At 41.6% G+C, this 127,940-nt stretch overlaps 3 protein-coding genes across 7 annotated transcripts; all 3 read right to left on the bottom strand.

The window, feature by feature from the left end:
• Positions 1 to 9,493: 9,493 nt before the first annotated feature.
• Positions 9,494 to 45,062, bottom strand: scn8aa (sodium channel, voltage gated, type VIII, alpha subunit a; the record flags this gene model as incomplete). Of its 5 annotated transcripts, none has more annotated exons than XM_083895412.1 (26): positions 9,494 to 10,653; positions 10,772 to 11,042; positions 11,151 to 11,255; positions 11,347 to 11,484; positions 11,697 to 11,750; positions 12,027 to 12,311; positions 16,289 to 16,411; positions 21,439 to 21,612; positions 22,019 to 22,173; positions 22,939 to 23,056; positions 23,806 to 24,279; positions 24,387 to 24,743; positions 24,885 to 25,058; positions 26,840 to 27,078; positions 27,316 to 27,451; positions 28,999 to 29,280; positions 30,372 to 30,653; positions 30,743 to 30,949; positions 32,053 to 32,194; positions 32,488 to 32,551; positions 32,783 to 33,004; positions 36,166 to 36,257; positions 36,777 to 36,905; positions 38,212 to 38,292; positions 40,107 to 40,243; positions 44,787 to 45,062. In XM_083895412.1, the coding sequence occupies 26 exons, from the start codon at positions 45,060 to 45,062 to the stop codon at positions 9,494 to 9,496; spliced, it is 5,877 nt and encodes a 1,958-aa protein (XP_083751538.1). The 5 variants fall into 5 exon arrangements, with proteins under 5 accessions (XP_083751538.1, XP_083751535.1, XP_083751536.1 ...); XM_083895409.1 differs by lacking the exon at positions 36,166 to 36,257 and adding an exon at positions 35,863 to 35,954 and having other exon boundaries at positions 28,966 to 29,280; XM_083895410.1 differs by lacking the exon at positions 36,166 to 36,257 and adding an exon at positions 35,863 to 35,954 and having other exon boundaries at positions 27,316 to 27,448; positions 28,966 to 29,280.
• Positions 45,063 to 54,365: 9,303 nt separating this feature from the next.
• Positions 54,366 to 103,403, bottom strand: dip2ba (disco-interacting protein 2 homolog Ba; the record flags this gene model as incomplete). The annotated part of the gene is made up of 38 exons (XM_083894875.1): positions 54,366 to 57,479; positions 58,344 to 58,467; positions 58,698 to 58,872; positions 59,029 to 59,103; positions 59,231 to 59,288; positions 59,391 to 59,452; positions 59,592 to 59,762; positions 60,181 to 60,349; positions 60,443 to 60,573; positions 60,830 to 60,939; positions 61,354 to 61,465; positions 61,983 to 62,104; positions 62,216 to 62,339; positions 63,267 to 63,347; positions 71,566 to 71,678; positions 71,814 to 72,015; positions 72,125 to 72,239; positions 72,569 to 72,696; positions 72,801 to 72,881; positions 73,829 to 73,965; positions 74,099 to 74,238; positions 74,838 to 74,952; positions 75,069 to 75,188; positions 75,383 to 75,476; positions 75,585 to 75,649; positions 76,447 to 76,549; positions 76,824 to 76,933; positions 77,227 to 77,350; positions 77,782 to 77,892; positions 77,976 to 78,067; positions 78,787 to 78,984; positions 79,576 to 79,695; positions 80,386 to 80,514; positions 80,600 to 80,836; positions 81,097 to 81,222; positions 81,331 to 81,486; positions 82,673 to 82,744; positions 103,319 to 103,403. The coding sequence occupies 38 exons, from the start codon at positions 103,401 to 103,403 to the stop codon at positions 57,227 to 57,229; spliced, it is 4,740 nt and encodes a 1,579-aa protein (XP_083751001.1). The 3' UTR covers positions 54,366 to 57,226.
• A 2,040-nt stretch (positions 103,404 to 105,443) lies between these two features.
• On the bottom strand, positions 105,444 to 127,651 carry atf7a (activating transcription factor 7a). The gene is made up of 12 exons (XM_083894878.1): positions 127,601 to 127,651; positions 120,782 to 120,853; positions 117,333 to 117,429; positions 117,053 to 117,165; positions 115,370 to 115,534; positions 115,038 to 115,186; positions 113,042 to 113,135; positions 112,810 to 112,929; positions 111,716 to 111,865; positions 110,744 to 110,932; positions 110,178 to 110,283; positions 105,444 to 108,443 (listed from the first exon to the last, which is right to left on the bottom strand). The coding sequence occupies exons 2-12, from the start codon at positions 120,827 to 120,829 to the stop codon at positions 108,220 to 108,222; spliced, it is 1,455 nt and encodes a 484-aa protein (XP_083751004.1). The 5' UTR covers positions 120,830 to 120,853; positions 127,601 to 127,651; the 3' UTR covers positions 105,444 to 108,219.
• Positions 127,652 to 127,940: the final 289 nt, after the last annotated feature.

Genomic DNA, 127,940 nt, shown 5'->3' with positions numbered 1-127,940 from the left:
AGGTCAGTGAATCATCAAGAATCAGGCCTTAATGTCAGTAAACTCTTATGAACAATATATATAGAAGACACCACCATCAGCTGTCTCACTACCTGTCTCAGTACCAGAATTGGCCCGGTTTCTTTCCACAATTGCAATACTTCAACATAGTGTGTGAGGTGGTTAAGATTAGTTTGTGGTCAAATTTGTCAAATGCTGTAAGAATTTAGTTTGTAAATGTCTTATTTACCTTACACGCTGCCCTGGCCTTTATACTATTCCATCACTTCATTTGTTGTTGATGGTCCTCACTGGGTCAAATTTGAATCAGCGAAATGACTGTTGGATATATATATATACATATATATATATATATATATATATATGTATATATATATATTACCTGTACAGGTGAGATGTTGGTGGAGAAGATAAAATCAGTCTGATCAGGATGAAAAGGAGTGGTGGAGTATTAGCACTTAACTTTCTGTCGTTTTCGCTGGATGATTCTCAGGATGATCAAATGAATGTGTTGTTGGCTGCAGCATCAATTCATCGATTCAAAATCGCCTACAAAGTTATTTTTTGCAATTGTGTTTCTTTTTTCTTTTTTTTAATAAATAAAAAAGCAAATATTTTCAGAATACAAGACACTTGGGGATGTCGTCATTTTTTGGCCTGGGAAACACTGAACCACATATTTAGCTTTTTTTTCTCACATTTTATGGACCAACTAATAACAATTAATGAATTAACCAAGAATACAATCACAATGAAGTGTTAATGAAAAATACAATGAGCACCTTCTGATCCAGATGACTGTGGACTCTATGAGGGGATTGACGCAGACAGACAGAGACTCTTCTCTTTCTGATGTTTTTTTTTTTTTTGTCACTGATGACGTCATCTAGGGTCACACTTCAGCTTGACGGTCACCGCACAGCAATGTCACTGTTAATAATGACAAAGGTTATTAAAATGAAAACTCGTGGGACTCACATTCATCAGTTTTTATGTTTGTTTGTTTGTTTGTTTTTAAAAAGACCATCTTCTTATTATGTTGCAGACCAAACAATACATTAACACTATATATTAGACAAGCTCAGTTTAGGACCGATGTTGACATGAAACACCAGGACATGATTTCTCCACAGCTGCTCCTATCTGAGTAAGTCAGAGAGTAAGTCAGAGTGGGCTCTATCCTCTGACCTGTGTGGAGAAAACACATCATTTATGTTGCGGTCATCTGTGATCCAGACCACTGTAATGAGGAAGACGGTCATCGGCTGTGGGAGGTGAACTAAGTGTCACGCCGGGACACCTGCTGTCTTTTGGAATCGATTATAAAGATAACGTTTAGTCGACTCCCAGTGTGTCTTCTGGGGTTGTCTCAAGGTGTAGAGTGGTATCTCTGTGGCTCTATTGATATTGTACTGCATATGCACTAGACAAGCACTATACTTCACTGGAGACGCGTGAAAGTTTCCCAAGGTAAGGCCTTTACATTGACCTATCTTCTGGACTATGCATCGTCTTCTTATCTAACTCAGAAGGATTCTGTGTTGACTAGGTGAACCTGAAGATGAGCGTGTTTATGTGGTGCATGTTGATCCTTCTCCTCTGTCCAAACAGTGAAGAGATGGTTGTGATTAAAACAAGACCAGAAAGGTATGGTTTCAGTCACTTTTGCTTCATATCCTGCTTTGTCTATTTGCATTTGTCAGACTTGGCTGTTTATCTGTAAGCAGCATACAATCAAAAAGTAGAGACACTGAAGAAATCTGATGCAGGTTATGACCTGAGGAAGAAATTATTTGGCTTTGGTGTTGATCTGAATAGATAATAGATAATTTAGCAGGATTTTTAATGTAATGTAAATGAGCAAAGAAGCCATTTTTGATGTTTAAATCAATATTTCACATAACTTGGCAGCTTCCACAGTTTTCTGTAAATTCAGTGTACCTGCAAACAAAATAAATAAATCGGATTGTTGCTTTTTATTATTATTATTCAAATATGTACCATGGAACTACCTGGAAATTAAAAAATGTTACTCCTCAGCTCTGCTTTTCTTAGATGGCGAACATATCGGATGGAAAAAGGACAAAACATCATCCAAACCCTCAAACGGCATGCAGATGGGACGTTCACCAGTGACTTTACCCACTATCTCGATAAGATGAAAGCCAAAGATTTTGTCGAGTGGCTGTCCAAGAAAAAGGAGCGGTGAGTTTACATTCGCAAGTGTTGTCTTTCTGTGATGCTGTGAGGGTTTTACGGAAGACTAACTGCATTTCTACCTGCTACACTTGATGTTTTTATATTAGTCCATATTTGTCCTGTTTTATCAGTAGTTCAGAGTGAGAATTTAAAAAAAGAGTCACATGCTGTGTCATTTTTGTTGTTGATTCATAAAACCCTTGGCTTTTTATTTATATGTTTTACAGATGTGAGGAAGACCTGCTCCACACTGCAGAAGTATGACAGTCCCTATCACGTGCATGTGTGTGTGTCTGTGTGTCAACTGTCACGTCATCTGCACTAATACTGAAAGAAAACATTGCTCGGTTATGTTCAATAAAGCGTCCAGTTTAGAATTGCTGCAGAAAAAAGTCAAGAGAAAGAATCAAGATGTTCAACTTCTAATCCCAACTTTCTTATTACTTTCAGATGTCAGGGTTATATTTCATGTTCATATACAGGCGAACTGTTTCTTTAAATGTCATGTTCAGGTTTTTTTGCATTGAATTTATTTCTGTTAAATTAATAAACTAAGAGGCAACAAAAAAAACACAGTTGTGTATTGATCCGTTTCCTCGTTTCTTTCTGGATTGATGAACACAAATGTTCAAATGCTTTCAAATCTTTGTGTTTTGTATTGAAATTGGAGATTGATGATAAATAAAGTCATTGCTTTGCAATAGTGGGTAACAAGGGGCCACATTTTGTGCATTGTTCGCGCTGACCAGAGGTGGGCGCTGTTGTTCAACAACACAAAAAAACACAACAGCTCATGATGGTTTGAGAAATCTTATTTTTTTTAAAACTGTGTGGCGGTGCAAATATATGTTGTGGTTGTTTTTGTTTAACTGTATATAACCAATTTGAATTTTTGGACAATTAAGTTATTAAATGGGTATGAAATAAAGTTAGCAATTCAGTTAATGTTTAGTGGAAAAAAGCAGGGATTTTGCATAGGCGGAGGGAAACTGTAGGCTGTCACTGGTGGTGGTGTAGGCTTTTATTTTTAAGCATATGTTGTTTTGTTTTGGATGGCCTGGGTGGAGTGAGGTGAGGTGGGGGGAGCAACCATGGTGACAGCTCCTTGCTTCTGCACACAGCCATGATGGGGAGCTCCCTCTCTGGGCTCTGTCCTCCTTCCTCAGTCTGATTCTCAGGGGGAGGAAAAGGAGAGCAGGAGAGGAGGGGGAGGAGGAGGAGGGAGTAAGGATATACCACCAAACACAACCCCTATGATCTCAGTCAAGGGCTGAAATGTGATCGGATTGTCGGGAAAGAAACTTCCTTTTTACTGCTGAATGTTCACGCTTAAGAGCTTGTCTGACATTAAGAAATACCAGAGGGACTGCAGCAAAGTGGGACAGAGGAAATGAAGGAGGGGGGTTGCACTAACGTCACCCAGTAACGTGAAATAACACATTTAAATTTAAGTGATTGCATTGAAGCCAAAGCGTCCTCTGAAAAAAAAAAATGTTGTGACAATTTACAGTTATATTTATATTAGTAGTTCGGGTCTACCCACAGATTAATCACACACTTGAGAGGAAAGGTGGAGGGGTGAGAGGAAAGCGAGAGGAGGAGGAGGAGGAGTGTAGGTGTGGCCGTCTACGAATTAGGTCGAGCTCCTCCGCACGCGAAACGCGTTTTTATGACTGGGTTTTATTTCACGCCAGCCAGCGGTAAACCCCCCTGTGATGCAACCAACCCCACCCAGAGGACCCGGAGAGAGGAGGTATTCGGGCTCACCGGTCCGTTTTCAGCACCAAGGACAGCTCCTCCTGTGCTCGGGAGCAGACCGCAGCGCGTGACTCTTTCGGGTGCCGTGAAGGAGGCTAATTTTAGAGCTGGGAAGGGAAAATAAATGGTTGTTATTTTTGGTGAAATTCTTTTTCGGAGTGCGGTAGCTGCATGGTCTCCTAGCAGCCGCGCATATGCACAAACTGATGGAGGCACTGGGCCAAACTGGGAGTGTGCTGCTGACTCAGCCTCGACTGCTGCATTAATTTATCTGCACTGCAGTGCTCCACCACCTCCCTTCCCCTTCTGCTTTCCTCACCCCACCCCCTCCCTTTCTGACTCCCCCCCCCCCCCCCCCCCCCCCCCACCACACACACACACACACACACACACTTCTCTCACTCAGTCATCCTGGAGCATGGCAGGGAAGTTATAGGACAGAGAGGGTCGATGGTCAATAAGGAACAGGATCCAATTGCCTACATGTGTATAACGGAGACACATACAGTAGGTCAGTCAACATAAATCAACACCAGAAAAACCCCACTGAGATGGAGGAAAGGGTGGGGACTGGGGAAGATGCCGAGAGTTGAAAAGAATCCGTATTATTTGAAAACAGCAAACATATCCAGGGAGACAGAATGTGTCATGTGATTAAATATATAGAGCAGGTGTATAATCTGTCATCTCTTCAGAGTCGGCCTGAGGACAATTCTGTGCATCATGTGCGTGCAATGCCACCGATAACTCCAAAAAAGGACTCTCTCTCTCCCTCCCACTTAGGAAAACCAATGTAAAAGAAAGTACAGCAGAGTAGAAACAAATCAATATATCCCAGCATGGCTACGTATCGCAACCTATCTCACATGAGGCTGAGGTTATGGGGTGATAACTGTAATATCATACCTCTGAGCTATTTACTTTATGGCCAACCACAAACAGGAGTAACAGTACAGATGGACTGTATAGTGATGGGGCTTTAGTCCATCCTCTGCCTGTGTGTGTGTGGGGGGGGGGGGGGGGGGTTAACACAGGGCTCTTAACAAATCCAATAAGTCCATTGCATTTAAAGGCTGCCTTTCACGACCCTGTTACCACAGCAGCACTCAGCTCCATTTCACAGGATGTTTTCTACTTGCATCCACATACAGCTTCACAAAAGTAAAATAATCCACACAAAATGGTCGACCACTACACAAAGTGGGCAAGAGAGGGGTGGAGATCCAGAGGATGTGCACTTAAGCTCTTTAAAATCCGCAAAAGTCATATTCAGAAGTCGTCAATTCAGCAAGAAACAAACACGTTGTAACTGGAAGGCTGCTTTATTGGTAATAAAAAGGTTCGTGCTCAAATGAAGACAATCTTTCATATATTCTTACCAAGAGTCCAAGTGGTTGTGCAACACACCATCATATTGTACTGTATATTCTCTATCACGGTGTCAAATGATAACAACTGTTTCAGAAGCACACATTTTTCAGCAAAAAAACAAACAAAAAAAAACGCCCATAATAAACCATGCTAAACAAACAAAAAAAGGAAAAGGAATGAGTCCTATAAACAAAAACTGATACAAAAATAAATCTCAGATGGAAACAAAAACACAGAAGAAATCAAACAGAAATATAGAAGGCAAGCTGCTTTTTCACAAGCCAAGTGGGTGACACACATAGCACTATGAACAGGACATTTTCGAGTTAGCTGTTTTTCTGTTAACATCACACATGGTTGAATATTACGATGAAGTCGGGTGTCTGAATGATCCTCTGGCAGTATTTTCTGACTCGACATCCCTGATTAATGTTGTGCTCACCCTCGAACTCCCCCCACCCTCCACAGTTTGGACACATGTTTAATCATCTTTTGTTTATCCCCGTTTTTTAAGTTTTTCTTTTCCCCTTTTCCCAGTGTGGCATCGACATTTAAATTTGCAGAAAAAGCAGAAAAAAGGCACATGCCATTGAGTGGAACACGAGAAACGAATCATTTATGAAAAGAAATGTGAGGATGAGAAGCGAGTACGTGACTGTATGAATGTTGAGTCCTAATGGCAATGATGTGTGTGTGTGTGTGTGAGGGGGTGGGTGGGTGGGGGAGAGGTGGATGAGGCAGTCAGTCACACCAGCTGATGTCCTCTTTGGGAAGAGACCACTGCTTTAAGTTGGTGGACAGAGATGAGAGTCACCTGTGTGAGTTTGTGTCCATGACAGTGGGTGTGTCCTGTATATTCAGTGAAGGTGACAAATATGACAGTAAGTGAGAAATGTGCTGGTAACATTATCCTTTCATCATGATCAGGCTACAATCCATGGCAAGCAGCTCCAGTAACAGCACATGAGCTATTCCCCAACATAGAAGGGTGCTGGAAAGACATCCACTGAATGTGTTGCACATAAATCAAATGTGACAAACAGTGTTCTTCTGTTTTATGTATATACATATAGACATATATGTATACGTGTATATATCTTTTGTATTATATAATATCTATATATATATATATATCATTCAATTTCTGTCAACAAAGTGAAAAGTGTCTCAAAAAATCCAAAAGTTAACAAATGTGACAAAGGGCATAGCTGGAAGCCATTCTATATTGTTGTTATTATTCTTTTTTTTTTTTTTGATTATTAGTAGTAACATTTTTTTTTTAAATTCCATATTTACAAAAAAAAAGAACACAACAAAGCATGCCGATAAAATAAAAGAATATAATACAATATTTATAGTTTCTCTCAAAAAGTTCGTTCTTTTTCAGCGATTGTGCCATTTACATCATAGCCTGCACTGTACATATATGTGTTTTTGTGTTTTCCTTTTTGTCTTTTTTGTCTTTTTTTTATTTATTGTTTTTTTTCTTTGATATTCTTTTACAAGTGTGAATGTGTCATTCTAAAACATTACATCCAAGATGAACATGGGTAAATTGGATCACATTACTCACTACTCCTGTGGTTTTTCATTGGGAATGTATTTGGTTTCAGTGTGCAGCAGACAAACTGATTCGGAGACCTCATATTGTAAACAGACCTCAGGTATTGTTACAGACAAAGGGGTTCTGGTACAGGCAGTGTTAAGCACACCAAATAGCAATAGTGGTGTGACGATGGACGCCAGATCTATGTCCAGTCATCCATGTATAAATAGGATCCTCACTCCTGTGTAGAAAAGAAATGGCAGGAATACATTAGGAGGCAGTTGTGTCTTGACGACCACTTGACAAAGCCTCAGTTTTTGTGTTTTTTTGTTTTTTTGTTTTTTTTTTCATGAAAAACACCCACGAAGCTTATTATACAACATAGCTGCATCGATGTGAGGCCTGCTGATGTTTTATCATGGCTAGTGTTGGGCTTTTACCTCCATCTCCGTCTGAATATTTTTGAAGCGGGTGATCGCATTTGAAAGCCTGCTCATATGTGTAAAGATGGTGTGAGCCTGGGTCCAACACCACACAGTGTTTTAAGAGGTCCCACAAAAGCACAATGATACACTGACAAATATGGGACTTTCAGCACTCTGACTCAAACCAAAGCCAAATCCACCTCTGCTCTGGCATTCCTCTCCCGCTCCCATGGCAGTCAGTCTAAAACCCTGAAGGGAGCGGCTCTACCTGTTTATTGGTCCATATTCATACCATTATTTATCACCGTTCACCTCCCTGTAATATCAAACAAAATCCATTTGATTCTGTGGGACAAAACCACAAGCCCTTCATGGCCATCCAACTTTCAAACATGACGAGGCATGTCCTTGTGATAACTCTCTGCTAACTCTGCTGTTTCAGATGGCCAGTGTCACTCTCACTGATCAAAGCCTTTTCCGGAGAATGATTGTATACCAAGGACATCAGAGAAGGACTTCAAGCTGGGAACTCAAATTGTCCGAAAAGCTCAAAACATAAACTTGTATGAAATAAATCACTCAAAGCACAGTCTGACATGGTTTGCCATTCTTCCACAAGCCCGATACAAAACGAATATCAAAAACAAAGCAAAGAATAACAGAAAAAAACCAACATATTTTTGTCCCTTCTTCAGGAAATACAGCGGTAGATGAGTTTTCTGTTGACACTTGAGCACACCAAAGCTTTATTGATGCCAGATATGGATTCCTTGGCATGAAACATCGCTCGTCGTAACAGGGACCACAGGGAAGTCAGGAGAGTGACTGTGTGATGGAAGTAAATAAACAAGGTGTAAGCCCAGGATTTGGTTCAGCACTTCATTCTAACGAGGCCTTCCAAATCTGTGCATCCTCAACATGAAGATATTCTGCTTCCCTCTTGACGATCACACACTCCACACTCTTTCAAATCTATTCACATTCAGAGCAGCAAAAAAACAGTTTCTGGTTTGTGAAATTGACTGAATCCCAATGCCTCAGAGTGCTTTCATCCTTCATTCACCTGAAAGTTTGATGATAGGCTGAATCTAAAGATTGCGGTCAACTGGAAAAAAAAAAAAAAAAAAAAAACTAGTGAAAGGTGGGATATATGAATATCATTCCCCCAATATTCTATATGCATATCATTAACATAATCTTTGCTTTCCATTGACAGTTCTTGTAACTTTCCCAGTGGACAGCCTCAAACTTATAGTCAAGCCACTGCAGTGGTTTGAGAATTAAGTGTCTTGTGGACTATGATTACTCATGCATGATTCCTGATCAAAACATGCCTTCATGCAAGTCATTTCTATGCACTGAACGAGCACAATAACTATTATTTATCTGGAACTCGGTCTGAGCAAGTTTCCTTCAGCCCAAGTCAAAACAGTGACTATTGACCCCAACCCTGGTCAGTGTGAAAGCCCATGTAGAGAATGTCTTTTTCAGTGTCAGTATAACAAAGAGGAGATGAAACGACGAGTGACATGGGCTAAATGTTATCTTTTTTTGCTGCTCAAATAATGTAAAGATGCAGGTATACTCAGCACAAACAAACAAACCAAATCTTTGTCTGCGGGTTTGGGTTTACCCCCTCCCTCACAAGTGTTCCCTTCCTAGTTAAACTTGCTTGCTTGATTGATGTCTTCTCGATAAAGATGGTAAACTCAGTGTTACAGACCCTCTGTTAGACTGCTAACACAGTTCTAGTGGGGGTCTGTGCGATCCGGTCCCACAGCATTAGCACTTTGCTGCGGGAGGGTTCCACACTTGGTGGTGGCAGGGATTTTGCAATTCTCCAATCATCTAGCAGAGAAATCTTTGCCTTGGCAGTTGGTCCCCAAAGAAACGTGTCATTGGCCAGCACACTTTGTAGTCATTGTTTTTCACTTTGCATTTGTTTTTCATTTCTATGAACTTGGTCACGATGCAGCAGAAGTCCCACGGTAAACTGATTGCGTTTGGTTCAGCTGTCTTTGATGACACAAGAAACCACATTGCCTCCGTAGTATTTGAAATACTGTAAACATTTTTTTGTATGTTTTTGTTGTAGTTGTTTTCTCACTTGCAAATGATCACTTTTTCTACATGTGTTGGGTTTGGGCTCAGAGTCTCATCTCGCTGTATTTATTGGAATTGGAGTCACTGAACCCTAACACTTGGATTCCCACTCATCTTTTTGGTTTTTGTCCTTCTCTTTTCTGGAAATATCCTCCTTGTTTTCGTCCTGCTTTTCCTTGTCAGGTTTGGTCACGCTGTCGTAAGAGGGGAGAGAGGCTGTGGAAGGTGTGCTCTCCTTCTTCTCTTGGTTGGTGCCACCATTCTCAAGCTTATTGTTAGTAAAAGGGTGGCGCTTGAAGATGATGCCACGTCTGATGAGGTGAGCGCGGTATGCATTCTGAATAATTCTGGAGGAGACATCCTCCTGTTTGCGGCGGAGAGTGGTGGTGATGGGTTCGTATGACACCTTGGAGGGGTTGGCAGCCACAAATCGCTCTTCCATCTGCTGCCTCAGCATGTCCAGCTCACCACTGTCACCCAGTACACGCTTTGTGAATGCAAACAGGATGTCCAGGCAGTGTATGCGATCACCACTCACCATAGGCAGGTCCATGGCAATTAGTTCTATAGTGTTGGGTTTTGGCACTCGAAGTGGGTGCTCCAGTGCATCAGCAAAGTCAGAAAGCTTGGCAAAAGTAATAAACTGAGAGGCAGTTGGATCGAACTTCTCCCAGATCTCGTAGAAGGTCTCAAAGTCATCCTCACTTAGTGGATCAGCACTTTCCTCTGTGGCCACGCTGAAGTTCTCCAAGATGATGGCAATGTACATGTTGACCACAATCAGGAAAGAAATGATGATATACATGACGAAAAAGAAGATTCCCACGGAGGGATTTCCACAGTCACCCTTCACGTTTGTACCAGGGTTCTCCAAGGTGGGGTCGCAGTCTGGTGGGTAGTTGAGGATTGGCAGCAACAAGCCATCCCATCCAGCTGATGTAGTGATCATGAAGAGGATGATCATACTGTTGCCGAAGGTCTCAAAGTTGTACAAGTCGTCAATGCCTGCGCCATGCTTTACATAGCCAAAGTTAGACATGCCGAAGATGGAGAAGATGAACATAACCAGGAAGAGCAGTAAGCCGATGTTGAACAGGGCTGGAAGTGACATCATCAGAGCGAAGAGTAATGTTCGGATGCCCTTCGCTCCTTTGATCAGACGGAGGATACGTCCAATACGAGCCAGCCTGATCACCCTGAACAGGGTGGGTGACACAAAGTACTTCTCAATGATTTCAGCCAAGAACATACCTGAGGAGAAGGAAAGTGCGAAACAAAGGAGAAAGCAATCAGAACACAACACACTTCAACAAGTGTCATATTTAAACGTCTCCTTCGCTGCTTTGTGTCGTCTTCTGCGCTCACTCACCAACAATAGACAGGATGACCACCACCACATCAAAGATATTCCAGCCATTGGTGAAGTAATAGTGGCGAAGGGCAAAGAGCTTCAGCAAGAACTCAGTGGTGAAGACTACGATGAAGATGAAGTTGACCCAGTAGAGGACCATCTCTGTTTCATCTGACTGATCATCTGTTTCCACCATCATGGTGACCATGTTGAGGCAGATGAGGATCATGATGGAGATGTCAAAAACTTGCTGTGTCACAAAATCAAACACCATTCCCTGGATCTTATTCTGTGAAGAGAGAAGATAAACACATAAAGAGTAACGAATGAGACATTTAATTAAGGATTAAATCATCAGAACAACCAATCAAAAGCAGGAATCCAGTGAAAAACATACCTGTGGCCGAGGAATAGGTTTTTGCGGCTTTTTGGAGCCCAGTTTTTTCATGGCATTGTAGTACTTCTTCTGTTCCTCTGTCATGAAGATATCCTGACCTCCAAAGTAAAGAGATAAACAAAAAATATGGTTATAATCATACCCAAATACATACACAAATGCAAAATACACTATTAGGTGGCAGAATGGCTCTTATCTTTTTCTTTTGCTGGTTGAAGTTGTCGATAATCACACCAATGAAGAGATTAAGGGTGAAGAAGGAGCCGAAGATGATAAATATGACAAAGTAGATGTACATGTAGATGTTGACCTCGTAGTCTGGTTGGTGTTCAACCTGAAAGGGAGATAAAACGGTCAAGGTAGTATTTGTTAATGACAATTTCTAGAAGATAATTAAGAAGCTACTATTCAATGTTTATGCGCCAACAAGCCAGCTTAATGCTGACCGTCACAGTGTATTTCCTAAAAATTCCCGATCTATTACATGCTAACTAACAACCCGACACACACTGAGACACTCATTTGCTGAAGAAGTAACAAACATACATCTCTGGAATCCACAGCAGCGTACATGATGTCCATCCAGCCTTTGAACGTGGCCTTTCAAAAGAAAACAAATATTCAGAACATTTGTGGAAATAAAAAAAAACAATATTACAAAGAAAATTATGAATTGAAAAAAAAATAAAATCAAACTCAGATGGACATCGATGCATATCCGACGATAGAGCTTGTGCATGGAAAGACACAAGTGGACGAAGAACAAATGGAATTTGAAGCAGCAACATACAACAGAAACAATGTTACCAGTACATGGAAAAACAAGTTAAAACCAAGAAACAGAGTTGTAGAAGAGAGGAGGAGCAACACTCTCACCACTTGCAGCAGTGCCAGGTAGCCGGCGCCCACATTGTCAAAGTTGATTTTGACGTTCTTCCACCTGACCTCAGTGTGGTTTAGGTTCATGAGGGCCTCGCACTCGCTCTTGTTGTTGACAATTTCGACAGGAAAGTACGCCTCGGCTGTCTCATTGAAACAGTAGTAGTACTTCCCCGCAAACAAGTTGACACCCATGATACTGAAAATCAGCCAAAAGATGAGGCAAACCAGCAACACATTCATAATGGAAGGGATGGCACCCACCAAGGCGTTGACTACCACCTAGACCAGACCAGGGAAGACAGGATATCACAGTGTCAGAAACAGGAAACAAAAGTGTGTCAGTCAAACCCCCCCCCCCCCCCCCCGATAAGACACGACATACTGTTATGGCATCACACATTGTACCACAAAACGCTATTAAGATATTTATTACAGGTGCCATTAAAAGCCATTATGGTTGCCAAAAATAATGACTGAACATCACTGAGGTACTGGAGTGTGAGGAATTAACTGGCAGGCCTGCGTTATCTGTCCCATTCTAATTAGAGCAGCACTGATGTGACTTGCAGACGGTCTTTGATCAGTTGAAGCATGTGGATAGAAATGCTTAAGGGATACTCACACACCCTCATGCATGTATCCTAAAAAAAAAACTTAAATGCTCCGAGTATTATTTCACCTTTAAGTTAAATTAAAACAAAACATTTACAGAAAATGATGGCAGGAGCCTATAAAATATAAGTAGTCAAATATAATATATTTCTACATGTTAACTCTATAAAGTAAGACCTAAAAAACATTGATTAACAGTGTTTTGCCATACCACTATGAAGTGTCCATTGTTTACCACCCCCACCCTCAGTCAGTCAACATTCTTAACTTAACAGACCCTTTAACATAATTTTCCCTGAGTCAAACAATGTAAAATCTTAACAGTTTTCTTTTTTAAAAACTATGACTCCCAAATGCCACCCCCAAATTCTAGTATTTTCTAATAACCCAATCTGCCCCTCAAGTTAATCATAGGCAGTATTAAGCTCAGCACACAGTGAACCGCTCAGTAGCGGTGTTAGGCAGGCCGACCAGCAGCTCTCAGGCAGACAGCTGAGCATGCATATCTTTGGCAGACTCGTTTTGTGGAGCCATATTCCCTCCTCATTACAGACAGACGGGGGGAGCTCTAGAGCAGGATTCTCTCAGCATGTACACCACCTTACTGGTGTTGGGAATCGTACGGTTGTTTACTGTACACAATCATGTCAAATGTAAAATTGCTTCATTATATTTGTCAAATATAACGTAATTCTTTCCCACACACTGTTGTTGTCTTTGCACTCGCCGAGAGAATGACTCCGTGCTCGTTGTAAGGCACAACTGATCTGCGTTCAGATTTTTTTTTTTTTTTTTTTTTTTTAAAGGAATTAGGCCATGCTGTGTGGAAAGCATTCTCAGAAAGATGGAAAATGGCTTTCAAAAATGCAAAATGTGCATCGGCAGTTATATTACATGCGTGTTACATGGCATTGTGCAATCTCAAGATCCGCTCAAATCAATACATAAATGAATAGAGAAATGTGTGGATAGAGAGATAGCGGCTACAGAGATAATGGCTGAAGCCTTGTTTGCGTGTCTGACAAGCCATTCTGATTATTTACATGGGTGTCTGACAAATATCAGTGACACAATAGCAGATTTGTGGGCTAAAGCAACATATTGGCCCACTCAGGTAAGAATAATTGAGGTTCAGTGATTATATACAAAGGCCCCTCGATGACTAACACCTTTAAGGGCTGGCAAAGCTAAAATTTTCTTTTGACTTTTGTCAGGATAAGAGGAATTTACTGAAATTTGGGTATAGATGGCTGGACAAGGTTTCATTCCTGTACGATGCATTGCTCATAGAAGTAGGATCGAGATTACAAAGCAGTCTTAAGAGAAAGAGAGAGCAAAGTAGAAAGTCAGAACAGCCCATAATCATTGCATGTTAAGCAGTGCAATGTGTCCATTGAAGCTGAACTGCTTGCTTGGTGCTGTTGAGTTGTGTTTACCTCTGCGTCGCTTCGTGCCCTAAGATTTAACAAGCAGGAATGTATAAGTTCTTCATCATTCCAACTCTCCAAAATCTCTTTTATACAGTGTCATCTCTCCATTCACGTGCTTCCCTATTCATTTAGTTATTGCTTTGACCTCGGTTTTTCCCGTTTTCAGTTCAAAACAAAAACGGTGACTTAATTGCTGTCCATTATATTACAAAACTACAGCAGGATATAAGTCCTTTGTTTTACAAGACCACCCTTGCCACTTTTACCACATACACCCAGTGAATGAGATCATTCATGGGGGAATTGGTACTTCGCATATTTAGACTCTATTGAAGCAAATGTGCCATGACTTCCAACCCCAAAAATGACATCATCTTACTGACACGTCTATTTTCCATCATAATCCAAAAAGCTTATCCAGAGCCTAAAAATACTGATGTCTGCTCATATGCAGTGGGATCACATTTTAGTCACTGGATATCTAGTATGAATTAGATTTTTTTAAGACTAAGTCAGTTTCCAATCAATCCACAAAATAAATGATTACCCAGGCTTCTTCTGCTGGTCATTTTTGTCTGTTTAGGGTTGAGAGTGTTGTCTGAACACTATAGTGCTAGTCAATCTATGCCACCACCACACCCAGACCCAGAGTTTAACTGGGCCCACATGAAGCCAGAACCTGCTGTATGCGCTACAGTATGTGGTGTCATGACATGACAGCAGTAATGCCTTGTGTGAAATGGCAGCCTCGCATATTTGCTAAGCTTCTGCCGACATTTCCAGAGGAAGGCAATGGAAATCATATTAAATATTTAGTGTGGACAAAAACAGTCTATGAGACCAATCTGCCACCAGAATGGACTGTTAGCAGATCAGTCCGTCAGAGGTTAGAACCATGAGGTTAGGCAGAAACTTAACAAATGCTTTCCTCCCAAAGCCACAGCACAATGGTGTGTGGTTTCTGTCTCAGTCCCTGATGCACAAAGATCCTGGACAATCAGGAGAGAGTGTGGTGACCCTCCAGCGGTCTGGCCCAGCCAAACCAGGTCTTGGTGAAGTGAGTAGTGGAGGAATAAGGAGGTGCAAAGGAAGAGGAAGAGGAGAAGGGGTGAGGGTTAGGGTTAGGGTGGGTGCTGCACAGTGCTGTGCATACGGGGGCTGAGGAGGTGGGGACAGTCTGAGGTGAAGAGGAAAGTACTCAAACTAGTCGACAAAGCAACCAGTTCAAGAATAGTGAGAGAGAGTTCAAGAGGATGAGATAAGGAGAGATAAAAGAGACAGGAGGGGAAAGAGACAGGAGGGACTACGGTGACAACAACCAGGCTCAAACCTCTTGTACCACCATTCATAAAGACAACCAATCAGATCTATGTATTTGAGAGAGAGAGAGCGATACGTCTGAAGCAACCAGCTGTGCTGTTGCAGAGAAGTGTTTAACGTTCTGCAAACCAAATAAGATGTATTTCTCTGAGTGGTGTGTTTGGCAGCCGTCCTAATAAGTTTTGGTGTCACTGGTCGGTGCAAAAGTTTAGGTGGTGTCTCACAGCTCTGTTCCTGCTGGTTGTTCTCGACACCAGATGCCCAGATGTATAGAGGGATGGTGTGAGCTGGAGGGGGGGGGTGTTATAGGAGCAGAGTGGGTGGGGGTAGTTATGGGAGCAGAAGGGGGGGCAGGGGCTCAATTAAAAGCAGTGGCTGAAAATCAGGCCAAATGAAGAGCTAATAGTATATCTGAATGCTCTATGAGATGGTATGTAAGTTTGGTTTGCATTTACCAATTTCACATTCACTTTGGCCAATTAAGAAGATAGATGAGGTTATTTCTAGTTTGTCACTTGTGTGATGAGGCAGCTTTGTCAAAGTTATTTCTGTTGCTCTTTGGGTCATCGTGACTATGGCACAAATCAATTTGGTGTTTGTTGAAGAAAGTCAATTGGAATGCATGTGGTTCTGCTGACAGTACAAACTTCACTGTTAACTTAACTCAGTCTCCCAGCTGCATCATGACTTGTTCTTTCGCACTAACAAAGGCATGGTACAGGACTGCGCATGGAAAGGTGACTTTTTGGTGTTCATTTCCTGGTTTAAAAAACACTCCCCCAATATTATGGAGTCTTGTTTTGTCCTCTTGGTTTGTTTTTAGATCAGTTCTAGCATGCTTTAAACTGTTGAATGGGCATGCGGAAGGATCAGCTGCTTAGCTTTGGATCTTACCCTCATCCCTTCAAAACGTGACAAGGCTCTGAGGGGTCTCAAGGCCCTTAGTGTCCTGAGTGATTTAATGGGCCCTAGATCGGAGTAGCCCAGCGCATTAGCTACAAGGCTGACTATAGACACCTATACAAAAACAGAGAAGCAAAAGAGGTTCCAAACTGTTAGAAGTGAGAATATTCACTAGGGAAGAGAGACGGCCCTGGCATAGGTGGAGAGTTGCTTGACATACACACATAAATCGATTCATGTATGTGCATGTATAATATTGCATTTATACATGTATATACACTGAGAGAGAAGGTCAATGTTTAGTATAGGGTTTATGTGCGTATTATTTTTAGTAGCAGTAGGCCGGAGGGATTGTTTGTCTGTTATTTTGGGGCAGTTGACGAGATGTGAAAAGTCCTTTGTACCTGCAAAAAAATGTGGTTGAGAGAGAAAGAGAGGAGATAGAGACATAAGACTCAAATAGAGGGTAAATTAGGCAGAAAAGACTGCTACATGATTTAGTCAAGACACAAGCGAAGGGACCGGGAGAGGAACAGGAGTTGGTGGGGGGAAGGGAAGGAGAGAGGTTGACCTGTGGAAGCCGATAAAAACCCAACAGACTTGAGAGCCTTACCCTTGCCCCTCTAACATTGTCTCTCCATGTCGCTCTTGGGCTGAGGCATAAAATCCCATATAATCTAAGACAGACAAACTAATGGAACCTAAGAGAAAGAATACAAGTAAACATGTACAAGTGTGTCATTTTGACATTTCCAAACTGTGACATTGCATTTAGATTCAAAGAGGAAAGCCACAGTCACAGAAGACACACACAAGTACCAGGGGTCGAGGTTAAGGGTAGACTGTACGCAGTTATTAGCACTGGATAGCACTGAAAGGACAAAATTACATAAAGTACAATTGTTACACACAGTTAACAACAGTTAACAATAACATAACCTCAAAGAAACTGGTGTAGCCCTTCTCACGTCCCACTGCAGCCACCAATGTAATGTTGCAGCCAAAGAACACTTCATGGTATCATTAGTTAATAACACTCATTACACCCTTCAATTAAACTATTTAGTCAAAAGGTAAATGCACATACAGTATATACTCAGTGCCATTGTAAATGTACGGAGCCTTTATCACTGTAATAATTCAGAGCAATTTTAGACATAGTGGTCTGAGTTATTATACCCACTTTAGGTCTGATCTAAGTTGAATACATGTGTATTGCATCATTAGCAATCGGGAAAATGGAGTGTGGTCAGTAAGCTGCACTAATGTTCTCTGACGTGTGGTAAGTGGTGGACTTAGCCTTGCTGAAGTCACCTCAGTTATGCTAAGGCAGCCATTTCAGGCTGCACAGGGAAGATTGTGAGGAAGTATGCTTTGGCTGAATGCAGGTTATTTATGATGAAAAATGCAGAGTGGGGGCGGCTGTATTATAATAAGCCTTAAAATCTTATTAATTCAGTCAAACAGAGACAATTTAGTTTGTCCAGGGACTAGTGCACAAACACAGGTCGACATTATGCTCATTGTCCTCAGGATTTCGATCATTTCTTTGCTAAACTAATGTTCTCAGTCTGGATGCTGGAGGGACTGAGGGAATACCAGTTCCTTACAAATAAGGATAAATATCAACAGTCAACACATGTGAAAGCACCTCCAATCATCCACTGACACCAATCGGTCAAACTCACCGCAATAATTGCACAACATCCAAAGCTTACCAAAGTCACGGAGGGAGGATTGTTAGAGGCAAAATCTTCAATTTACTGTTGCCATCATCGACACTGACTACAAGAGATTTCCACTTCAACCATTTAGCAGTAGAAAATCCATCAGAACTATAAAAAGAGCAGTAGGAAAAGTGCCCGCAGAGATTAAAACTTTTGGACACTGTTCAAACATTCTGCCCAGAATGTCCTGGATGAGGCTTTAATTTAGATTCTGCTCAGATTTCTCTATGTCCTCACTTTGTGGCACAAAGCCTGTGGCAGGTAGACAGTAAAAACAAAGATTTTGCCTTTATCTATACTACAGTGTTTGGGGTAATTGTCACCTTCAGCCTGACCCTTTGGAGGGGCCCCCAATTGGGGTACCTGGTCTCTGGCCCCCTGCTGGGCCAGCTGTGCGGTAGCAGCCTCAGCCTCTCAACGTCCTTCACGAGCTCTGCAAGGCAAGGCCAATGACATCTGGGGCTGTGATCCCATGATGACGACAGCACAAACCAGAGCCTCACAGAAATAAAACAAACTAAAAACAAACAGAAAAAAAAAACACAACAAAGCAATGAAAATAATCTGAGAAAAAGGAAAACTGATGAAGTATGACATCTATCAGCCTCTCCCTCACCCTAACTTTGTTGTTATGAATCCCATGCTACAGTAAGATTGATATTGATCATAATTTTAACAACATAACCAAAGACTATTAGTATATAATCTTTATGTTTACCTCTCTAGCATTACACTTCTTGTCCCTGACATTTTGCCAAAAAAAAGAAATATGAAAACATTGTCATAATGGAAATGAAAAGGATGCAAGGCAAATAATGACAGAAAGATGTAACACAAGGAAAATGAGGAGGAAAATACAAGCCGGTCTAATGATGGTGCCCCCCCCTTTGTGAGTCCATGGCAATGGTTTGACCCCACAACATAGAGGCACAACACAACCCAGACTCATCAAACACAATACTTTTTATGTTTGTTTTTAGCAGGGGGAGCGCTAGTGAAGACCACACTTACCGCTGGCTGCCTGTCACCCACCATCATTACATTTCAGCGAGCACAATATCACCACATTCCTGAGGATACGTGTTCAAGAGGGAATGAGAGGAGGATAAGGAAAGAAGGGAAAGGGAGAGGGACACCACACTTTGACTGACATGTGGCGCCCTGCACTTGTCCAAAGTGATGGGCTTGAGATCACACCTACAGAGAGGGAGTCTACAATGGCAATAACCAGAATTATTAAAGTGTGGTGTTAGTGTCATGACGTTAACCTCTGTATGTGCTGTGTGTGTCACTATTCTATGAATGAGCTTAAAAACTGCTGCCGTAAACAATTAGAACTCAGGATGATGTCCCAATCCAGATCTCAACTATCAGATCAGGCATTTTTTTTAAGTGGGTTTAAGTGGGTGAATGTTGAGGTACCTCATATAGAATATAAACATTCTGCAATCAAACCACCTGTTCCACAAACATGTATCGAAGCCATATATTCAACATTTTGTTGTTACTATAGCCCTGCCACTCAAGTACAGCTGATACTCATTTATTTCACTAACAGTGACACTTTTTAATAAAAAATGTTTTAAATAAAAATGGTGTACAGCTCTGTTACATAAGCAAATATCAGAAGATACGTAACAGTAAAAATCTAACAGTAAGCTAACGGTTAGTAAAGCCAAAGGAAAAGACTAACAGTAAGCTAACTGTTAGTAAAGCTAACAGTAAAAATCTAACAGTAAGCTAACTGTTAGTAAAGCTAACAGTAAAACAAACTGTTAGTAAAGCTAACAGTAAAAATCTAACAGTAAGCTAACTGTTAGTAAAGTCAAAGGAAAACACTAACAGTAAGCTACTTAGTAAAGCTAACAGTAAAAAGCTAACAGTAAAGCAAACTGTTAGTAAAGCTAACAGTAAAACAAACTGTTAGTAAAGCTAACAATAAAAATCTAACAGTAAGCTAACTGTTAGTAAGGCCAAAGGAAAACACTAACAGTAAGCTAACTGTTAGTAAAGCTAACAGTACAAATCTAATAGTAAGCTAACTGTTAGTAAAGCCAACAGGAAAAAGACTGGGATTGGAGGCCAGTCGATTGGGACATCACTACTTAGAACAACACAATTCAGTAAGCCATACAAATAGTGTCATGTTAATGTAAAAACTTAAATGTATATATTCATGTTACACAGTGTGTGTTTGCTGCGGGGAGGGGGTGTTAAAGGAAAATGTAAGGATTCAACATTGCAACCTCTGGCCATTGATGGGAGTCCATTCACGGTTATTGGCTGAGGTGTTGGACACTGCGGAGAGGTGGTTAGTTCAAGGAGAAAGTCAGATGTCAGGTAAATTCTTATTCTATTCAATTCTGCCACTCAGTACAGAACACTCATTGATTCAGCATGTATGTAATATTCATATTTGTATAGGGTTGTACACATGGAATTGATCTGCTTCCTTCTTCCCCCCACATTAAAACTTGGTTTTCTTAAAATCCAAATGGAGTTAATTAAAATGGAGGTAATCCAGTATTTGTAACTGCAGAATAAAAGAATAGAATGAAGAATTCCCCCTGATCTGGTCTTTCAGACTTGACTGACATAAGGAGCAGAGAAGTTCACAGAGAGAGAGAGAGGACAAAGACACAAACTATAACATCACACAGGTCAGAAACACAGGAAAAGACAACTTTACACATGTTTTTGACACGTCCTACTGCTCTGAGAGTCACTTGAATATGGTTCATTAATTCATTTAGTTATTGATTGCTTGATTTTCATGTGGTAGCATCTATGTTTAATTTTGGACACATCCTACTGCTCTGAGAGTGACATGAATACGGTTAGTAGATTAGTTTGATTATTGATTGGTTGTTTTTCACATGTGGTAGCATGTATGTTTTTCATTTTCTACAGAGAAGAGAAACAGACTGAGCTGTTTCGTGCTTGTGGCAAAATCTTGAGTGCATTTTGACTCACAAGCTAATAATTACTGTGCATATTCAAGCATCTCAGAGTGATCAACACAAAGTAGAAATAAAATATCATAATAATAATATTATAATAATAATAATAACTGTTGCTTGATGGAATTGTAAAAGGTGACAGAGGCATATGTTTATTTATGGACACACTGTCGTAGTGATCTAAAACATTAACCTCTCACCTTTCACATGCCATGAAGCAGTAATTCAGTTTATATCCTGACCTTACAAACCTAACCACACCCTTAAGACAAGTCAAACAGTCAAATTATGTATTATGGTAGACTTATTACATATGTTTTATTAATTTATATAAATTATATCAAATTTACTGTATTTCTACCGGTGCATTGCTGTTGGACCAGGGTGTGGTTGAGGACAATAAGTAACTAAATCTACTGAACAACATTAAAAAGAGGAAAATAGCTGCACTTACATCCACAATGAAGAAGTCCAGCCAGCACCAGGCATTCGTGAAGTACTTGACAAAACCATAGGCGACCCATTTCAGCAACATCTCCAGGATGAAGATGTAGGTGAAAACCCTGTCAGCATACTCCAAAATGATCCGAACGGTCTTCCTCTGCTCGAGATACACATCCTCAAAGGCCTGTGGGGAAAAAGAAATCTTCAGTCAGACAGCAAAGGAAGTGTTACACATTATATGAAATGATCTTTGTCATTAAGTCCACACAGTCAAGTTTTGATAAGGTGGATTTGGTGCCTATGAGGAGAATCTTGGTTAAATCACTGTTTAATTTGAGAAAGTTGTGACAGAAGCAGCATTTGATTTCATTAAGACAATTGGAAATCCACATAGCAATGGAAATGTATGTTAAATTTAGACAGATATGACCAAGAAGTAGAAGATAGATGATGAAGAGTAGGGGGCCTAGGACAGAACCCTGGGGAACACCTGTGGTAACTGGAGATGGCTCTTAATTGAACCTGTTTGGATTTTCTCAATACTGTGAAAGGTGTTCAAAGAAGGTAAACGCCAACATGCCAGTCCTTACCAGGGCACCACTACTGAGAAGGATCATGAAGATGATGAGGGTCTCAAACCAGTTGTGCTCTACAATCAGGTAGCACGTTTTTCTCAGGAACCACCAGCTCTTCCCCCAGCCCATCGTGATGTCAAGATAGCAGCACTTATACTTGGCCACACAAGCTGCAAACACACAGAAGGAGGGATATACGTTTAATTTCATTGTTCCTGCTGCACCTTCAAACTAAAAAAACATTATTCACAATCCCTATTTTTTTTTAACTCAAATAAAGAAAGAAAAGAGGATGTATGTAAGAAATGAATTGTATCAAGTTATAACATGACCAAATAAAATGACTCAAATACTAGTTTCTCTGATAACAACAGTACAGCCAGATTATTCACAACTTTCTATGTTGTGTGTAGAAGGAGATGTTTGATGATCAACTATTTACTGAAAATGAACGCAGGCTACAGCTCATTTTTTACAGCCCATGTCTCTTTTACACCTTTTCTTCAGTTCATGACATTATTCATTTCACTGGGCGACTTCTCTATACCGTGGTGGAGAATCACATCACCGAGGAACGTTGTTTTGATGTTTGACTGTGGCGACAACTTTCTACTCTATGTGACCTTTACCTTCGATTCTGTTGTTATTTCAAGGCTTTCTTTGAATTATGTTCATTTATGTCCATTGTTAAATTTATTTAGGGGCCTCCCTGACATGATCATTTATTATAGGATTTTTTTCACATACTGTCAGATTGAATTGAGATGGCCTCAAAAATTGTTTCTATTGTATTCTAGTCTTCTAATTAATAGGTATAGTGTTTCTTTACAATGTTATTGCCCTTCACCCTGCCACCCTTTGTTCAGTGCTCAGCCTAGGACAGACTCTGCTTTGTGGAGTGGGGGTCGTGTGTGCAGCAGGAACAGTGGTCTCACCATCTGTCCAACACGCCTCTGGTTCCATGTATTCCTCCACCGTCTCAACCACCACCACCTCCTCCACATCTGGCTTGATGTCGATGGTGCTGCCTTCTGATGAACTGGTGTCGTCCAGCTAAAGGCACACACACGTGCACATAGAGGAACACGCACAGAAAAGACAGGGGCATAGTTTCAGTGATTCAGGAACATTTTTGCTTTTTTTTTTTTTTCAACCACTAAGAATCTCTCATGGAGTCACTTCTCAGGAAGTGTCAATATCATGTTATATCCCATTTGTGTTGCCTCAGTCTCTTAACAGAAAGAAACTTAACGTATTATTTGATCTCAGACTTTTTTTCATATGGAAATGGACATCATAACAATGATGAATGCCACATATCATAGCCATGAACACTGAAATGGAATATCAAATAGCAGGTAATTTACTCTCAAAGTCTTCTTAATGCATTTCCTCAAAAGACATACATCAGCAGCTTGCAGCTTGCTACAGCCATTCTAGATAACTCAATTGAGTAATGGAGTTATATTAGGGCCTTATCAGAGTGGAGTAGTCAGCTATGCTATAGTTTTACTGTCCTGAGAGGAAATTGCATGTAGCTGAGGTTTACAACAAAAACAACAACACATGGCCTCTTGGAGCATCAACTATCATATCTACACTTTTCCAACCTGTTCAAGGTCATTCCCTGCCAGAATGTTTAAAATGATTAGGATGGGATGATAGGATGAGGTAACGGTTTACATTACAGTACAGCAACCACATAGCAATAGGTTAGAATGGGTTGTAAATCGTAGTGATTTGACTGTACTGTAATGTAAAGTGTTACAGGAGGTGTAAATACACATGATCTTTTCACTGACCTCTTTGCTATTCTCATTTTCTGATTCACTGCTGAAGTCCTCTGTGTTGAGATTCTCAAAATCAGACTCTCCCACAGCTATGGGCACGCAGACGGTCAGATTCGGATTGTGAATGAAAGACATGTGGTCCTCATCTATCATATACTTCCCAACGCTGCTGCCAATACCACTGGTGGTGCCATTGCCATTCTTGGCATAGTCCAGGTCACGGTTGATGTCCACCCCAGTGTGATTAGCAATGCAGTTCAGCTTCTTGTCATACATGTCATCCAAAGGCTTCTGCTCGTCCTCCATCGGTGGTTTCTTCAGCAGACTGGCCACCAGTACCCTCACCTTTGCTTTTATCCACGCAATTCCTTTCTTGATGCGTATTACTGAAATCTGCAGGTTGTTGAGCTCACCGTCGTCATCTGTCGCGGCCAAGTTGTCAGCGCTGAACGAGCTCAGCAGCAAGGCAAGGAACAAGTTCAACACCTTTGGAAAAGGAATATGAAATCAGTAACCAACCATTCTATAATTATAATCGGCTGTTGTCCTGAAAAACAAACAAACATGTACACCATACTAATGTGGACACTCACCACCAGGTTGCCAATGACCATGACCATCATGAAGACGCAGAGGCACATGGCCTGGCCAGCCACTTCCATGCAGTCCCACATGGTCTCAATCCACTCACCACACAGCACCCGGAAGACGATTAGGAAGGAGTGGAAGAAGTCATTCATGTGCCAGCGGGGGAGCTCACAGTCTCTGTCTATCTTACACACACAGTCTTTGTAGCTCTTTCCAAACAGCTGCATGCCCACCACAGCAAAGATGAAGACGATGATGGCCAGCACCAAAGTCAGGTTCCCCAGGGCTCCCACCGAGTTACCGATGATCTTGATCAACATGTTGAGGGTGGGCCACGACTTGGCCAACTTAAACACTCTCAGCTGAAGTGGGGTGGTTGAAAAGAGAGAGTGGGATATGGTTTAGTCATAGATGTTTTCTGTGAGCTTAATAATTAGTATTAAGTACACATGCTACGATGTTAACTAAATAAGGCATTCGTCTTTGGTTATGGAAAAACTTACCAATCTGAATGACCGCAATACAGACAGGCCTTCGACGTCAGCCAGAGCCAGCTCCACTAAACTCAGCGTCACAATGAAACCGTCAAAACAGTTCCAGGCCTCCTGAAAGTAGTAGTATGGATCCATGGCCACCAGCTTAAAAAGCATCTCCCCCGCAAAGATCCCCGTGAACACCTAGTGGGTCAGGGACAGAGAGAGAAGAGTCCAACATCAGTAAAAGATCAATCAAAGAAAATGACTTCTGATCCATTATCTTACACATTACATACAAAAAGTTATGTCTTGTTGCATGTGTGTGTTTGTGCCATTTTGTTGGTTTAAATGAGGATGAAATGACACATGGTACATCATAATAGAGGGTTAACCTCAACCTCGGATATCACACAATGAATACATTCACAAGTGCATGTAGGGTTTATAGGTCGAATTCATCCCATTTCATAATCCCAGCCTTTTTCTTGTAAATTATATTGATAATTAACGTTTTCTGTCCCATGTGTACTTCCTGTATGCACACTCACATACACACACACACAGGTTTGTGCAGCTATTCTTCTTAGGACCCTGTATTTACTTCTATTTATTTGGACAAACTAAAGTCTTATCCCTAACCTCAACCATAACCAGTTATTACTTAACCCTAATCTTAACCTAACCACAATTCAAATCTTAGCCATAACACCTCCCACCAGTGAAAGACTCATTCCACTCAAGGCACTACCAAGCGCCACAGGAAATCACTCCTGCTGAAACGACTAGACTGGAATGGACTGGAATGGACATATTCTATGAGTCAACGGTCACTATCGATCTTTTTGTGCAATGACAAAATACTTCTCTGCTACTTATAGAAATAACTGTGCTTTTATCAAATCTGTGGGTTTAAAAACACCTCTCTCTTCAATTTTCTGGACATTCACACATTGTATTTATGATTCATATATATTTATTGTCATAGAACTCTTACTAAAGACATATTTCTTGTCATGTGTAAATTCTTTATTACACATTCATATACATGTTATTTGTTGATAGTGTTGGGTTGTCTTAATCCTATTCCTTATTCTCTTTCTTGAGTGTTATTTTAATTCGAAACGAGCAAATGTAACACGCGCAATTTCTCCACGGGATTAATAAAGTATTCTGATTATGAATCAGATTCTGATTAAACTTAACCAGTTCCTCATAAAATAGGTTCTACCTCATTCTGCCTCCATGAAGACTACTGGTGCTAATAAGGTCAGGTCCTATATTTTACCTGGTCGTGAGTTATACCAGAGTGCACGTAAAAACAATACCTAACAAGTAACAGCACACAATCAGCAGCCTATAGCGCCACAGTATAGGACTTAGTCACTACATGTAGTGCTGTCCACCTTTGATCAGATCACTCAGGATGGATGTTAATATCAAGTCTGAACAGGGTCTGGTTGCTGCAGTAACTGGACTTGGGGATTTTGACACGGCATATTTTAAATGTGAAAATACTGAGCAGTTAAACAACAGCCATACTGCCAGGATTCAGATTTACTTGGTTTCCTTAAAAAAAAAAAAAAAAGAAAAAAAAAAGTTTTCCAAGCCAAGAAGCAGGCACCATTTTAAAGCAGCTCATCGATCAGCCTCCATGAAATATTAATGCAGGCCTCCCACCAGTCGGCCAACCAGCAGAGAGAATGCCTGGTTCCACTGAAGCAAACATCAGCTCCACTCATCCAGAGTTGAGCGAGAGAGAGAGAGAGAGAGAGATAGAGGGAGAAGAAAGGGAACATGTACAGTATGTGTGTATGTGAAGGAGTGTGAGTCACATGGAAACAACTCTCAACTGAATGGAGACAAAAATACGACAATTACAGTCCCGAAAATAACACCTCTGTAACACCTAGTCCTGAAATAGATGAAACACTTTATGGTTAAATGTGATAAAAATAAAACAAAACACAAAGACTGCCACTCACCAGATTCCCCACACTCAGCATATCTTCAAAGGCGCCTGTCATGGGGTAGTGCTCCATGGCCATGAAGAGGGTGTTGAGAACAATGCAGATGGTGATGGCTAAGTCCACAAAGGGGTCCATGACTATGAGATTCATAATCTCCTTGATCCTAATCCACATGGGGGAGCACTCCCAGATCAGGAATGTGTTAGAAAACTTATACCAGCACGGCGGACACTTGCGCTGAGACCCCTCCAGTTCTGAAGACATAGCGCGGATCACACATCAAAACCAAACATAGTGGTGTGCTTCAGCATACCGCATGCAATGGTATCAAATAATAGAAAAAAATTGTATGCATTGTATGTATCTGGTACTGTTCGATATGCAAAGCAGATAAGCAGGAAATTCATGTCAAACTAATCAACCAATGATTGCAGCCCTAGTTAAAGAATAATGACAGAGCAGATTAAATAGCTGGGTTAAAGTGGCAGTACCCTCCACTAATGTGTTGGTAATGACGCTCATGACACTGTTGGCCCGCTCTTTCCGCCCAAAGGAGGTATTGAGCTGGTCCACAGACACCATCAGGGAGCCCGACAGCTTCTTCTTCACCTCAACCTCAGTAGTTGGCTGTTAGGAGGAGAGGAAGAATCAAGCACCCATGGAGAGGACATGAACACCATCCCATCTCACCACCGGTGGCTGGCGGAGGGAAGTGCACAACAGCATTGGCAGGAAAAAAATAGTAGTTGAAGATCAGCTTTTTTTTTTTTTTAGGGTCGAGACAAGGCATGTTTCATTCTTCTCTATCTCAATGCTGGTTTCAAGGAAGATGTAAGGTATGTGCTGTAAATGCATGCAGGTCTCAGCCAAAGTGGGAGCAGCGGTCTAAGGCAACTTGAATTGTACTTGTGTTGTATTTGAATGTCATTAGCTCGTTCCAATTAAATAGCAAATTGGTTGTGAGTTACTAGGAAAAAAGAGCTGCCTCTGCATGAATGTGTTTTCAGTCCTGTCATGCAATATTGCAATATAATCTTTCAGTTATTTTACAAAATGTCCCCCAAATCTGTCTATTTTATTGTTACTTGCACATTGATGCTATACTGTATCTTCCTACTTTGAAACCATACTACTTATATTGCAACCGTCAAGTCAAGACCATCGTAAGAGATTATAATGGAGGCGTGTAGATCAGAGCCATCCAGTATGTCATGCATGAGCATGCTCCAAGTCAAAGAGAGGGAGAGGAAATAACAAACATCATAGCATTTCTTCTACTCATCTATATGTCATGCTTGTTCTACTTTAGGGTTTAAATCTACCATGCTAACCTGAATGAGACTAATTTACTACAGTGGACCAGAGAGTTTTTGGGAAACAGAAAAAGATAAAGACAGACAAGGACAGCAGCCCTCCTTTGTTTTTAAATGATAATATAAAGCCTGATAGATGGCGTGTTGTTTGTGTATAAACTATGGGATATTATCCCAGTAATAGGGAAGCAGATAAAGTGCCTGTGGCTCTACAGTGCTGGTCCCCACTGTTTCATCTGCCTCCTACTGTAGATCTACCCACACACACGATAGCAAAGGATCTGGATTCCTGGAGGAGGAACACATCAACACACTGGAGCAGGTTAACTCATCATGATATTGCTGTTTGCTAACAAACACTGTGTTTTTGTTACCTAGGTGTGATGACATCCCACACATAGAGCTGTGCATTAACTCTAAAACATGGGGTTTTTATCTATGTGTAAAAGTCTCCAGTTTATGTGGTAATGCAGTAGAGTAACCATGTATGAATAAACTTGATATGAACATGTTCAAAACATTGACATTCATTGTTCAAATCAAAACAACAGAACTGCCTGGAAGTCACTGACAGACCTGGTTAAACTAACCTATCAAATGCAGGGTTTGCTGAAGTATAATCACTGGGAAACAATTATTATTTCTCCATCCTTTTGTCTAGTGTCGGAGGGCAGGGGCTGAGAGAGAGGGGGGGGGGGGGGCGAGCGCTTAGCCAAGAGATACATACGGACTTGCAAAGATGACAGAGTAGAGGAGAGAGAGCCAGAAAGAAAAGGAACGGACGAGAGGGGGCCATGCCTAGATAGGTCTACTCATTGACTTCCTTACACTGTCGTCAGTGGCTGCCTTATCTATTTTCACCTCAGGCAGAAGGCGTCCACCAGGCCCAGGGCCGATGAGTGACACCACGCCATTGCAATCCACCGTACTGTTCCTCTTCCCATGGTAGCCGCTGTAGCTGCTCCGCCGATAAGGGCTGAACAGGGAACCCCGGCGCTCCTCGCACTCCTCCACCGTGCTGTGCTCATCGTCGGCAAATTCGTTTTCGGAACCCACGTCCTTACCGCGGCCCTTGAAACTGAAGATGCTGCTTTTGCTGTTATGGCGGGACAGGAAAGGCGAGCCAGGGATACTGAGTAAGGACTGAGGAGAGGAGAGGAGAGGAGAGGAGAGGAGAGGAGAGGAGAGGAGAGGAGAGGAGAGGAGAGGAGAGGAGAGGAGAGGAGAGGAGAGGAGAGGAGAGGGGGATGGGGAAAGATATTAATGTGGCTCACTGTGTTTTCTGAACTATAACTGATTGCGCCATCATTGTTATACAGTTTGTCATCAGTTCTCGGGGTCATGATGAACGGCAAAAATCTGTGGGAAATTTACTGCGAGCAGGAAGATTTTCCCTGAGGACACATAGAAATCACATGACTTGATAAATATGACAGAAATACATAATTAGGTCGGATATATCCGGCACTCTCAAGGTCACACACACAGAGACACATGACAGAGTTACAGGGAGCTCAAACAACATGGAGAGGCACATGAGTCATGACAACATCAATCTGTGCTGCCACTAGTATTGATCCTGGTATTATTATTATATCTGCACACTGAACCAGCGAGCTCAACTGAGATCACATTTTTTACGACACCAGTCTTCTTCTCCCTGCGCAGATGATGGATGTAAACAAACAGTGAATTTCACACTTGTGTTAAAAGGAGTTGCACGCAGGACCAGCGTGCCTTGCTGTCGTGTTGCTGTGGTGAATTCTACAGCGTAAGACAATTGTAAGAGCCAGTGGAGCCTAAACAAAGCAGCGGGATTGTTCGCTCTGAAACATTCATGTAATCACTGTGAATAATTTAGGAGCTGGACATGTGCTTCTAAATCTCCTGCCACACTATGTGCTCCTCGGCGAGGTTTTTATAAACATAAGTCATTATCACTGAAACACAGAAACCTGTGCAGATTGCATTAAGTCTAGACATTAACAAAGTTTAAATTTCTTATCATCTGGTTCTGACGTTGTTGTGTGCAGGGTTTCTGCCTGATCTCAAGACCATGGAGGTGACTGTGATTCTATGTTCCAAACACTCAAATAGCAAATGTAACCTTCCTCATCCTTTACAAGCTTATCAAATGAAATTTACCATGGACTTTTGAACTGTCTGAACATACAATCAGTAATATGTGTTTCTAAAGTAACCGTAGCTGCTTTACTGATGTTGTTTTCCCTCACCTGGTTCATAATGGAAGACTTTCGACCCAGCCTGTTATCCGGGAAACGGAAGCGGCTCCGCTTGCTGCCATCGTCTGAGTCTGACTTGACAAACTTCTCGCTGTCGCCTTTCTCCTTCTCCTGCTCTTTCTGTCGCCATTTCTTCTTCCGGTTGCGCCGCTCTTTGGCACTCTTAGAGCTGAGTTTTGACATCTCGGACGAACTGCACGAGAGACGCCCTCCTCCGTCATCCTCTACTGCGTCCTCTGACACTGTGCCTGCAGATGTTGCCATGGCAGCCGTCTGCAGAGACAGATACAACAACAATGTCAAAACAATGATAGGACACAACTTAGAAGTAATTCCAGCCAAACATCCTGCAGAGCACTGACCTGGGCTTCTTCCTGTTGTTTCTTGAGCTGCTCAAGCATGGCCTTGAATTCCTCCTCTTTCTGCGCAGCCTCCTCCATGGTGGCCTGGTTCTGCTCCTCATAAGCCATGGCCACCACAGCCAGGATCAGATTCACCAAGTAGAAAGATCCCACAAAGATGACCAGGACAAAGAAGATCATGTAGGTCTTCCCTGCTGCCCTCAACGTCTGTCAGGGGAGAAGAGAGATACTCGGTCAGCACTCAGCATCAGACAGTATCCACCTGCTCATCTGAAACCGTAGTCAAATGTTTATGTGGAAAGGACGACAGGCAGATGTGTGTGAATGTACTTTTCTGGGTGTAAAAATCAATTCAGCAAAAAAGATTCCTTCCTCTGGACCGAAGATTCAGCATGGGTTAAGGTTACAAACACAGCTACAGTTAATCATTTCATGCCCTGAGCTCATTAACATTCTTAGCATAGGCTCAAGGTCGTAATGTTCATCAGGGAGAGCCTCGACATGTGCATTCTGACCCACTTTTACATGCACACTGAAAACACCTACTGCGATACGAGAGAAAACCCTTATTTAAGAGTTCTTAAGTTAACCACATGGTACATAACTAACCATTTCCTCTCTTCTAAAGATGATCTACAAAGACTTCCTTGGATAAAGACGTGAAATCCCCTCACACATTAATTATGAATGTAGTTGACATGCATTGCTAAGAAGTGAACACAACATTTCCAACAAGAGAAACGCAGAGATTTGTCAGCAAATCTTATTTGGGGCGGAGAAAAGTTCTGAGAATCAGGTATGAAGAACAGAACGTTCATTTCACAAACACAATTCAAACTAAACATGGTTGCATTGGGATTTTTTTTTCCCAACGACACAAGTGATGAGATGAGAGTCTGTAGTTTTTTAACTTGAAGCTGAATTTAAAAGATAGCACCAAAAATAGAAGTATGAGCTCCTGTCAGGTCTCATCTGTGTCCTAGTGTAAACTCCAGAACAGACTGATGGCAGAGACCAGGCTACAGCTGAACAAAGCCGGTCAAAGTAAGAATAGTGAGCAAAGACAAAGGTTTAGCTGAGCTGGGTTTTCTATATTTATTTTATTTGTATGTACTTTATTTTTCAACTTTTGCTTTCTTTAAATTCTTTGCGTTACCTTTCACATATCGTTGTACAGCGCCTTGATTCCAACTTCATGTATGAAAAGTGCTTTATAAATAAAACCGTCCTGCCTTTCAGCCAGTATTAACTAGATGAACATCAAATTAGATTTAAATATAGAAGTAAATGTCAACGTGTCCATCTCTTACCAGCATGTAAAGGTTTTCCCAGAAGTCCTGTGTCATGAGTCGGAAGAGAGCCAGGAAGGCCCAGCCGAAGCTGTCAAAGCTGGTGTAGCCATAGTTTGGATTCCTCCCAGCTTTCATGCATAAGTAGCCCTCTGGGCAGCGGCTGAGAGGTGAAGTGAAGACAGAGACAGACAGAAGAGAGAGAGAGAGAGAGAGGGAAGGAAAATAATTTTGTCTTTACTTAAAATTCAATCTGACAACAGATAGATAGATAGATAGATAGATAGATAGATAGATAGATAGATAGATAGATAGATAGATAGATAGATAGATAGATAGATAGATAGATAGATAGATAGATAGATAGATAGATAGATAGATAGATAGATAGATAGATAGATAGATAGATAGATAGATAGATAGATAGATAGAGGAGACACAAGGAGAGCAACTCACCCAGAGTCAGAGCTGTTCCCACAGAGAAGAGCGTCCAACTGACCAGGCAGGAAGTAGAAGTTGGCTGTTGAAAAAAAATAAAGCTGCAATGAGTCATATCACTCACAATCTGTCACAGAAGCTGCAATATTTCAGACTAAATTCTGACTTCAGTTTGCCCTTAGTTTTTGAATTCAGTGGCGTTCGCCCCAAGGCTGCCAAAATGACATAATGTTTCCTTGTTTGAGCAGCATATGGTCTGACTCATCCTCCCAGACTGTTGCCAGCGCACCGTTGGCAGAACACCTTTACTTACCGTCGTTCATGATGTACTCGTCCCAGTCGAAGCCCTTGCTGCCGTTGGCCAGGACCGACTCGTTCATGTCGATCGGCCAGAACACGCACTTTTGCCGCAGGTTGCCCATGAAGAGCTGCAGGCCGATGAGGGCAAAGACGCTCAGGCAGAACACAGTCAGGATCATCACGTCCGAAAGCTTCTTCACAGACTGGATCAGGGCTCCCACAATGGTCTTCAGGCCTGGAGAGCATCCATACACACACACACACGCATACACACACGCACACACACACACACAAACCATGCAGGTGATGCAGCAGCTGCTGATGATACACATCTCTGGAGTGTGCTTCCACTACATGTGAGGTTTTGCATGATCTTTTACTAAAGACATTTAGTATTACATTTTAATTCTGTGTGGATTTATAAAAATCTATGCTGCTTTCATGTAATGTAGTATATATCTATATCTTTAAGTGGTGCATTTTCAATAATCAGTGTAATAATGTGTTCATTATTATGTGTGAACTTCTTGTGCAGTGGATACGTTGAATATAAACTGGAGAAATGAAAAGAAAAACTATAGGTAGTAACACATTTTGGACAAAAGTAACAGGTTACGTACATAACGTATCTAGAAACAAAACAAACATGACATATTTACAAGCCTTCCCACTCTTTTCATCCACGATGATGTCAGAAATCAAATTAAATGACAGGCTTTTTTTTTTTTTTTGCTGCCAATAGATCCAATGAAAAAGAGGGGGAAGACTGTAAAGGTGAGAGGAAATCAGTAAGAAAGAGAGCACAGCAGCACAACACGGGGGCCATGAGAGGGACAGAGGCACAGGCAGGGGGGTTTGGAAACAACATGCAGGTCATTTAAACTCCAAGGCTGAACAGGACCAATTCAATGCCAGTGCCAGCGTGGGCACTTTCTTGAACTGTCTTGTATAAAGGTGTCATACGAAAAAAAAAAAAAAAAAAAAGCACTGACTCCCCATACCGTGACCCTGCAGTCTGTCTCAACCAACAGCTTCACAGAAGACAAAATAAGTTTACCTTCCAGACAGGCGTCCTCTGGCAGTGTTCGCACGGGTCCAAGAGGAACTCAAACACCCGAGCAGGATGACCTGCACACACTTTTGTGTTTGGCCTCTACAGGTACAGCGCTTTGTACCGATTCTTGTCAAATCAGGTCGAATTAAGGCATTCAGACAATTTCAGTAAAGCTCCATTAGCTTGGAATTTGAATTAAGAACCTCCTTTATTTTAATGAATGTCTAAGTTCGTGCACATAAGGGGGAAAAAAATATATCAAAATATCAGTTGGGCAGGTATTACATTAAAATACTCCCATAAACTCCAAACACATGCTCAGTACACGAAATACTGTTCAAGATCAATTTAATCCACTCCAAAAAAAAGAGAAATCTTTGGATATTTTTGACATTTCATGAATATACTGTAATAATTTGCTTTCAGGCAGAGAGCCAAAGCGATCCACACTGTCCTCACTTCTGTCTGTTCAATATAAAGCTACAGCTGCACAACTTCTCCTCACACAAAGGCTGTGAACAAGCGGAACAGCTAACGTGGCTTTGGGAGGTAATTAAAGCTGCTGAAGAGCAGCTCGACTCATCTTTCAGCTGAACAAATACAGGTGCATCATCTCAATGAAGTTACAGTCTCACTCCATTGAGTTTGCACATGCAGTCGACCAATCGCCATCCAGGACATTGTGTACATAGTGACCAATCACTTAACGTTTAATAATAAAATCATGTAAATATACATAATGTTTACTATTTAAATGCATCTACAAATAAAATGGCTATTATAAGGTATAATACAAGTCTATATACAGTATGTGATGAAAGAAGAAGCTTAAAAATAACAATTATTCTACTTAATTATTATCATTAAGGTAATTGGCTGTGACAACCCAGACCTGAGTAACAGTTGGCCACATGCCCCATGGAGGATATCAATGTCTCTCTGTCAGAAAGCAAAATAAACTATTTTATTTAAATAGTTAAAATCCAAACGTGATTTATTTGCATTTCTTTCTTTCCGCTTGCGTAGTGAATGTGTCCCTTAAAAAAAGCATCCATAGGCGTTCTTTAGAACAGGCAAGACATCTGTTCGACATCCTCTATCAATAGATAGATAGATGTGCAGTCAGTGTCACTCACAAAAGGTTGATAGGTCATTCAGCCATCCCATCTGCGCCCCCAACCTCTACAATGTGAGCACACTCTTTCTTTGTTATTCTTTTTTTCATTCAAGTAGGTTGTAAAAAAAAAAAGAAAAAGAAGAGAGAGAGAGAGGAAGAAAATCAATAATCAAACTAAAAACAAAAGAGGGCAAATCAAACTTTCAATGCCATTAGTCAGCCAAGCTCTTAAAGGCTAGTATTGTAAAAAGCAAGTGACTGAAAAGCATCATGCAGCGTAAGAGATATGTTCACAAACTAGGCTTGGCAGTCTTCATACATAAATAATAGGTGCATTCTTCTCTCTAAGAGCTATGCCATTTCTCATACGAACATCAACATACATGTGGGTCATTTTTCATCCCCAAAAAACACGGGATCTCCTACTTCAAATTCAAATACTGGAGTTAAATGTGCAACTAAATAATGGATCACTTTAATCCACTTGCACACTGATTTTGAAATGGAAATTTGAGACACTATAATCTCTTCTTAGTTGATACAGACCATGTACAATCAATGGATAAGACGATACTCTGATAATACGGAAAAAGGGCATTTTGTGAATCTGAAAGCTGGTGAAAAGGAGCGAGTGAAAGCTATTTGTAAAGAGGGACACAGCTGCCTTGGAAAGGAGCCTCATAATGAGAGTGCTACTGGGGCAGAAGAGAGTGCAGAGCCTTTGGGTGGCTCTAGAGGAGACTGCAAAGCCTATCAAAAATGTATTGGTACCATTTTTGATACTTTTGGAGGAAAAATAAATCAAAAAATGGTTGTCTCCAATTCTTTTGTTGTTGCTTAAATCATAATCGCAATCATAAGAGTAGTGAGTAGAAAAGAAAAGGGTGAGAGGATCAGCCTTAGTGTTTAAACTGAGTCTCACCTGGAATGACAGAGATAGTTTTCAATGCTCGGAGAACTCTGAATGTTCTCAGCGCAGATACATTGCCCAGGTCCACAAACTCTGTTACATATCTGAAATAGGGGAAGGATCACACACAGAACAAACACGATGACAAAAACCACACACGCCAAAGAGCACGACACCACCGAACCAGGAGGAAAAAACGACGCCACTCACAGAGAGCCTGTCCACTGAGGAGAAGGGTGGAAGGTAAAAAAAGGAAAGAAAGACACACACCTAACACCGACCCCGCCCCACCGTCCCCACCCCATCCTGTCTTACCTGGAATAACAGAAATAGTTTTCAATGCCCTCAACACCCTGAACGTGCGCAGAGCTGAGACATTGCCTAGGTTTACAAACTCTGTTATATACCTGCAGGATCAAACCACAGTTACAACCACTCGTTATTTACATGAAAATATGAGGCGACAAGATTAATTCACACACAGATGGCCCGACGAAAGAGTGTAGAGATGTATACGTGTGTATCTGCTAATATGGAGAGAGTGGTGGTGAAAGTACTGAATGACAAACTGGGATTCTGGGCCTTAAATGCAGAGGCTCTGGCAGATTGAGAAAAGGATGAATGGAAAAGAGAGAGAGTTGGATGACAAGAAGGAGACGACAAAGATGGAAACCTTCGATTCCCAAAGAGAAAGACCAGAGAAGTCTCAGATGAAGGAAACACAGGAGATGGGTTATCAGACAGAAAGACAGACAATCATCTGCATCATCATCATCATCATCATCATCATCATCATCATCATCACTCTACATCTCACTTTCTTCCCCTCTTAAATTAAACAATGACAATATCCGTGCACATCATTTCATTTCTTCATCCAATAACAGTTTGATCACACCGAAATATAAAAAAAAGTCAATACTTACGCCATGGAAATGACCATGAAATCCAGCCAGTTCCATGGATCTCTTAAGAATGTAAACCCGTCTATACAGAATCCTCGTGCGCAGATTTTTACAAGAGACTCAAACGTATAAATTCCCGTGAACGTGTACCTGGAAGACAAAAGGGTCGACAGAATCGGTTCAGCGGGGGCCGCATCAAAGCTCACTTACATCTCTAACAACCACTGTAATCTCATTAGCCAGAGAAACGCCCAGGACGTTACGGGTAAAGACGGGTAAATGACAGAGGATACATTTGGAAACAGGAAGACAGATAACGCTCCATAATATAACACTTGTACGTTATTTAAAGTCTTATTTAAATGGTGCTTGAGCCTGTTGAAGCATTTGTACGTTAGCATTGAAAGTCTGGTCTGCAGACAGGCAGACGATCATATTTTTGACCTTTACATAGATTATAATCCAAAGGCAAAGGTGGAAATGGTTGATCCACAGAGTGGACAGAATATTCTAAATTAAAGTGTTCATATATTTTGACAGATATTCAGATTAGGAGCTGCAACTAAAAATGTTTAATCTTTGAGCAGAAACAATGTTTTTTGACCAGGTTGCACGTGTTTGGGAATTTAGATTTTTCAAATATCACTGAATTAGAGCTGCAACTAAAGATTATTTTCATAATGGATTAATCTGTCGATTATTTTCACAATGAATCGTTTTGGTCCATAAAATGATGATGTTCTCGAATGTCTTGTTTTGTCCATGAACTAAAACGACTCAGTTTTAATGATTTCTTTGTTATGTGACGCAAAGAAACCAGAAAATATTCACATTTAAGAAGCTAAAACAATCAGAAATCTTGTTTTAATCATGAAAAAAGCTTCAAACCGATTAATGGATTATCAAAACAGTTAACGATTCATTTAGTAATCGATTAAGAATTCGATCAATTGTTTCAGCTCACACGGAGACCTGATTTGATCTGATGGATATTATTATTACTATCATGACTAGTTATCTCTTTAAGGAATTGGTTCTATAGGGAGGGGATGTTTAAGGAAAATATCTCTATATAAAATGTATACATGTGTGTGACATTGTTTTGTTTGTTCAGTTTATTATTTAAGGTAAAATTAAAGGGTAAGCCCTAGAAAGAGACTTTTTTTTATTTAGATGAAAGAATGCAAAGTTTTAAACCCATATTATCATTATTATTATTATTATTATGTGCATGTACGTATAAAGATGATATGTCTCTTATAACTGTAATTGTTAAAATGTGAAATAAAAATAAACTTAAGTCATTGTTTCAGCTCTACACTGAATTACTGTCTTGTCATTTCCTGTGTTTTTCCTTCTTCTTCTCAGTCTTCTCTATGGAGCTGTTGGCAAACACACTTAGCTTCTCTAATGACATGCATTCACCACTGAACAAATGTACAGAAAGTGTACTTACTCTACTTGTTTTGACCACTCAGGCGGATCACTAAAGGTCATAAATATACAGTTGGTCAGGATAGTACACATAATGATCATGCTGAAAAGAGTGAGGAGCAGGTTAAGGAAAAACGCGTGTGGAGGTCGTAGAGTCGGTCACTGACAAACATCACAGACAGGACGAGCGACATCAAATCTCACTGAAAACACACACAACACAGTCAAATATATACAGTTAGAAAGTACAGTTTGCATGTTTTTGGACTCTGGTCCTTTCAGCACTTAACAGGCAGTGGTGATCTGTGCCCAGCACCACACACACACACACAAGCCATTATTTAACACATGAAATATTTACATGGTGTATATTTACTGAAAATACAAAAGGCATGACTAAAACTACACCACATGTTTAAGCCTGCGAGGCTTTTAGTTCAGAGAGGTTTATGCTAATACAAAAACTAAAGAAAAGCCTTAAAGAGTTTTAAGTGCAGCCAGAGAGGACAGTTAGAGCTGTGGTTTGTGGCTGAGATTATATTATAATCTCTATTATTCAGAATGGACAATAAAAAAAACTGTTCAGTCATGGTGGGTGAAAGGAAATAAGTTGTAGTTTGATAAATGTGTTCCTGCACAATTACATCTTATTGTTAAAAGCTTCTTTTTCTCATTAAAACATTTCACTTTGTATCAATTGATGAATCTTTGTTTTTATGATGACACATTAATACCAGCATGTGTTCAGTGGAATATAGTCCTGAAAGGTGATTGTGTTACATCCAATCAGATAGGGGGTGGGCGTTCACATAGGAATCCCGATTTTAATCATCCACGATTCTGAATTGATTCATAAACTTCAAAAATTGATTTTTGGATATATGTATATATATATATATATATATATTTTTTTTTTAAGTTTCTATTTTGAAAACACACCATTGTGTTATTTGTGTACAGTTTATTTTTGTAACCTCTGAGAGAAAAAGGCAGCTAGTCTAAGCTTTCATTTATGCAAGTTATTATTTGTACAGTAAGTAAGTTTTTATTTGTTTTGAATGAATAAATGTTAACTTTTGTCTTAAGTTTGCCTTTGTGTGACCACATTATCACATTATCTTATACAAACTGTATTGTTTTGATGCCATCATTTGCCTTAACACACTATGCATTGCATCAATTTTTGAATCGATAATCTGTTGAATAGAGAATCGATTTTGAATTTAATCGTGACCCTAAGAATCGGAATCAAATCGAATCGTGAGTCACCCAAAGATTCACATCCCTACAATCAGACATATCTGACAACATGTACAGTAAATCTATCTGTAATGTTGCACAAGAACCTTGTATATTAACATACGACTAATTTAAGATTAACCTAAGAAGGCAAAATACTAAAATAGAACCATTTATTTTAGGCAAAGTAGCAGCTTGTCTGTATATACAGTATCTAATATCATATAATATGAGATTTGAGTTGTGTTTATGCAGCTCCATAAACATGAAATGTTGAAATGTCTGGTTTTTACTACATTATTTCGATCCTGTTGTAAATGTTATCATGGAACAGTTACTAGATCTTCTCCAGAACTGATTGTGGATCAGTTTCAATGTCATATTTATGTTGTGATGACTCAAAAGACAGACTTGACCTAAGTTTATGTAGATATGTTTGGGGTTTATTTTTTATCAGCTCTGTCTCAGGGAGAACAAAACCTTCAGCTGCTCAGAGTGAGACTGGACTCACAGAACTTATTGAGTTTCCTGCTAAGGACGACTCATCATTTTGTTCACGTCCTATAAACCTGCTGACTTCATCATACTGAGCGTCTGCACCCTCACATCAGTAGATTTACATGAAGGAACACGGAACATATCATCATGAATAATACATGTGAAACAGGCTGTTGGAACAGCTTTTTAAAAGGATATGAATGTATCAAAATTTTAATAGCTATTCGCCTAACCAGATTTAAAGGACTTATGAAGTACAAGGCAGGTGTGGCACTAAAACGGAAGATTGTCTTCCCTTTATTTACCACTATAAACGTCTGTGGAGAGAAGCAGAGGAGAAAGAGAAAAAGAGTATTAATAAATGATATCAGATAAAAACATACAGTGCAGAATGTGATTCATAAACAGAACGTGTCAGTTTATACCGTGTATTAATTCACTATCTTCTCTACATGAACAGCACAGTATACATGATTCATTAGAGATAATGTGCGCTTTTGCTCATCGTGTATCACACAAGTACATTTGAAAATGGCTGCCAGGATGTTTCTAACGTGGCTCGTCGTCCCCGGTCACTCAGTGCTATCCTGCCCGCCGCGGCTTTGGTGGTTTCCAGAGGAGGAAAACGAGCAAAACAGAGAAGAGCTGACAAGCTTCTTTGCCTCTTTCTGTGGGTAACCTCATAATTGTTTAAATAAAACATGGCCATTTGCTTTGAAACTTTAATGAGACGCTGTGCATTTGCACAAGTGATATGGGCCCTTGTGCTTTTAACAAGGCATCCCTCACTACATTAAGTCCTGCAGAGTTACCGGCTCTGAGCTGACGCCTGGAGACAGAGAGGAGGAGGAATACAGTAAGAGACCTCATGGTGGGCGTCACGTGACCATGCACTTCCCGATAGAAATGAGGAGCATGTGTCATGTGTTTTTAAGTGGAAACATAAACATTCATCGTCTACCACTTTATCCTCTACATGAGGGTCGTGGGGCTGCTGGTGACAATCTCAGCTGACATAGGGCAAAAGACGATGTAGATCATGGACAAGTCCACCACAGGGACACAAAGAAACACACCCCTCTCATGTGGTCCATTTAAAGCATCCAATTTCCTAAATCTGTATGTTTTTGGACAGTGGGAGAAAACCAGAGAACAAGACAAAAACATAATGTCAGGTAGAAAATGTCCAGTCACGTGACTCTATGATATCAGCAGAACTATAATCTACAGTTTATCATGACACACTCATCTTATTCTTCAGTTGTAATTATAGCTCAGAGCTGTGTATATATACTGTAAACATTCACTGCTAAAATTACACACTTGGAAAAGTCCCAGTTGCACTGAGTGTCATGTGCACATAAATACCTATACATCCATGTGCACATACAGGAAACTAGCATGAATACGGCTTCAAAAATAAGCAGCCATGTTGTGATTCAAACACACACACACACACACACACAAGTGCTATATATGTAGGCATTTTTGTAACGCATGACTAAAGTGCTGCAAAGCTACTGAAAATTTCATAATCCAGAGCAGAGGAGAGGCAGAAAAACCCGGGGAGATGGAGACAGAGCGAGGAGAGGCAGGACAGAGGGAGCCAGAGCGAGGGCAGATGGCCAGAAGACTGGAAGACGAGGGGAGGGGGGGGATGGGCCGGTGATGAGGAGAGAGGGGGAGAGAGAATGAGGGGGGGGGGGTCAGATTTGACACAGGCTCCGGCCATAAGCGCTGCATCCATGAGGGCCACAGCAGCCATTCAAAGAGCCCATTCTCTCAACCCTTGTGCTAAATGGCAAATTGACTCAGTTTTATGGTACCTAAACACACACACACACACACACACACACACACACACACAAATAGCTTAAAGCTAAGCTGCAATGCTATAGGTACACATCTGTCAAGGTAAAATGTGTGCAATCTTTTAGAAAGACCTGTATTCTTGGTCGTTCTTCAACATTAACGTTCTTGTCTGTGTTTTTCTGTTCATCTGTCTGTTGTTGTATTATTTTGACAGTAAGTGGTTGCAAGCTTCCACTTGAAAACACCAAAAATACAGTAGGTCAGTTCAGGAGAAACATGTCAGTGCACTTAGACTTAACTTTAATATATATATATATATATATAAAAGGGTTATTCTAAGGTTACAAAAACCAAACATTATTTTTTACTTTAAAGCAATGATGCACTTATTAAATTCCCGTCTATCAGAAGTCCTCATGAAAGGTTTGTTTAGGATCTCTGTTTAAATGCCTTCTGTAGCTGTACCTTCAGGTTATTTCAGCAGAAGGAGAGCAAGTATGTTCATGCATCTCTGCACATGTCGCCCATTTTCATCCTTGTCCTCACTTCCTCTACCCTCCCTCTCTCCCTCCTTTCATTTTTGCTTATTCTCCTTTGGCTGATCTGTTCCTCTGGCCTCGTACATTTGGCACGCAGCTTGACTTGGTCTGGCTCAGCTCAGCATAGCACAGTCCTTGCACAGGCCATAATGAGAGCTAGATGCTGCGTCATCATCACCCAGCCGGCCGGCCTGACTTCCAGCCCTCTGTCTCGGTCATGACACGGTCTAAAACTGCCACGACTGAGGATTTGTGGTGAGGAAGACGAACAGCTTTCCTTTCCAGTTACTGCTGCATGAAATACACTCAGCACTGACCTGCTGCCTCTCAGCGACAATGATATACAGAGCAACGTTCTTCCATCAAGGTCACAACCCGATGTGACGTCACAGCTGCTCCAGCTGCCTGACCCAAAGCAGCATCAACTCCCTTTGGCAATAGAACGAGACAAGATCGAGGGGCCACTGTTACATTCGCCTGAGAGCTGAGAGCTGACAGGGGCGTTTGGAGAAGGCAGGTGAAGGCACAAGAAGCAAAACAGCAGACACACACTTGCATGACCTGCATGCATCTGTGGCAGAAATTCACGTGTGCAACTGAAAGATGCGGATTTATCAACAGTCCCCAGCATCTTGCTGGACACGTGTCTTTTGGTTTTGTGTCTCCTGCTTGTGAACTAAACTGGAGCGTTACATAACAGTCGCAGCATATGCACAGTGTAAAGACAAGGGAGGTTAGAGAAAGATGGGAGTGAGAGGATGAACACACACAAACACACACACGTAATCTACAAAAAGAAAAGTGTTGATTTTAAACTGTAGGGTGTGTGTGTGTGTGTGTGTGTTGATTGGCAGAGTCACACAACACAGCTGTATTTAAAAATGAGACTATTTTGAATAATAATGATTTTGTCACATCAATCTCTGCTAAAAATAGTCAACAAACTTTGTCAACAAATGTTTCCATGGTAGATTTGAGTCTCACTCTGCAGTCCTTTTATAAACATGCCAACGTTCAAACGGCCTTTGCGTCTTCATGCTTCCGAAAAGAACAGCCATTTTATGATTAAATATTATTTTGTCTCCTTAAAAGTAAAAATACAGGAGAATTAAAGTGTATAGGATGTTCAAAATGGCTGCCCAATATCAACTGTCCGGTTTATTTGGTGCACTAATGTGAATATATTTCAGCATATGAAGATGCAGTCAGGTGTTTTTGGTTGACAGGTTCCCAGGATGGTGATATTCACAGAGTCTCAAGGTCACCCGACGTCAGCCATCACAGAAAACACCCAGAGGGACCCGGAGAGTCTCCTCCAAGGCAACCAGCGCTTTCCTCCGCAGCCCACAGATTAACGTATGAACAATTAGAAAAGTCTGTCATGTGGAACAACAGTCTTTCCACAGTCACCGCGGCTGACCTTTTCCCCAAAGCCCTGCGAGCACAGTTAGAGACACACACACGAACACACACACACACACACACACACACACACACACACACACACACACACACACACACACACACACACACACACACACACACACACACACACACACACACACACACACAGCAACATCTCTCAAGTGCTCGACTCTCACTCTCCCCAAAGGTCTTCAAGAAACGGAAAAAAAAAAACATGATTGCGCTCACCGTGCAAACCCGATCACAAAATGGAAGTGATGTGAACGCATTTCACCTGGAAGCCAAACAATCAAGAGCAGCACGGCTCGTGTGTTCTGTCTGTGTAATGACACATGTTGACGTGTCATTACACGCTGTATGACTCACCGCCATGTCGCCATGACTTCAGGCAGACGGACGCTCATTAACTGTGTGAGATATTATGTTGTTGTGTTTTTAAAGATACAATCGTATTTATATTACAACTATATGGAGGCTAAAATGCTCCCAATAATGCTCTTGGTACAAGGAAAATTTTTTTTTTTTTTTTTTTTTTTTCATTTTGTGAGTGAACATGTTTTTATATAGGTTCTCCGGTTTCCTCCCACAGTCCAAAAACATCCAGATTTGAGGATGAGTCAAATTGGACACTCTAAACTGACCGTGAGAGTGAATGTGAGAGTGAATGGTTGTTTGTCTCTTTGTGGATCCTGTGACGGACCGGTGACCTCTCCAAGGTGTGACCCCACCTATCGCCCTATGTCAGCTGGGATTGGCACAGCACTCCCCCGCGAGGATAAAGCGGTAGATGATGATGGATTAGATGTTTAAATAGGTTACAGTAGCTGAACAGTCTAAAATATTGAGGTTGAGGACATGAAGAACTTTGATATGCATAGAGGAAGAAGCTCTATCTTGTATCTATATATCTATATCAGAGGTTTTGTGTAGAGTTTGGAAGCCTGAGGTACAGGGACGAGCAAACCTTTTAGTAGATATTATTGAAATCATAATACAGAGCCACAGTTAGAAACATCCCTTTAAGTAACACTGAAAACTTCATTTTGTGTGTGTGTGTTGCATGTCTTTCTTCAGTTAAACTCACTTTTTGAGAATTCTGGTAGTATGGGTCCAGATCCTCAAGTGGTACCGCCACCATTCCCCGAGGGGGGTCTCCGTAGATGTAGGGCAGGCTCTTCCCAGCCTCCAGGTCCCTGTTGGGCTTGGGCTTGTTCTCGTCATCGTCGTCGTGGTAGCTGCTGTCCTGCTTGGGTGGTTTCTTGTTCTTCTCCTCATTGATGCGCTGCTCGAGAGCCACCAACGATTCCACAGTAAACTTCTTGAAGCTATGAGGTCCTGGTGCAGAAAGGGGTGCAGCCATGTTTTCATCCTGCACCTACTTGGTCTTTAGGTTTGTAGCATCCACAGTAGCAGCTCTGCAGGAGGAGCACACAAAAGAACAGTCAGCTGACAATCTGCATGTACTTCATTCATTCCAAAAATCGTTTTCTAATTAATATCAGAAATGGGGGTGGATCAAAAATATTGTTTTGGTGATATATCGCCATCCTTGGATATTTTAATAATAATAGAATTAACACTAAAGTTTAATGAACAGAGAACTTGTATTAACTTTTTCAGAGACAGATATCTTCATGTATCTCTTTATGATTGTCTGGCAATACATTGATTATCACAAAATCGTTGTATCGTGATATTATTGGTATTGTGGATCATGTATCACGTATCGTGAGATACCCTGTGATTCCCACTCCTAATCAGAAAAATCTAATTTCTAATTTTTTAAAGTTGAACATGGTCATATGTACAGATTTGTGGTTATTTTATGTAAAATATTCAGCAAAACAAATCTAGAAAAGAACATAATTTTTGTCACACAATCACACAATTCCAAGTCCATGTAATGAAATATTTGATTCCACTGCTTGAGCGACATCAACAACAGTTAGCAAAACTAATTTATAAAATATGCATTTTACACTCGCTGATTTACTCCAACTCCAATAACAGCAACAAAAAAAATACACAGCATGGTTTCATTGTGTGTAACGTCTGAGAGAACAAACTTTGAGATGTTGGAATTAAACTGAAAACAATGTCCAGCTCAAATTTGTGCTTTAAAACACATAATAATAATATAGTAAATTACTTTACCACACTACAAAGGTATAAGGTAAACATGTTTTCTAGTTTTGCAGTTATTATAAGCACAGCTAATTTAAATATAATTATTGTTATGGTTTTTTTTCCTGTTCTTCTGACCATGAAAACAACAGAGCCATTTCAGCATATATCACTTTGTGATTTTTTTTTTGTTCCGAGTCTATGTTGAAAGGCTGAGAGAAAGTGCAGCACACTTAACGTCTGCATGACTCAGTGAAGCACTTTTCCAACACACTTGGATGTGAAAGGGCTATGATGATGGTTACATGACAACTGTTTCAAGCTGCAGAGACATTTCAGGGTCAATGTGGTGCTTGGCAGTGCTGGATGAAAGAGCTGAAAAGATGGTTTCAGTGGAAGCACAGCCACACCTGAATCTGACACGCACACAGCATTCAAAAGATTCAAGAAATTACAAAAAAAATGGATATTATGGCACATGTTTACACTATGATCCTCCCCCTTCAGACATTATAATTCACCCCTTCTCTTCAGTAGGGCTGCAACAACTAATGGATTATTAATTGAAATACTAAAAGTATTCTGATAATCTTTTTTGAGCGTGTTCAAATTCTCTGATTTCAGTCTCTTATTAGTGAATATTTTCTGTTTTCTTTGCTCTTCTGTGACAGTCATTTTGAGCAGAGCACAAACAATGCACACAAATGCAAAAGCTGCACTGTGATCGTTCTCGTCTATGTTCTATGCCTATTTAAATATGCAATACACAAGTTCTCATCCTTGCAGTGGAACAGAGTATATCATTTGATGGTATCATATGGTAATAACGCTCCCTCTCATTGCACATCTTGATTTAACAGGTTAAATCCCGAATCAAACCGCAACATATGGGAACAAAAATAGCAATTAGATCATTTTACCCAAATCGTTCAGATCTGATTGTTCCGGTTTGGGAACATTGACATTTGACACCATTTTCTGCAGGTTGAGAAGAACATAATGAACCACGAGAGTCACCGTTGTTGTTGTGTAGAGTTGCAGCCCTTTAGCTCTGTGGAGAACGATGGATTCAGCCTTAAACAGAACGCATCGACCACATCTCAATCACAAGGCCTCTGTCTCTGCTCTGCTCTTGCATAACAGTCTAGTTCAACATGATCAACGTGTAAAGCTGATATCACGCAGGAAGGTCTCTCCTCTGTGCGTGTGCGCGTGCATGTGTATGTGTGTGTGTGTGTGTGTGTGTGTGTGTGGTGAAGAGGCAGCCTGTGAACCAAAACGTCTGATTTAAAATGGACCCCGGAACCTCACACAGTCACTGAGCCTTCTGCTGCTCTGCTGGCGCTGTCCGCTTCAGCACCACACACAACACGCACACACGAATGAATGAATGAATGCATGGAGGTTCATGGGTGGAGAAAAGCAGCAGTATCGCAGTAACAGAGGCCTCTCCTCCGTGTCTCCTGCAGGCCCCGCTTTATCCTTCACTTCTCCTCAATGTTATTAAGTCACAGTGACAACAAGCGTCTTGTCGTGTCTTGGGCTCGTGCAGCTACACATTGCTTTCATGCAGGAGGCGACGCAGACCAAGAGGAAACAGCGCGCAGCTTCTGGCACCTTCTCGGTCGTCGTCGTCGTCGTCCCCTTTTTCCCTGACACGCAGTGTTTACTACAGCTGTTACTAAACAACGTGAACGCCATTATGCGCGTCTTTTCCGGTATATTTCATTGAGCGGAATATAAAAAAAAGCCCCCTCTCGTGCTCAGTGACAGAGAAGAAGCTGGAGGCTTCACTGCGCAGAGAGACAGTGGCCCCTCTACCACTGAATTGGCCAAAGCTGTGTATTGCTGCAGTGGGTTGGTTTGTATTGTTGCAAATGTCACGCGGAAAAAAAAGGTAAACGCCACCGTGGGGTTTGTCCAAAGTCCCCCCTCGCGTCATGTGATGTCGATCGATCGCAATAAATGCATAACCCATAATAAAAGTCATTCAGAGGCACGAATGCGAGAAAAACCTGGTGCGTTTATCTTGCGCGGTGCCTGGAAGGATGTGTGCACCACACCCGTGTAGCCATGTCGACTGTCAGATCAATACAAGCCCAATGTGTACACAAGATAGAGCCGACTGTGATCAGCACACAGGCGGCGTGGAAAATACCCACGCACGGTCCTCGACGCTCGGTGGAAACAGGACAAACATTCGAGAATGATCGCGGAGCTGCCACGGCAACGATCACCTGGAGGAATGTCCATTTCTCTGCTATTGATGATGGAGGAGGATCAGGGGCTATACTCACACAGCATCTTCACCGAAGCCTGAGGAGCATCGTCCTGTCATCATCGACGTGGATAAACACAAACAAACATAGACGCTATATTTTGACATCAAATAAAAGATAAATTAAAACAAAGTTGGGTTTATTTTGTCCTTTTTCCGGTGACTGGAGCTGACACACAGCACCCCCTCCTCCCTATGTGATGATCACCGACCTCTCGCAAACAATCTAACGAATGCTTCGACGAAAATACTTCATCCAACAGAAAATACTTCAAAAATGACACATAAATCTGTTCGTGTCTGCTTCACAGTCACTGACAGATGCTCCGCACACACACACACACACACACACATCCTCTTCCATCCCCGCTCCAAAAAAAGGTGTGCAGCTCTGCGACATTTACGCAAAGATACCGACTCTCAGAGAGAGAGAGGCAGAGAAAACAACAGCCCGCGCCCAACAATGCATGAACCATTTTCCCTCAAAACCACGACAAAAGCAGGATACTCACTTTGCAAGCGTTACAATGAATCCAGAGAGCCGCGACTGCAGGACTGCAGATGTGGGAGAGACTGGGCAGAAACTGCGGTTGTCGCCATATTGTTGCTGCCGTCTTCCTCCTCAGCGCGAGCGCTTCCCCTGCATAATTGATGACTCTCAGCAGAAATGTGAGGGAGTGTCGGCGGCGAGGGGGCTTCGAGAAATCCTAAAGGTCATTCAGGCCTGTAGCCTCTAAACCCCGGAGCGAGATTCACCGAATGAAGTCAGGAGGCTGCACGGAGAGAGAGAGAGAGAGAGAGAGAGAGAGAGAGAGAGAGAGAGAGAGAGAGAGAGAGAGAGAGAGAGAGAGAGAGAGAGAGAGAGAGGAGCCTGCAGGAGACCGTGCGCACAAATCACAAAACTAAAAAAAAAATCAGCGGCTCAAACGTGCACGAGTTCAGTGAGGTGAGTTTGTTAAGTGCAGGAATTGACTGGATAATCATCAACAGAAGGCGACACAGACACCTCCAAGACACGTGGAGAAGAAAATAAAGGTTATTTTAACATTTAATGTACAAGAATAATCCTGTGTGACATCACAACAGAGGCGTGCACAGACATTTCAGGGGCTCAATTTAAAAATATGTGCACTCTGCTTGACTCAATGCTTTTCCATTAGTGATAGTTCCTGATACCTGGTACTTTTTTGGTACCCGCTCTAAGGAGGTTCCAAGTGAGCTGAGCCAATACTAAAATGTGCCGATACTAAAATGTTACCAATACTAAAATGTGACCAATGTGACAATACTAAAATGTGACGATACTAAAATGTGACGATACTAAAATGTGACAAATGTGACGATACTCAAATGTGACAATACTCAAATGTGACAATACTAAAATGTGACGATACTAAAATGTGACAAATGTGACGATACGCAAATGTGACCAATACCAAAATGTTACCAATGTGATGATACTCCAATGTGAGCAATACTAAAATGTGACCGATACTAAAATGTGACCAATGTGACGATACTAAAATGTGACCAATGTGACGATACTAAAAAAGTGACCAATGTGACCGATACTAAAATGTGACCAATGTGACGATACTAAAAAAGTGACCAATGTGATGATACTATAATGTGACCGATACTAGAATGGGACCAATGTGACGATACTCAATGTGACCGATACTAAAATGTGACCAATGTGACGATACTAAAATGTGACATGTGACGATACTCAAATGTGACCAAAACCAAAATGTTACCAATGTGATGATACTCCAATGTGACCAATACTAAAATGTGACCGATACTAACATGTGTCCAATGTGACCGATACTAAAATGTGACCAATGTGACGATACTCAATGTGACGATACTCAATGTGACGATACTCAATGTGACCAATACTCAAATGTGACTGATACTAAAATGTGACCAATGTGACCGATACTAAAATGTGACCAATAATAAAATATGACTGATACTAAAATTTGACCGATACTAAAATGTGATGTAAACAGACTGCCGGCCACTGATTGATCAGAGAGTGTTGTCACTGGAAGAGTCATGAGTGTGACCTCCGACATGAATCAAAGTGAACAATGCGGAACTGTCGATCAGTTAAAAAGACTTAAATATCCTGAAAATGTGCATTAATCTCTAACATTTAGCAAGGACATCTCAGTCTGCTGTATTTAGTGACAGAACTGCTGAAAGCATGCGATCGTGAGCCCAATCACAACCACGTTCAGCCGTATTTCAGGTCAGTGACCGTGTCAGACGGAGTCTGTGCTCTGGTCATAGAGGAAGTACTGAACTAATCTTTTAAATGAACTGATTCTAATGATTCAGTTACATCGAAAACGACTGCTTTACAATTCACTAGTGAATAGTCTGTGTGTGACGCATGTAAAATGACATCACGGCAGTTTCATGCAGCCGTGCTATGACGACTAACAGCTTTGATAAATGATCTAAATTCTGTTAAATGTGTTACTTTGACTTAAATGTTTACATTTATCTTAACCCTAGAACACTGTCGCTCAAATTCAAAACACCATCACTAACGCCGGGTGATTTTTACCCGAGATAATAAATACACCTAATAAAAAGTACTTGTCATCAAAATCAAAACATGACAATAGATGACAAATTTGAGTAGTGTTTTTTTATTTTAAACCGTGTCATGTCTAACAAAAGAAAAGAAAAGCATCACGAGGGGACCATATACAAATGCTCCAAAATTACTGGAAAATTAGGAATTTGGGAACAAAAAATTTCCCAAAAAAAATTAATGAAGATGAAAACTTGGTTTTCATGAAAATCACATTTATTTGCTTGGGTGAAAACCACCCGCCAATGGTGTTCTAGGGTTAAAAAGACAACGTACTGACTGACACACCCACTGGTGACATAACAGTTCACATGGAAAAAAACAAATATGTTTTGGTTCTTTTCCAATCAAGTTTATTGTTAGAGTAAATGAGTCAGCCAGTTTAAAATGTAGTGTGTTACCTGTAACTGTGCCAGATCCGTGCTGGTGTGACAAAGTGCTATTTGAGACACAACTCACCATTGCTATAAATGTTGCTTCATATTTGGGAAAGTGTTTGTTATTTTTATGTCCATAAAGAATTTGGAAAAAAAACACCATTATCTTACCGATATCTTCATCTGAACTGCCATCACAATAATTACTAGTATCAATCGCCTGATTTTAAAACATATTACTGTGATTTTCAATAACCTATACGCTCATGTAGATGTTTAATAGGCCTATTTAACAAGTCTCTACACCAGGGGTGACAAACGTAAGGCCTGTGGGCCAGAATCTGCCCTCCAGAGGATGAAATCCGCACCGCAGGATGAATCTGTGAAAATTATAATCTAAATTATACTAATGTGAAATACTATATTTTTCAGTTCCAGGTACTTTCTTCATGCATTTGTCGATCCACTACTATGTGTACGTTGTAACGCACATGTGTACATGGTAAACTTAGGCTTAGTAAAGGATATTAATATAGGAAACAATATTAAACTGAAGGGATAATATTTTTCTCAAGAAAGATTTCAGGATGTTCATAATATGTTTTGTAAAAAGATGCTTAATTAAATGTGAAACAAGGGATAATATTTGGACTCTTTGGTGTGTAAAATGAGTTTGACAGCTCTGCTCTGCATAATTACTGTATTTAAAAAAAACGACTGCGGTCTTGCAGAAAATTATGGCTCAAATTTAGTGTTGGGTGGGGCATTATACACATTTTAAAACAAATAAAACATGAGATTAGAAAAGGAAATGAATAAGTGTGTCTCTCACCTGGTCAGAGGACAAAAGGGCAGGTCGTGCAAGTCCACGCGTCACATTATTATAGTTAGCAACACTGTGACAAACGAGAGCCGAGACACCACAGGATTATTATCTATTTATCTAAACATATATTATCTGACGGTTTAGATTATGTGCTCTAAACAAAAACAAACAATACTTCACTTAGTCTTGTGTGAGAACCACAAAGGTGCAACCACTGTCCCTCTGACGACGCTCCACGACTCCAGGCTCCAGCAGACAGCGAGGTGAACTGACCTCAGACAAGCAAGAGAAAGAAAAAGAGAAGCTGTAGCACAAAAACATCACAGATTAATAATGTGAATTAATTATAATCCGTGTTCACGATGAATGTGACCAAAAACCTATTGGAGCAGTTTTTGTGCCAGTAAAATGATTGCCTGCATCCGCCTGCTGCCTCCTCCTCCTACACTCAGCTCTTTAATCAATCAATCAATCAATCAATCAATCAATCAATCAATCACATCTGATTATGCAAATAGGTTTTTGGGCGGGGTTATTTACTGTGTGAATGAAGATAACTGAAATATAACCGTAACCCATCCAAATCAAATTGGGGCACAAACTGCAGTCTTTACATGTTCACAGGCTGCTTAGACAGATTACAGCCAGTGATTTCTGCTTCTTACCCACAATGCCATTTTCATTAGCAGGTCTCCATTTTGCCCCCAAACACTTCTCTGGACACGTGGCGTCTGCGAAAACAACAACAATGTCATTTATAACATGGCAAACCAAAGACTGTCCTTGACATTTAGATGCAGTTGTTTGGTGACTTCAGTGTGTGCGTGTGTGCGTGTGTGTGTGTGTAGTCACTGGCTCTCCATAAAAACCATTTAATAAATACTCACTTTCTTACTGAGTCAAAGGCCAATTAGATTAGAATGAGATTTAATTAGATTATATTAAGCTTTATCGATCCCACAGCGGGGGAAATTGACTTGTTAAAGCACGCTCACATAAACAGAACACAGGCCATGATACATAATAACATTAGAAACGTCAGGGGTGATGGTGATGTATGCGTGTGTGGGAGCAACTGCACTGTGCTGACCTCAGAGAAGGAAACGACCAGAGAATCATTGGATAGTGATTATTTGTTAATAGACCTTTGTTAGCCATAACTATTTAGTTTTAAGCGGCCATAACAGTTTTAAAAAAAAGAAAATGCTGAATAGTTTCAGATTTATTTTTTCCTTTCACCCCAACCGGTCGAGGCAGATGGCCGCACAGGTTTGAGTCTGGTTCTGTCAGAGATTTCTTCTTCTGTTAAAAGGGAGTTTTTTTTTTCTCCACTTACACGTCGTGTTTGCTCATTCTGTGAATCGTGTTTCTCTGCTCTGCATGATGATGTCTATGTAGTGCCTTGAGATGATGTGATTTGGCGCTATACAAATAAATTGAATTTTGTGGTCCTTTATTCGCCATTGCAAAACAAAGCAGTGCAGCAAAACTGCATCACAAAACCCCAGAAATGTCTCTATTTTTTTTGTATTATATACTGTTGCGTATTAATAACGTTAACTCACCTCACAAATGTTAACTCACCTCAACACGTTGGTCTTTGGTCCCGTTTTTCCATGAAGTAAACGATTTTCAACTGGAAAACAAAAGGCACATTTCTCTCACATTTTACAGACGTCATTTACTGTAAATAGACCGAGACAAAGACCGCCGTTATGCATATAAAATCAGCATTACAGTGAGGGATGTTATAACAATTCTAATTCGATGTTCAATCTGACAGATGCTAAAGTGAGTAGACCGACACCCAGAAGGAAGTAAAAGTACTACTTATCTGCACTGTGAGCTGTGATCTGTGAGGAAAACACAGGGAGAGAAAGCGCTCTGACAAAGCATTTGTTGTTTTTTTATTTGACATGAAACACATCCAATGACAGAGTGACAGTGTTTTTGTCAAGTAAGACATAATATCACAAGTTATCGCACCGTTGACTAGTTCAGAATGTCTTTGCTGCAGCTCGACGATGCATAGTGAACAGACAGTCGTTGAGGTATACATTGTGGGCCCTTGAGTTTTTGTGACTTTTTCTTTTTCTCCTCCGTGTGAAAGATCCTAATTTCATTACCTCACATGTACATATTTGCATTTTGTGCTTAGAAGAACTTTGGAGGTTTGAAATGTACACAACACCACCCCCTCCCCCACCCCAAAAAAAACCAGGAAGCTGACTTGACTCGTGTTGTCCTCGTGGAGTTGCCTGTTGAGAGACGACATGGTGACGTGAAAAAAAAAAGTCAAATAATAACTGAAACTGAACGTGAAAAATAGCAACGTTTTATTTTCACGCGAAACAATGGCGAGACGTGCGGCCACATTGCAGGACAAAAGTCCGTCAGCGTTCCCTCAGTGAATAGCACCAATGTCTATTGAAAAGGCTTGAAGGGCACAAATGAAATTATAAAACTTTATTAAACCTTGTCAACAAAGAGTTTATTACACAGTAGCTCAGAAGCCTCAATTCTGGAGCCTCACTTGCCGCAGATGTGGGTATCGCTCGCACGTCGTGGTCAGTGTCCGTCACTGAAGTGGTTTTAACCATGTGCTCTACTACGTCAAGCTGCTTCCAATCCAAACGTTGTGCTCTTTCAAAGAAAGGAACATATCGACGGAACCCCCGATTAAATATATTCAATTCCAAATTGGATGGCGAGAACTAAAAAAAAGAAAATACAGTGGAGGCGACATAAAAAATAAAAATAAAAGAAGAAATTATAAAATGGTTTAATATTCTGGTATCACTTTCTTACAAAAGACAAACCTTGTTGCACCAGAAAAACATAATATTACGATTAAACGGGACATACACACTTCACACACTCCGCTCCTGCACACGCACACACACACACACACACACACAAACAAATGATATTGGGAAAGTGCACATTGTTCCTGCCAAAATAATCCAAAACCTTTCTTTTTTTTTTCTTCTTTTCCTCTTTTGCAAAGTGATACTATTAAATTAACAATGCAGTCAAGTATGAAAAGATCAGTCAAGTTTTTTTTTTTTGTTCAAATTGACAAAGTTCATTTCCATCGACACGTGAACACCAGTAAAACAGTATTTGACCTTTAAAATGCAGTAAACAGAAAAACATCCATACTCTCATTTATCGCCTCCCCTTCTTTTTATAAAATAAAATAAAATAAAATAAAAGGAGGACTGTGCCAATTAAAATCACAAATTGCTTACCGATTACTGTTCATTCTCAATTTCTACTCAGTGTTATTGACATTCAGAGAGACTTAGTTTAAAGGGTGATGGTGAAATGACAAAGACATGACTCAAACTAGCGAAGACGAAGACACCCCCTCGTGTGTCCTCCTCTACAGAAACAGATAAATGACGTGTGAGATTTGCGTTATAAACTAGCACCTGGTTCAGTGTGTACTGTTTTTATTATTCATTAGACCAGAACCATAAATGGCTGCAGTCTTAAAGCCTCTGACCTGCCGTCTGATCACCTACATTTATCCAATCACATTAAAAGACAGGTGGTGGAGAAAAACTACGCGCAGACTAAAAGCTGCTCGTGTCAGTTCATTATCCTGTGTAACTCCTGACCTGCTACTTTGTTTTCAATCATATTACACAGTCTTCGTCGGCTGAGTTTGATCAAACGGAATATAATCCAACGTTCCTTAATTCTGAGAAGATTTAAAAGCTCACTGGCATTGCACGATATGTTAGGTTGACCTTGAGTTGAGTTTTTTTTGCGTATAATCATCATTTAAATTTGAGCTAAGCACCTGGTTTTTTGCAACAAAACAAAAACCTGACCTAAGTTTATTAAAGGAATGGATCAACATTTGCCACTTGATATTCTGTATTTTCACAGAATCTAGAGAGCTAGTGCATTTACAGTATGTATCCAAACAAAGATGTTTTTGCTCTAAAATCTAGCTTTTTTTTTTTTCTTTTTCTTTTACAAATTTGTATTTTCATACAAATCAACCTGTTCATATTTTACTTGTGTGATACACAAAGAACATGGATATACAGCATATCATGTCCAACTACCTGGATTCATGAAAACAATCAAAAGGGAAACGGTTAAAAATGTTTTCTTTAACCTGAACCGAGTATTTCATGATCTGGATGAGGGGGAAACCCAGAGACACGGTCAAAGCAAACCTTCTAGATGCTTATTATTTTTGCCTTGCATGCATTGCTAAAACATGAAAGGCACAAATAGAGGTTAAGTGCAATCTAAACGTTCAGCAAGAGCAAAGCAAAAATCGTCCGATTCACTGCTGATCCAACGTTTTTTTTGTTGTTGTTTTTTTTTTGCCGTTTTTGGCCGATGAAACCATCAAATCAGCGCGCACATTTAAAACAACAGGCAAAGCTTCAAAAGTTTTCACTGCAACTTTGATTTTCTTCTTAAATTTACTAGCGTCAGAATCAAGATGATGATCATGGATGGACTCCTACTTACACTGGAAATGTTTTTTTTTTTTTATCTTTGCTATAGGCTTATAAAGAGTTTTTTTTCCTGCACCAACATGTAATTCAAGTGTATGTTTTAGGGAGATGATGAGTATGATGACGTCTGCTGACAAAGACGGCGTTTGATGGGAGGTGAGTGAAAAGCCACAGTGCACCTGATAGGAAGCTTCTCTCTGTGAGCTGCACTTCCTGGTGGCACTTGTTAATACTGATGTGGATTTGCTGGACATGTGGGGCGTCCTCTTGAGGCAGGTGAGACAGAAAGTGGACTCAGAGGTGCGAGGAAAGTTCCAGCTCCTCTCAGCAGTTCCAGTTCACCATTCTGCCATCGAGAACCGAGGGGGGTTAAAATAATAAAAAAAGAAACGCTAAAACACACAGGGACAAATGTTTGAGGATTTAAAAATAACAAGGAATGGGAAGAGGGTAGATGATGTTCTTTGATGAAAGGAAGTAATTAAAAATGTAAAAACATGAAATTGAGCTATGAAGGTAATGTAGGACGCAGCAGAGAGGATGAAGAGCATATTGCCTCCGGGTGACAGATGTGTCTACTCTTAAGAAGAGAGAAATCTCAGTGAACCTTGACTGCAGTGGTTGAGCAAGTGGAAGCAAAGAAGAACAGTTTCTGAGAGGGAAGCACAATCTCATTACTACAGCGCTGGTGCTGTGCTTGCATTCCCAAATGGTTCAGTGTTTGGAGGTCCACATCGAGGTGGGCGGCTGCCCCCCCGCGATGCTTTATCCCTCATGTCTGTCCTCAGACCCCGGCTCAGTTTCCTGCATCGTTCCGTGGAAGGTGTTCACATGTTGTAGGCCACGTAGATGGGGTCCAGTTGGTCTGCCAGGAAGGAGTCTCGCAGGTGCATCCTCTGCTTCTCTCCTCTGGAGTTGATGGGGATCACGCCGGGGTCCACGATGACCACCACCCCGACGATGAGGTGGTGTTCCTCCAGCACCACGTTGGTGACGAGGGGTACCAGGTCCAGGGCCTCCTGCTCCGACCCGCTCAGCTCGGCCACCACCACCAGCAGGTTGGTCCATGTGAACACGGCACTGAGTGTGGAGAGCACAGTTATATTTTTGGTGTTCATGTCTATATTAGTATTTTCTGTATATAAAAGTATGTAAAGACCACTTTAATAGGTACACTTGTTCAACTGTGTGTTAATGTAATATCTAATCAGCCACCTAAGCCACTTTGAATGTGAATAGTTGTTGACAGCGTTGCCAGATTTGTCTACTTTTGTTTACGTCAGGCGGATACAGATCATTTGTGATGTAAATAATGAAATATATTAGGTCCACATGGCTTAAAAGTGCACCTTTTTACGTGCAGCTGGTATTATTACTAATCTGGGACTGGTGCTAGGATGCCAGAGGTTTATTTTGCAATGTGTGTAGCCTATGGTGGATTTACTGCACTCTTGTTGGTAGCAATTTGCAAAAACCTATTTATCTATCATTTATGGTTATTTGATGTCGACGCGAAGCTCTGGATGTGTTTTTTCTGTTGCATGTGTTATGATTTTGCGGGTTTACACGGGTGTCTGGCAACTTGGTGGTTTGGGCTGTTTTTTTATTGGATTGGGCAGGTTCTAAGATGTGATTGGGATTGGGAAACTGTCAATATGATCCGACAACACTGGTTGCTGAGCCACACATATTGATCTGAGTAATTAAGAACCTGCAGAACTACACGGATGTGTTCATGCACAGTCATCTGTATAGAATGGTCCAAGAAATGAAACATATCCACTGAGCAGCCAGGAGAACTGCCAGACCAGTTTGAGATAACAGAGAAGCAACAACAATAGTAATCGGTTGTTACTGTTGTTAATGTTGTGTGTACCTAATAAACTGGCCTGCGAGCTCACGTCACGATGCACACGATTAGTACAAGAACACATTGAACCTCACCTCTCTGCGATGCTGCGGTGCGCTCGCGACACAGACGTCTCAATGTCGATGGGGTGATAACGCAACCCCCTCAATTCCAGCGTTTCATCGAGAGAGCCAACCACAAACAAGGCATCGTGACGATCTGCAGAGGACAAACGGGACAATTCACAGTTGGTTATATTTTGCCACTGTGGGCGACGCTGGTAATCGACGAAGGATGAAGGTGAGAGGTTTGATTCCCTGCCCAGTAAACATGTCAAAGGGACATTTACCATTTAATGTAAATCAATATTGAAATCTGCATCACTGTTTTATTTTACTGACAATAACCCTAACCCTATACTGCTTAACGTTGATCTATCGTCGTCTCACCTCCACTTGCATCCAGCAGCTCGGTCCTCTTGATGAAGCCCAGGTAGCCCGTCCTGGCCCACAGGGTGTGTGGTTCCCCAAAACTGAGTCTGGTGTTGAAATGGTCTGCCTGCAGGCTCTCCTCCCCATATATGGTGTAGTAGCCGCTAGCGCTATGAGGACTGTTCACCCAGATCTAAACAAAAGACAGACATATAGGAGGATTTCTCTTTTTGTGACCTCTAAATATCTGTGCTAACAATTTCACGGTGAGTATTAAAATGGTCAATGTTCAGAGGAACACAATGAGGAGAAAATACTTGTACATCATTGTCCCATAATCCTCTCTCACCTCTCCAAGATGTGAATCTCCCAACGGGCCTCTGGTCTCTGGGTTGATGATGATGACCCTCACTCCTGGTAAAATCTTCAAGGAAAACACAGAAGAGGCTTTAGCTTTAGAGATAATACAACCACTTTTATTACCTCTCTGGATGTGTGGTCAGTGTGACCATCACACAAATGAGTTCAACTGCTCAATAATCAATACTTACAGTGCCCGACTCCATGAGTGGAAGACTCTGTGGCGCTCCTCGCTCCACTAGCCTCACCCTGACAGACGTGGACAGAAGACAGATATTCGTTTTAGTATTTGATCCGTTTGTTTTCATTATTTCCAACCATATGATGACTGCAGTTGTACTGGTGTCTCACCTGTCATGACGCAGAGACTTCATGTCAACATAGACAGTGGAGGGGTCTGGTCCAGCTGTGCCCTAGAGACAGAGAGGAAAATAACATGAAATCTAAACTCTAAAGAAAATGAGTTCAATTAAACAGAGCTAAATCATAATGAAAATCAGAGACATTTAAGGTAAACAGTGTGCTGATGCAGCGTGTCTGTATGAAACCAACCTGCAGACCAATGGCCAGGTTGACCCTGGAGCCAAACGCAGTGCTGACGGCACGCGACGACAGACCGAGGTCTTTGAAGAGCTTGGAGAAGGACTGTGTCAGAGACAGACGAGGCCGCTCCTCTGCTATCACCACGCAGCTCCGCACGCATGACAGATTCAGACCCCTCGCCTGGAAACAAGGACACATTTACCCGTTACATAGATGAAGCTTCACACAAACGCACTCGGCGCATGTGGACATTTGAATTAAGATAAAAAGAGTGGACTAAATATTTAAACAATAACAATGAAGTGTCAGTGAAGTGAAGCCTGCTTCATATGCTGCCAAACTTGTAATGTCCTTGAGTATACATTTTCTATGTATTTTTTTTTATGATGCCAAAAGGAAAAAGGAATGCAGATAAGTTGCAGCTTATTTGCATCTGAAGTCCTATCTCTGTGTTCTCATTAAATCTTTCTTAATATCACAATTTAGTTTAGTGTAATCTAGTGTACTAACAGAAATTACAGCAGAAACAGTGTGAGAGCGTGTGTGTGTGTGTGTAGGTGTGCATGTAGTTGTGTGTGTGTGTGTGTGTGTGTCTGACCTTCAGCATCTCCGTCTGGGTGCCGAGGCCTTTGGTGCAGAGCTCCATGACAGAGTAAGAGCAGAAGGTGTCTCTGATCTTGTACTGACTGAGCGTGCTCAGCCACAGAGGCAGTGAACTCTCCAGCTCCAGTGGAGGGATAAGGATGGACTGGTGACCTGAGTAAACACTGGACCAAAAACACACACACTATAGCAACACTGGCACATTTACAGGCTCCTGTTACCATATAAATATGATATTCTGTCAATGTGTAGGTCACCTGGAGAGGCACCAAAGGACGAAGCCCAGGCCACAGTATGGGTCCAGACAGATGGCTATTTGGCGCGAGGAGTAAAGCTCACACTGCAGCTTAATGGAGCGGCACAGGGTACTGATCGCAGCGTGAGACATCTGCCGACAAATTGATAAAAAACAAAGAATTAAAAAAAATATATATATATATATATATATACAGTATATATATATAATATATAGTAATAAGGAAGGGTTCTAAGGGTTCAGTTCTAATACTAATCAACTGTACACTAGTCACAAAGCCATGCTCTTCTACCAAGGTTTATGGTGAGCACATGCAAACTTTTATCAAACATCAATGAGAAAGCACTCTTACAAAGTCCATGAATGGGGTGATTTGTGAGTGATTTACCTTAACTCCAGTCAACATGCCCGTGGTGGACACACTGAAGTCCAGGTAGGCTAACATCTCCGCTGTGGGAGGTTTATAGATTTGCGGAGGCCGCTTCCTGGGAAGATCATCTGGGAGGAGAAAGGAGGAGATTTTTATTTATTTCCCTTTTGGACACAAATAAACGATGTGTACTGTCTTTCTGTTGGTTTAACCATTTGTCCTCATGGACTTGCTTCAGCCTTAGAACAGTTTGTGGAGTGGGAGAATGTTATATTTTTTAATTAGGTGCCAAAAAGGGTGCCACTTTGAAAGCTCCACACTTGTGTTTATGTGCAGCCTTCAAGAAACGCACTGTTTACTACAGTTCAGAGATTGGATAAAGGTAAACAGGACACCTTGTGGCCAAATGGGGAACATACAATATTTTTTTAAGACTGGAGATTTTGTGTGCATACACGATTACATCATTCTTGAACCAACATATTCCATATTCCGTCTCAAATCATGCAAATTGCATCTTAACTACAATAGAGGTCCAGCACCTGTATCGATGATAGTGGGCCACGTCTTCACATTGACACTGGCAGCAGCTTCCCTAGACCTGAGGATCCTCATAAGAGGCTGGGTGGTGAGGATGCAGGCTGCTTTGCTCACCTGTGACACACAGCATACACACAGAGGTCGTCACAAAAGACAGATACATTTGAGATGTGTTATGAAAGCCATTAAGGGTTTCCTCCATGGAACTCACTAAGACCTACACTGAGATTGGGTGGAATTCAGTTATGTACTTATGGGAACTTCATCATTTACAATCACTATTATAATAGCTGTGTGAAATGAAAATAAACATAATAAGTAGCCCATGCGCTACACTTATATAAATAAGGGTTCCAAAAGGGCTCTTCTACAAGGGCTGAGGTTCTACCTGGAACCATTTGCTTCTGAAGAACCCTTTCCTGAAGAAAGGGTTTTAAAAGGGTTCTTGGTGGAACCTTTATAAAAAGGTTCTACCTATGGCCAAAAAGGACAAGCCAAGGAAGCTTATGGTTCTACTTAGCACTTTTATTTCTAAGAGTGTGATTATTGGTAAAATATTGTATTTCCACCACTTATTTTATTATTTTCCTGTATGCTTAGTAACACAAACATGTCCAGGTGGTGCACTCACATCGATGATCATGCGGACAGTGGGCAGAGTAGCTGCCAGATTCTGTGGGTGTGGTGGCCTCACTGTCACAGGAATAACACCCGCATAGAGACAGCCATAGAAGGCAGCTATCAGGTCGATGCCTGTGGAGGTAAAAGATGAGAAGAAAATTATCATAAGAACAATCATTCTTACCAGTAAATCTGTTTACCGTTTATATGTTGGCCGTGAGTGAGCAGTGAGTCTATGTTCACCTGGGGGATAAAGCAGCACTACATTGTCTCCTGTGTTGAGGCCTCCTCTCTCCATCAAGGTGGCTGTGATTTTTTCAGCTCTCTTGTGGAGCTGAGCACAAGTGGCTGTGCACACTGCCACCCCCTAGTGCAAAAACAGAGGAAGTTCAGCAACAGACAAATTGGATTACCGAGTATGGATGTGTACGAGGTAACAATTTCCGAGACAAATGTATGCATTCTTCACATCTGAAGATGTTTGTTTGTGTGTGTGTGTGTGTGTGTGTGTGTGTGTGTGTGTGTGTGTGTGTGTGTGTGTGTGTGTGTGTGTGTGTGTATGTGTGTGTGTATGTGTGTGTGTGTGTGTGTGTGTGTGTTCTTGTACTTGCGCCATACTGAGGACCAGTGAGGGTTTTTAACCAACAAAGTGAGGACATTTTCACGGAGTGAGGACATTTTGGTCGGTCCTCACTTTGTTTTCATTGAAATCACTTCCTTAGGTTGCTATAACATGCTATACTCTGTTTGTCAAAAAAAAAAAAAAATTAAAATTTTGGACGACATAGTATAGTATGACTTTTTTTGTCAAATTTTGGACCAAACATTTTGCGTCAATTTTTTTTCTAATTTTGGACCAAACATTTTGGGTCCAATTTTTTTTTTTCAAATTTTGGACCAAAAATGTTGCATCCATTTTTTTGTCAATTTTTTTTTCAAATTTTGGACCAAACATTTTGGGTCCAATTTTTTTTTTTTAATTTTTGACCAAACATTTTTGGTCCAATTTTTTTTTCAAATTTTGGACCAAAAATTTAGCATCAATTTTTTTTTTCAAATTTTGGATGACAGTGTAGTATGACGTTTTTGTCAAATTTTGGGTCAAATTTTTTTTTCAAATTTTGGACCAAACATTTTGGGTCAAATTTTAGTAGATGTCATTCATGAAGTAGATATTTGTAATTGTGTTGATTTATAAAGTGGAAATGCTGGTCCTCACTTTGTCAGCTCTTTTACCCGGTCCTCAGTATGCAGCAAGTACAAGAATGTGTGTGTGTATGTGTGTGTCTTCTACCTTGGCATTGAGCAGCACATACAGGACGTGGTCTGGGTCCGTTTGGGCTCGCCACTGCAGCGCTTCAGACAAGAACTGGTGCTGAAAAGGCACAAGGAGGAATGTGTCATATATACACCATCACATAAAACATCAGCGTGAATAAATAAAAACGTAAACATCTATAGCACAACGGAAATTCTTACAAATGCACACCTGTGGCAAATAATAATACATAGAGAAAGAATCAGACAATAGACACATATAAAAATAGTCAAGTCTCAGTGGTAACAGATATATTTAAAGACATTTTGAAAAGGGCGGCATCAACCACAGCATGTTGTTTGACCTCTCACACAGACAGGAGGACGGGAGTGTCCAGAGAATGTTTTTGCCGTGTATTGTGCTAGGTCCATCCGAACCTGGCTCACTGTCAAAAACTATGGGCCTTCCAAACAAAGTTTAATGATAACTTTTAAAAGCAAATGCGTAGATGTTAGGACATCAGTGGGTCAGCTGGTGTTAGTAGGCCCACTGCTCTGTTTGTTGGGGATGTGATTCAGTCACTTGTAATGAAAGCAAGAAAAGCCATAATGGTGATGTGGGTCAGGGATAACACTCCCTCGATCTCAATGTGGAAATCTCTGCTCAGAGATTGTGACTATGGAAAAACTTGGGCACTCTGTTGATTGATGGATGGATGGAGGAAGGGAGGGAGGGATGGATGGATGGATAGATGGATAGATAGATAAGACAGAAGAATCAGGGAGCACAAAACAAGCAAAATATATAAAGTCAACACCGTACTGGTGTACATAAAACACACAATTTACAACAAGTGTCACAAAGTTGGCCACATTAAAATCTCCAGCTGGAGTTGTCCATTGTGCCATCCACTCGCACAGGTCACACTCTGCTCAACAATAAATCAGAAGTGACATCATGCAGACTGCCCTGCCCTGACCACTCAGAAAGCCATGCTACAGACATGGACGCATCACAGTGAACACAGCGCAGCACAGAGGTGCACACAGAATGTTCCTGTTTTGGTACTTAAAAGATAGAAAGCATCACATGTTTACATGGTGTGTAATTGCTCACATATGCTAAGAATTTATAACTGCATAACAAAAACTGCACATGCAGATTCTGTGAAAGAAAACAAACTAATGTTCACTTACAGAATTAAAACTGACTTAATTTACTGCTGAGCCAGCAGTTTGGCAAGTAGGCAGTTGGCCAACTCCTATTTTAAAAGATGATAGCATAGAGAATGTGTGTTACTCATAAATGGATGATGCTGTTGACTTCATAGTTTGTATTATTTTTGATCAAGTTGGGTACAGTCAAAACAGCAGCTGGAGGCCGTCAGGCTGTCAGGGCTGCACATCTGCAAACACAACTGACCGACAGAAGCAGCAGAAGCAAAGACAAGTGGGGGCCAGACCAGAGCCTTACCATCATGGTGGGCCACATACAGAGCTAACGGCCCCAACCAAACAAAATAAAAGGGAGAACAATAGAGATTTAGGAGAAGACATTAATGTCTGTTCAGTGAAAAAGATTTATATTTCATAAAAGAGAAAAGCTGCAAACCAACAATCATTACATAATACACTACCGTTCAAAGGTTTGGGGTCACTTGTGGTAAACGACTATTCTAGCTGCAAATGTCTGGTTTTTAATGGAATATGTACATAAGTGTATAGAGGCCCATTTCCAGCAACCATCTCTCCAGTGTTTTAATGGTACATTGTGTTTGCTAATCGCGTTAGAAGGCTACTGGATGAAAACCCTTGAAAACCGTTGTGCAATGATGTTAGCACAGCTGAAAACGAAAGTTACGTATGTAACTACGGTTCTATGAATCCTGGATGACCGCCAGAGGCGGTGCTTAAGCACTGGATATCTCCATCTCGCGCATGCGCAGGTCGAGTGTTTATACCAACAAAGTCACCCATGACCCCTGATGACGCCGGCTAGCCTATATCTTCCGGTGACATCAGAGGATCTGTTCCTGCAGAATCTTCTCGCGAAACCACGCGTATTCTGAGTGACGGAACGCTCTGGCGGTCATCCAGGATTCATAGAACCGTAGTTACATACGTAACTTTCGTTCTATTTCATCCTTACTGACCGCCAGAGGCGGTGCTTAAGCACTGGATGACCATGACAACAAAGTCACGAGGAATGCCAGTACGTACCTCAGTGAGAGGGAGCAGTAGAGGCGGGCAGCAGGGCCACACCCAGTGGGTGGGGGGTGGCCACATTCACCCGATAGAACCTGGAGAAGGTAGTTGGTGATGCCCACGATGCCGCATCACAGATGTCCCCCAGGGGCACACCGCGCAGTGCCGCCCATGATGTAGCAATGGCCCTAGTAGAGTGGCACCTCACCCCGGATGGTAGGGGGCGACCACTGTTTTTATACGCCTGGTTGATGACATCCACAATCCAGTGCGAGAGCCGCTGTTTGGAAAGGGCACAGCCTTCCTTAGGGCCTCCGTAACAGAGGAACAGCTGTTCTGAACGTCTAATGCTTGTGGTCAGCTCTATATAGACTCTCAGGGCCCGGACGGGACACAGAAGTCCTGACCTTTCCTCCCCTGCTGGGGAAATAAACTGTGCCAGGTGAATAGGTCGATTAAGGTTTGACGCTGACAGAACCTTAGGGAGAAAAGCCGTATTCGGCCACAGAGTGACCCCTGAGCCATCTGAGTTCCACCTCAGACACGAGTCACTCACGGAGAGAGCATGTAGCTCCCCGACACGCTTTGCTGAAGTGATGGCGAGGAGAAAGGCAGTCTTTGTAGACACCCACTTCAACTCCGCCTGCGCCAGGGGCTCAAAGGGGGGCAGGCACAGGGAATCCAGCACCAGGGGCAGGTCCCAGGCTGGAATTCTCGGTGTCCTTGGGGGTTTTAACCTTAAGGCTCCCTTTAGAAAAAGAGACACAAGTCTGTGGCACCCCACGGTGTTGCCATCAACTCGAGTGTGTTGAGAAGAAATGGCCGCCACATATACCCTCAGGGTAGCGGGGGACCGTCCGCTGTCCAGGAGTGACTGTAGGAACTCGAGAATTTTTGTAATTGTACAGTGCACAGGGTCTTCACCCCTGTCTGAACACCAGGCAGAGAACAGTTTCCACCTATTCTCATACTGTATTCGGGTAGAAGGCGCCCTCGCATTCAGTATGGTATGTTGAACAGTGTCTGGACACTCTGTCAGCAGCGGGTCGGGCCCTGCAGCGGCCACACCCAGAGCTGGAGGCGATGCGGTTCGGGATGCCAGACCTGGCCCCCTAGTTGAGACAGGAGATCCAACCTGTCGGGGAGACGCCACGGTGAGCCCTGGCAGAGCCTGTGTAGCAGAGGGAACCATGCCCTCCCTGGCCAGAAGGGGGCCACCAGTAGCAGCCTGTGGCCCTGCTGTAGGACCCTCTGCAGTATTTGAAGAATCAGAGGCATCGGTGGAAAGGCGTAGAGTAGGCTCTCTGGCCAATCGTGGGCGATAGCATCCTGGCCCAGAGGGCTGGTTTCCTCCATCAGTGAGAACCAGAGGGGGCAGTGGGTTGACTCTTCCGTGGCAAAGAGATCCACCTCTGCCCTGCCGAATACATCCCAGATATTGAGCACCACCTCTGGGTGAAGCCGCCACTCCCCTGGTGGAGGCTTGCAGCGTGATAGGGAGTCTGCGACCCAGTTCCGTTCCCCGGGCAAATACATCGCCCTTATGCTGGCTAGGCGGGGGGCCGCCCACAACAGGAGGTCCCGGGACACCTGCAGCAACCGTGCGGACCTGGTTCCCCCCTGGTGGTTTATGTGAGAGACGGTTGAGATGTTGTCTGACCGCACCAGCACATTCCTCCCTCTTAGGAATGGAAGAAAAAACTGTAGCGCCATGTGTACTGCCCGTAGCTCCAGGACATTTATATGGTCCAAGCAGTCCTGTGCGTTCCACAGGCCTCGAGCTGTCCGGTTCTGCCACACAGCACCCCACCCTGTGAGGGATGCATCTGTTGTGACAGTCTCTCGACGGGATGCAATAGAGCCCATGGGCATGCCCTGGAGGAGAAATGACCTCTCCCTCCATGGGGCCAGAGCAAGGAGGAAGCGCTGTGACACCTTGAGTTTCTTGTGCCGGTGTCGCTCGGCGTCTAAGTGGAAACTGTTCAGCCACCTCTGAAGGGGGCGTATTGATAGCAACCCTAAGGGAACCACAGTGGCAGCAGCTGTCAGCATGCCTAAGAGGCACATATACTGGACGTATCGCAAGCAGCGGCCCCTCTGAAAGAGGAGAAGGAGGCGGAGGATGTCTTCTACACGCCGAGGTGATGGGTAGGCCCTCATGGCAACAGCATCCAGGGTCACCCCCAGAAAGAGCATTCTCTGTGAGGGAACCAGGCAGCTCTTTGTAAAGTTCACTCTGAGCCCGAGCTGGGCCACATGTGAGAGTAGAACCTCCGTGTCTCGGGTCACCTGAGACCGGGATGACGCGCAGACCAGCCAGTCGTCCAGATATGGCAGGACCTTCATGCCCTGCGCCTGCAGGGGTGAGAGGGCTGCTGCCACACACCTGGTGAACACACGTGGTGAAAGGGAGAGGCCGAATGGGAGAACCCTGAACTGATAATGGCAACCCTGAAAAGCAAACCGCAGGAATTGCCTGTGGTGTGGTGCTATGGGGACATGGAAGTATGCATCCTTCAGGTCTATTAAAGTAAACCATTCCCCCCTGGCAACAGTACGCAGAACCTCTGCAGTACTGAGCATGTGGAACTTCAGGGCCTTCAGGAACCTGTTGAGTCCCCTCAGATCGAGGATAGGGCGGAGTCCGCCGTCTTTCTTTTCCACTAGGAAGTAGATCGAGTAGAAACCCCCGGATGGTAGGGGATCTACTGGCTCGATGGCACCCTTGTCCAGGAGGGTGGACAACTCCTGGTTGAGGGCATCGGCTTTTGCCAGGTCGCGTATGATGGTCATCCTGACCTGGCCATAGTTTGGGGGCCGGCGTCGGAACTGAAGTCTGTACCCGTGGGTTAAGGTGGAAATCACCCAGGGGTCCGTGGTGGAAGCAGCCCAGTAGCTGAGCTGCTGCTGGGAGAAACAGCCGACAACCGGCCCCGGACTCTCAGCGCCTGGTCCCCCGGCCTCTAGGGGCCCTGGGGGGACGACGGGCAGCGTCGAAGTTCTGAGGACGTCTTGGGGGCAATCTGTCGGGGGCTCGAAAGGCCTCAGGGCCTTGTCGAGCCGGCTGTTGAACCGACTGCCGAGACCTAAGGTAGCCACTGGGGAGAGTCGGTGGCTGAGAGTGCCGCCTGGGGGGAGCTGGAGAGACCCTAGGCCTGCTTGGGGGAGGCATACTTCTGTGAAGCCCCGAGAGCTGCTGTCGAGTCTACCTGGCCTGGACCGTACGTTCAAGCGCCTCTACAGCAGCTGACCCAAAAATCTCACCGGGTTCCACTGGGATGCTGCGGAGGGTTCTCCGGCACGCCTCAGTGAGAGGTGACTGTGCCAGCCATACCTGGCGGCGAGCCTGAACGAGTGTAGACATCAGGCGCCCGAGTTCTCTGGACATCAGGGCAAATGCCTGTAGAGATGCATCACTGAAGCTGTGGATGGAAGAGTCCAGTGTGGCCCCCTGGAGGGATGTTGAGAGAGCAAGCATCAGGTGGGACAGGGAATTGTTAATGCGTCCCATGCGTGCTGCTGCGTCATAGGCCCTGGAGAGCAGGTCATCTGTAGCCCGACACTGGGGGCGCGGACACCTGGCGTCCTGTCTTAGAGCCTCATCGGGTGAGACAATGAGAGCCGCTATAGCTGGCTCAACCGCAGGCATGCGGGCCAGGCCGAACTTGGCTGCATCCTGCATGGCTGCTAGCGCCCGGCCATCTGATGTTGCGTGGGAGAGTGCTCTGGTATCTCTCCAGCATGCATGCAACTCCCTCAGGTACTCATCTGACGGGGGCACAGTTAAGGCGATAGGGGCTGGTTCACGCCTGAAAAAGGCGCTGGCGGGAGCCGATTGAGCCTGCGGAATGTCCACCTGCAGGCGGGCAAGGGCCATGCGAATGATGGCCCCCATAGAGTCATCCCCTGACCCAGCACCGCGACTGCGGGCTGAGGAGCAGGAGCTCCCCCCAGAGGCGTGAGAGGCAGCACCCCGGGGAACCGGGTCTGCCCCATAGTCCGTGAACTCAGTGGCTGAAGCTGCCACAGAGAGCACATCCTCATCTGGTTCGAGCATTGGGGTAGGGGAAGCGGAAACGCCCACGTCCACTACACTGGTCCCAGACTGGATGGCTAGGAAGAGGGTTTTCATCTGGTCTAACTCCTCCGTCAACTGGTCCACCTTGGAGGCCAGTCTAGACTCCTTGACCCTCCTTCCGGAGGAGGCGCCCACAGCCTCTGCAGCCCGACGCTTAGGCCGGTTAGGCTGTGCTGGAGGCGGTCGCTGGGCTGGGGTCAACTGGTCCGATCCCGGAACATGACCCAGCAGGTGTTCGACCTCAGCTAGTCTGGCAACCCGCACTGCCCGGGGCATGAAGCTGCAGTTCATGCACGAATCCTCCGAAAGCCCCTCCCTCAGGTGTTCGAGGCCAAGGCACGGAGGACACCTATCGTGACCATCCTCTGGCTGCAGAGAGGCCATACAGGTCGTGCAGGAGTGGTCACCAAGCATGGTGACAGTCGCCCCTGTAGAGTGGGAAAACAACAGATGCTGGGAGAGGGGGCGAACACACCACCTTCACCAACAGGTGTCGCACCGCCGAATACAGTTAGTGGGTTCTTCACACTAACTATGAGGGCATCGGCATCCACCTATGCTGGGAGCGGGAGCGAGAGCACTGCCTTCACCGGCAAAGATCAGCTTGCTGCGCCGGAATACAGACGGTTGAGCAAAAATGCTAGCCTCTAGCGCCCGTAGTTAAGCGCAAGTGTCGGGATAGGGAGCGCGTGCGCTGTATTCACCCACACTGGAAAATAAAACGAGAGCGATAAACGCTGTACGACTACTCACTTCGGACAGTAGAGGTACTGATGTCGGGAGAGGAAGCGAGTACACTGACTTCACCGACGTATAGAACTACAACAAAAGACGGGTACAACTAGCTGTACCGATTAGTAGACGCCCGGTCGAGCAAATAATGCAAACCTCTAGCGCCGTAATTAGGCACAAGTGTCGGGATAAAGAGCACGCGCGCTGTTGTCACCGACACCGTAAAATAAAACGAAAGCGATAAACGCTGTACAATTACTCACGGACAGTAGAAGTACTGATGTTGGGAGGGGGGAGCGAGTACACTGGCTTCTCCAACATAGAAAAACTACAACAAAAGGCGGGTACCACCGACTGTGTACCGATTACAAATTACACAGACGCTAGGTCGAGCAGACAATGCTAACCGCTAGCGCCCGTAACAATAACACAAAGAAAAATGTCGGGAGCGGGAGCGAGTACAACGCCTTCACCGATTTATTTAACAAAGTAAGATATACTCTCAAAGGCGAAAGACGCCTGGTATACTCAGCCAGTTGTAGCGTTGGCTGATCCAAACTTCTGTTTCGGAGTGTCCACGGCGAACCGCGACGAAACTCCGTCTCCGCTCGTCGCAGCCCTTGGAGGGCGAGCAGCTCGCAGCTCCGACAAATTGTCACAGGGCTACCGGCGACAAAGCGGCGATGAACGCTTTAATTCAGCTAGGATTTACTGACATGCGTATACCTGCATAGCGAGAAGATGAAAAGGAACAGATCCTCTGATGTCACCGGAAGATATAGGCTAGCCGGCGTCATCAGGGGTCATGGGTGACTTTGTTGGTATAAACACTCGACCTGCGCATGCGCGAGATGGAGATATCCAGTGCTTAAGCACCGCCTCTGGCGGTCAGTAAGGATGAAATAGAACAGTTTTGCTGGTTCTTTGACGAAAGCAAAGTTTGAATGGCAAAATGATTATGTTGAATAAAAATCATTATTTCTAATCTTCTCAATATCTTAACTATATTTTCTATTCATTTTGCAACTCTTTTGATGAATAAAAATGTGAGTTTTAATGGAAAACACAAAAAAAATTGTATAGGTGACCCCAAACTTTTGATTTTTTTTGGTAATAAAACCTTTTTGTATGTCACACATAGGAGTTGATTCATTTCCGTCCGTTTCATTTACAGTGAATAAGCAAAGCAACACCGCTGTTCACATGCCAAGTTAATGTAATGAGCACTCTGGTTTACTGCAAACATTGGCAATTTAAAGTCTATAAATTATGCATTAAGAAGATACAATTTATCAAAAGTCATTATTTTTGGGGTCAGTACCTTTCGGATCAGGTCCTGGTCCTCAACCACGCCCAGCTCTCTGCCCGTGGCCTGAGCGATCCGTTTCCCTGCCACCAAGTTACCAACCAACATAGAAGCTGGACCCACATCCACTGTGCAAATCAGACACAATAAAGAAGAAACAAAAACCCATTAAAAAGTCAGTTGTCATGTTTCTGACAGTCTCTCCTTGCTCCAATGTTATATACAGCAGTAAGCACGAGTAGATATGGTCAGTGTCAGCGTACCTGGCTGTTTCTGTCGTGGTTTAGGCATATTGGTAACACAGGTGTGTGGGCACATGAGGATATTACAGGGATGCAGGTTTCCTTCCAGAAAATTCTGCTTGGTTTCACAGATGTGGATGCCACCAAGTGGCGTCTTCGGGAGGGTGTTGGCTGGGACGAGGGCGAGGCAGTACAGGCCGACCTGGTGAATGCTGTCAATGGCCTGTGCAAAGAATACGCAAGACAAAAAAAATGAGGAGAGGGTTGCAATTTGGGTATGATCCAAGACACATTATTATATCAGCTTTAAAGGAGAAAATGTGTGATTTTACCTGCAGTACTCGACTCATCCACTGGAAGCTGTCCTCCTCACTGGCATCAGGCCTCTGCTCTGCCACAATCACGATCCTCTCATCGTAAAATACTGTCACTGAAAACACGGCAATCCTGCAAGGACGTGAGCGCAAACACAATGAGAGGCTGTAGTTGTTGTTTTTTTATTCTATATTTAACTCAAATTAAATGCACCTTATATGTGAACCAATCTGTCAGTACTTTCAAACCTGATATTGTTGGAGTTGTGATATTGTGGATTATTGGATGACTTAGAAGACATGCAGAAACCTCTTTTTACTCACCATTAACATACTACAAATTATAATTGCTTATATGTGGAAAAATGTACTGCTGGACAATTAAGCATTTAGCACTTTCATGTGGTGTAGATGAACAGAAACAGACACACAGTGGCTCACAGGGAGCATTCAGTGTCTCACCTCCCCCTGTAAACAGTCTTGACAGGCTCCACTGCAAGTGCGGTAGCCACCAGGTCGTCGGCGTTGTGGCGGCGCCCGCTCACCAGCAGCAGCCCCTCAATCTTCCCCACAACAAACACCAGACTCCCCTGTGGAGCAATCAGATTTATTAACTCAGCGAGGACATAGACACCTGTCTCCTCACCTTTATTATACTGAATATCTCTTGATTATTTTTTTGGTGGAAGTTTACCGGTCCAACAAATCCAAGCAGACCAGTCCGACTAAAGGGAATTTCTCCAATGGGTGCTCCAGCTTGGTTAACAGGGATCACCTATAGAAAAGCAGTGAGATCAGTGACTAGAATAAAACACATGCAATAGAGCAAGATGTTAGATTTCAAAAGTATATCAAAACAGTGATATATACATATACACTACCGTACACTACAAAAAAACTACACTATTAAGTTTGGGGTCACCTATACATTTTTTTTGTGTTTTCACACTTATTCATCAAAAGATTTGCAAAATGAATAGAAAATATAGTCAAGATATTAAGATTAGAAATAATGATTTTTATTCAAAATAATCATTTTGCCCTTTCGTCAAAGAACCAGCGAAAAACTGTTTTAAAGCTGTGCTAACATCATTGCACAATGGTTTTCAATAGCCTTCTAACGCCATTAGCAAACACAATGTACCATTAGAACACTGGAGAGATGGTTGCTGGAAATGGGCCTCTATACACCTATGTACATATTCCATTAAAAACCAGACATTTGCAGCTAGAATAGTTGTTTACTACATTAACATCTGATTAATTTAATGTTATATTCATTGAAAAAAAAGTGCTTTTCCTTCAAAAATAAGGACGTTTCTAAGTGACCCCAAACTTTATAACAGCAGTGTAGGTATAATTGTACTATTGTTATTGTCTATAAAACTTCACAGTCACAACGGTCATGAATTAAGTCAAGAGTCATATGAAGTCTGTTGATAAAAACAATGCATTTATGTCATGAAGTACATTGGCTCCATCTAGTGGTTAATATGAATCAGTGCTTCTTTCCAATTCAACCATTTTCTCAACCGGCACATAGTACACTGGGACAAGAGTGCACATCAACTACTCCAAAGTATTAACATGACTTTTTGAAAAGCTATGTGTTTGTACTGTATATACTGACAGAGATTGAATATTGTGATCCCAGTTTAGTGTAGAATGAGATCTGTTAGGCCGCTCCTATGACATAATATTGCTGGTAAAAGTTTGACAGACCTCAAATGTGTTCTTGGTGACTCCGGGCAGACCATAGTACATGGTGCCTCCAGCCCGTGAGTTGATCACAATCTCTCCTATTTCATCCGTCTTGCACAGCTGAGGAGGCCCGTCTGGTTTCACGATGCACATCAGAGCTAAATGACACACAAACAGTTCTGACGTCAAAGAAGGCTTTGGAAAAACCTAAGATAAAGTAATCATCCAGAGTAAATGTGGCAGCAGTTACAACTGAATCGATGCCAGTTTAAACCGACTGCAGTTGCTGACCTCCAGGCATAATATGGCCCACATCCTGAACAGTGAGAGCAGAGTTCTTGTCCTCTGTGTTCACTCTGATCACACTGTGACTCAGGCCGCCCATGGACAGGATGGCTCTGGCTGGCAGCGGAGCTCCTCGGGCACCAGGCCTGTGGAGGGGGGAAAATCGAATTAACCTTTTTTTTTCAAATTAAAAACTGTTCATATATTTGTATATATTAATTAACACATTGTTTTAATTAACACATGTAAATTTGACTATTCCTCTATACACAAAGGAATAAATGTAGCATGAAAATTACACCTATTATAACTAATGCTCGTTCATAAATTGATTTATGCTTAAAGCATCTTTATGTAAGAAAAGTGAGATGTTTGGAGATGTGACTACATCAGTGAATGGTTGTGTAAGACAGTTGGTGGCAAAACCACAACTCTCTGTTTACATCCGCCTGTTCCTGTCACCGTGTCTCAATACTCTCAACTTCCTGGATGTGTAGTTCTGCATACAGTATACCAGTAACATGATGGGTACGAACAACATAAAAAGCAAAGACAATTAACTAGATTTTTACCCATAATAAATGTTAACACACTGAAGTGACTTGTTATTAGAAGTCAGAATAGAAAGACTATAATGAATAAAAGGAGTTTGCCAGGAGTTTTCAGGCAAAACCTAAACTAGTTTCAGAATCCCACTAATCGGAATGTCTCCTCAAGGAGCGTGTGAGGATGAAGATGAAGATACCTGCGTATGGCCACAGTCAAGGCCTCAGGTGACGTAGCACATGGACAAATGACCTCAGGCTTCAGACCATGAGACTGGAACACATTCAGAAAGGCGTCACACGAAGACACAGACCCTGGTGACAAACAATAAATGAAAACATTACCACAACAGGGCAGACATAATTCAAATCGACAACAAAACAAAATGACTACATTGCAAAAGGATGATATTTGTGTAGTAGTGACTCACATGGGTTTGCTCCATCTGCCACAATAAGCATACGTATAGAGGACAGGTTGGTGTCTCTCTGGTCCTTGTGGGCCATCATGGCCCAGTGGAGGTCACGGCACTTTACCAAGGCCACGCGTGCTGTGAGAAAGTAAGAGCGACACGCAACATAAGGTAGGTCCTTCAAAACACAATCCCCACAGGCTGTTTCCTATATAGATTTTTGCTTTACCAATTCTCTGTGACAAGTTTAAGAAAAATCATTGTCTTGGAAGTTGAAGTGGTCAACAATGAATGTCTAATTCTGTCATTATGACTGGCTCTATGGAATTCACCTTTGTGAATGTGGACCCTCTGCACCCAGGACATCGGGCAAGCTTTCATCACAGCATATGGCACTGTGATGGTGTGGATTCTGTTCATGACACTCTGCAGGGGGGAAATATAAACACATTGTCAATTCCATGCTGTGAGTCATACCAAAGTTACAAAGCTCGTCTGGCTATACAATACAAACTGTGACATTCAGTCTCTCACCGTTAAGACGCCATGCCACAAGCCCATGTCCTTCTTACAGTCCAACACATTGACCAGTGTCTCCCCTAAGAGAGTCAGAAAAGTATGATTAGGATTACTAGGTCACCGGTAGCACATTTCATACAAGACTGTTCAAAAGTTTGGAGTCACTTAGAAATGTCCTTATTTTTGTCAATGAATATAACATTAAATTAATCAGAAATACACTCTATACATTGTTAATGTGGTAAACGACTATTTTAGCTGCAAACGTCTGGTTTTTAATGGAATATGTACATAGGTGTATAGAGGCCCATTTTCAGCAACCATCTCTCCAGTGTTCTAATGGTACATTGTGTTTGCTAATCATGTTAGAAGGAGAATGAGAAAGCCCTTGAAAACCCTTGTGCAATGATGTTAGCACAGCTGAAAACAGTGTTGCTGGTTCTTTGACGAAAGGGGCCAAATTATTATTTGTAATAAAAATCATTACATATAATCTTGTCAATGTCTTGACTGATGAATAAAAGTGTGAGTTTTAGTGGAAAACACAGAAAAATTGTATAGGTGACCCCAAACTTTTGAACGGTAGTGTAGCTTCTGAGAAGAAGTTAATTGTCACTGCACAAGAGAACAATGCAACAAAATTATGGTGCACTATCCTGAGAAAACAGTAAAAAAAACTGCAATAAAAGCAGCAATAAAAACAACAGTAAAAACACAGACAACTATACACCCTCAACTCTTTCAAGCAGGGCAGAGTAAAAATCACGTATATGCCTTGCTGCAAATTAAACATCCTGCTTGCTTACAAGCTCAATCTGTTTTAATGCTTAGTTTCTAAGGCTCCGTCGTCTCATCTCACATACACACATAACAGTACCTTCACAGTAGTTACAGGCCTGGGTCAGGGCTTGACAGTGGGTCAGCATTGAGATCTTGGACACAGCAACTCCCATCACTGTTCCCTCCTTACTCGCTTTGTACTTTTGGAGGAAGAGACAAAAGAAAACAAGGATAAAGAAAATAAGAATCATTTCATTTATTCTTTTGTTTACAGGGATACAGGTTACTAGTTAGTTACTGAACTGATTTCCATTAACTTTGTTGGAGCAGTAATGCATATCCCAAGGAACTTCTTTAGTATTGCACAAGAAAGGGCCCCACTCCTGATAATACGATTAATAAATGGAAAAAAAAATACTAAACATTTTGTAAAAAATACAAACGCTACCCAACATATGTCAATTTTAGGACTACCTCTATGTATGCGGCGTCTGTGTTGGCAGTGGGGATGTGAGGCTGCCAGTCTTTGGACGGTTTGGTCAGGTACTTGGTGTCGGTCACTACCCATTTCATCCTTGGCCATCCTGTTAAATAAAATCAAAACACCACAAAGAAACAAACAAATATTTTAGCTTACACAAAGAAAGAAAAAAAAACAAAGTGCATTTAGGTCCACTAATTTGGAGCCAATGTTTCAAAGCCAAAGGTAAGCAGCTGATATTTAACATGCAGAGTGATTACGCAGCTAAACACTCGCACATAGAGCCTCTAAATTGGCCGTTGAACATCGCACTGTGTATTTGATGAGTCTAACGAATGAATCCCAAAGAGACTAAAACAGAGATCTTGCCGAGACGGCACATTTTTGCTGGCTGACCTTTGAACTGGATGATCTCGCCGTTCTGTGTCTTGGGCAGCCCTTTGAGACACACCTCACTGGTCAGCGCCAAGCTAACACCACAGCTGCCCAGCAGGAAGCCAATCTGCTGGCTGCCAGCGTCCTGTGGAGAGAGACGAAAGTGAGAATAGTTATGACGCACACGGAGACGCACACACACACACACACCTGTGACAATTAAAAAAACATGTTGACAATAAGCACACAGCAAAACCTCTTACTGTCAATTTGCTGGTCAATGAGGTGTCACTTACACTATATGCAATAAGAACTTGAGCAAATGCACTTTACGTTTTAGTCCCTCAATCACTTATAGTGCTTACATCACATATTTTGTATTGTTGGTGGTTGGTTGTTGTTTTTAAAGTGCTTTATAAAAAGTTGGATTGGAATACTTAACCCAAAATGTGTTTAGTAGGATCGTTCTCAATCCATTTACTAAGCTCTTCTATTTGACAAAGAATGAAACTAAATAACTGCCTTTGTGTTTCACAGTGATCAAAACGGTGGAATTCAGTTAACATCATTACTTACCTGTCGTGACAGTGGTACTTCAATGGGCACAGGGATGACCTCAGCTAAAAGGCAGCCGTAGAAAGCCACCCAGAACATTCCAGGGTCACTGTTAGGATACACCAGTGCCACCTGACAAGACAGAAAAACATATTTCCTTTATCATGTTCTTCCATCACTTAAATACAGAGTGTCAGCTGACTGACAAGACATACCCGATCTCCAGGTTGTAGGACAGGCTCAGTCTTGGTGCCTAGTTTGTTCAGCAGTGTATAGGCCAGCTTCAGACTGCGACTCCATAGCTTGCCTGCAGAGAATAAAAGTGAGTGTTGATTTTATAAAAAAGTCCTGTGTGTTGTTTATTTACCATGGATTAATGTTGCATAACTGATCGAGGGTAAGTTCAACTTCACATCCCGCCTCCAACCGGGGAGGAAAATGAAATGTAGGTGTTATTCCTCTCAGGCCAACAGATATTTATTCATCTAAACCAGTTCATGTAGAACGACTTTTCAAATTCACATCACGTTTTCAGATAAAATGGTCAACATATACACTACTGTTCAAAAGTTTGGGGTTACCTATACAATTGTTTTGTGTTTTCCATTAAAAGTCACACTTTTATTCATCAAAAGAGTTGCAAAATGAATAGAACATATGTCAAGACATTGACAAGATTAGAAATAAAGAACCAAAGAACCAGCAAAACTGTTTTCAGCTGTGCTAACATCATTGCACAAGGGTTTTCTAATCATCCAATAGCCTTCTAATGCGATTAGCAAACACAATGTACCATTAGAACACTGGAGAGAAGGGCCTCTATACAACCATGACACATATTCCATTAAAAACCAGATGTTTGCAGCTAGAATAGTCGTTTACCACATTAACAATGTATAGAGTGTATTTCTGATTCATTTAATGTTATATTCATTGAAAAAAAGTGATTTTCCTTCAAAAATAAGGACATTTCTAAGTGACCCCAAACATTTGAACTGTTTTGTAAATTATTGAGGTGGTCCTCACCATATGTGAGCGTGTAGAGGGGTTTGCCAGTGATATCCAGAGCAGTGAGGGCAGGACTCTTGGCCTGTGTGGCACCCCAGCGAGCCAGCGCAGCCTGCAGGGCAGGAGGCCAGTTACTGACCACTCCGAGGGGCTCCCCTTTTACTGGGATGATTTGACGTCCCTCAGGCTTTGGGGTGTTGGGATCCGGCCGGGGAACTGGGCATCAAAAGAGACACAAATAAATAGATGATCGACACAAGAAATAACCCAGCAAAAACACGATGTGTAACATAACTGGATATGAGCCTCTGTAACTAATAACTTAGCAATGAGTAACTAGTGTTAATCCTGATGTTTAAAATTACAGATCTCTTGTTAAAGAAAGATTATAAATCAGTAAATGTGGGGTATTTACTGTTTCACTTCACTTAAACCTACACAAATGTTGGTTATGTTAATAACAATAAAGAATAAAATAATAAAGAATAATGATACATTAATGATACATTAGAAGAAAAAAAAATCCATAATAAGATAAGAGAAAAGAGACTCCTTTATTCGTCCCACAGTGGGGAAATTTACAGTGTTACAGCAGCAAGACAATAAAGATAAAGATAATAAATAATAACCATGCATTAACAAGAAGTACAATATAAAAGATATTAACACTAAGACTATATGAAAAAGTTATAGAATAGAATGTGTAGTGTACATAATAGACAATTTCCAAATTGGTGCAATCCATCCAGTATTGTTTAAAAAACGAGTGAGATGCTGAAATAATCATTTTGACGATTTGTATCTCACCTTCTACAATTTCCTCAGAGTCATCAAGGAAGAATTCACTGAGTGGTGGTCTTTTGGGCCGTTTGAGTGTGTTCAACAGCTGTTGTATCTTCGTGGACACCCTGCTGTTGACAGGCACACCTGGACAAACACCAAGAAACAGCCACCGTCATAATACGCCAACAAGCAGCAACCAAAATCACACCACACAGCCACCCCCAACACATGCAAGCCTACACAACACAAAACAACTATCACACACCCTTGCACAGGTACAACCGAATGCACATGTAAGAAGGTCAGAATGAGCAGCAGGAAGGATTCAAGAGGTTTTTGAAGAGACACGGAGTTGACAACCATTAGGAAAACCAACAGTAGGAGGCTCTCTACATCTAGACCTACGACATGAGACAAACGAATAAAGACAGATAGACAAACTCTAGATTGGAAAGCAAGCCGAGTTGGACCTCTTCAGCATCCCTCCCCTTCCCAAGATTTTTGATTTATATTACCTTTTGTTTTTCCTTTTTTAAATCAAAGGCAAGACACGGACAGGATTAATGGACCCAAAAGAAAGAACACAAAATCTCTGTCAGTAGGAGCATTCACCGTGAGGATGATTCTGGATGAACAATGGGTAGATTTTTTTAAATGATCTGAACACTCCAATCATCAATCTGTCACCACAATGCTGTGAGTCACACACAGTTAATGCAAAAACAGAAAATGTCTTTCATGACTGGATTCTTTAACCTCCTGATTTAAAGCAGGAACCAAGATTTTTCTCCACACACTGACATCAACACTGGCATCTTGCATGTGTTACTGTACCATCAGCAGTATCCAGCATGCTGGAGCGGCTCTGTCCACGGCTCATGCCCCTGACTGCTGGAGCCAGCTCCGCCCTTGACCCTCTGTCCTGGGGAGTGGAGGACGTCACATCTGGGGGGACACTGTTTTCTGGAGGAGAATACAAGTTGAGCGTATGAAGGAGCATATCAAATTATTGCTTTTATACATGTAAATACTGGAGCTTAAAGTGTACCTATGCGTGTGTGGGCCAGTACGTCTGCCAACACGGAAACTGCAGGTTGAAGTTGGGGCTGTGGTTGAGTTTTGGGCTCTCCATGGGAGAGGGTGGAGGACGCGGACGAGGACGTGGAGGAGCTTTGGACAGAACGGTTGATCCAGTAATCGGGGCTCTGCAGGCTCTGGGCCAACACCGCACTGAGAGCTGCCTTTCTGCGCAGTGAACCCTCATCCTCTGATGCAGAAGATGTGTCTGACACAAAGAGAAAGTACGATACAGTACTGCGCAAAAAGTCTCTCAGAACACCACCTGCTTTGTTATTTTTTATCTGTCAAATTCCGTGATTGTTGCCATTTGGATGGGAATGATGTGACTGAAAGTTGATCTCATATATTAGCAAACATTGACAATGAGTTAAACTCATACAACTGCTGAAGCATGTCTTGAATAATCCTGGTGTAATAAAAGTCACCAATAACATTCATTCCACTGACAAAGAGTAACTAGTTTACCTGGTGGTGTGCAGGTATCTATGGGAGACTGGACAAAGGCTGAGCGCCTCTTGGTTGGCATGGGCAGTGCCATCTTCTCCTCCTTGTGCTTGGCCAGTGCTGCCTGCACAGCCTCCGTGTGGATGTCTAACAGAATAAGAGTTGAGCGAGAATAAACAAAATTTGGCTAAATGTTATGTTATTGTGCTTAATAATTTGTTTAGGAGTGTGTGTGTTTTTGTATATGCAGTGTACCTGATCTGTAACGCTCATCCCTGGCCCCTCCACTGCGGTGTGCACGGTGATGTCTGGCGGCTGAAGAGGTGGAGGGGCCTGGGGCCTCAGGACTTGGGCTAGGGTCAGCACTGTGGTTTGGGGAAAGCTGGACATCTGGCAGAGACAGATCCACATCTACACAACACAGGCAGATATATATATAGAATGATTTATGCATGAAAGAAAATGTAGGACAACATTAACAGAAAAACTATCAAAAATTAAAAAGGCACACAAATTAAAACTCGTACACACAGCCAATATACAGAGCCTCTCAACATAAAGTGAGATAAGACATATTTGCTACTGTAAATGGAGTAAATGAAACTAGGTTAGATAATTCAAGCAAATATATTTTTAGTCAGTCATCTTCTGCTCCCAGAGGACCTAAATCCTTGTGGAGACGATGGTTTGGAGGGAAAAGCGGGGTTGTGTAGAGATGCAGGATGTGACATTTGGATCTTTAAAGCTTCCCAGTACCTAATATAGCATCCAATAAAAACTGTAGAACAAAAAGTAGAGCCAGCTTAAACCACAAATATTGTATAACTTGAGATCTAGTTTGTATTGGGTGTACTATTCACACAGCATGGAATCTGTGTCAGCTTAAACTAAAATAAACCAAGGTTAAACTCTCGGGAAAGAATATTATATATTCTACTTTTTTAAATTTAAACAAAGAGGGGATTCTTTTTCCATGTCAATGTTGATGTGGTGCAATTTCGCTGGAGGAAATACCACACCCTCATCTGAGGAAGCTCAACGAGAAAATCCAAACAAATCAGCTAACCCAATGACGGCAAAGGTTACTGGCTCATGTGAAACTATGCTACTTCCCCAATGGGTGGTGGACTGCCTGTAAACACTGGTTAAAGGGAAGTGTTCACAAGTTCACAAACAGCAGCTATAACTGTGACTCACACACACACTTGGAAATGGTGGAGGGAGTCAATTGTGCAGTATCACTTTTTGGCCACTAGAGTGCCACAGAAAGCCATGAAATTCTCTTGGACATCTTGGACAAAGAGAATTACAGACACACTGGACAGTCAATTACATTACTTTTGCATGAAGCTAAAAACAACTTGACACTTGAAACCACACACATTAAGTTGTTTTTCCCCCAGCATAGTTCTCTTAACAGACTGCAGAAAAGCATTAGAGATGTCGCTTAAAATATGATGTGATGCAGTTATGTGGACGTGTCTGAATCTCAAGAGTGACCAGTGCCAGTAATTCTGACAGAGGAGGTGATACTTACACACAGGAGGGGGATTGTTTAGAAGAGAAAAACGAAAAGCAGAAGAAGAGTTAGTCTTACTCGGTAAATGGGGGATGTAGGAGGCCAGCAGCTTGGCTCTCTTCTTCTCATAGCCCTTCTGCGTGATGTCACCTAGGAGAGAGGACAGCAACACCACACTGTTATTTTAGTCATAATTACCACTCAAACACCAGACAACTGCACACACACACACAAGCAAACAAACACATGAACCAGATGAGGTACACACAACTCTGCTCTGATACAAACATACACACACACACAGAGAAAACCTGGTTTCCATGACTTCAAAGGACATCACATTGACATGCATTCATTTCCTGGAGACTCATTCTAACCTTAACCATAACTACTACGGGCTTAACCCTCACCTTAAGGTTTTTGCCTTACTATGTACAGTGCAATTAGATAATGTATGTTGTGATTTGGCACTATACAAAAATAAAATTGAATTGAACTTTAACCTAACAATAACCTCATCCTAACCATACAACATATCTTCACCCTCATAATGTGACTGTGAACACACACGCGCACACACACACACAGGCCACTGTGAAGCTAATACCTTTGCAGTACTTGAGTCATAGTATAATAATCCTATTTGAACTAAATCTACTGAACTGCACATTTTGACAGCTCAGGCACAGAGATAACACCATTGTTTTGCCTCACGTTAGCCGCAGTGAACACACATGACAAGTGCACAAAAACCTTCCCCCTGGCTATGAAACCCAAATATGATTAGGACAACTTAACAGATAACCACGCCAGGCAGAAAACAATGGCAGAACTGAAGGCTGTCGAGAAAGGTTGGGACATGAGCAAAGAGGAAGCCATGTGAGCCAGTTTCACATGGGACTCAACCATTTATCTTCTTCTCCCCCGTTTGCCACCCCCCTTCTTCCCACTGTACACCCAGCACCACCCCTTCCTCATTCGTCCTTGGACTAGCTTTGAGTCCCACTGCTGCCTGAGCTTGTTGGAAAGCAGCAGAGGCACAAAGTCCACTTAACTGGGACCCCAAAACACACGATCTGCTTGTACAGCAAACATGTGTGAAAGACACACCCTATATACCATTGATAGTTCTTTAGCATTCTGTTAAAGGCACTTTGAGATGTTTGTGGGTCATATATGACATAGGTTTTTACTTTATTTCAAAGAGAAACAGTTTTCTTATATTGCGCACCTTTTTGGGTTAGGGTGCACTTTGAGATGCACCTGAGATGACAAACATTTAATTTTTTTTTTTAAATAGTTCCAGCTAATTCTATGCACTTTTAGGTGTACTTAGGACAAGGTATGACGAAAACAATTGTATTGCTAGTTGTTTTATTACATTTTAATGCACCTTTTTGGTGCACTTTTTAAGTTGTTTAAGTTTCTTGGTTTTGACCTGACTTTGTAATCGAATAGTCCTGCCCTATACAGTGAACTGACACACATACACAATCCCCTTGTACACACAAACATTTCAACTCCTGAAATCTCCCACAGTCTCTCAGTTCCCGGCTCGGTGTCCAGTGATAACACCGCATGCTATGTCAAATGCAATGAGCCAAAGCGCTGCTTATTCTCAGTCCTCCGACACCTCCACCAAACAGAGCAGTGACAACATGGAGACCCACGCCCCAACCTTCTGACAGAGGGAACGAAAACCAAAGATAAGGGAGAGGGAAAGTTAGGTTGGAGAAACAGTGAGTAAGAGGGGAGGGAGGGGGAAAAGGTAAACACATGGTGAGTGTCATTAAAGGAAGCAGGAGGGAACATGGCCCGGTGTATGTATGAAACAACAATGGAAAGAAAAATTAGGAGAGAGGGGGAGACAAAGTTCAACAGCAGATTGGAGGGAGGTGAGCTGGATAATCCAGCACAGGGTGGGGAGCTCCATGTGTGACTCAGATACTATGTTGTTGCTTAAAAGCTTTCTCACATTCTCCTCTGGTGTGAGGTGTTTGCCTGAATAAACAACAGAATCACAAAACGAAAGTTCCCTATGGATTAAATATGTAGATTAGCAGCGTGAGTTGCAAAATTGATGTCTCTTATTTCTGATCCTTGTTATGCAGGAAACTCTAGAGGTTTCACAACACTGTGAAATGGGGAAAAGGTGGGAGAGGGAGGGAGGCAATGGGTGCGAGACATTCCCAAAGAAAAAGTTGGTTAAGTCACAGAAAGTTTTACAGTAAGAGGGATTATGATTGCATTCAAAGAGGATGGCCTGCGTTCAGCTCTGACCTCATGCCTCTAAGTCCGGCCCAACATCTACTCAAGATCAAAAGGCACAGCAGCAAACATGCATTACACATTCTTTTACTTTGTTTCTCCATTCCTCAGGCGTGCTGCAGACTTGTTTATAAAGAGGGAAAACACTCACAAAGAGACATGCAAGCACAGAGCAATCAACAGCAAGTTGATTGTAGTGGACTGGAGCATTATTGTTGTTGGAGAGTGGAAACACGGTTCTGTAAAGCCCAGTTCTGGTGCTCCAGTGGGGCCAGGATGGAAGGAGGGAGGGAGGTCATTAACACAGACACAGGCGAGTCTGTGTTGGTGTAGAACATAACAACAGGGACAGACTGGCACGATCATGCTGATTCTGTGGCTGGAGGAAGGCAAAGAGACTCTGAGGGTCTCTGGGTCGAGAGAGGGACTGTGACAGCTGCTTCAAAAAAAAGAGGAAAAGCTGCATTTTTGTACAGCAAAAATGTGGTGTTTTGAGCGTGAGCAGAAGCAAAACAAAACTGTGACTGTGTGTGTGTGTAATCTGAGGTCAGGGGACAGGATATGAGTGTTACCCCACCCTTTGCGTGCACTGCCAAAATTGTGTCTTAGTGTCTGTCTAGAGAAAGAGGAATGTGCTGATTGGAAAGTGCCATATGAACAGAGCGAGCCAACTGGCCAGAAGAGCGAGCTCACTGCCCAAAAACCCTGAGGTGCAGGAAGTAAATCTTTGTGTCCATGTGTGCGTGTGTATGCGTGTGTGTGTATACACAGCTGGTTCAGGTTAAAGGGTGCTACAGTACACAGAGGAATTCATGCCGAGTGAGAGTGGTATTACTGACCTGATCTCTCAGATGTGTGTCAGTGTGTCAAACCAGTCCAGGACTGTATATGAATGTCTTTTTTCCTCCACCCGTTCAACACATTGCGGTAAAAAAGAACAGGTTGTCGATGCATGAAAACATCTGTAGTAAGCTGATGCACCAATTCAGTAAAAAGGGACTTTTTGAGAGTTCAGTGAAGTTAAAGGTGACTGGGCATGGGATAGTATGAGATTCTGACAGGATGAAAATCACGATGTGACAGTATCACAGTATCACAGACTACTCTTCAGCTTCATCACTACACTACAAATCAATAACTGACTAACTGTTTGCACCAACACGGGGTGATACAGCTCTACACAGCTCAAACCGATAATCGGTCCATGTCTTGCCCCTGACCTTCTGACCTGACGACAAGTCAGACATACAGCTGAAACTGCGACATAGAGGGGATGAAAACACACATAAGAAATGTTCTGGTTTCATCAATAATTAAAATGCACTAGCTAAGTGCATTCTGCCATAAAGGTATCGTACAGTAGACATCATGCATCCAGATATACTGTAAATGACCAGTTCTAATCTGTGCTGGTATTCACCACTCTGATCTGGCCCATTAGAGACTTTTATGCTTGTGCAACTCGTTAGTGCTTAGTGTGCTGTGCATCAACTCGTGCATGTATTTTTTAAAAGGTTTATTATAGTTTTTATGACTTTTTTTTGCTCCCAGTTCTACTTTGTTTATGCCATCATTGTCGTGTCTGGGGTTTCTTATCTTTGTTTTCATTTTTTTGTTTACGCAGGACAATACACTTAAGTGCAGTTTCCTAAGTTTTGTGTTATGGTGTGGATTGTTATCTCGCTTAGAGATTAATACACCAGGCATAATGCAAATACTATGGTGCCATAATGCCAAAAATATATATATACAAATTAGCATACAACCTCTAGTGACCTTTTTTAAAGGAATTAGCTACTTGCTGCATTGAAAGCATGTATTTACAGTTACTGTTTTTATTGATATACTCAATTACACCATATAAGCCATATAATGCTGGTACAGAGCTGATTTCATCTTAGCTTTCCCGTATAATGAACCCAAGGGGCATAAGCCCTTAAATTGACACATTTACTTTGTTACACAACCATATTCAAACAATGTGTCTATACTTTTGTAATTCTTTCACCAAAAGTGAAGGAAACAGCACTGCTATTAAAAAACCCATCATCCCTGTTTTGAAATGAGTAAGTTCAAAATTACAGTGAAAATAAAAAAAAGGTGGTGCTGAACTCAGTGAACACCCCCATGGCCCCCATTGTCATGGGATCACTGAAATCTTTATGGGAAGTGAGATTGACATTGATGTAGCTTTCTACGTGCAACCATCAAGGACGGTGACACTTCTTCCTTGTTTCGGTTTGGTTCAACTACGTTGTATAAACTCAGGAATCCAAGAAGAACACAAGCAGATCTGGAGTTGTGTTACAACAACAACAACAACTGTAGCTTACACACTTGGTAGGGCTTCCTCAAACAAACCAAAAATGAAAAATGAATACCACACCAGCGGTCAATAAACAATGAGTAATGAATATTGTTATGAGAGCAGCATGCAGTCACAGAGCTCTGGGAAGCAGTAGCTGAGGTTATGTTTGTGAGAGTGGAACACACACACACACACAAGTCTTTAATTTAGCCAGGATTGAAATTAATATTGAAATAAGAAGACGTGACAGGCTTTCTGTAAGTTTGTGTTGATCGTCTTAACAAGCTACCACTCTAAGCAAACAACACTTCTCGAGCATTTACATAAAACCAACAATCCTTTTTCTCCTTAACTGATATTAGCTGGCTCGTGAAAACTGTTCAGGACTTGCTGCCGGAGAGGGTTAATGAAGCAATCTTTTCAGAAGTTTCAACTTGTAGCGGTTAGTTAATTTTGTAAGATGGAAAAACCAGATCAGCAGAAAAACTAAGTGACAAAGTGCCTCTGGTTAGTTTTAAAAGCACAAAGGAAGCCGCCTGGGTTGCTGGGGAATATGGCAGTGTATGAATACTGTATGTTTCTACCAATATCCCAGGGACCAAATAATGAAAACAGAGTGGGACTTGCAGTGTATCAGAGTAGGACTGTGCAAACACAACATTTCACTTTGCAAATGATGATGCACACACCACACCAAACTAGAACAGCGTCAGACACCAAATAACTTTTTCCCTAAGTATCGTATCAAAAAGTGCAGGGAGTGGGAAGTCTGTGGAGAACCACAAACACAGTCAATGTCTTAAAAATAAACGCACACACACACACACACACACACACACACAAGTGGCATCTGCAAAGACATGGCCTCAATTTAACAAGGACATTTTACATTACATTATATAGAAAATGAACTCTATCATGACTCAAAATAAATCACTGTATATTTATTGTTATAAATGTTTCACAGTATGTGTGAAATGTTTCTGTGTCTTTGTTGTTTTCAGACAATTTAAACCACAATTAACTGTTTTCTTAAACTCTCACTCAGAAACAAAAGTAAAACATTTAATTACCTGCCATCCTGATTATCATATCGACTATTACATTTTTTGTTTCTTATTGCAATAACCTTTTTTTTTGCAATATATCATTTTTTGCCATGTATTGTGATCTGCATATTAAATGGTCACTGAGACTAAATCAATGCAGTAGCACTTTCAAGGGTCTCAAAAGCACTAACCCTCTTCACACACACAGGTTTGCACAGCTAAAAAAGGATGATACACAAGGTCTTATCCCTCACCTTAACCAGTTAATGCCAAACCCTAAGGACAATTCAAATATTAGACCTAAATTTTGACCAGAAACAAGATTCTGCCTCATTCGGACCAGGTTTTGGACTGAATGAAGACTACTGGTCCTGACAAGGTTAGTGTTTATGACAGGAAAGGTCCTAAAGAGGTAACATATACAAGTACAGAGACACTGTCAGCTGATTAGCCTCCCAGCACTTAACGACAACAAGACTAAAATCATGTATGAACAAGTTGCAGCCATTTTCATGTGAACCCCACACACAGAAAGTTTTGCACGTCATGGTCAAGGATGTCACAACACTGATATCACATCAAATAGGATTGTGACATGTTAAGTTTAAAGGTGAAAACATAGGGCACATCCAGTATTACGTGCAGACCCCACCTTACTTGCACACAACTGGGAGGAAGTGACATGACTGCATCTGTCAACCACTATTTCCTCTTGCCTCCTAGTGTCGGTTACTCGCCCTGCGGTGGCACAGGCGGCTACATGTCACAGGTCAGTCGCAAACACATGACTGTTCTCGGTTCTCAGTTAAGTAAGGATAACCAACAAGATTACAGTTTTTTTCTTTTTACATCAGACTTAATCCACATTCTTTGCTATTCTGTAATCTGAAAAACCATCAGCATAACATACTTCATATTTGCAAAAGGGACAGATGAAGTGTGGCTGGAGTCAAAGCCTGTAAGGGGACTGTCGACTAACCCCAGTGAAGTCATAGCAGGGCTTCCAGCCAGTGGTTCTTTGATCAGCACAAAGATGTCTTTGTATATCAGTGGTTTATTGTCTGACAAATGTGATGGTAACATACAACACTGCGACAACTCCACCTAATGAGAAATGGATACCAACAAAGGAGAGCTACTCTCCCATAGGAGCTTTGGTGAGAGGATGACAACAGGGGAACACACGGCACAAACCACAAACAGAGACGCTCACACAAATAGCTGCAGTGTGCACATTCACATGTAAATACACACATAAACACAGGGGATGAGAGGAGAGGAACTAACGTCACCCACAGGATCTTATTTAAAGACGCGCTGTACAGAAACACAACAACAAGGGGCAGACTGTGCTGAGAACATGGGTAAATAGCTCTTGGCAGGAAATGCAAATGAATGAGTCTGACACCAAGGCCATTTAATGGCACCTGGTCATTAGAGTAAATAGATGGTAAAAGCCTGTGTCCACACTCTAAAATAGAAACAGCTTGAGAAAAGATAAATGTTGAATTCCCATACTTTTGCATTATTAATTTACAGATTCATTTCTTTTTCAGGTTTTTTCCCCCCAACAAGAACAGAATGATGGTGTCTTTCAAGCATATTCAGCCTGATCTCTTGGCATTTAATCTATCTATCCATAAAAAAAGTTCTCGTCTTTATTTCCTCTTCCATTTACTGATGCAATATGGCTACATTCTTTATGTCCTTAATGTGTGTTATAAATAAAAACAGTCTCTACATCTACCGTCGATCTGTAGTTGACGTATCTGGGGCTTAACATCTTACAGGTGCGTTTTCTCATTGTATCAGAAGTTGAATCATCGCTATTAAATATCAGAGGCTATCTGGTCTCACTCAGGGGGTATTTGGTTAATGTCTGAGTTGTGCTTCAAAAATGTCTACAGAAAGCCTCCCACCTCCAGGACCAGTGTTTTCCACAGCAAATGCAGGGCCTACAAATCCTCTGGGACCAAGCAAGTCCATGTGGGGGTTTTCATGCAGAAAGGGAGGAAGAAATTATATCTGGAAGGCTGAAGATGCTGCCAGCTGAAAAAAAGGCTGCTGAACATATGATTTTTCTTTGTAGAATCACCATGGGAAACAGAAAGTTTGATTTTTTTTTTTTTCAAACACAACGAAACTACATAAAAAGAGGTGGGGGGGGTATTAAAGATTATTATTTAGGACATTTAAACCGTTGCCAAATGAGTTAACACTATGCTGATCAAGGCTATGAGCTCTGCATGACTCTGTGTTTCTCAGTATAGTATATATATATGTTTTCCTGTCTGTAGTGACATTCCCATGTGAAGCATTTTACCTGCAACTAACGATGATTTTCATCTTCGATTTCGATTATTTTCTCAATTATTCGAGTAATCGCTTGGTCCACAAAATGCCAGAAAATGTTGCAAAATATTGATCTGTGTTTCCCAGACCTTGAAATGATGATGTTCTCAAATGTCTTGTTTTGTCCACAAACCAAAATGATTTCTTTGTTACATGGAGCAAAGAAGAAACCAGACAATGTTCACATTTAAGAAGCTGAAACATCTGAAAAGTTGTTTTAGTTAGATTAGCGCTCAAATCAATTAATTCACGATCAAAACAGCTGATGGTTAATTTAGTTATCGAGTAACCGTCTCAATAATAATTGTGATGGATTCATAATTATACTCCTGAGCATGAGTTGAAGAAACCATGCATTCATTGTCTACTGCTATATCTTCTCACATGTAGTTCACGGGTCACCGGAACCAAACCTAGCTGACGCAGGGCGAAATTCAGTTAACCCTCTGCAGGGTTTTTCTTTTTGACTGTGGGAGGAAACTGGAGAACCCAGAGAAAACCCACACAAACACAGGGAGAACATGCAAACTCCATGCAGAAAGGCCCTTGTTCCGAGCAAGTCATGAATCTGGGTATTTTTGCTGCAAGGCAACAGTATTAACCACCCATACACCATGTGACCTGTTGATTAATTATTTCCCAGCATTTATGTACACGTACACATAACAGTCACTACCGTTTCCCGTATGTAAAGCAATTACAGTTCATCACACACACACAGACACATATTAAACATGCAGGTCATTTCAACCCTGCCTTAGTCTAGTATCTAATCTTTCCATCATGTCAGATCTTCCTGTACAGGACAAAAACACTTCAGTTCAATTGTGTGGACCCCACTAAGATCAAGAATAACATTATTGTTCGGTATGAACAGCGAGTAACAATCCGTTTCTGTCGCCGAGGAGCAATTAGATATCAGACATCAGCATCCTGAAAGATATTAAAAAGAAAGATCCGTATACGCTTTTAAAGCGATCAGGTTCTGTTTGATTGCAGAGGGAGTATTGCTCTACTTCCTTCATTACTCCCATTATATTATGCACTTGAAATTGGCAGAGGCAGACCTCTCGAGCCAGCTGTGTGAGCAGGGTACAGTCACAGCATTGAGAGCTCAGTTCTGTTGGCATAATGAAGAGAGCACATTCTCCAACACACAAGTCAAGAGCACTACACAGAAAACCCTTTTTCTGAACAACCCAATAATATCATTGATTACCGACTCCATGCCGCTCACATCTTACACTTATCTGGGTCACAGTGTTTCCCTAAAGTCAATAACAGGCATGTTGTGCAAACTTGGCGGTGACGAGCTGTTTTAATTCAGACAGCATTACTTCATCAAAGAGATAAGACTGAGGAACAACTGTACATGGCTGATAGTTGAGTCACACAGGCACAAGTGGGATGTCTGTGAGAAATCAGCGGTTTAAGTAAATTGTTCTTCAGTGAGGGTAAGGCTGTGTGCTATTGCAAAGGACAGTTATACCACATGAGGTGAGACTGATTTCTGATCAGATTAGCATACTGCCCTTAAATGATGGCTAAAACTGTATTTAATTTTAGGCTATCATCCCACCAATTTGATCACTTCAGCAGATATTCTGATTTCTCTTTAGGGATGGGAATCACAGGGTACCACGATAACAATAATACGATAATCAATACATTGTAAGACAATCATATAGTGATACACTACTATTCAAAAGTTTGGGGTCACTTAGAAACATCGTTTTTTTTTTGAAGGAAAATCACTTTTTTTTCCAATGAATATAACATTAAATGAATCAGAAATAAACTCTATACATTGTTAATGTGGTAAACGACTATTCTAGCTGCAAACGTCAGGTTTTTAATGGAATATGTACATAGGTGTATAGAGGCCCATTTCCAGCAACCATCTCTCCAGTGTTCTAATGGTACATTGTGTTTGCTAATGGCGTTAGAAGGCTATTGGATGATTAGAAAACCCTTGTGCAATTATGTTAGGACAGCTAAAACAGTTTTGCTGGTTCTTTGACGAAAGCAAAGTTTGAAGGGGAAAATTATTATTTTGAATACAAATCATTATTTCTAATCTTGTCATGGTCTTGACTATATTTTCTATTCATTTTGATTAATCTTATCTTCTTCGGCGAGTGAAACTGGCAGAGACTGTTTACTTCAGAGCGCCTTCATTTAGTAATGAAAATATTGATATTTGTCCTGGCGTTTTGATTATCACATTGCACGAAGAAGGATGACCGCCCCCTATTGCTCATAATATTTCAAGTACACATTGTGATTACAGGTGTGCTTTAATTAACGTTATCAACAACAGCATTTTTAGATGGTAGGTACACAGGAGCTGCTGGTCTAATGCTGCCTCGTTTGGTAAGTTTGTGTCACATGTACAAAACATGAAGTTACAAGATAACAGTTCCTGATCATCAGAAGTAGAACCAACGGGAGATTCTGTGTAGTTTACGTGTGCTATTATTTACTATTTTAGCCCACCATTGGCATTTAAAATGACTATTTTAAAAGCCTGTGGTCAACAGGTGTCACTGACTGTTACCATGGAGACAGAGTTGGCAGTAGGATGGACGTGTGGCTTGAAATAAGCTTGTGTTTCTTTTTGTGAAACTGTCTCACTTGCATTACTATATTTGTAAGACAACAACAGACCAGTCTAAATGACTGTGATGAAGAACCAAAGTGGTTTTGTGGTCCAAACTGATTTGAGTGAGTTATACGTCATTTATTTCAAACTATGTAGCTGTGAATTGTGAGTTGGTCAGAGGGTTGTCTGACTTAATTCAGCATAATGCTAAGACAAGAGTAGATGGTTATTTAGACAGAGGCATCCTGGCCACTGAACTGCATGACAGACCAGTGTTTCATTGCTGGGTAACCATGGTGTATTGAGCAGTGAAAGTCAGCAAGAGGTGTCAGGTTTCAACGTGGCTGGTGTGGAAGATAAGCGATAGGTGGTTCCGTCAGGAACCAGTGTTCACTGAGGCTTGGACATCAACTGTCACCTGTCATTTCTGTTGGTTCAGTGGGTAAACAGGACGATGTATCACTAAAGATGGGACACATACACCAAGATTAGCTTTGCAGCATGTGAACTAATTGACATATGTGCTAATATTGCTTGATCCATGCTTACTTTCTAATGGATGGTTTAAAAGGGGCATTCATGTTAGAAAAAGGACCGTTAGCCAGGCAGCTGAGACATTAAATCAATATTACAAGATCATAAGAAGCTATCAGTGGCTGTTTGAAACACTTACATCCCTGTTATTGAGTCTTTAGCTGACAATGAAACCACACAGGCTTTATTGCAAAGTATGTTCCGCTCTCTATAGCTCACAATGCTGACCTCCCATCACCCACTGCTCACAGTCATTAAACAGCTCTAGATGGAAATTTATACCTGCTCTAAAACAGATACGTCGGAATCTATGGGGATGTTCTACAAGGTGGAGCACTCGAGAAAAAAACAAAAAAAACAAAAAAAAACACTGAACTGGAAAATATATTCAGTGAATGCCTGTCAACTGTTAAAATACACAAACCTTTGTGCAAGTGAAAATAGTTCCTTCACATGGAAGTGAAGGTGCAAGGTCACAGGGGAGTGGTAATGACGATATGTTAGCAATAAGCTACCCACCAAAGGAAATGCAAGTAGATGACTTAAACCTGGTTTAGACTGCAGAACAAATCAGATTTTGTATCAACTCAAAATGACTTCATTGGGAGGCACGTTAAATGATCGACACAGTGGAAGACAATAAAAAGAAAACGGACAAATACATGGAAGACAACAACAGACCGCGGTCGGACGAGGAGATTAATATTTTGTGTAGACTACTTGTTTTTCTGGGGCGTGGCCTTTAACTACAGAAATACATGTGGAAGACTAGACTAGACAATGTCAATATGGACAGATCTGATCACATCCAATATATAATGGGAATAGTTGATCAGGAAGATCAGATTCTGATCAGATCTGCAAATCTGATTTTTTGGCTTTACTAGCTACTGGTAAGTAGTGGTTAAGTTCTATAATCGTAGGATAAAACGTTACCACAATAAGCACATAGGGCATGGATACAGGCCAACCTGCACTCGCACTGCTGGACAACTTAGTACTTCACTTAGTCTGAAACACTTCTAGGCTGTATATTTTGAACTCCATCGAGTTTAAGCTTTTATACCCAGGTTTGAAAGGGTAGCCCACTTTCAGATATAAAAACAACAGTCCTACTTCCTACTGATACAGGAGTGTGAGAAATATGGTGTTTTGCTTATGACATCATCTACTGTAAACAGTCTCACTCAATGCTAAAATTAAAAATAATAAACGTATCTTGTAACAGCACAGATTAGACTTGGAGGCAATCAAACAATTTTATCTCATCCCCAGGAAATGACTAATGCCAGCCTGTTCAGTAACTGTGCTTCCCCCAAGTGTCAATATAAACCTCATGTTTCCATCCAACGCAATTAACAACAATCTGGGAACCCGCAAGTTGCACCTGCCCAGTGTTACGGTCATCGGGCAGTTACAAGGTTGAAGCCACACCCAGCCAGTGTTTTCGTGGCCTTTGTTTTACCTCGTTCTCCTCCAGAAGTGAATTAAAAAGGATCCATGACAACAAGCCAAGCACTAGCACAATGTGTTCTGAGGGGCCAAGAGGGGAGATACACATCAGCTTGTTCATGGGGTTTCCTGAGGACTACAAGTTACTGGGATTTTTTGATAATCCTTTGTCTCCACAAAAGAATTAGGAAGAGAACTATTCAAATGCAAGTCCAAAAGGAAAAACAAAAAAAAAGACCTAGTGTGTGACTGACAACGTAAGCGACTGACCTTTTGGAAACTTTCATTGTAGATATATAGTGCTGTTTTACCCCTGAGCTTTGGCTTCCCATCAGCCTTTCCTGTGACGCAGGGCTGCGCTTTCATATATAGAAACTGACCAGCTGCTGAGAAAATACCCCAGGTTCTCCACACCCACTTTAAAAGAGTGTGATGATCAGCTGTGGCTGATCAACTGAAGAGCCCAAGTGAGAGACAGAGACAATGAGAGAGTGTGAGAGAGCGAGAGAAAGAGGCACTACAGATAACACGTTAAACAACGGATAGTACGATTTTGGCTAAAAAAAAGTTAATACCAATTACAGCCATCATTTGTTTTTGTAGTCAAAAATCATGTGTAGACACAGCAATGTCACTTCAGCCTCAACTTTTAACAGAGTATGTCAAAAACGATCTCACCATCGTGAATCAAAAACAATGTCTAAAACAAATAAAACAAACCATCTAACCGACAGAAGGCCGTACAAAGCCTTTTCTGTCCATCAGTGTCCCGGTTCTCCCTTCTCCCCCACATGTGGATGTGAGAACAATGCGATCTTTTCCACTGAAAGTGCAGATAAAGTTCATACCAGTGACGAACCGCTCCAGAGTTCACTTGCAAGCAGCCCGAGGCGACATCTTTCAAGCAGACCACAGTTCAGTTGATTGGTCCTCATCACAGATTTCAGACTACATTCACACCGACCCAAATTTAACCGCACTAAATGAGGCTGTGTGAACACACCCTTACTCAAGCACCAATTTTACACCAGAGGTAAATTTATGCAACATCTAACCCATTTTCAGTGTAGTCATTCCAACAAATGTTTACCCTTAAATATATGATCAATTGTTCGTCCAAGACACTACACAAACAGAGAGTAGGGACATTGTCAATTACTCTTCCGAAATAAAAATCCAACACTATAGGGTCCTCCGCATCCTCTAAATATGTAGAAACATGAAACATTTCCTGCTATAAAAGGTGTTTGTAACACGCTAAAAACATCTAAAATCACTGGCATAATGCTTTAACAATTAGCATACCCATTCCAACTTTCTATGGGTCAGAAAACAGTCCGACTGGCCTGAGAAGGGCAGTTCTCAATAAGTCATGGTATTTCACATACAACCCATTGGTGTGATGGTGACCCACATTGAGCAGGCCACCAAGTTGCTTGGATTTGTGGCGTTTGCCACTGGCTACCATCTACTAGCCAGGACCATTAGCCTCAGCGAGAGGAAAAAATTGCACAATTAGGACTGACTCTTTGGAAGGCAGCGGAGGGAGGTCTTCACTGCAATAATGGCATAGCCTTTGTGTCAAAGAGATTCTTGTTTTCTCCTCCTCGGGCATGAAAGTGAATTTGTCTTGCCAGTCAGGTCTATTTATATTCACAAGAGCATTCTTCAGCATTAGCACAGTCACATGGCCTGCTGGGCAGTTGATATAGCCCAGCGATAGATAGATTGGTGGGGCACTGCATCAGCTCCCACATTCAGACAACACACACAGACAAAAAAAAGAAAGAAATGAATAAGCAACACACCTTGATTTCTGCGTCACTGCCACAGTGCTCATCATTTAGCCAATGAGGCAAAAATCAGAGTGCATTAGTCAACACAGTGTGGTGTGTCACAACCTGGGTATCTGAATGACTGCAGGCAACAAAAGCAGTGAGTGGGAAGATTGCAACATCAGAGACGCGCTCCAGTGTCCGCTTGAGATGACAGGTAGTATTAAAGTGGTGAATGAAGGTGGGTGTTTTGCCAGAGAGGGTCTGATGTGACTAAATCCCTGTTCATTCATTTCTTCCCTTGTGATGAGTCACAGTTTGCATGGCACCGTTCAACCCAGCTAACAGCCTTGTGCGACAGGAGGCTAAAACAGGTTCTCTCACTTTGAGGTGGATGGTTGGGCCCCTGAAGAAGCCACGCCTAATTGCAGTGACTCACAGACATACAATAAGGAGAGAATACAGTCAAAGCTTATCTGTAAACATGTACCATTTCTAAACGAGTTTTGCTTGAGATACACAACAAGCTGACACATATCAATAGGCAACAAATAATGGAATGTTAATATTTTAGTTATGGACTGTTGGGAGCTTCTCTGTGTCCTTGTGTCCAGTATCAGGAAGGTCAGAGGAAGATCACAAGGTCAGACAGAGAACAGCATCATGTAAGAGTCAGACACTAAAGGAGATTCAGGCTGAGACATATGGACAAAAAAAATCCAATCCAATTCACCCATTTTCTATCGCTTTTTCCTCCACATGAGGATCGTGGGAGGCACTTGAGCCAATACCAGCTGGACACGCCGCCATCCATCATGGGGCTAACATACAAACAACGATTCACTCTCACATTCACACCTACGGTTAATTTAGTGAGTGTCCAGCTGGTGGACAATACTGACAGTTTTTTCTTAGTATGGGTCTGAAAGTATTTAATCATTTGACATCATTATAATTTTGATACCTAAAGAGTTAATCGCATCAGCATCATTGAGCCAACAGCCATGCAGCATCCTTTGTGACTGGGATCTAACAGTGCACGTGATTGGCTGTCTCAAGGCATGCAGGAAGACAGGGGGCTTAATGCGTGTGTTTGTGAGGCAGGTGCTTGTTTAATGAATGAAGGCACATCTAAAGTGCACATGGCGGACATGAGAGCCGAAAGTCCAGATATTGATATCAATACTGTATCAAATGTTTAATCAATAAACAGCTCCACGTCATATCTGTCTCCATGTCTGTGGTCTGCCATATTAGAAGAATAGGCCTAATGGATAGGATTGATGCATACATTTTAAGGGCTTATGAGTATAATATCAATACATAAGGTCATTTCTTTCTGCATGTACTTTAGTGATGACCTAGGGAGGATAACATACACTCCTCTGTCCTGGTATTTAATGAAAGCATGTGAATAATTCAGCCTACAATAGGCCTGAAGGAGGAAAGAGGACTGGAGGCATCATTACCTATTCACAGAAGCAGCATTATGCCACTTGCGCACACACGCGCATGTCCACACATACTGTACACTAAACACAACCAGGAAAGGCCTCTGCCAATAGAACCCAACCATCTGTTTGAGACTAAGGCTTTAACTATTAAGCTCCAAGTAAGATGATTTGTGCCTTTTGTATTCAGAAATATTAGGCATCAGTTTCAACCTAGAGGAATATGTTAAACAATGTATATATCTAAACACAAAAACAAGGGCTCATATAATAAAAGTGTTAGAAAAACCATCCAAACACACTACAAATGTTAGTAATGATGTCATTGTCATCTGTCTTTCCTTATATTATAAAATGTTAATGTTTAGGGTGCAAGTAAGTGAAGTGTCATGGTAGATTTGTTTATCTGTGACGGACATGTGGTCAAAGAGATCTGAAGAACAAACATTTTCAGAAAATTATAGCACTGTGTTCTCAGAAAACACTGCAATGATTGGACTCGATAGGATAAACACAGGTTTAGCTTTGCAACATGTCATTAAACACCTCTGTTTATCAAGCCACAGGATGTGGTTGAGTCGTCTATAATTGGAATGTTGACCATTAGCTTCAGCGGAGGACATTTATTCCATGCCATCACACACTGCCCCCTCCCCTTTCTTAACCATCTCTCTAAACAGTCAAATAAAAAGGCAAAGAAACATCTGACAAACAACTGAAAATGCTTATGCATTAAAAATCAATGTTTGTAGCTATGAAGTAACATTTTTATTGTTGTTAACTAAGCGTGCAAGAGTTAACAGCTGTCAATACTTCGCAATCAGGTTCCTCTTTTCACGTCCGTGCAGACCTCCATCTCATCATGAGTGTGCGTGTGTGTGTTTGAAAGGAAGCGACTATCTCTCTCAAAATAAGTACTTTGCCTAACTCGCAAATATTTACAGTTTGCTGTGCATCACATTCATTAAAAGCAGTCAAAAGAGAGATGAAAGTTTCTCTTGCTCCTTGACTTTTTCGGAGAGTTTTCCTCAAGTCTTACTCAGTGTCACTGGTGACTAAGATCAGGAGAATGGATGTCTAATACAGAATGGGAACATATCAACGCCATCATCCATCAGTGACGACCCAGTCTGCTTCTGTTACAGCTGAATACTGCCTCGTTACCTGTATGTCTCCTTTTTATGGCCTAGAAACATGAGTTTAAAAAAATCAGTAGCAGACTGGGAGGAAATGACAGTCAATTAAAACGGAAATTTATGTTTTTAAAAAAAAGTAAAAAAAGCACATTGGCCTGACTGCCAGCTTCCACCTCACTAATGACTAAGTCATCTGTATGGAATTCTGGCCGTGTCAGCATTAGCAACATTCGACTTCTGTAAAACACACTTGACAGATGGAAGGGCAATGTCAAACAGGTAGCATCGTTAAAGAGACAAGCCAGACATGACCTTTTACCCCATGGCTCAGCTGAGAAATAGCAGGATGAGAAGGCCCAACCACTCCCCAAAGAAGTGCACAAATTCAACACACGTCATCTTCTCAAGTATGACCCCCCCCCCTTCTCGTCAGCCCCTCCCTTTTCTTCCTATGGAGGCAGCTCATTCCAACGTGCACACAAAGACTGGGTTCAGCTGAATGGCCTAAATGGCAGCAGAGCTCCTGGTCACAGCAGCTCAGACTGGCTGAATGGTCCTCATTGTGTGCCCATGGTCACAGGGGGCTCGCAGAAGTAGGTTGTTTTTTAAGAGGCCATTTGGCAGGCCTGTTTTCTTATCCGGGCAACGACGGAACAGGCATTTTCAGCGCTCAGTTCAGAGGAGGACTTGTTGTGGACTTCAGAAAAACCAGCCTATAAGGTGGTGACATGCCACATGCATCCAGTCATACTGGGACTTGAATACTTGCGAGCTGAAAGTGGAAAAGCATTGTATTTGCCAGCTACTTATATGCAAATGGACTAGATTGGGGGCAGTGGCAGGATAATGTGAATTTGTTTGTTTCTTGCGTTGAAATTTTAGAGTTCAGTGAGCAAATCTCAAGCATCTCATACTTTTAACAAACACTTGAATGTACTATTAAGGCAGAACTTTCAAAACATGTTCAAAACTGCAACTAAGTTAATCATAAATGAAGAAAGACGTTAATATTTTACATGCATAACTTGAAATTCCTGTCTAAATCACCAGCATATGGTGCTTGTGATCCATTTCTTAACGTGCCTATGGGGAGCTGCATCATTTCTCATGACTTATTATTCATCACATCAAGTTACTCAATTATTTTTCACTAAAAAAATATCCATCCCATTTTGGTCAGGACAATCACGACGTTAACGATTAAAAATGGCCCATGCCCAATTACGACATGTAGCTGACACAGATGACTTCAATAAAGTGTCAAGTCTGTAAAAGATGTGGTAACAACATGGATGAGACCCTATAACACAGTATTTGTAATTTAAAAAAAAAAAAAATCTATTTAGATTGAGACATAAATACATTTCCTGAAAATATATCGAAAATGTGTCTCCCAAACAGAAACATCTTTTTTCCAGCTATTCCAGCAAAGTACTGCGAGAAAAGGGAATCTTTTCTCAAACACTGATTTATGACAATGTGCACGACATGCCCAGACATGTTTGAGACATTGCAACAAGCATTAAGGAGTAGCATACATACTATTAAGTATAAAACCAATATAATTAGGTCGCTGAACCTGTAACTGATTGATCAACAACTGAATCAGTCTGTACAATACCTGCAGATGCTTCAATGTAGCCACAGAGATAAACACAACCAACAGTATACCATATTTACATATGTCTTTGCATATTTTGTATCAATCACAGTATGTCACACAATACAACTGTCAAATTCCAAAGATACTGTAAAGGTTTTACGACTACCATGGCCATCACTGTATTTGGCATTATTGCAGGCATTCTTTACATGGTCAAAACAAACAACTGACACTGACAGACCACTGCTCAGCTGAGGTAGAGGAACCCTGTCAAGGATGTGTGACAGCTTGTGTCAGTGGCAGTACAACGAGACAGCTGCTCTGGGGGAGGGGTGGTTACACTTTGGGTGAATAAAATGATCCACATAATACTTCTAAAATACAACACATAACACACATTAATTGCCCACTTGACAAAGATCTGACAGAATCGAGATGAGACATATGCACAAAGACCTGGAGGGTTTTGGTAATCCTATAATTCTAGTAATAGCAGGTTTGCAAAGGTGTATCAGACACATCGCGTTGATCACTCGGATGAACATCGCTGAGGTCATAGGCTACATTTGGTAACCACTGGCAGTCTTTTGGAACAGACTACACAAGATCATGACTACGGACGTTGTCATTATGCGTCAACACTGCTCACAGTGACTCACAGTTTCACTGCAATAAAACCTATTTTTCAGCTGAAGCTTTGAGCATCCCAGTCAAACACCAGTTGCTGATGTTCTTAGTGGTTTATCATCCGTTTTCCTTTTTTTTAAGCTTTTGAGTGCAACCTGTCATATCCTCCCTGTGTGTCTATACTCTGCCAGTGTTCTTACGATGAACTGTTTAACTTGAATAACAATCACGTCCTGTGTCGGTCGGATTTGTAAGCAGAAATAGAAGATACTACCAATTACTAGTATACTACCAAATACAACAATTAACTTTGTATAAGTGTATCATTCCTTTAACCTGACAATTGTTAGGTGTCTATAGCCTGAGAATAAGGTTAGGTTTGGAACGGTAAAGTCCTGGGTCAGGTTGTGCCTATTTTCTCAACGGCCACATAAGCTAGATACGTAGCATGATGTTGTAACGGTGCGATGACATTGAACGCGACACAAAGGAGGACATCCAGCAGCTCATTTTCGTATGAGAACAGACTACAGGTGCTAAAGAAACACTGGTCACGAGGGAGTGACGCCTAGTTGTGGGTTTAGCTCAACCCCTACCATTACTCTGGTACCTAAAGGTAAGGGTGCTGAAAAACACAAAAAAGGTTGGGGCTGGTTATTTTTGTACTATTACAAAAATACTATTGGAAATGCAAAACAAACATGTATCGTACTGAACTGTTCGAAACACAGCTTTACACACAGGACCTTTACATAAGAATTCAATATCCTGAAGTGCTGGAAGAACAATAAAGATGGAGCCCCCCTCTCTTGTTGCACTACAAGATTAATCACTAGGACTGTACATTGCTAGTTGGACCATATTTTTAGATGACAATTCTCCTCATTAACAAATATCCAGTTCATGGACAATCACTACAAACGACATATAGTGGGTGCTTTTATATCAGGATTCACAACAAAATCACATACATCTTGCCATTCCTACGATATCGTGTCAACATGGATGAATTTCTTTAATGTACCTACAGGATCAATAACAAAATCCACCTGAACCTGAAGTAAAAACACATAATGTGTGCGACGTTCAAATGAGCGTTAAAGTGTGTGGAGAACCAATATGACAGAATCAGGGTCAGACACTGATCGCCATACCTTGCCTCAGGCCAACAGCAGACAGTCTGTCAGGACAGACAGTCACACGACTGCACTGTGGATTCCACTACGAGGACATTAGCACAGACACACATTTAAAACAATAGAAAACCTTTGTATGAATCTCTGTGGTGTTCGAGGTGAAGGGAACACCGGCTGAGAAGCCTTTTCTCTTGTTCCTCGGTGCTCCTTGTCTTGTCATGCTCTTGCTAGCTCGTGTTCTTACATCCTGTGCTAGCACAAAAAGAGCTAGGTGGCACAGCCTGACGTGTATGTATGTGTGAGTGAGTGTGTGTGTTCTGATATAACACAGACTCACAGTGGCATAAGAAGAGAATATAGGTGGTTTAAGCTCACACAGCAAAGACGTGAAAGCCTAAAAAAAAAGCAGCCCCCCTCCCCACCTCCTTTACCTTCAGACAGCTCCAGATCCAACTCCGCCAACTGGTCCCTAACCTCTTTTGGCAGGGCGGACAAATCCACGCCGCGGTCTGCCATCACTTCACGGAGAAACACGAGTGTCGTCTTGGCAGAGGCGAAAGCGGCGGTGCGTTTGAAAAATCACAAGTCAAACGCCCTCTCTCGAGACGCGAAGCGGGCATCAGAGTGGGAGAAGAGACAGTCCATCCGCACTGTTAGCCGCTCCGCCATAATGAAAGAAACTCACCAACGGCAACCAGCGGTCACGTGACTGCGTTTACCTCGCCTGTGCGTGAATTCACCGCATCCTGTGGCGAAAAGTCACACCGGCACCGGCGCTCCCCCTAGCGTCTGAAAGTGGGTAACACACACACACACAGAAGGCTTATATGAGGCAAACACCACTGTTTCGCCTCATATTAGCCCCAGTGCACAAAAACCTCCACCACACACACACACACACAAGTACACAATTCACGTATCTGTACTTTACTTTGTTATCTATATTTCTAGCAACTTTTACTTTTACTCCTCTACATTTCACCTAACTATCTTTGTTACTCAACACTACCAAATAAAATCAGAAGAAGAATTGCCTTCTTGTTGAGCAATGGTAGCTCAATAAATGTATTTCTAAATTACTTTTACTTGTTTTTTTACTTAGTAAAGTACAGTAAATGTCATATACTACTAATACTTACATATACTAATACTAGTATATGACTTACATAAAGTATACGATTTACTGTACTTAAGTATCAGGAAGTAAAAACAAGTAAAAGTAATTTAGAAATATGTATATATATATCTCTGTATATAAATTGTAATAGGTGTTTTGGTTTTCAGCTCTGTTTCTTATTTTGGCCGTCCTTTACAGACTGCTTTATTTGTTCACACCTCCTTAAAATAATATAAAATACCTCCTTTTAAAAAAACAGCTCCCCTTTCCAGTTCCCAGGAGGTGGCTCTATATGTCCTTAACAAAAGTGACTGCTGACAAATAAATAAATACTAAAACAGCTATCTATCTCTGTCTTGGACCAACATTATTACATCTCAAAATAATACGGCAATGTTTACATTTGTTATTGTGCAAACGCATACGCCTGATACATTCCTCAGACCTCTTGCAGAAGTAAACAGAGGACATTAATGGAACTTGTGTGGTGCCAATTTGGCATTGTAGACGGTGATGATGGTTGTTTTGCAACCATGGTTGTGTTTACAAGACAAGAGAATATGCCTGCTAGGCAGCACAGCACGTTTACGGTTGACTCCAGGGTATAACGCGCACATGCAATTTTCATTTGTGTCATACTGATGGCTTGCAATGCCTAAACCAACCTAAAATAAAACACCATCTCTGTGCATCGTGCAGCTTCAGACCTATTTGCTTACACAGGTAATTCCAGGGAATTATATTAATATTGTTATTTTTTTCCCTTTTTGTCTTTGTGTGGGGTTTGCCAGTTGAAGCTTACCAGGAAATAGGAATATACTGAATGACCACCAGGGGACAACTCCACGATAAAGCACGGCCCATATGAGTGCACGCCTGGTTGCAGGAGATGTCTGTGAGTGTCGGGTTGAAAAGCCTCAACACGTCGTCAGCCACATTGCAAATCTCGAGGCTTAAAAATGGGATTTCAGATTTTCATGTGTGACGTCACAACCAGTTGCAACTTGTATGCACTTAGAACAACGACCTGGTTTTACCATCTTTCACTACAATGCATCTACAGCAAACCAGCGAGAATATGTAGTTTGAGTTTTGAAGCAGATTCTTATGAAAACACAAAGAGCAACATTTCATTCTGGTATGTTCTTGCAGTCTCGATTATCTCACACTGGACCGTTCACGAAAAGTGGAAAAAAACATTAGGATTTACTTTGAACAGCGATTCAATGTAACTGGATTGAAGAAGAAAGCAGGTCATTGTCCTCATATAAAGCACAGTATATAAAGAATGCTTTTCATTGTACACTTTATGAGGCACGATCGAGGTCTCCATATCCGCATATAATTACAAGAAACTGTTGTAATTGATTGTAAGCTGAAAGTAAACAAATAAAAAAAACATGTCTAATATTCATTAAGATGTAGTTTCTTTAATTAAAACTGCAGCACTGTATGTAAGTGTTCATAGTATTCCACTTGGACATGCATGGAAAAGTAAATATATTCATTTAGTACAGATATGTACAGTAGGACACTTTTTTGAAGTCATCAGTCCAACAACAGGAGTGTGAAAAACCACAACACGATGTGCAACTTTCAAATTGTTGCATTTTCCATTAAACTGCTCTTGTTTTTTTTGTTTTTTTTTATAACAATTCTAGGTAACATTACGATGCCACAAACTGTGATGACGACAGTTGTAAACCAATTCTGGAAGAATAAGTTAGACAAGGACCGTCAAAAAAAATGACCAAATTTATCTTAAAAGATATTACAAAGGGGATAAAAAAAAATCTTATGAAAAAGAACTAATGACATTTATCTGTAGCGAAAAAACAAAGTCTGTGTTAAAGAAATTTGTCTCTATATTCATCAGTAAAGTCAGAAGCATTATGACAATTGTTGTATCGTGCCGACAACGGCACACGATAGAAGAAAACGAGAAGTGACAAAAAGGTGCCAATGACATGAATTACATGAACACATGAAAGCTAAATACAGTTTGAATTTTCATTTCATATGAACATTCGTCTAGAAGGGACCGCCAGCCAAATATAGCGACCAGCTTCAGAGTACAACAAAATGCCAGGCTCGTCTTTAGGACAAAAGGTTTCAGTCAAAGGTAAAAAGTGTTTAAGCTGCTGAGCAAATTCCCATTCATGTATACAGTACAGACAAGAGAAAGAGAGAGAGAACAAAATCATTAAAAAAAAATCTAAAAAGACCAGAGAACCGCAAAAACATAAATGGACAGAAATACAAAGCAACAATAATTTTGTATTATTTTAGTGCATAAAGACATGCCCTCGTGTTAATGGACAGATATCTTGTCTTTGAAATATCACATCTTACAAATATATGATCACATCAGACAAAAATATACAGGAAACAAAAACAAGAAGAGAAGGATACCGCTTGTATAGTTTGTTTATGAAAAAATATATTGATATCTGGATAAAACATCAAGGCGGGGATTTCTAGAGAACTTGAGCCAGAGCCACTTCACAAACAGTCTTTTTGTCCTCCAAGTGTCTGACGTCTTCCATGTGTTCCTCCACCAGATGACAGACATAACATTTTATGTCACTCAGAAGACACTCATGATTAAATCAATTCCAAGCAAGTTATTAAATATATTTTTTTCCTCATTGATTGTTTTTAGTTTCATGGTATGAACAAATATATATTTTGCTAAGGCTCCACTGATTTTACACCAGTAAATCTGCTTGTTTTTAAGTGTGTGTGTGTGTGTGTGTGGGGGGGGGGGGTATCAGAGGCACCAATGTGATCTTAAGGCAAAATGACCAGAAATTATGACTGTGTTTAAGTGCAAATAACAAACAATATATTGTATATTGTGTCACCTCTGAATCACAAAATAACAGTCCGGCCATGTACTTCCTGTCCCAGAACAAGCACCGAGTGGCCATCGGAGATTCAGAGATCTAATTCGTTATGGCTTTGATTAGGTTTGGTGAAGAGCAAAGAGAATAAGGTTTCTTTTTTCGTCGCACTTCCAGTGAGCAGCAAGGATGTGCAACCATCCTGAGAAGTGAGAAAGTAACAGTTACAGTAAGTCCAGGGCCCACACAAGAGAAAAACAGGCACTAAAATACTTTCAGAAAATAAGGAAAAGTCATCCACTTATAGACCAATCAACTGCTTAACTGTTTTCTTTGGAAGAAAGTGAAAACGGTGAAAATTCCCTTCAGGTGAGAAAAAAAACAATAATTTAGGATACTACACTGTCTTGGGGGGGGGGGGGGGGGAGCCAATGCATTTTGGTTCTGTAGGCTAGTCTGGGAGGATGTGCCAATTAGTTTTTTAAAAATGTAGCTGCACATACTGTATCAAGAACACCCTAATAGAAATCGTCACATGCTAACAATCTGAATATTAATGTATTAGATCAGGAGTAGACAAACTGCTATGTTCTGATGTACATGAATATATACACACAGAGCCAACCACACACACAGTTCATACATTTTCATCATGGGGGTGGGGGGAGTAAATGAGGTAAGATTCTGGGTCGAGATCACCGTTTACAAAAGGGTTGTACGATTACTGAAGATACTGCTGCATCTTTGGAGAAGTGGATGTTACACAGGGGGAGGGATGTATGCTGTGATGGCATGTGTGGGTGTGTGCATGGCTAAAAAAGTCGAGGAGGCACAAGGCACTACTGCCCACTGAAAACAGTGTAAAGTCCCGCGCGCGTATTGGTTGGTTGGTTTTCCGATTTGATCGACGAACGTTTACGAGACACCTGTGAGTTTCAAACTGTGCACGTGTGCAGTACGTGTCGACATGTGGAGTTCATTACGTCGGTACGCTGAGAGCGATGCAGTCCAGTGGAAAGTCATTTGACTGAGGGTAAGGAGAGATGAGGCAGAGAGGGCAATCCGGGGGGTGATGGGGGGTTTTGGGGGGGGGGGGATTCCAGCCCCTGTAGTCTGTGGCAAAGTGAACAGGAAGCTCTCTCCAAAGTCTCAGTCCATTCCCAGAAGGCTGCTGCTGAGCTCCAGGCCACAGCATGATGGCTCCAGAGGAGGGTCAGAGAGAGCAGAGGATAACGAGGGAAGCGAAAAAGACGAGATATTTGGACTTCTAGATTGAGGGAGTTTGGAGGAGTATGGCGGGGGGGGGGGTATCCACTGCTCTTATTCTGCCCCTCGGGGGTGAGCCAAGTCTTGGCCATGATGACAACGCTCATCATCTGGCAGCAGATTGAGACTGTGCAGCCATGATAATATGAGAGGCTCCACTCTCAGCCCTCTGCTGCTGGCCCATTCCTGCCAGCACAGACATGGCCATGGCCTCAGCTGCTGCCCTTGAGCTCAGGCCGTTATGGGGGCTGAGCGCCAAAGAGCTGTGCTGGATCACTGGCGCAGGGGAACCTGTGGGCTCTGAGGTGTCTTTCATTCTCTCTTCGACAGCTACACAGGGGGGAAAAAGATGACACAGGAACAGATTTAACACATTTAACGATTCTACCATAAGCAAAATCAACAAGAAAAAGAAACATTAACCCCTCTTATGACCATCATGATATTCAGGCCGTCTGGATTTATTTAGATTTTACGGCTGTAGTATTGTCAAAAAATGTTCAATGAGTGAGTGCTTATGCCTCTTTTTCTAAGATAACTTTTACTTCGATATCTGGCAGTTATTCAACCGTTTAGGAATTAAGGTACTGAGAAGCTGACGTTAGACACGTGCAACACGCTGGTGAATCTTGCCTTTGATTGGCAGGGCCACACCCTGGACAGATCGCCAGTCCAATGTTTTTTGAATTTTCTAGATATAACAAACGGTCTAGGAGTTATGGTAATGATAACTACACATGCCAAATCCTGTTGGTGATGACAGGAAGGTGACAGAAGGGTTAAAGGTACAGGAAACTAAAAATTGCTCTAGTGCAGGGGTGTCAAACTCATGTTCACTGAGGGCCACATCAGCATAATGGTTACCCTCAAAGGGCCAGATTTAACTGTCATACAGAATAAATAACTAATTGTAACCAAATATGATGTAAAATAAAGGTAACTACTCCGTAACATATTGCTAAATAACTTTCTGTATTATAGATGTAACCCCGTCCGCAATGGTGTTTCTTGACAAACTAAGAGTTTTAAAAGTCTGTATCTGGTCAGGGCAGACCTGCTCACACACCTTCAGTATGCACTGCTTCAAAAACACACCCTCAGAAAAATACTTTGAAGCACGGGTGATTTCTTCAGCCACAATAAAGCTAGAGCTTTCACTGCCACATCGTTTTTGGTTGTGGCTTTTGTGAACACATTCTGCTGCGATCACAGTCTCAATCTCAATTTCACTCGTCGCATGATGCATATACAATGATACACTGCGATCTATTGGTGGGATGCCGTCAATTTGCGGGTAACGCAAAGACCTATTTTAACACAGATTTTTAAGAACTATTAATCACTGTCTGGCCACATCTGGCCCCTGGGCCTTGAGTTTGACACATGCTCTAGTACTTTAATATTTTTAATAACATTTTGTAATTGATGAATCTGTCCATTATTTTCTCAATTAATGGCTTGGTCCATAAATTGTCAGAAAAGGTAAAAAAAGTTGATCAGTGTTTGTCAAACCTGGAAATGACGATGTTCTCCAATGTTTTGTTTTGTCCACAAACCAAAATGATTTAGTTTTAATGATTTCTTTGTTATGTAAAGCAAAGAACCAAAGAAAATGTTCACTTTTAAGAAGCTAAAACAATCAGAAATCTTGTTTTAATAATGAAAAAAGCTTCAAACTGTGAAAATAGTTTATGGTTAATAGTAATAGTAATCAATTATTAATTGATTGTCTCGGCTCTAATATACTGTATGCTGTAAGTGAGAAAAATTGTGATAATTAAAGGTGATTTTCTGTCATGAATTGATGTTTATCTTTAAATTAAGGCTGCATCATTGACCGTAAAAAGAGAGTGTCAGCATTTCATGAGCAAAAAAATCTATATGACTGAGTTGAAACGAAGAGAAAATCGTGATCTCAACTCAAAGCAAAAATTATCAGGACTCTCCCTTTTCCAAAGAAAATTGCAGCCCAACTTCAAAAAAATTCAAAGTCAAACGTCAAATCAATTATGCTATAATTTGAAACACCACCAACTGACCAACACAGGTTTATTGTGCAAGTACCTAAGTAGGCAGTCTTCTTCTGTAGGTTGGTAACAGGACAGTCCTTGTGGGCCAGCAGCAGCTGCTTCAAATGAGCCACCTCGTTCCGCAAGAGAGACACTTCATTCTGAGGAGACGGAGGATCAGCTGATTAAAACTACAAACCGATGTACTGTGAAACCAAAGGTAAACATATCACTAATGTTGGTTAAAAACACTTTCAAAGCCCTGGTCCCTAATTCAGCGTTACTGATATTTTCCAGCTGAGGTGTAAACAATGTGATGTTTCTCTCTTTGTGTTTTCCATTTTCTGGTCATGGAGATTTATGACTATCAATTGTCCAGTCCTTTGCCGTGCGAATATGGTGTAAAAAATAACCTGAATAAATAATACAATGAGGATGTGAAACAAGTACAAGCTTCCACAATTTCAACTCATGTGTCAAATATTTCCCAGAAATTGATTTTGCTTATCTGCTATACATCTGTTCAACTTCCTGAACTAGTTGTCACAAGCTGAGTGACTATGCAGCCTCTGCAGACACATTTAATCTCCGCCCCGGCCCACCCACTCCAGGCCCACTCACCGACAGCGAGACGTTCATGGAGCTGAGCTCCTCGGCCTTCTTCTCTAAGGAACCGACCCACAGTTTGCGTTTTTGTCTGCAGCGTGACGCCGCGGCCCGATTCCTCTCGAGGAAGCGCTGCCTTCGCTCATCTGGGTCATCGTCTGCCGTTCGCCGCCGACGCCCACCTGTAGGCTGTGCTGGAGATACCTAGAACCCGACAGATGGGAGGGGAGTAGAAGCAAGAGAGAGAGAAACGGGAAGTTTGAGTCATAGTTTCATAATGTTACTCAGAACTCATCACAGTCATCACACTACAAGCAGCAGTCCAGCCTCCATTTTCTGTAAGGAAAACAAGTGATGTGCAAAATCAGTTTGGGTATATTTTAAGTTCAAATCACCATGGTACTGGAGGTTTTTCTGATACCGGTGCTTAAATGGTGCCTGAACCACTAGTACAACTTTACAAACTTAGAATTAGAAAACAGCTTACATCAACACCGTCAAACCCAAAGTTACAAAGATTCACATAATAAATTAACTGAATTGCACCAATTTTACATTAAATAATATAAACTTGAGCATTCCTTTTGAAGCATTCGTTTGCACATTATGTTTGAATCATATCCTTTTCCGTTTATGTTCGATCCGTTTACTCCAGACATTCAAATCAAAGGCACACTGCAGGCGCGAGAGGTGTATTTTCTTGTTTACCTGCCACAACCCAGTGATCTGGATTGTGAACAAAAACACATGCAGCTTACCTCCTTCACCACTCGGTGACACTGGAGACATTCGAGTGCAATCTCGCAAGTCTGCGCTATCTCTAGCCGGCCAACAAAGTAAACGCTAAAGACAAAGTGGCTTGTGAACACAGCTTGTGTGATTCGGTCTGGTATAGATCAAATTCAAACTGACACCATGTTGGCATAGACTCACGGTGCCCAACTCTCTACTTGAGTGAAAGAAGTGTTTATGTTCAAGCCTTCATACCTGAGGTTGAGCAGGTGATGGTGCATCTGGATGTTGGACAAGCAGCTGACTCTGCTCTGCCCTCTGAGGCACCATAGGGCTGCCGCCCATGGCCATGATCCCCATACTATGTCCTGACGGGCTCTGCTGTGACAGCGCAGCCTTCAGACGCTTGAGGAGGAAAACATTTGAAAAATGATGAGCAATATTAGCAAAAAATGGACAAAAGAAACACTCTCTTTCTAATCAACTGTAAAAGCAGTGCAAAATCCAAAAGAAAAGACTATTGTTGCAATGAATTATCAAAAGATCATTAAAAGCAAAGAAACGATGAAATCACAAATCGGATACAGTAGAAACCACCAGATTTTTATCTTCCATGCTCAGTGTTAACTCTGATTAGCTTGCCCTAAAATGTAGTTATACGCCTTCAAAACAGACTTAAATCACACTTACAAGATGCACCAGATGCATCATGTCATGACAGCCGGTTATTTTTAGAGACAAATGTTTGTACTGTGAAATCTTGCGGCACAGGGACTGCAGGGTACATTTTATTTTACATGTCAACTATGTTTCCTGCTCCTTCTCTGAAGTTCCCATCATGAAATGTGACCCAGTGCCAGGTTTTACCATGCCTTCCCTGAGGAACAGTCTGTGTCCTCTGAGGAGTTAATTTGAAAAAAAAAAAGGTGCTCAAACTCGACAGAGATCTTCACCCTGACAGTGTCAAACATTCCAGCTTATTTTCAGCAGCAATATTCATGTGACATCCTCCTCTATCTCAACCGTTTTTTTATACTGGCTTCAGCTCTGGAGGCTTGGCATCAGATGATGTGTTTGATGTGTGTAATTTAACATCTTCACATAGGCTAAATTTACTCCCACCCTTTATTGGAAAGGAGGATCTTACACTTGTTACTTGTGTATCATAGAACTATGTGTATTAATGCGATGCAAGTGTGTTGTTGTGTAAGGGTTAAACAAACAAAGTTCCTGTGGAAAAAGTCATATGATGAACAAACTAAACCAGCGCAGAGGAAGGCTGGAGGCTGAAGATGGAGACAAAAAGAACAGATAAAGAGATAAAAATAGAGAGCTAATTTAGTGCTGACCATCTTGGCTTCTGAGTGGATGCTGTAGCCAGAGGGGGAGTTAGAGCCGCTGCTGCTGCCTCCCAGAGGAGGACCAGGGATCCCAGGAATGTTGGGTACCATGCACAAGGGTCGGGCCAGCTGGAGACGAGACACGACACATGAATACGCACGTATCGACAACTCAAACCAAAGTCTTAGCTATTTTGTTGAAATACAATATATTTGAACTAGTGGCGGTGGTTAGCCTTACATTAATGACAGAGGGGATCTGTACAGGGCCAGGGAGCAAAGGCACTGCCTGGCCAGAGGGCAGCATCATCATGGGGTAGTGGCTGGTTGGAGAACTAGACAAGGAGACAACAGAACCAAGATTATTCCCTTAAAGACATGACAGTTTTATAACCCCAAAGTTTCTTAGGAAACTATGGCTTCTTCAACCCCACAAAACAATATCACGATATGTCAGCTCTGAAAATGATTGGAAAACATACACAGAACAAATAACATACTGTATTGCAACTTGTGACATATTTTCAAAAAAACTCGACTCCATCAGTAAGTATGGGTTCAGTACAGCACTGGAGCCGGCAGACTAATTATGCACTGTCACTCAGGGCTCCCACTCTTTTCTCCAAGTCACTGTGTCAGTCAGTATTCTTCCATGCATGGTTAAGTCGGCTGTTTAATTGGACTCCTGTCCTTGTCTCAGTATACGAGCACTAGCAGTAGACTGATGTCTCCACGACACTGGGTGGCGATATGCCCACTGTCACCTTGTTAATATTGGGTGTTTTTCCTGTTGACCTATTACATCACAGACAAAACAACTTAAGCTGGCAGCGTCTTTCTGTTATCCATTCACTTTTTTAAATGACAGAGCATAAATTCAATCTCCTGGTCAGTCCAAAAACGCAATGATCTGAATTTCGACCATGTTCTCACTGTTGTCTTCTCCTCTATACCAGATTCTTTAAGATTCTCTGGGTCAAAGCCCGGGGGTGGGAAATGTGGAGCATGCACAGAGGGCCTAGGGCAAATTGGAGTCCAGTTGAAAGTATACATACAGTAGTAATTACATTATTATGGTGCAACTAGAAGTCTGTTGACATATATCTTACATGTCCGGGTTTAGTCAGACTAAATCGTTTGTTTTCTTCAAACTTTATGTAAATGTGTGGAGTTTGGGAGAGTAGGGTGAGGAGGGGCTGAGTGATTCAACAGCTCTACAATCAAATAACATTTCGCTCATTTCAAATATTGTGTGGTGTTCAGTGTTAATATTATTAAACTGGCCAAAAATGAGCACATGTATAAGAAAGAGTGAAACTCTAGTGGGTCAGAGGATGTAATCTGAGAAGACTGTCCTCCAGTGTGGCCCAGTATTTTGAATTCAAAGGGCTTAAGATGTGTGGTCACATGCATTACAGATCAGATCAGGCCAAACGTGGTTGGTTATTAAATCTCATCGATACCAAGACCTCTCTGTGAGGGATATTTTTAGAAACTATCATTATTCTAATACTTTTCTTGGAATCTAATTACTAACAGCAACTCTTTGTACTCAGGAGAAGTGTTTAATAATAGGATCGTCTGCAGCCGCTGAACAGGGACATGCCAGAAAATGTCTGAAAGCCACAATCGGCGAGTTACATCTGCGTTTGATGTTATGATCCATTTTATCTTCAAATTTCTGCTAGCAAATAGAAAACGAAAATAGTTAAGCCAGTATTTATCTAGCATTTGACTCAAGTACATTTTGGCTTTTACTCCTTGTTTTACCATCAGGTTCCACTTTATTATAATCCAAAAATACCTAAAACCCATTTAACCACCTCAACCACAAGTTAGGATAAAAACAACAATAATTAACCGAAGAAAATTCACATATCCCAGCCTGCAGGTCAATGCAGTGATGTTATTTCCGGCTGCATTCAAAGCATTTCTGAGCTCTCATGGCACGCTCATGGTCCACAAATGAATATGTTAATATGATTCTGAAGTGTTATCTGTTTCTGTGAGCTGGATTGTCAACACGTTCAATATCTGCCAAAAGCAAAATAAAATCATTTTGAAATAAATTTCGACGTCATCAAAAGATTTTCCCTTTCAAGCATTTTCAAGCACGGCTGTTTTTTTTTTTTTGAAGAGTTGGAAACCCTCTCATACAGGTTCAGAAAGTGGAGACACATCAGGATTAAAAAGATCAGCAGATATCAGGACAAGGATGTTGAAAGAACGTAACTCACCACAGAGTACGACTGGAGGGTGGTGCCTGTGTGATGACGGAGGTTGGTGATGGCATAGTAGGGTGGAGGCCATCAAAGCCCAAGTATAACGGGAGGGAACCTGGACGCACAATCGTCGGGGTGGGGGCTGAACTCCTGGTAGGGGTATGCTAAGATAAGGGAAATAAAAATGGTTATAAACAAATTTTACAGTCATACAGCCATTTTGACCGGGTATATATATATAAAAAAAAAAAAGATGAATCACTTCTTCACTTATATAATACAGCAAAGTTATAATGATATGTATGATGACACATTCATCTCCCACTGCTTTATTTTTTGTAATTTACCTTTTCTTTAACCAGAGACTCTATGCTACTGTCCGATCCTCCAGATATAGATTCGGGACTGTCTGGTGGCGAGGAGTCGACCTCTACGGGCGCCTCCTTTTTCACCTTTACTTCTGATGGTGTCTGCAGGCTCATGTCCAAAGCTGCAGAATTGGCAGCAGGGAGCTGAGAAGGACAGAGAGTTAGAACCTTTCCATAAACAGGTACGTTGAGAGCCGGTGAACTGGACTTGTGAATCAATTTATTCAATGAAATGCATCACTACAATAGGTAGGGTGGCTGCAGGCCAAATATCAGCTTGTTAGTATTAGGCAAATCAGGATTAGCTTATGGTCATATCATCCATGACCATTGAAATATTAAATTCTTTGAGCTGGCAGAGCTTAAATTCATTCCCCTTCAGGATTTTGCCATTTTTCTTGCTTTTTTGCCTTCATCTAAGAACTGGCTTCTTCTGTTATTCCTGGTTTAAATGGTTTAAAGCCAGGGGGTGTGAGCAACGTGACTACCAGTCACATTGTCTGCACTCTTAGAAATAAAAGTGCTAAGTAGAACCATATAAGGTTCTTTGGCTTCTCCTCATAGGTCATAGGGTTCTCCTATGACATAGGCGAAAACCTTTTTGACTTCAGGGAGAAACTTTTTATAAAGGTTCCACCTGGAACTCTTTTGGAAGGTTCCACCAAGAAGGGTTCTCTGGGTGAAAATGGTTCTTACTGGAATTAGTGTTACCAAGAACCCTTCAAAAACCTTTCTTCAGAAAAGGGTTTTTCAGAAGCAAATGGTTCCAGGTAGAACCTCAGCCCTTGTAGAAGGACCATTCTGGAACCCTTATTTCTAAGAGTGTGGGTTTATTTTCCCAACTTAAAGGTGCATTATGTAATAAATCTAAAGTAACTGGCCATAAAATGCTCTTAATATGTCACATAGACTGAGGAATACAACAACAGTACAGCCAAAATATTTGCATTAAAATCTTTTGCAGACTGCAAATCATGTTTTTATTTTGAAATCATGTTTTGGCATGTGGCGCCACCTACCGCCGTCTACCAATCATTGCAGTCAGTAGAGTCTTAGCTGCCAAGCAACCACGGGTTGCCAGTTACATCAGAAAACTAAATCTAAAAGACCTTGGTATTTTGAATTTGAATGTAGTAACCGTTTTAGCCACAGACTTACATATGGCACCTTTAAAGGAGTTTGATTTGGTGCAATTTTAGTTGCACTAACATGTAGTTTGTTTGTAGTTTAGTCAGACGAACACAACAGTTAGTTTCTTTCTAACGTCAGGTAAACGTCCTGAAAGAGAGGAGTGAAGAAACCACAATTATCAAAGATAACACTCTCAATGGTTACACTTCATTAAAATGGAAGTGGGTATTTTACATATTAACTACTACAGGATCTGTTCATGAAATAGTATTTTACCCTCTAATATGATTATGCTATTATAATTTAATGTGAATTGATACACAGACATAGAGAAGGATTCATTTATGACCACTGTCACACTTGTGGTTGGTAGGATACGAGGTAGTAAAAAAATGATTGTTCACTTTATGGGTGTTTTTACAGAGCGCTTAATCTGCTTCTGTACATAAACATAAAATATGCAAGCCAAGCAGTCGCAAAGAGAGTGAAGAAAAAACACAAACAATATCTTCAACTCAAAATCTTTCTCACCGAGTTCTTTGCCCTCTTTTCCTCGTCATCTTGGTCGAATGAGCTGGCCAGCTCATTGAACAGACCAACCTCCTCACAGTTCTTTAGGAAGCGGGTGGGAGTAGGTGTCGTGTCTGGCAAACAGGAATGAACAGAAATAACTATAAGTGGCATTTTTACACTTCATTCACACTCCTCATTGAATACAGACACCCATGTCATCAATGTGCCGCTGAAGCTGCTCTTCTTGAGATTGCACAAAGCGTGTTGGAGTACACTGCTGGTGAATGACAAACAGTACCTGCAATAATGACAGAATCAGTCCTTGGTGGTCCAAATTTCAGTGTCATCTCATGTTTGTGTTTGTGTACAGCCAAGTGGTCCTCATTGGTAAACCTCTGGAAGAAGTGAGCAAAAATATATGATGAAAGATTAAGACAGATCAGCCTCAAGGTCTATCATTTCTGGTGACCTAAAGAAAGTGACTAACATCTTAGCCCAGATATCGTATTGCATCATGCAGGACAGATAATCTCTTGGAGCCCAACACATACAGCCTATACTATATACATTATGTGACAAACGTGCATCTGTGGTGTACAATTCCTCAGTCTTTACAGCCCTGTATGGGCCCATTATAGCTGCAGGATATAGGCTCAAATGACGTTAAACCTACAAAGATCCAGAAAGAAACAGGGTTAGCATGCAAGTGCAATGTACTGTACAGAAGATTCTTGTGAAGTTGTCAGTGTGTATAAGACATGGCTAAAGTAAACTGTGTCTCAGTAAAGCTCTGCATAATCTACACTGTTGTCCTTATCGAGTATCCACAGGGGAAGCAACAGTACATCTTAATAAGAGAGCAGCAACAGCCATCCACTCCACTGAGACACGGCACTTCTTCTTTGGAGAGAAGGAGCGGCAAATCAGTCAAGAGACGTAGGAGGAATAATCTTGGTCCTGGCACCAGCCTATTCACCATTCGCTGCAACCTATTTTAGGGGCGCTGTGTTGCAGTTGCGAGTTCAGTCGTGAGAGTGAAGTGGAAACACAGTCAAGTGTCATGGGACTTATTTTTAGCCCGACCAGGCAGCATCACCAATACAACTACACGTCTCATTTGTCTCTTTCGTCCGAACACAGCGCCTGGGTCTTGTGGGCAACTATCTGCAGCTAATCTACCCGTATAAGATACTGGCAGCTCAGATTAACCTTCCCCACACAGTAAATACTGGGCATCATATAATGGGGAGGCTGCTGCTGCTGCTACTGCTGCTGTTGTTGTTGTTGTTGATGTTGTTAAAAGGAAAACCCTGCGCAAAGCCAGGAGTCAATCATCCATGTTCTATTATGGGCATGATTCAGACTTTCCTGGTAGACAACTGTTGCTTCTAAAGGGCAGCATTTTAACAGTGTTTGGACATAAGGAACAAACGTATGTGTCTTAATGTACAAACTGGGTTAAATATTAAATACTATTATTATTTGTAGTAGTAGAAGTAATAGTAGAGCTTTATTTGTCATAGTTTAAAACACCCCAGACATTACATTTACCAAAACATCAACATAAAAGTACCTGAAAATTAGTTAAAAAGTATAAATATTGTATAAAAGTACTAGGTATGTACTGATTTACATGTATAAAAGTAATACACAAATGGCAATAGGCTCTAACCATGTAATACGAGTGTATGTTGTATAAAGATGAGTAATATAATGTGTATAGAATATTGCTTTGTTTGTGGCAGCAACACTGACCACATATTTTTGACGAGTTCTTTGCACTGATTGTCATTTATTTGTACAGCCTAACCAAAACCTAATCCCTAGGCTTAACCATAACCAGTTAATGGTCTAACCCTAAACTTAATCTGTAGCTTGTGCCTCGTCAGGACCAAGTTTTGGCCCCTGTGAGAACTACTGATGCCAGAAATTGTCCTAAAGATGTAATAAATACAATTACACAAAATGCACGCACCCAAACTTTATAATAACTCAATCATTTTTTACCCTGCTGACAGCTAAATTGAATACATACTTTTAAATAAACAATTACTCAAACGTGTTTTCTGCAATGAAAAAACTGCTAACGATCACCCAGCTCTGCTGAACTGCTCTCAACAGCCTTCATTTCTGTTTTTTCCTCATAAATCCAATGAACACTACCCACCTCAACTAAAGTGCAGACACACAAACGTTAGCAACAAACAGTGGCTGGTGCTGCCAGGATGGGCTTTAACCCTTTAAGGTACTACTCAACCATTTGGTCATCCACACTTTAAGTCATTATATCTCATTGAAAAATGCATCAAGCTGAACTCACTAACACTTAATGTGACTTGTTCTGAATGTTGTACTTTATGAATTATGAAAACCAGGTTTATTATGAACAGACGTCTCAACTGTTTGGTAGAGGCCTGTATCTGAAATACTGTAGGGTCTAATTAAAAAAAAAAATTGATTGTCATTATTGTTATCATAAGTAAATAAAATAAAATAATAAAAAATGCAAAGAAATACTTTTTCCTTTGCTTGTTTCTTGGTGCGTACCTTAAAGGGTTAAATAAAATAAAGGAGTGATCCAAATCTTTAAAAATATTGTAGATCATGTCTGTGTTTCTGCAAGTAAGGTTGTGTTGGGAACGGGATATGAAAAACACACTGGAACCTCTAGCACAATCGCACCATAGCACGAACCCCAGAACTGTTTATACAACGGTTTAACACTCAAACAAAGCTGATGAGAGAGCCACAGCTGTAGACCTGCATCTTCATCAGCTGTCACTTTGCTTTGAAAAACCTCCATGTGATTGTTTTGCGTTTACTGTCGACTAAATTAATAATGATGTCCACACATGAAATATTCAGAGTATTAATGTTGCCGCAGAAACATTTTAAGGACACAGTCCCTAGCTGCCCATAATGTTCTGAGAGGGAAATAAGCAAAATAAATCATAATTTATTTATCCAACACACACACATGTTTAACTGCTTCACACAGTCGCTGTTTAAACCGCCAACCACATACAGCAGATCGGCTCTGATCACAGAAAACCAATATGGGCTTATAAATCACAAAAGACTGTAAACCACACACAACACTTGTCCCCCCAGACGACCCAAGAAGAGATCGTGCAAAAGGATATTGCGCCCAACTGACGACAGCAGCAGACGACTAATTGAGCACAACATCAGACATGATGCTTCCTGTGTTGAATTACTACGAGTATAAAGACTTTTCATGTGCTGCTTTATCAGGCCAAGCACTGACAACACACCACGTTACTGCCATGTGAGCACACCACTGGCACTCAGCTGAGTCACAGCCTTGGCTCAAACCTGTGTCTGCAGACGCTGGAAGTTAGCAGTGACAGGTTGAAACAATAACGGCACTCTGATTACTCACTGGAGCTTCCACTGAGTCACAGCTTTAAGAGACGGCATTGTCTCAAAAGACAGCGTGCTAGCTAGAATACTATTGGCGTGATGGTCATTAGGAGTAGACATCATCCTGTCATTGAAAATAAGTGTGTTTGAAGACTTTTCAGGGTCAACAAGTTCACTCATCATACGTACACTCAAAAGGAGTGCCATGTTAAAATACAGCATCTTCAGCTTCAGTTTTTAAATAAAATAAGTTCAATAATAATCAGTTACAGCCTCCATTCACTGAGTATACACAAGGACATAAATACCCGACACCACACACACACACACCTGAAACAAGGAAGAGGTAGGAAGAAGTCTTACCTGTCCACAGCCGGGAGCACTGCACACAAAAGGTCGGTCGTCCCCCATTTTTGCAAAGACCTTGCAGTGTAACTGTGGGAGAGGAGAGGAAGAGAACATTGCTGCGGCTTTTCTTGATTCGTGAACTGGAAAATCCTCAGAACAACAAAACAGGGATGCTGTGGCTTGTAGTCTTTAGTCCAAGCAGGAAGCCGAATGCTTTTTAAAAATAACCCTGGCAGAGAGGAAAACACGCACAGAGGCAGCAAGACGAAGTTTCCCTGGTGATATTTCCTTCACACAGGGGGGCTTCTGGTCGGCCAATGAGGAGCCGCTTACAAAAGAGGACGGCAGCTACCATTTACACACAAAGACATCTCCCTCTCCTTCTCCTTCTGTCTCATTTTCCCTCACTTCCAATCCCTCCTTCTCTCATTACCACTCCCACCTCGCACTTCCATGGCACCTCCCAACCTTTTCCCTTCATGCACCCCTCATTCAGTCTTACCCTAGCTCTGATTCAGCTGTTTCAGTCCCTGTTGCACTCTCATCCACTTTCTGAGCGCTCTCATGTGAACTGTACAAAATAAGTACTTTCGCACTGACCTGACACTTTTACCTGTTGCCCTGGTTGACTCTAACTTTTTTTGTATGGAGATACTAGTGGCTGACGGACACAGCAAGTCCCACAATTTAAAGCTGCAATGCATATATTTTGGTGATTTTTTTTGGTGATTATTCATAAGCTCTTCATCTAAAAATGGGCTTTTCACACAAGAGAGAGCATCATGTTTGTACCAGAAGCAAAGGTGTGGGTCTTGGTAAGAAGTATTTATCTCCTCAAGCTGCTGAACAACCTGTTTATTTTTATTTTTTTTAATTCCCCTCTGTAACTTTTCATGGGCATTTCTTCGTCATACTTGAACCTATCTGGAGCCGTCTTGCTTTAGGAGAATGTTGCCGTTTCCCGCGTCTGTCTTGACACAAAAAAATCGATTTTAGTGTTCAGTGTGCAAATGTGGCCGGACGACACAAGGTCTAAACACTGCGGAGCCGATCACTGTGGAGCCGATCACTGTGGAGCCGATTAACTTGATTAGCACTGGTTACGCATATGTTGTTAACAAAGCATAACTACTCAGTGACAGTGTTGGGCAAATTGGGTGAAAAATGTAATAGGACTGAAACAATTACTCATTTATTCAATTGTCAACTATTTTGAGAATCGACTCATCGGTTTAAAGGTTAATTTTTTCTTCAAGATTAAAAGTTTTTTTCTGATTTTTTTTAGCTTCTTAAATTTGAATATTTTCTGGTTTCGTTGCTCCATATGAAATCATTAATAGCGAATAATTTGTGGACAAAACAAGACATTTGAGAACACCAGGTTTGAAATACAGTGATCAACATTTTTCTGTAATTTTATGGCCCAAATGAGAATAGTCAACAAATAATCATTAAATGAAGCCATAGTACATATTACTCCGCACATACAGAGCCACACAATGTAGGATTTGTAGGATCTGAACCTTCAAATTATGTCTCCAATATTATTTTGATGGCACATCAAATGTATTTCGCCTCTGTCAAAGCCTGAGCAGGTCTGCAACGCCAGCACTGGCACTATGTAACTTCTGGTTTTGAGTTTGTACCACAAAAATTACATAAGAACTTCAATCAAGGGATTGAAACAATGAGTAATAGGTTATATAAGCCAGAGTTTGAAAACACAAGCGCCGCAAACAGAGGCAATACTATTCTTCTGTGGGGGGTTTTCGGGGTTGGTTTTCAATTCTAATAGGTTGAAAATGCGACATGTATTCCACGATAGTTCATTGTCTTACTATTGTTAACGTAATAACTTACGAAATAATTTAATTCATTCATTTATCAAAACACCTGCTGTTGCTTCACCTGCTGTCGCGCTTGTCTCATTCAGAGAGCTGAACTACGATTTATTACTCAATGATGTGTTTATTAATGTGATGACTGTAGACCTTTTTAAACACTTATTACATCATACATCATGCATACATTATAATCGCAAATAAAGGATTCCAGGGAATTCAAAAAGATTGGGGCAAATCAGGGTTTAAACAATTAAATAGAAGTCTCTGAAGTGAAGTGAACCTTAGTTGAATTTAGGCAAAACAAACTATTTAGTTAGATGTGAGAAAATATCGCTGACATCGTTTCACACGGACGCGAATGACAGCGACGCTAGCAACACATTCTGCCTCTATCTGTATCTGTATTTTAATAATAGAGTCAAGCAAGGAAAGCATGGAGGGAAATATTTCCAGAGCTTTCCACAATCTGCACCCATCCCCCCCCCCCCCCCCCCCCTCCCCGAGTACAAGCTTTTGTCAAGAGTTAAACATGTACACGTTTCTGTTTGGATTTTCCTCCTGTTGTGTCTGAAGCCAAAGTGACATAAACTTAAGCTATGCGAGGCTTAAAGCTTCTATCAGCTGTTTCCACAGAGGAAAATGACTCCACATGTTTAAACCCCCCACCCCCTCCTCCTGTGTCAGCCCCATCCACTGCAGAGAAACACACCAGGTGAAAACCAACTAGGAAGTTTAGGAAAATCTATTTTTTGGAGGGGATTGGAGGGATGGCAATGACGATGGACGAGGGACATTAATGTTCTCACACTCACCGCTGGCCCAAAGCGACGTCTGACAGCTACTACACAACATGACCAACATGCATCAAGGGCCTTACTTTGTAAACAAGTACAAAGTGTTCATGTAGAAGCCATTCAATAAAATCTTAGAAAAAAATGATTGAAAACATTAATTAATTGACTAAAATGCAGGGATAGAGTACAATTAACAATAGAGTAACAATGAATCATTTTCAATTAAAAATTTTAATTTGAAACAAAATTGATCTGTTTATATAAATACGATTTATATCTTCTGTTTGTCACCCTTACATTGAAATACAGCAGTTAATATTTTGATGGTATCCCATGCAGTAATGCTCCATTCTGTATTAAATCTACAATTGTACATATTTAACTATATTAATGTCATACTACAAATCAGTATAAAGCAAAGCAGTATATGTCACAAATTGCTCAAGCCAATGTCTTAATTTAATTAATAAATTAAATTAATTAAATACATTTTGGTTGTCTTTTGTGATTCACCTTCAGAGCATTTACCTTGACTATGATAATTTGAAAACACAGTCTCTGTCCTAGTAAGTATTTAGTAATATTGCAGAGTTAGTGACCACATTAATTCATGTTGCAGAAATGACATGAGTTGAACATGTACTGTGAACATTATTGAGTGGGACAGATTATTCATTATGTTGGCGAAGCATAAATGTCTGAACGTTTTCCCAAAGTTGAAGTCAGTACATTTTCCCTCCTTCCTCTCTCTCTCTGCCGAGGACAGCTGCTCCTCAGCCAACACATGATTACTGAAGCCTTGTGCTGGAATACGACGCTCTCCCATGACGCTGGGTCTGTAACAGGCCTGTGTCATGTCGCTCAACTCCATGTATTTATGGGGAAAGGGGTGTACATCATGTTTGTAAGCAAAAGCCCCATCCCTCTCTTTACAGATCAAAGGCCAGATGAAGCAGAGCAGTCTGATTTGTTGCAGAACTCCCATGCTCTGGAGAAAGACCACAGATTGGTGCCAAGGCCCTTGCAAAGTGCTTTAAATCCGCTGAGTGTATTTGGGCAGAATTGTGTCTGCAAACAAGATACTCCACTGAGCTCGTTATACCGAGGGTGTGGACTGTTTGGGGAAGTGAACACATCTGGCGTGAGGAGGGGGAACAGATTCAGAGTTTACATCTCACTTAAGACAGGCTAGACATTAACTTGGCTGGCTGGCACCAACATGAAATATGGGATCTGATCTTGTGGTAAGTCCACAATAAATTCCATCCGACAAGTGTAGAAAATTGAATGTGTTTGTATAGATTCTGTCTTGAAGGACATCTTTAAAAAATTGCATTTAAAACACAAATTACACTGTTAATCAGTGTGATTGTCAGATGTGTCTCTGAATAAGTTATGGCCATTAATAAGTTGACAGTGCTAGGTTTAACACCACACCGTAAAAAATACTCATTCAGGCCTCAACTCTATGAGAGACAATAAATCTGTCTGCTTTCTGCTACTTACAGTCTGATGCACATCACTGATATTCAATGCAGTCGTGGATATCAAATCCACCTATTTTCAACACGTTTCCTCCAAGGTGACATGGAAGCACTCACACTGCCCTGATTCTTGACCCTCTCATTGAGCTGCTGCCAAAGTCCCACCGTTAACTTAGATTTCTCCAACTCAGCAGGTGTAGAGGAACGAGTCCCAGCTATAATCAGCCACAGCAATGCAGTGTTTGATGCAGCCTGCTAGGAAACTGACTAAACAAACTGTATTAATAGCTTGTGCTGCAGCCATGACTCTGGAATCTGAGGCTTGAATTGCCAGAGGGTAGGGGAGACCCCACAAAAAAAGAGTAAAGGAGGGGGTAGGAGATACTGAAGTATTGAAATACTGGATTACTGAAATACTGAAAGGCAGACAGAGAGACAGACAGACAGACAGATGGAAAGAAATAAAGAAAGACTATAGGTTTTACAGAATGGATATCTACTTTGTGCTGTAGCAGGGTCTGTGCAGCCAATATGTATTTATGTGAGCAAAGTGAACATGAGATTTTGTGAATGGAACAAATGAAATCCTATATCCATGTCTGCATAACTAACATGTTCTAAAAGCTAAATCCATGCGAGCCAGCAGACAATGCAGCACAATACACGATGGACTCAATGCAGCACTGAATTTTTGCATTTGTACAACTCACCTACAAACACGTTACTTGCATAAATTTACCATGTATATGTAAAAATGATTCATTAAATATCATAGCCAGAAATAAAGCTAGGGAAATATGGTTATACATATACAGATAATGCAAACCATAGAGAGCAAAACATTTTCAACTGCAGGTTGACAAATTCAGTGTTGGTGAAAAATCGACAGTGTGTGTGATATTACTAGATGATTACTGATCCAACAACACTATGTGAACAGACATTAGTTATACAATGTCCAGTTTCGTGCACAATGTGCAAAAACACTGTTGAACACTGCGAGAATGAGTTGCGATAAAATAACAAATGCTGGGGCTCTGGTGGTATGGACCAAAATCATATCCCAGTAAATATTTGCAGAATGGCACTATAACTTATATATCCCAATATTTTTCTTTTATGCAATAATCAGTTGAGTTGTAACTTGCACTGGAAGATTGGGGGCGGGGTTTCGCAGTGTGTGTGTGTGAGTTTGTGTGTGTGTGTGTGTGTGTGTGAGAGAGAGAGAGAAAAAGAGAGCTCAGGAGACTCTTCCCTCTAATGAGATGCAAAAGAGTATGAACAGTACTGCGTTAAGGACGACACAACATTGTGTAATACTATACCATGTATCAAAATATATCAATATCATTTATAAATGTATAATTATAAAAATGAAATTCCATTTGTAACAGCATGCTTTTTTTGGGGGGGGGGGGGGGGGTATAGTCTACTCTATAGTGGAACTTTATATAAAGGTAAATATAATAATTTAAATCCAACTGCAAGTGTCTTACTAAATTGTTTTTCCTCATTTTCCTGCCCATCGAGTAGAGTTAAATATGCCAAGCTGTCATATTAGGAGAACATTATTATTACAGTAAACTTTTGATATATCGTGCAGCCATTGTGCTTTCCATCTTGCAATATGAAAATAAAAGGCTGAAATTGCAGCCAAATGTGTGTCATTACTAAGAGCAGGTCAAGATGTTGGGTTGGCCTGAGCAGACTGAACAGTTTTCTCTGGTGTAAAACTTCTCTATGTGATGGAATGAGGTACAACTCTGCCAAAAACATGACCTACATTCCTAATGAAGGTGTTGACATGTGCGGGGATACGGATCCTTGGGCGTTAAAAGGCTCAAATTGCAATACTAGGGATATCATTATTACTCGAGACTTTTGAGGCTGACCTTGCAGACCTTGTTTACCATCGCATAATACTTTCTACCGCCAAAATAACACACGGGCTAATATTTCTGCTGAGATTTTAGGAACATGTGGGGGGGGGGGAGAGGTGGAGGGCTTTGTCGGACTGAAATCCCAAATCCATGTAAACTTGAGCAAACTTCATCAGAGAATGTTGGAAAAAGTTTTTAGCCTCCATTACCTTCTGGCTACGTACGGGCAAACCTAGCCCAGCCTTTTCCCGTAACAAGACCGCCTTTTCTGTACAGCAATTGGCTATAAGCACGTCATTCAAGCAGCATCGAGGCTTCAGACCCTGTCACTAACACCCACTGGCTTCATCTTATTGGCTACAAACCTGAAATCAACTTTTTGTATCCACAAAAAAAAACTAATGGCTAGCTGCTGTGGCTAAGCCTTACCCACAGGCCGAACGCGCATTCAAACAGTAATAACATCGCTACTACCAGTCTCTGCGGTGACAGCAAACACTCATTAACCACCGTTCACACGCAGCCGAAAGTGAGCCGGGGCTAGTTTGAGAGACATTACCGTCACACAGTCACAGCAAACAAAAAGCAGAGGTAAAAAGCTAGCGGCTGCTCGGTGGGTAGGTTAGCGGACTGACACTTGAATGCACAGCGAGAACATGGGTCCGAATGGAGCGCTGTAGCTGCAACAACAGTTTTGACAATGTGAAAGACGCGTCGTTTGAGCAACAACACACGCGGAAACTGTCGCGCCGGACGCTACTTTGTCACAATTTCGTGTCGTCGACAGTATGTATGGCGAATTAAAAGCGTAATAAAGTGTTTACAAACTCACCCTTGCGCCCCTCTCTCTGGCTCCCCTCTCCTCTCTCTTGGAATTTGACACTCCCCTCGTCGACGTCGCAATATCGCGAGAATCCGCGATAGTTGGTGTCAAATGTTTGAAAACGTAAAAAAAAGAAGAAGGAGGGGCAGATTATCAACGCATTTGTGTTTCTCCACATTCTTTTACATTCACATTTACACATACTAAGAGTACAATACATAAACAGAAACTAGTAAACAAATACAAAAAAAACACAATTGTTTTTAACTTGTCATTTCATGCGTAATCACATGTATAATTGGAATAACGTGGCAAGTGTTTGGTCGACCTGTCAAAGTTCCCCTTTGCT

This window comes from Microchirus variegatus (genome assembly GCF_963457635.1).
Source record: "Microchirus variegatus genome assembly, chromosome: 9".
Lineage (NCBI taxonomy): Eukaryota > Metazoa > Chordata > Actinopteri > Pleuronectiformes > Soleidae > Microchirus > Microchirus variegatus.
Note: the sequence above shows the minus strand (reverse complement) of the source record. Positions and strands in the feature narration are given on the sequence as shown.

Excerpts from the sequence above, each read along its gene's own strand:
- atf7a (XM_083894878.1), bottom strand. The coding sequence starts at position 120,829 with ATGGGGGACGACCGACCTTTTGTGTGCAGTGCTCCCGGCTGTGGACAG. Across the intron at positions 112,930-113,041 it reads AGATCCCCTCTGTCATTAAT|CTGGCCCGACCCTTGTGCAT; the intron begins GTAAGGCTAACC and ends TCTCGTCTCCAG. Across the intron at positions 108,444-110,177 it reads GAAGAAGACTGCCTACTTAG|CTGTCGAAGAGAGAATGAAA; the intron begins GTACTTGCACAA and ends CCCCCTGTGTAG.